Source organism: Halichoerus grypus, chromosome 6 (genome assembly GCF_964656455.1).
Source record: "Halichoerus grypus chromosome 6, mHalGry1.hap1.1, whole genome shotgun sequence".
Taxonomy (NCBI): domain Eukaryota; kingdom Metazoa; phylum Chordata; class Mammalia; order Carnivora; family Phocidae; genus Halichoerus; species Halichoerus grypus.
This window is the reverse complement of record NC_135717.1, coordinates 7,073,340-7,195,832: the sequence shown is the minus strand read 5'-3', so window position 1 is coordinate 7,195,832 and position 122,493 is coordinate 7,073,340. Positions and strand designations below refer to the sequence as shown.

The following is a 122,493-nucleotide window of genomic DNA, read 5'->3' as shown; positions in this document are numbered from 1 at the left end:
AGATTCTCTAGGCTCAGTCAAGTCCTCCAGCCTTCTCATCTTCCAGCTGAGGCCCCAAACACTGTGGAGCTGACACAAGCCAGTCGCCTCGTGTCCTGAATTTCTGACTCACGGACACTGTGAAATAATGTGATCATTGTTGTTTTAAGTCACTCTGTTTTGAGGTAATTTGGTATGCAGCAACAGCTAACTAGTATAATGGTGGCAGGTGAACACAGAGCACTAAGGGAACACAAAGAATGGATACTTAGCTCAATATGAGAGGTCTAGAAGGCTTTCTGGAGGAAAGGAAACTTGACCCGAGTCTTGAAGGGTACATAAGAATTGTCCAGAAACGGGGCGCCTGGGTGGCTCAGTCATAAAGATTTGCCTTCGGCTCAGGTCATGATCCCAGGGTCCTGGGATCAAGTTCCGCATTGGGCTCCCTGCTCAGCAGGAAGCCTGCTTCTCCCTCTCCCACTCCCCCTCCTTGTGTTCCTTCTCTCGCTGTGTCTCTCTCTGTCAAATAAATAAATAAAATCTTAAAAAAAAAAAAAAAAAAGCATTGTCCAGAAAGATTGGAAGGGTATTCCAAGCATAGGGAACAGGACAGGTTAAGGCAGGGAGGCTTAAAACAGCATGGAGTATGGGCATGAGCTACATATATAAGTTACCCCCTTTGAATAGGGGCCCAAATAAATGGGCTTGATACCCAGTTCTCTCTAGAGTAACTCTGTTTGCTACACGTTTCCTATTGGCAAATATACTTAGCATACGACAAGGTGTTTGAGCTTGTTCATGTGTTGACCTTTCACAAAGAGGATTGCAGAAGTTCAAGAGTCTCAGACCACACACAGTTTGACTTTTTTTTTTTTAACCATCAGAACACTTCATTTTCTGAAAAGAGATATCCAAACTTAGATGAGCATCAGAGGCACCTGGGAACTTTAAAAAACAACAACAGCAGATTTCTGGAGCCCAATGCAAAGCTACGAGATCTTACCTGGATAGGGCTCAGGATTTAATCCAACCTTCTCACTTTACAGATGAGAACAAGAGACACATGGGACAGAGTTGCGACTAGAACCCGAGCTTTTTTCATTTGTTTGTGTGGTCTTTCCTCCTTCTTCCTCTACTGCCTACCAGAGCACCTTCCTTTCTTAGCATCATGGCCAATCCCAGCCATGTGATGGTTAAATATTGTGTGAGCTACAGAGGTTTGGCCTATAATGTAGATCCCAATCTTTGCATTCCGCCTCTCCACAATCCATGACTAAAAGAGAATTTGATGTACTATTTGAAGTTTTATGTCCCTTACTTAAATTTTTTTGTCCTAGCTTTTAGTCCTATTCCTAACCACAAACATTAAAAAAAATTGAGATATAATTCACATATCATAAAATTCACCATCTTAAAGCATACAGTTCAGTGGTTTCTAGTATATTCACAGTGTTATGCAATCATCATCACCATCTAATTCCAGAACATTTTCACCACCAAAAAGAAATTCTGTACCCATTCACAGTCATTCCCCATTCCTCCCTCCTTCCTATCCCCTAGCAGCCACTAATCTACTTGTCTACATTCTGTCTGTATAGATTTGCAAATTCTGGACATTTTGGATAAATGGAATCATACAATATGTGATCTCTTGTGTCCAACTTCTTTCACATAGCATGATGTTTTCAAGATTCATCTATATTATATATATCAGTACTTCGTGCATTGTTGTGGCTGTATAATATTCCATTGTATGGATATACCACATTCTCTTTTTTCAGTCATCTGCCAAAGAACATTTGAATTGTTTCTACTTTTTGGATATTATGAATAATGCTGCTATGAACACTAACGTATACATTTTGTGTGGACATATGTTTATAATTCTTTTGCCCTGGGAGTGTAATCATTGGGTGATATGGTCACTCTATGTTCAACTTTTTGAGGAACTGCCAAACTGTTTTTCATAACCACATCTATATTTACACTAAGGAAATAGTATTTAAAAAATTGAAAGCCACTTACCTACCCACAAGGGAAAAAAAATCAGAAATCATATCACTCAGAAGTAACACAATTTACGGACTTTGAGTAAATATGGAGGTACACTCATGTTTACCTCTTCTCCCTCCTGAAACCCCACTAAAATGATAGTAAATGATTTTCTTTTAAGATGTAAACCTTCAGGGACAAAAAAGATAGAAAGGAGAAAATGGCAACAAAATGTCTTGAAGTTAAAAAACAAAAGGACAATGGTAACTGAATCACAGCTGACCAGAGAAAGCTCAGTCCTAATGAGCAGGGGGGAAGGCCAATAGAAAGCTGACAGGCATCACAGCACCCCAGAAAGCCTCCCTTGTTAGAGATACCAGATATCCCTGAAAGTGGGAGTGCAAATGGGGGTGAACAAAGAGATCAGATAAAAATTTATAAGAAACTTGCACACCTATGCTCATAGCAGCATTATTCAAAATAGCCAAAAATAGAAGCAACCCAAATATCCATCAACAGATCATGGATAAACAAAATGCAGTACATACATACAATGGAATATTATTCCACCTTAAAAAGGAAGGAAATCCTGACACCTGCTATGGCATGGATGAACCTTGAGGACATTATGCTAGTGAAATAAAGCAGTCCCAAAAGAACAAATACTACAGGATTCCATTTCTATGAGGTCCCTAGAGTAGTCAAATAGAGACAAAAAGTAAAATGGTGATTGCAGGGGCTGGGGGCAGGAGGATGGGCAGTTACTGTTTGTTGGGTACAGTTTTGGTTTTGCAAGCTGAAGAGTCCTGGAGATTGGTTGCAGAACAGTGTGAATATACTTGACACCGCTAAGCTACACCCTTACAGACACTTAACATGATAGATTTTATGTTAAGTACATTTGACCACAATGAAAACAAAGTTGATAAAGAAACAGGTTCTTGGCTCCCCTTCACCACCCTGAGCAAGATAACAGTTTCTCCTCAAATCCAAGCTGAAGATGTGATGTTGACTTTCTGGGGAAATTTAAACAAGAGGAACTCTGGGCCAGAGGATGTAACACAGCTGAGGGCAGGGGGCTTAACAGGGCAAGCAAGCTCTCCAGCCAGCCCCTCTCTCTTTGATCTCTTCCCCCACTTCCATGGATGATTGGTGGAGTCCTCTCTGGAGTAACCGACTTGCTCAAGAAAAAGACCTTCAGATATTGATAAGTAAATAGAGAGCTAAAGGTCACACCAGCCTGTGACATGAAAGATAGAAACCAAAGCAACAAAGAAAAAAATGACCTTGGAAGAAGCAGGAGCAGAAAACCTTAAAGAAAAAATTAATATTGCTAGTTGTTGGAAAGATAAGATTAGATATTTCATCCTTGAAGCAAATACAAAAGGCCATTAAAAAAGGAACATTCAGAACCAAAAAAGGCTCTTAAAAATTTTAAATATGGTACTGAAAATGAAAAATTCAGTAGAAGGGTTTTAAAAAAAAGGTGAAAAAAATCCCCTGGATAGTAGAACAAATGACAAAGATACAAAAAATAAGAGAGAAAAAATTAAGAAAATTCAAGAATCCATTTAGGAGATTGATCCAACATCAAAAACATTAGTTTTAAAGGGAAAACTATATGGGAAGAAATTATCCAAAATAACAATAATAAGAAGAACAACAACAACTAGGAAAATTGCCAGAGTTGAGAAATTTAATTTCTAGGTTGAGAGACCCCATACCCCATATGTATTAAATATAATGGATTAAAAGAAATCTATATTAAGACAAAAAATCTTGAAATTTCAGAACATAGAAGCCAAACCAAAGATCCTGAAAGTTGATAGAGAGAAATAATAGGGAATCAGAATGACTTGAGACTTCTCAACAATATTATTGAAAAGTAGAACAATTTTTTTTTAAAGTAGAAGACCAATTTTTATTTTTATTTATTTATTTATTTTTAAAGATTTATTTATTTGACAGAGAGACACAGTGAGAGAGGGAACACAAGCAGGGGGAGTGGGAGAGGGAGAAGCAGGCTTCCTGCTGAGCAGGGAGCCTGATGCGGGACTTGATCCCATGACCTGAGCCAAAGGCAGATGCTTAACAACTGAGCCACCCAGGCACCCCAAGACCAATTTTTAAAAAGAAAGAAAAGTAGAAGACCATCAAGCAATGCCTGAGGAAATATAGATACATCAAATCATTATATTGTACACCTAAAACTCATACGATGGTTTATGTCAATTCTAGCTCAGTTCTTAAAAAGCAAACCTTCCATGGAGAAGCATAATATTAGTATTTTTTTGTTGTTTAAAGATTTTATTTATTTATTTGACAGAGACACAGCAAGAGAGGGAACACAAGCAGGGGGAGTGGGAGAGGAAGCAGGCTTCCGGCGGAGCAGAGAGCCCGAGGTGGGGCTCGATCTCAGGACCCGGGACCACGACCAGAGCGGAAGGCAGATGCTTAATGACTGAGCCACCCAGGCGCCCCCACAATATCAGTATTAATATATTTTTGTTGAAAACTATTGTTAAAAGAGACTGATTACTAAATAAAAAAAAAATTCTGAGGAAAGATGATTGCAAACCTAGAATTCTGTACCTACCCAAACTATCAATCCAGTTAGGGTAGGACATTTTCAGGTATGTGAAGTCTCAAAAAAAAAAAAAAAAAGAAAGATCTCCTGGCATGCTTTCCCAAGGGGGGAATAGGCTCCCATGAAACAAGGGACTAATCCAAGAAAGAGGAACCGTGGAACTCAGGAACAGGAGCAGGGAGAGAGGTGAGCTGTGTCCCAGGATGACAGCTGTGTTGCAGCCGACAGTGGGCATTCTAGAGTGTAAGGGAGATGAAGAGCTACAGGACAGAGGTCTCCAAGAAAAAGCTTCGGCTGACGGATCACCTGCTGTGGTTGAATTTGTGTTAGGCACCTGGAAATGAGACAAACAAAAACTTGAGACAATTAACTCCAGGGAAAGAAAACTCCAAGAAAGAAAATACAACCATAGTCTATCACATGGCTGGGACTAATATGTATATAATAATAATATTATGAACACTGAATTCTGCTCTGACCAAAAACTAGGATATAACTTTTTTAAAAGAATTTTTATTTTGGGGGCACCTGGGTGGCTCAGTCAGTTGGGCGTCTGCCTTCGGCTCAGGTCATGATCTCAGGGTCCTGGAATCGAGCCCCACATCAGACTTCCTGCTCAGCAGGGAGTCAGCTTCTCCCTCTGCTTCTGCCCCTCACCCTGCTCATGCTCTCTCTCTCTCTCAAATAAATAAATAAAATCTTTAAAAAATATTTTAAGTACTCTCTATACCTAACGTGGGGCTTGAATTCACAGCCCTGACTGAGATCAAGAGTCACGTGCTCCACAGACTGAGCCAGCCTGCCCCAGGATATAACTTTTTTTAGGGATGATGGAAGAAGGGGAAGAGTTGTGTGTGGGGATGGAGGTGTAAGAGTTAAATTCTCATTTTCTGTTTTAAGAAATCATGTGGGAAACCAAAAAAAAAAAAAACGAAAAACAAAAAATTAAGAAATAGCTGTACAAGCATGTTCCTGAGAAATAGGGAGGTACCTACCTACCAGGAGAAATGGCTGAAAGACTTGAAAATGATTCAATCTGAGAATCACGTTGAGAGTGTAATGAGGTGGGGTTGCTTTTCTTCCGGATTTGTGTTTTAGTATTTGACTTTTAAAATCACGTACAGGTCTAACTTGATAAAAATAAAAACAAACTGATTCAATAAAAGCCAGGGGGAAGGAGCAATAAAATGGAAGAGATTTAAGTGGAAGGATGGAACATTCTGTCCCTTCGCATTTTAAGTTAGGGGCAGGGCACATCAAACTATTTTATATGTGCAATGAGTAATAAAAAAGTGCACTTAGGATTTATTTGGGACCAATTATAAAGGAAAGATGAGGAGAGACAGGTGATGAGAGAAAGTGTGTGAAAGAAAGAGGAAGAGAGGAAGGGCAGGGAGAGACAGAAAACAACACCAAGACACACAAAGAGGCGCCTGGGTGGCTCAGTCAGCTGGGCGTCTGACTTCAGCTCAGGTCATGATCTCAGGGACCTGGGATAGAGTCCCACATTGGGCCCCTTGCTCAGCAGGGAGTCTGATTCTCCCTCTGCCCCTCCCCTTGCCCATGCTCTCTCTCTCTCTCAAATAAATAAATAAAATCTTAAAAAAAAAAAAAGACACATAAAAACAGATGGAGATACGGAAAGACGTACCCAGACACACATACACAAAGTCAGAAACGTGGAGAGAGAAAACAGGAAGAGATCCACAGGTACACTATGGGAGTGTATACACCTGTGTGTGTACACACGATCATGTAATGACAGAGACCCGAATCTTCATAAATAACATCTCAAGCTTTTGTAAAATAGCACAGAATAAGCTTATAACCACCGACCATCACTCCCACCACCATCATGGGACTAAGCCTCCTCTGCTTTCAAGACTCAGCTGAAATCTGCCCTCTTCTCGGGAGCCTTCTAGGCCATACTATTCTTTTTTTTTTTTTTTAATTTTTTTATTGTTATGTTAATCCCCATACATTACATCATTAGTTTTAGATATAGTGTTCCATGATTCATTGTTTGTGCATAACACCCAGTGCTCCATGCAGAACGTGCCCTCCTCAATACCCATCACCAGGCTAACCCATCCTCCCAACCCCCTCCCCTCTAGAACCCTCAGTTTGTTTTTCAGAGTCCATCGTCTCTCATGGTTCTTCTCCCCCTCCAATTTCCCCCCCTTCATTCTTCCCCTCCTGCTACATTCTTCTTCTTCTTTTTTTCTTTCTTAACATATATTGCATTATTTGTTTCAGAGGTACAGATCTGAGATTCAACAGTCTTGCACAATTCACAGCGCTTACCAGAACACATACCCTCCCCAGTGTCCATCACCCAGTCACCCCATCCCTCCCACCCCACCCCCCACTCCAGCAACCCTCAGTTTGTTTCCTGAGATTAAGAATTCCTCATATCAGTGAGGTCATATGATACATGTCTTTCTCTGTTTGACTTATTTCGCTCAGCATAATACCCTCCAGTTCCATCCACGTCGTTGCAAATGGCAAGATCTTATTCCTTTTGATTAGGCCATACTATTCTTAAGCCATTGCTCTGTCTGCTCAACTTCTAGAAAGTTGCTCGGTATACAGAGCAACTAAATAGAAAGAGCCTGGCTTCGGATATCCTGGAGCCTCCAGATCTGCTATAGACTGATTATGTCTAGATGCTTTTTTTTTTTAAGATTTTATTTATTTATTTTACAGAGAGAGACACAGCAAGAGAGGGAACACAAGCAGGGAGAGTGGGAGAGGGAGAAGCAGACTTCCCGCAGAGCAGGGAGCCCGATGCGGGACTCGATCCCAGGACCCTGGGATCATGACCTGAGCTGAAGGCAGACGCTTAATGACTGAGCCACCCAGGCGCCCCTGTCTATAGATGCTTTTATAATCAAGAGATAACCTCCCACTTAGGTTTGGCCACTATTGCTGGGTCTGTTTGAAGCACTTCAACTGATAGTCTAATGAACGAGGGGGGTGTGTGAGGGAGAACGGAAGCAGGTATTTCTGCAAAGAGATTTCTGGATGTGATGGCATCGACCAAGATGGGCAGTCTAAGACATGATGGGTGGTTTGGGGGAAAGCTAATGAGTGCAGCTGTGGACATGTTGTCTTTGAGGTGGGCCTAGGGGGAAACTGCCCTGTTCTTCTGGAGCCCGGGAGAGAAGTTGGAAATATTAGTTTGGGAACTGCACATGTATCTATGATTATTTGTAACCTTGGGAAGAATGTGATCGTCCTGGGAAGACACGTACATACAGAAAAAAAGGACTCCCTATTAGCCAAATGTATCATGAAATGGGGTGAGAACATTAATAATCATGAATGTTATGACCACTGATGACACATTTCTCCATATGCCAGGCATGCTCTGAGCTAAATACTTCAAATGGGTCATTCTAATCCTCAGGATAACCCCTCTGGTGGATTTTATTAGTCCAATTTACTGATGAGAAAACCAAGGTTTAGAAGGCAGAGCTGGGATTTGAACCCACATCTGATCAACTTCAAAGTCCATGTTTCTAACCGTTAAGCCATAAACCTAAACATGGCTTTTTAAAACTTGTGTTTATAGGTATAGGGAGTTGTCAAAACTCCTTGTACTGTAGACTTCAGGTGGGTACATTTTATTGTATATAAATTATACCTCAATAGAGCTGATTTTTAAAAACAGAAATATGATTTTAAAGCTTACATTGTGCATGCAGCCAGAGGTCAATAGCCAATTGTTAACAAGAAATAATACAAACTTGGGGCGCCTGGGTGGCTCAGTCGTTAAGCGTCTGCCTTCGGCTTGGGTCATGATCCCAGGGTCCTGGGATCGAGCCCCTCATTGGGCTCCCTGCTCGGCGGGAAGCCTGCTTCTCCCTCTCCCACTCCCCCGCTTGTGTTCCTGCTCTCACTAACTCTCTCTCTTTGTCAAATAAATAAATAAAATCTTAAAAAAAAAAAAAAAGAAATAATACAAACTTAAAGTGCTAGCAAGTGATGAAGGTTGGAACTTAAAGGAAGGTTTTTTTTTTTTATGATTTTATTTATTTATTTGACAGAGAAAGACATAGTGAGAGAGGGAACACAAGCAGGGGGAGTGGGAGCAGGAGAAGCAGGCTTCCCGCAGAGCAGGGAGCTGGATGCGGGACTGGATACCAGGACCCTAGGATTATGACCTGAACCGAAGGCAGACGCTTAACGACTGAGCCACCCAGGCGCCCCTAAAGGAAAGTTTTGTGTATTTACCCACCCCCACCAGTCTGAATTAGAAGTAAGAAGTCTTACTGGCATACTCAAAAACAAAAACACACAGACTTGTGGACGGAGGAAAGCTGTTAGGTTTTCCAATAGGAATCTCAAGGTACCATGTTCAATTTTATATATTTTTTTAAGTAAGCTCTACGTTCAACGTGAGGCTTGAATCCAAGACCCTAAGATGAAGAGTCTCATGCTCTTCAGACTGAGCCAGCCAGGCTCCCCCTGTCAAAGTACCATGTTCTAAGTATTAAGATACTCTAACTCAAACTTTCTTGACCTCAACATTGAAGGTTTATCAACCTCAATGCTATTGACATTTCAGACCATATACTTCTTTATTGTGGGGGGGGAGGGGCTGTCCTGTGCATTGTGGGATGTTTAGCAGCCTCTCTGGCCTCTACCTGCTAGATACCAGGAGCAACCCCATCCTTAGTTGTGACAATGAATAATATTGCCAGAAGTTCCCTGGGGGGCAAAATCACCAGGTGGAAAACCATGCTCTAACTACTGATTAGCACATCACCTGAGTGGTAGAATTATCTCTTGGGCTGCAGTACCACCAGGGTCAGGGACTCATGTCTGTTGGGCCCACCCAGGGCACCAAGCATCCCTAGATCACTTTCTAGTCACCTAGGCTCATCCCACTCACCCTTCTGGGAAGGATCACCGCTTGCTTCCTTGGTGGGGCACCTCCATCACTGCACCCTGTTCATCCTCTCCCTGAGCCTGGTCGGTGGTTCTGTGCTGTGTCCTCATCTGCACCTCTGGGAGCAATGGCTGGCCTCCGGAGCTGCTGTCCTCTTGTACCCTCCCCAACCCCACACTGTAAATCCAGAGTGGTCTCTCCCTCCAAGGTATAAAGAGAGGTGGTCTGCTGGTGGACAGGGCAATGCCCCCTCCCTCTCCTTCAGAATGGCAAAGGAAGGGAAATCATCCACCCCAGAAAGTGTGGGCTGGGGACAGGTCTCTTTCAGAGCAATGATTGAGGGTGGCAAGGTTAGGTGGGAAGGAGGTAGATAACCCACACTCACACCCCAGGAGGGAATTCTAGAAGCTAACTGTCCCTCGCCAGGTCTGTTTTGTTGTCAGGGTCCCCTCCCACCGTAGGTGTGTGGGTTTGCCTCTGGGAAAAGTTCCTGTTAGGACCATCTTTATTCCCTTATTTTAGGACCTCCTAGGTGGGAAAGGTAGACCGAAACATGGAGAAGGAGGGGAAAACTTTTCCCCATAGACTTCCTCACTCAGCCCCAACCTCAAAATGGGGGGGAATGTTCTCTATTTTTAGATTTCCATATCTCTAAGTAGACCAACCATGACAGTTTTATGACCCATATACAAGGATACATTTTATGTTACTAAACGAACAAAATGCCTTCAGATCTGAATGGGCAGGGAAATAAATACTACATATAATTAAAAATTTCCGTCTAGTTTCTAATTTTCCAGAAGGTTTCCCCTCATTACTCTGAAATTTCTGGAATGTGTACATCTCGCTATCCCACCCATCCCTGGGCTTTAAGGCAGGAATGTCAAACACAATAAGCATAAGGTCACCACTTGGTCAGTGGAAATTTTTTTAGATGGTGGTGACACCATTTCTGGTGCTTCCAGCCTAGGGTTTCTGACTTGAAGCCATTTTTGGTGGCAAAAGATTGCCCTGGGGTGGTGGCAGAGGCCCGTGGATGGCCTGGATGAGTCCCCAGCCAACGTGCTCCTCACTCCATCCTAGGGGCAGTTTGGAGATGGCAGAGGTGCAATGGAACCTAGACCCTCAGAATGGTCTGCCACTCTGAGGGCACATGCATCAGGGGCACCTGGGTCTGAACAGCAAGTGACAAGAGGCTCCAGTTTCCCGGTACCTGTAAACTGTAGAGGTACCTTGAGGAAGCAACCAAGCATATGTGGGGAGTGTGACATTCTTTGAGACAAATGGCCCAGGCTATTCCACAAGTCAGAGTTATGGGAGCAAAAGAAGCAAAGATAATGTGCCAAATTAGAAGAGACAAGGAACATAACAACCAGATGCAATTCCTGGTTCCAGATAGAATCTTGGTCCATAAATCACATGTTGATGCCTTAACCTCCAAAGTGATAGTATTTGGAAGTAAGACTTGGAGAGGTGATTAGGTGTAGGTGAGGTCATGAGGGTGGGGCCCTAATGATGGGATTAGTGTTCTCCTAAGAAGAGAAAGACCAGACCATCCCCAGACATCCTTCTCTTTCACTCTTTCTTGCACTTTCTCGCTCTCTGCTATGTAAGGATACAGCAAGAAGGTACCTGTCTGCAAGCCAGGAAGAGGGCTTTAACCAGGAACCAAATTGGCCAACACGCTGTTTTGGATTTCCTGGCCTCCAGAGCTGTGAGAAATAAATGTCTGTTGTTTGAGCCACCTAGTCTATGGTATTTTGTTATGGCAGCTGAGCTAAGACTCCAGAACACTTTGGGACAGATTAGGGAAATGTACATATAGCCTGGATATTAGATAAGATGAAAATCTATTGATATGGGGAGGTGGAGACCATCAATGGAGAAAAGCAGCTTTCAAAACATCATGTGTAGGATGATCTTGTTTTGTTAAAAAACATATGCATAGAAAAAGTCCTGTGATGTTATACAGTAAGTTTTTAAATGGTAACCTCTAGGTGGTGGAAACGTGGTGTTTTATTTTTGCTTTTCAGTATTAGATAACTTTCTACAATTAATGTATATTGCTTCATAAAAATAAAAGGTTATTTTTAATTGGAGAGAGAGTATGTTCTGGGAGGGGTTTCCTAGAACATTTGCTCCCAACCCTCATTTTTTTCAAAGGAGGAAATTTTTTGATTCATCACATTGACTTAAAAAAAAAAACAAACACTTTTTATTGTGGAAAATTTCAAATAGACCCAAGTGCAGACAGAACATTCATCCAGCCTAACAATGATCAACACATAGCCATTCTTGTTTTGTCTTTTCTGGCATGTACTTTCTCTTTTTCTGTTTTATTTTAAAGCAAATACCAGACCTCAGATGATTTATCCCATTAATATTTCAGTATTATTTCTCTAAGGACTCTAAAAATATATAACCGCAATACACTATCACATCTAAAAAGTTAATAATAATTCCTTAATATCCTCAAATATCCAGTCAGTGGTCATATTCCCAATTGTCTCATAAATGCAAGAAGCAAAGGTTTTTTTAAAGTTTGTTTGAGGGGCACCTGGGTGGCTCAGTTGGTTAAGCATCTGCCTTCGGCTCAGGTCATGATCCCAGGGTCCTGGGATCAATCCCCACATTGGGCTCCCTGCTCACAGGGAGTCTGCTTCTCCCTCTCCTCCCTACTTGTGCTCCCTCTCTCTCTAAAATAAATAAATGAAATAAAAAATCTTAAAAAAAATAATCAAGATCCAAATACGGTCCATGGATTGCAATGAGCAATATGTCTTTTTTAGTTTCTTTTAATCAATAGGTTGCCTCTCCATCTCTTTATTTCCCCTAGCAATACATTTGTTGAAGAACCCAGGGAGTTTGCCCTGAGGTGTTTCCCACGGTCTTGATTTTGCTGTTCGTGTTCACTGGTGTTCAATGCATTCCTGTCTCCTCTGTATTTCCTGTAATTGGTGGCAGCATCTACAGGCTTGATGGTATCTCTAGGTTCAGTTTTGGGGGGGGCAAGAACACTTCATAGATGATGGTACATTCTTTCATCAGGAGGCACATAAGGTCTGGTTGTCTCTTACAATGTGATATGGGATGTTTGTCTTTGTTGGAACTCAATACCTGGACCCATTACTTCATGGTAATATTCTAATTCTAAAATTCTGTCATCATTTATTAGCCAGAATGTTTCTTTATAGAGAAGCTTTATAATTTAAAATAATGAATTTATTCTCTAGCATCCTCCAAAGGTGAGAACATTTTTTTGTCAGTATGAAGTAATGAATTTAAGCACATTTGCTTTTCAATCCATTGTAGTTTTTACCTTGATGCTCAAATTATCCTATCCTTTGGTTATTAGGAGCCTCTTTAAGTTTGCTCCCAAGACTTTTTGATATGACTCTAGTTAACTTTGATTGAAATCTCTCTTCAGAGCTGAAATATCTCAACAGGTGATATGGGCCATGAGAAATAAGGCAGAATATTATTTCTGAAGTATTTCTTTTCTCTCCCCTGTAGTTTGAATGTGTTACCTCCCCAATGGGGGTCTCTCCATGCAGCTCCTATCTCCCTCTTGACTTGAAGGCTTCCAGTCCCTCTCACCTCTAGCTGAACTGCCCTAGAGTCCTCTGCTGTGCTGGGGTCTAGAAAGGTAGAAAGTCAGTGTTGGAGATGCCTTTGTGACCCTAGGAGGGGACACAGGTGTAGTCCCAGGTGAGTCCAGGTGAGTTTTGCCAGGTGTCAGGCAGGGAGGGCTGCGTCTGGGCTGACTTCCCCAGGGGTGCTCATCCTTCCATCCTTCATGTGTAGTTTATAAATTTCCAGCACAGCTTAAGTTCTTGAAACTGCAAACTCTTCACAGGTCTCCAATCTTAGGTAGCCTGAGGGCTCACATCAACCTCAAGCACCTGCCTAACCTGAGCCCTTCCTACCCTAACTCTGTTCGTTCCTGACTCTCACTCCATCTCTGCAGAGGTTCTGGTGTCTGTCCCTACTCCTCAAAGGAGCCATTGCGCTATCTGAAAGCGAGAAACTTGGCTTTATGTGCCGATCTGGGATTTGAACCCTCACATGCCAGCTCCTTGGTGCTGACACTTCATGCCTGCCTTGCTTTTTGTCATGGAGCACAACCCCTGTCTTCATCCTTCCTGAACACAGAACTACTTATTTTTCTTTAAAAAATTTTTTTTCTGGGGTGCCTGGGTGGCTCAGTTGGTTAAGCATCTGACTTCGGCTCAGGTCATGATCTCAGGGTCCTGGGATCGAGCCCTGTGTGGGGCTCCCACTCAGTGGTGAGTCTGTTCGTCCCCTTCCCTCTGCCCCTCCCCCCACTCGTGCTTGCTTGCTTACGTGTGGTCTCTCTCAAATAGATAAAATCTTTAAAAAAATTTAAAAATATATTTTCTGATCTCAGAATAAAGATCTACACATAAAAATTCAAGCAATATACATTTTTAAAAAGAAAATTAAGCCCCCTCTCTTCTCAGACCTCAAATAATCACCATCAAATATTTGGTGTATTTTCTTTCAGACCTACATAAAAATTTATAAATAAATGATTTTTCTTTTTTTTTTAAGATTTTATTTATTTATTTGACAGAGAGAGACACAGCAAGAGAGGGAACACAAGCAGGGGGAGAGGGAGAAGCAGGCCTCCCGCAGAGCAGAGAGCCGGATTGGGGACTCGATCCCAGGACCCTGGGATCATGACCTGAGCCAAAGGCAGACGCTTAACGACTGAGCCACCTAGGCACCCCTATAAATAAATGATTTTTCTAAAAATGTGCTTTTTATGAATAATTTTTTCTAAAAATGTGCTTTTCCTCACATTGCTTTATTCACTTATTAATTTATTGTGAGCTTTTTTGTGTTTAGAACATCGATATCTTCTGTGTTCAATTTAACAGATTCAGTGTTCCATTGTTACTATAAATTAGTGCCATACTAATGAAATTGGGGTGGTTTCCAATTTTTCATCATTTCAAACAGCACTGCAATTAGCACATTTGTGCATCTAGCTTTGTATACTTGTGTAACCATTTCCGTAGGATAAGTTCCTGGAAATGGAATTTGAGTCAAAACTATGTACATTTAAATTTTTAACAGATACTATTAAACTGACCTCCAGAAAAGGTGTATTTAGTTTTTTTTACACAATGAGTGCCTGTTTTCCACACATACTTGCCAGATTGATGCTATGAATTTTTTTTCAATTTGTCAGACAGATAAAAAGAATTTATTATTACTTTATTTCACATCACTTGTGGTTATGGTTGAACACGTTTGTTGGTAATTTCTGTTTCTTTGGTGAATTATCTGCTCATGTCCTTCATTTGGGTTGTTTTTTCCTTTTCTTATCAACTCACGAATCTTTCTGGTATACCGTATCAATCTTTTTCATATGTTCGAAATCTTTTCCCATAGGGCGCCTAGATGGCTCAGTCCGTGGAGCGTGTGACTCTTGATCTCGGGGTCGTGAGTTCGAGCCCCACCTTGGGGTAGAGATGACTTAAAAAAAAATCTTAAAAAAAATATTTTCCTAGTTTAATGTTCATAGTTTGAGTTTGCCATATAGAAGTTTTAGTTGAGAACATGATCAAAAAGTGTTTCAGTCTGTTTCTGGTTTTCATGTCATTTTAGAAAGGCCTTCTCCATCCCAAGGTTAGAAGAATGTTCACCCATTTTTCGATTTTAATGTTTTGTTTCTACATTTAAATCTTTTGGCATAATGAATGAAATAGAAATCCAGCTTCCCACACTCTCCCTTGAGTAGCTAGTTGCTCAAGGAACAACCATTGAGTAGTATTTTTCCCCACCCTTAAAATACTACATTTATCATATACATGCCAAATTCCCATGTGCATTTGGATCTATTTCTGGACTCTATTCTGTTGGATGTGCCAGTCCTATGCCAATCCCAGTACACTGTGCTTTTGTTTCAACTTTTAATATTGGTAGGCCAGGTCCCCCCATTACTCATCTGTTTCAGAATGTTCTGGTTTTTCTCATTATCATTCTGGATGAACTTTTGCATTATTTTGTCAAGTTTCCCAACTCATCCCTTTGGAATTTAGAGACTGCATCAAATTTATGGATTCAGGGAAAACTGACATCTTTTATAGTATGGCCTTCTTATCTAAGAATAAGTTATTACTCTGCTTATGCAAATATTCCTGGTTTAAGTAACTCAAAGGACTTTAGTTTTATTGATTGATCGAATATAAGTCCTGCACGTTTCTTATTAAACTTACTCTGAGGGGCACCTGGGTGGCTCAGTCATTAAGCGTCTGCCTTCAGCTCAGATCATGATCCCAGGGTCCTGGGATCAAGCCCCGCATTGGGCTCCCTGCTCGGTGGGAAGCCTGCTTCTCCCTCTCCCACTCCCCCTGCTTGTGTTCCCTCTCTCGCTGTGTCTCTCTCTGTCAAATAAATAAATAAAATCTTAAAAAAAAAAAAGTTACTCAGATATTTTATGGTTCTTGTTGCTCTTATAAGTAGGATACTTACTTCCATTAATTTTCTAACTAATTATCAAAAAGGTATCAGAAATTGTGCTATTTGTGACAACATTGAGGCATTATGCTAAGTGAAATAAGTCAGACAGAAAGGCAAATACTCTATGATCTCACTTAGATGTGGAATCTAAAACAACAACAAAAAATTCACAGTCATAGAGAACAGATTGGTGGTTGTCAGAGACAATAAAATCTTCGGGGCGCCTGGGTGGCTCAGTCGTTGGGCGTCTGCCTTCGGTGGTTGTCAGAGACGGGGTTGGGGTGTGGGCAAAATTGGTGAAGGTGGATAAAAGGTACAAACTTCCAGTTATAAGATAAATAAGTCCTAGAGTAGTAATGTACACCATAGTGATTATAGTTATGAAAGTTGCTAAGAGGGTTGATCTTTAAAGTTCTCATCACAAGGAAAGAAATTGTAACTATGTGTGGGGATGGATGTTAACTACACTTATTGTGATGATCATTTCACAATATATACATACATCAAATCATTATATTGGACACCTGAAACTAATACAATGTTATATGTTGATATATCTCAATTTAAAAAATAAATAAAAATGTAGAAAGCTGGGGCGCCTGGGTGGCTCAGTCGTTAAGCGTCTGCCTTCGGCTCAGGTCATGATCCCAGGGTCCTGGGATCGAGCCCCACATTGGACTCCCTGCTCCGCGGGAAGCCTGCTTCTCCCTCTCCCACTCCCCCTGCATGTGTTCTCTCTCTCACTGTCTCTCTCTCTCTGTCAAATAAATAAATAAAATCTTTAAAAAAAATGTAGAAAGCTATTTCTTGTTCATATTTTGTTCTTAACTCATATCTTTATCCAATTCTCCCTTATACAACTCAGTCTAGGCCCTGAGTATTATTTCTATGTTGATGATTCCTAATGTTTACAGTCTTCTCATCTTTCCCAAACTCTCATTTCCTCTCCAACTTGGTGTTTCCTAAATTCCAAAAATTCTCCTATTGCTGTCATAATTTTCCATATTCTGTATATCACACCTGTACCATTATTTATTTAACATTTTTCTTTAAAACAACTCATTAAAAATAAATTTAGCTTTATCTTGTGCAATAATATCCATGAAATAACAAATACTTTGATGTGCTGGTTATAATTTCTCTAATAGGAATGAAAATAAATAGAAAACTACTAAAGTTTAAAAAAAAAAAACATTCTTCTTGGGGCACCTGGCTGGCTCAGTTGGTAGAGCGTGCGACTCTTGATCTCCGGGTTGTGAGTTTGAGCCCCATGTTGGGTGTAGAGATTATTTAAAAATAAAATCTTCGGGGCGCCTGGGTGGCTCAGTCGTTGGGCGTCTGCCTTCGGCTCAGGTCATGATCACAGGGTCCTGGGATCGAGCCCCGCATGGGGCTCTCTGCTCGGCGGGGAGCCTGCTTCTCCCTCTCTCACTCCCCCTGCTTGTGTTCCCTCTCCCACTGTGTCTCTCTCTGTCAAATAAATAAAATCTTTTAAAAAAAATAAATAAAAAATAAAAAAATAAAAATAAAATCTTCAAAAAAAAAAAAGGCAAAAAAATGTTCTTCAGATTGCTTAAAAACATCTCTTGTATCATCCACCACACTTTTTGAAAGTCTGTTCTAGCTGGTAACAAACCTTTCAACCTGGATATTAACCATTGCTTCCCATTCAAAGTTCTTCCCTCAAAATCCCTCTCACCCCCTTGCTTTGCTCTGTCAAAGTGATCATTTCCCCAATCACAGGTGTTCCAAAGTTGGGCTTCGAGGATGCCCCATTCGACTCCTTCATTCCCCACCTGAGGATGTTCTTTCGGCTGCATCTTGCAAACTGTCCCTTGCCCTCCATTCTCCCACTTTTTTTATCCTCCTCCCTGATTGCTTCCTAAGGATCAGAATCTTGCTTTGATGCCTATCTCTCTGAATCAGCTTCATCGTGGTTGACTCATTGCCCTTTGCGTTATTTAAACACATTTCCTGCCCCACTCCCATCTTCTGTTCTGCAGACAATCATACGGTGTGTGTGACCTTGGGACTTTCCCTCCTCCCCTTGCTCATCCAAACCTTACCTGTCCTTTTAGGCTCACTTTCTAGAAAGCCTTCTTAGATGATTCCGTACCCACCTGCACCCCCCTTACTGCTGTAGCAACATCTAGTGTTGTCCCAGGTGGCTCATCACCCTGAGTAGACTATACACTGCCTGAGGGCAGGGTTTAGTCTGAATGCTCCTTCTGCATGGGTGTATTGCCAAGCACACAGAGGCTGGCTCAGTAAATGCTTGCTGAGTCAGGGCATGGTGGCATTCCCAGACTTACCTCAAACTCCACCTCTCCCTGTTACTTGCCACAGCCACTCACCCCTCCCTGCACCACCTCCAACTCCCACCAACCACGGGCAAGAGGGAAAAGAAACAGGTGTAAGAAAAGCAGAGCACACTGAAATATAAGAAGCCAGTTCTAGGATCGTTAGTCTTTTAATATATTATTCTGAAAAGAAAGGAATTAAAAAAAAGTTCCTGACATCTCTTCTGATTTTTTTAAAATTTAAATAAATACCCCGCCCTCCCCCCACCCGCTAAAATTTCCTTCCTTCCCCATCATCCCGCCCATCCCTGGTGCTAGATCCTCACCCCAGAGCTAAATAAGATGCCTGTTTCACAGCAGGCCACACTCACTACCAAATTCTGGCCACTCGTAAATACTGTAAATGAGTCTGCGGCCCTCAGCTCACCGGAGTCCCTCCCTTCTCTTGCTTGGCTCCCCAGTCCAGACCAATCCCCAGCGTCAGGGTGGGCGTGGATGGTGGGGCCTTCAGGCGTTGGGGAGAGCACAAACTTGGCTCCCTTTAATTGCCCACCACTGCCTACTCCCTGCCCAGAAGTAGGTCAGAAGAGCCCAGAATTGCCCTCCCAACTAAAATAAATAACGAAATAAATACCCCCTCCCCACTCCCGGCTCTATTAAAGAGCCCCTCTACCCCACACTCTCTAGCCTCGTCCTTCACCTGACCCGCCCCCCGTCCTCCCTACCGTTCCCTCCTCCCCCATGCTGACCTCTGGCTCGGCCCTCTCAGGAGGAGGAGGAGTCTACCTCGCCCAGTAGGGAGAGCAGCGGAGGGCCTCACTCGGAACCTCAAACCCTCCTCCCCCAAATTTCAGGGGGTGCGGCTGGCGCCCCATGCCCGATGGGCCTGGCAGATTCCCCGTCTCCGGGGGTTAGGGTGGAAGGCAGGGGGTTCTCCCTGGCTTTCTCTCACCTGGTCCTTCAAGTGTCCCTCTTTCAAGGCAAGTCTCCCGGAGAGCCGGGCACCCCCGCCCCGCTCCCCAGTACGGTGCCCCGGTCTCCGGGCCTCCTCAGATGGCAGTGTCCCAGAGGACAGTGTGCTGCCGGCGGCAGGGCGGGGTGCCGGACTTGCGGGGCTCGGGCCCCCGCCGCCAGCTGGGGAGGATGGGCATGCTCTCCTGCTTGCAGAGGCCTCGGTCTGGGCGGTGGCGGGCCTTGATCTCCTTGCACACGCAGCGCTTGCGCTCTATCACCTCCAGCAGCTTGCCGTCGCGCTCCCGGGAGGGCTGAGGCGGTAGGGGCAGCGGCAGGGCGGGGTGGGTCTGTGCCCCTTCCTCCCGCCGCCGGCCCGCGACGAGGGGAGAAAGGAATAAGGGGGGCGGGTCAAGGACCTCAGAGTGACCAGGCCCTGTCCCCCACTGCAAAGACCAATGTCTTCCCCCAGAAACAAGTCCTCTCTTGCCCCCCAGGCCTCTGTCCTCTCCCCCTGGCTGGGGGTGTGTGTGTGGGTGGGTGGGACAGGAACAGAAACCCAGCTCTTGCACCCTCTTCCTGGCAGGGAGCCCTGGTGCCAGGCTGGGCCCATCTCACCCTGAGGAATGGGCACCTTTAAATCATTGTCTTCCCAGTAGAACGCACTTTTCAAATTGGTACCCCCCATTTTCTAAATGCACAAAGGCACACGGTAAGCTAGAGGTGGCACCGCCTGGCTGGCTGTCCCCACCAAATACAGCCCTTTCCCAGGATCAACGCCCCCCCCTCCACCCCCCCCCACCCCCCCACCCCCGCCACTGGGTCCCTATTCGACCGTGCCAGGCCCCAGCTTGACCTCCTACCTTTCTTTCCACACCCAGGCCTTCTTCCCCACCTGCTCCTTCACAAATAAAAGAACACCCAACTTCGACTTCCTCCTCACCTGGCTTGGGGCATCCCTAGGCTGGCTGCAGGGCCGGGGGGTATGGAGCGCGGCCTGCCGGACTCCAGAGGTGGAGGCCGAGCGCCCCAGGCGGTAGCCTCCCGTGAAGTCTGAGGTGGAGAAAAGGTAAGTGAGGAGGGTAGGGGCCTCCAGGTTCCCCTTCTGCAGTTCCCAGAGGGCAGCCCCTTCCAGGCTGCCCCTGACTCAGCAGGGGAGGCAAGGGGATGGCGATGTGGTGTTAAAAAGGAGAGCCCAGGACGTGGACCCTGAGAGATCTCCCCCCCTTCCGGCCCCATCTTTGTCCGGGCGCGGTCGGGATGTCACCTCCATTGCGGTGGCAGGCAGGAAACGTCTGGCAGGGTACGGGCAGCGCCGTGCGACTCCCTCCTCGGTCCCCTCCGTGGTGGATCCTGGCCAGCAGGCCCTCTGCCCCCTGACTCCTCACTGGGATCCCTGATGCCATAGGGCCCCTGTCCTCACGCTCCACCTTGCCTGGACCCTCAGCACTGCCATTCCAGGCCCGGGCACCATCCTCGACCTCTGCTGGGATGACAAGGAGAGCTTAGTGCTGTACATGGGAAGGGTCTCGCTGTTCCCCCCAGCTACACACACTGCGGCGTGCATGGACCAGAAGTGACTGCCCTTTTGCAAGTCACAGCAGAGAAGGGAGGGACCCTATTTCACAGTCCCCAAACACAAACACACAGGAGGGACCCCAATACTGCCACTTTCCTTTCCACCCATTGGTATCATCTCTGGCCTGAGACACAAATATTTGCTGCTGCCAAACCCTTTTCTGTGGTCATAGGGGTCTCCCCTACCCCAACTTTAGCTCCAGAACCCCTCTGGCCCGATAGGGCCACAATGACCACCCTCTGAAACATAGACCAGGAGCACTGTTCCCCCAGGAGGGGGAGATCCCAAATCCTGAGCCAGGAAGTGGAAAGGGGGGGTGTTGGGGGAAGGGCTGCAAGTGAACTAAGCTCAGCTCCGAGAGGAGGCCTGGCAGAGCATTGCGTTGCCAGGCAACGGTAGGGGCCTCCCTCTCCTCTCCCTCCTGTCTGGATGGGTTGCCATGGCAACAGCTGGGAGGCAGCTGTGTTTAGCTCCTAGTGTGCGCACACTCACAAACACACACCCCTGCAGCCTAGCAAAGGGAAAGGCAGGGAGTAGAGCAGGACAGGGCAGGAGGAGGCGACCCTTGGGGCCAGATTCTAGCCCCTCCCCATCGCAGATCTTCCTGCCCGTCCAGCACACACATGGGGACCCCAGCCCACCAGCCTGCTGCATGCCCTTATTCTCCAGTCTCCTTGAAAACTTCCCACTTCAGGACAATGGGCTGTGGCTTCCAAATAACCCCTCCAACACTTCCCCGAAATCATCCCAAGCATCCCCAGTCCCCCACCCCCAAATTCCCACCCCTCACTCACTGTCCAGCTCTTTTGCCTTCCTCCCTCCATACAGGACCTTCCTCTGCAGAGCCCAGCCTGCCCCAAATGTCGTGGCGCCCATCTCCTCTTCTTCCTCCTCCGGTGTCCCTGCACTGGCGATGACATGGGCGCAGGAGATGCTAGCAAAGGCACCCCCGTCGGTCCCCTGCTCCTGCAGCTGGATCTTGACCATGGGGGATGGGGCCCCCATTCCACAGCCCTTACTCAGCACCCCCCCGGCCTTGAGGCTCTCATAGGCAGGGGGTCTCTTGAGCCCAGCTGCTGCAGCTGGGTAGGTCCAGAGGGGAGTCAGGGGGCCTGCGGTTGGGTCCGGAAGGCTGTGTGGGGAGGCCAGGCAGCCACGATGGTGGAGGACCCCCGCTGCTGCGCCCATGGCCCCGCTGTGGGGGCTGGACTTCCCAGGCACTGGGGGCCTCGAGCTGGTGCACAGCATCCCATGGAGGACTGAGATCTCCTTCTCCGTCTTTGGCTCCCCAACACCTAGGGGCGGACCAGCTGGCAGGACGGAGTGCGTGGTCACCTTGACTGCCGAGTACACCATGGTGTAAGACACAGCCTTGTCCTTGGGGGGGCCAGGGAGCAAGGCGGCTGGGGCAGGAGGGGCTGCCGGCGCCCCTGCCACCTTGGGGCAGATCATGCTGTGGGAGTTGGGGAGCTCCCGCTCCCCCCGGGGCTGGCCAGAGCCCTGGGGTGGCAACGGTGTTGAGTGGCTCCGGGCCCGGCCCGAGGGTCCCAGCAGCAGCAGGTTGGCAGCAGGAGGCGGAGGCGGTGGGGGAGGCGTCTCCCGCTCCCGGGCAGGCACTTGGGGAGCTGGGGTGGAGCCCGCTGGCTCCTTCGAGTGGCAGAGGACCGGTAGCCTCGAGACCCCATCGCCAGGGGTTCGGGAAGCAGCCTTGGCTTGGGGGAAGGCCAGGAGCGGAGGACGGTGCTGGAGGAGGTTGGGGAAGGGCGGGGGGATTTCACAAGGAGTGGTCTTGGTAGGTGTCCCATCCCTCCGGCTTGGGAGGGCTGAAGCTGGCCGACGGTGGGTGTGGGGCTGCAGGGCAGGAGGCTGGTGTGGCGAGGAGCTTGCGGTCAATGGAGGGGCCCCGTTGGCCCGGCCTTCCCCTGCCTCCTCGGGCAGCGGGTACTTCATCTCCTCATATATAGCTTCGCTCTCCTCTGAGTCCGAGTCGGCGCCAGCTGGAGGGGTTGGGCCCCTACCCCCAAGAGGGGGCCCAGTCAGGCCCCCTCCACTTCGCCCTCCTCCCCTGAAGACATCCCCCACCATCTCAATGTACACGGGCTCCTCTTCCTGGGCACCCACCTCAGGGTCCCCAGCTACGCAGGACCCCCTACTGAGGCGCTGAAGGGGCAGATTCCCCCCTCGAGGAGAGGGGGCTGGGGGACAGGACTCATCGAAGGAGACAGAGAGCTGGGTGTTTGGGCTTCTCCTGGGCTTCTGTGGAGGAACCTTCCGGCTGGACTCTCGGCCCTCTGGGGTTGGCTTCTGTGAGCCTGGGCAGAATGGGAAGGAGAAACACAAACTGGGCTCTTAGTGCGGGAAGGAGATGGGCAGACCCCTTCTGATCTCTTAACCCATCTGCAAGGGCACATGTGCGTCTTTATTTTCCCCACATTCCCCAACTTAAAGCACAGTGGGTTCCTTTTCTACCAGCCTGCTCTCAGTCCTTCTGATGAACTCCCCAGAATCTGCAGCTCCCGCCGTAAATTCTGTCCCACCTCATGTCCCTTCAAGGCCACCCCTTTCCCAGGAATGGACTTTTCAGGGAGCTTCCCCTGCCCTTGAATGGTTCATCTCAGGCCCTTCCAAAAAGAACCCCCCCCCCCACCACCACTCCCACTGAGAATGGAAGCTTCCATTTCCTTGGTTCTTCCCTGAATGAACCCTCCCCTGCAGGCCTCTTCTTGGCCTGGAATGGATCCTCCCAGCTCCCGGGGACGGCTGGGGGTGTCTCACCTGCTTTCTTGCCGGGGGGCATCTCTGCCCCCGACCCTGCCATGCTGAGCTTGGTGCTGGGATGTCTCCGGGGCTTGGCAGGGGGTCTTCGGGCACTGCTGTCCTCTGTGAGACCCCCACCTCCCCCCCCAGGCCCACCCCCAACACTGTCCATGCTGCCCACTGAATGGCAGGAGAGTGAGCGTGGGGCCATGGCGCTGCGGCAGGGGTGGGGGGTGTGCTCCTGGGAGGCTGGCATTGTCATGAAGCCCATCCTGAGGGAGCGGCGCAGCGAGGCGATGTCCCGCACACGGACCCCAGGCCCCGGGCCAGCCCCGGGCCCTGCGGGGCCTGCAGGAGCCACCTCCTTACTGGAGCTGGGGAGAGAAGACCAAGACGGAGCAGAGGTTGGGCCTCAGGCCTGGGCCTCCCCATCCTCTACCCTCAGAGCGGGTGTGCAACCCTGTGGCCTCCCAGGAGGAGGAGGAAGGGGCCTGGGGTGGGAATGGGAGGCTGCCTGAAGGTCTAGGGCACCGAAGTAGAAACTTCAGGCAGAATCCCTAGGTTTTAAAACAGACAAGGAAATTGGGGAGGGACGGCGAGTAGGGATGAGCGAAGGGATGAGTACGTGTGCAGGGGAGCATCCCTGGAGCTGTCTGATCCCAGCCTGGGCATATCTGGCACGCGGCGCTTGTGTGGACGGCTTCATGCGCAGGTAGAGATGCAGACAGGTAGCACAGCCCCGCCTGGCACATACACCTGCCGCCACGGCTCTGCTCCTCGCGCGCGCGGGCCCACACCTGTCCTCTGGCCTCTGGCCTCCGGCCTCCCAGCGTGTCCGGCTCCTGCGGCCTCCGCTCCCAGATGAGGCCTGTGCAGCCGCATTGGCAGAACAGCCTCCTCCTGCTGATCCTTTTCCTCCCTTCCCCTCGCTCTCCCTCTCCCTCTCCCTCGGTGCTGTCCTTTCTCTGTCACCCTCCCAGGCTCACCCCCATTCCCTCTCACTGTCCCTGAGCTTCCGTGTGAGTGAAGGGAGGGGCGGCTGGTAGGGAAGAGGGGAGAGCCACTGTGGGGTGGGCTCTCATTAAGGCCCTGTCTACTAACCCTTCATTAGGGAGAGATCACTGCAGTCATAGCTCTGATTAATCTAATTAACAACAAGAATTAAACTCCACAGTTTCGAGGAGGGAGAAGGGAGCAGGGAGGTGGCTCTGACTCAGGCTCCAAGAGGCTGTGCTGTCAGTGGGGGTGAAGAGAGAGGGGAGAGGCCAGGGTCCAGGTCCCGGGGAGGGCAAGGAGACAGGGCAAGCAGGGGGAGGTCCCCAGTCCTGGCCCCTCTGCAGGGCCCAGCCTTCACCTCTCTCACCACACACACACACACACACACACACACACAACCCTGTCACTTGGCCACTGACCTCCCCCAGCAGCCGTGGTGGGGAGGGGTCCAAACGGATCTTTTCGGGTACCCCGCAAATGACCCCGTCCCTGGACCAGGAGGGCAGCAGGGCCTGCCCCTTCCAAGGTCAGGTGACAGGGAAGCCTGGAGCCAACCCCACATTGACAGAAAGAAGACTATAGGCCAGAGGTGAGTCAGGAAGGAGTGACTCGGGCCTCCAGGGGTGGGGAAGAGCCAACAGGGTGCTCCTGAGCTGGAAGCCCCCCCCAAGAGGCCAGGACAAGGGCTAGAGCCAGGAGCCAGGAGCAGGGTGGGGACAGGGTGTATGCAATCCCAGCAATTCTGTACTGAGCACAGACTCTAAGATCAGACTCATGACCAGGCTGTTGGACCCAGGAAGGGCAGAGGGATGTGGCCCCAGCCAGCGGGGAAGCAGACGTGGGACAGCCCGGAGGGCAATCTGGGACTGCAGCCTTACCTCCTCTTGGCCTCCTCCTCCTTGTGCTGCCTCCACTCCAGCTTGGTTTTTCGGTAGAGGAGGTTCATGTCGTGGGGCAGGAGGTGGGGGCTGGGGGGCCCTGCTCAGCGCCACCAGGCCCGGGGGGCGGCCCTCCCTGGGTCCCGGATCCACTTGGTGGGGGAGATGGGAAGGAAAAAAAGAAAGATGTGGGGTGGGTGGGGGCCAGGAATGAATGAGAGAGAGAGAAAGAGAGAGAGAAAGGAGCAGAGATGTGACTTGGGTCCTCAGAGAGTGGAAAACAGATGGAGGCAGAGAAAACCCAACACTACCTCTAGGACCCATAGACAGACAGACACGGAAGGCTATGTGTACACAGAGTCACACACCCGACAAAGGTGTTCAGAGCCACAGATACACATCCCAGAGAGATCAGCTTGACACAGATTCCCATCCTGTAAATACATCCTGATCTACCACACAGACCGGCCCCACAAATACACAGCAGCCTCACTGCCCCACAAACACACATTCAGACACACGAACCACCAGGCCACAGACCCATATCTACAAACAGAGGACCAGACACATAGATCAGCATGGGTAAACACAACCTAGGAACAGGCAGACACACACAGACATAAACACCCCCGACACACCCACAGCACACACAGACCTCCAGACACACACAACCGGCTGCAGGGAACTGGACATACCTACAGACAAGGAGTTCTGCTACGGCCTACTTGCGTACAGTGCACCCCACTGGGGAAGGGGGAGATGGTCAGAATCCCCACCCCCTCTTGGGCCCTGAGGCTGGGGGTGTCATGAGGGCAGGGTGGGGATGCTGGCGAAGGGGTGGAGGCACTCGGAGTTGGGCATCTACAATACGACCCATCCATCTATTTCCATTCCCTGCGGGCAGTTCCCCCTTCCAGTCCTTTGCCTGGGCCCCGGGCCTCTGTCCACCCCTATTCCTGTGCCCTGGCCCCTCAGTGACTGGCTCCACCTCCCTCGATGATGGCCCAGATCCCCTTCTTCCTCCTCCAGGATCTGAGAGGCTCCCGGCTGCCCTCTTCCAGTCCCTGCCCTCAATCCCACCCGGGGGTCTCCGGTCTGGCCCCATAGCTACCTTCCGAGCTTCGGCCTCCAGACCTGCTCTGGTTTCCCTCCCCCCGAACACACTCTCCTTTTCGCCGTCGGCCTCACCTCTCCTCCTAGGCGCCCCTCCTCCCTGCCGTCCTCTTCCTTCCCTGTTTGTTCCAAACCTGGCGGCTTCATTCCCCTCTCCATCCAAGGGCCCCAGGTTCCCGGGCACCCCTCCCCTTCCCCTTGTCCTGCTACCCTGGGTTTCTCCGTCTCTCTCGCCCCGCCAATCCTCACTACTCCCTGCGCCCCCCCCACCTCCCCGCACCAAGGCTCCCCAATTTCCACATCACCGTACCTGGCCTGCCGGGCGCCGGCCCCCCCATGCCGGGCTCCGCCCGGAGCAGGAGGAGGGAGGAGGAGAGACAGAGAGAGACCGGGGGGAGCCGAGCTGGGCCCTGCCGCAGAGACAGCCCCGCCTCCGGGTCCGCCCCCAGACCCGCCCCCGGCCCCAAACCCACCCTTCCACACCCTCCAAGGACGGAGTGGGAGCGGCCGGGCTGCGCTGCGCCGCCGGGCTCGGGTGGGAGGCGCGGGGGACGCAGAGCCCGCGGAGCTCGCGGGGGCACTCGGAGAAAGGCCGCGGGGTGCGGGGGACCTGCCGCCGGCCCGCCCCCGCTTTGAGGCGTCAGCTCCTCGTCGCCCCTCGGCCTCTGCCCGGCCGGGCGGTGTTCGGTTGGGTGTCCGAGGCCCCGGCGGAGCGAAGCGGGGCGTAGCGCGTAGCGGCGCCCCCCGGTGGCAGCCCGGGACCTGCACCCCCGCGCGTACCCCGCGCGCGCCCGGCGCTCCCTGGGTGCGCACCCCGCGTCCGGCCGGGGCGAGGCTGCGGCTGCGGGGCCGAGTGCAGTGAGGCGGCGAGGCCGGCAGGGGGTGCCGCTTTCCGGGCCGAGGGGCTCGGAGAGTCGTGAGCCCTACCGTCCGCGTCTCTGCCCAGCAGGGGGCGTATTCCCTTGGCTGCGCCCCATCTTCCTGCCGCCCCCTAGGTGCGGGGAGGGCACCCGGACCTCGTTTCACGGCCTGGGCTCAAAGGCTTCCGCCAGTCCGCCCCAGCGGCTCGAGTCATCCTCCCGGTAACCTCTGACTCCGCGGCGGCGCCCGCCAGGTCCTGGGTGCCCCGGGGGTCGGCCTCTGACTGGCACCACCGCGGCAACGGCCCCGGGTGCGGTCGATGCAGCCGCTCAGGGTCGCGACCTCGCGCCCCCCATCTCAATGCCCCATCACCTTTCTCTTCAGCTCCGAGAAATCCTCCCTCGGAAATCCCTGTGCCGAACATTAGCTGCAAGAAGATCTGGGTTCTACCCTTAAGTGGCTGAAAAACGGAACTCCAAAAGATATCCATCCCTAATCCCCGGAACCTGTGCACTTTACTTTATGAGGCAAATCTTTGCAGATGCGCTGTGTGGCTTTGGGCAAATCACACCACCTCTCTGAGAGATGCCTCATCTCATACCTACCTCCATAAAGTTGTTGGGGGCAGCAAAGGAATTAATACAAGGAGCTTCGTAAGCTGTAAAATACTTAAAGGGCTATTGTTGCCCCCAGGAGAGGGAACACATTAAAGTACAAAACAGTCCTTTCACATTTACACCTTAGTGTGAATGAATTTTTATTTATTCATTCAATAAACATTTCTGCAGAGACCAGCAATGTCCCAGGGCCTGCAGACACGGAGGAGTACCCAGCTGGTGCTGAGTGTCTGAGTTGGTGGGAAGGGAAGGGTCCAAAGATAAATTTTGAATAGTTTGTAGCGAGTCAGCGCTGAAGGAAGGAGGATCTGGGGGCGGAGCAGCGGGACAGTGTTCTGAATATTGCCAGAGGGGATTCAGTTGGGGGGGGGGAGGTTTGTGTGGGAGGCTGCTTCCTGGACCTCAGGACTTGTGAGGCCTTTAGGACCTGGCCCTGGTAGCCACTGTTACTATGAAGGGAGGAGTGCAGATGCATTTTAACAAAGAAATTCAGAATAAATACATAAACGTGGAGGCAGGAGGCATCATTTTGTTTTTCCCTAACCCTAAAGAGTGGTTAAAAATTTCCATGAGCTAAAGCTGAAGAAGGAGGGATGTGTCAGCCCAGTCCTAGTCTCAATGCCATCAAATACTAGCTCTGAGGCCTCGGGCAAATAACCGAATGCCTGTGAGCCTCTGTTTCCTCAGCAGGAACACTGGAGTTTAAAACCTACCCCACCCCTGCCCTGGACTGTTTTGAGAATCTGTGAGATAACTATACAAAGCAGACGAATATGAGGAATTTTCAATGTGCTCAAGAATAGTTCCATATGACCAAAATTAATTAGAATCCATTTCCTTCTGAAGCTAGGAGTGAGGGCAGATGTGGCCTTTAGACCCTGTTTTTGCTCAGATTGTCGGTTGAGGGTGCCAAAAAAGAGAAAATGGCCGTTGGAGGTTTATTTTTTCATGCCAAGCACACAGTAGGCCCTTCATGCGTGTGTGCAGATCCTCCAATAGCAAAGGAGGGATGGGTGGGAGAGGTGGGGTGCTTTGGGCCAGCTGGGTTTGTCTTTGGGTGCATCTGTGTGGGGGACTTGTGTGTACATGATGTATAAATGTGTATGTGACCAGGGTTGGAGAGAGAGCGCAAGTCAGCACATTTCTGAGCAGATCTCTTTGTTTCTCTATATGGGGGCCAGACAAGGGCGCACCTGAGTGTGTAGAATGTTCCAGCTGTACCACTGACAGCCTTTCTGAACCTTCCGGGTCTCGATATCCACGTCTAAGCAGGGGGATAATACGGTGCCTGGGATGTGGTTCAAATACTCCAGCAACAACACTACAAAAGGTACTGGGAGTCGAGATGAACCAAGGCTGGTTGTGAGTTGATCATTGTTGAAACTGCACGATGGGGACCTGGGAGTCCACCATATTCTCTCTCTACTTGGGGGCCTGTTTGCAAATTGTCACCATAATCCCCCTTTTAAAAAAAATAAGGACAGGCGAGACTAACAGCACCTTCCTCATAGAGTTACTGCGAAAACCAGGGAAGAGACGCCAATAACAGCGAAGCAGCACCCTTACGGGGACGCGCTGCTTACGGGGTGGCGGGCTCCCAGTACAGCCCCGGGTTGGTAAGTTGCTTCCCACTCTTCGCGGTCTCGGTAGGCCAATGGCAGCGAGCGCCTACAAGTAAGGGAATCCCGGGCCTCCCTGCAGACTCCTCCCCTTTCACTCCGCCCTCCACGGCCCCGCCCTCCGAGGAAGCGCGGGGCTGGGGCCCAGCAGGTGTGGGGTTAAGCCCGTGCGGGGGCCCCGGGGAGCCGCAGCAGCAGCGGCGGCGGCGGCGGCGGCGGCAGCGACTGCACCAACAGCGGTGGTGGCAGGTCTGGCCCCGGGCCAGCTGGCCGGGAGCCCCAGGAGGCAGAGAGGGCGGAGGAAGGGGAGGAAGAGGGGAAGGAGGAGGAGAGGAGCAGTCAGCAGGCCGGAGGAGGCAGGACTTCCTGGTGTGGGGGTTGTCAACAGCCCAGAAAGAGAAAGGCAGAGAGACCGAAGCGAGAGGAGCTGGGGAGCGGAGAGAGACGCAGCCCGGCCACGCGGAGGAGATCTGGGAGACCCACTCGCCCCCACCACCCAGGCGGCTCCACCTGGAGGCTCGGGGCGGGGGGCGCAGAGCCGCCTCTTCCCGCACCAGTCCGGAGACCCCTGGGGCTTTGAGAGGCCGCGCCTGGGCTCCACCAAGGAGGCGGGGGTTTCTTCTTTTCCGGAGAGCAAACTTTTTACTGAGATGCCTTGCGGGGCGAAGTGCGGCCCCCGAAGAGAACTGGACAGCCTCTGATCGCCGCCTGCGTCCCCGCCCCCCCCCCCAACGCTGCTGGGGCCAGGAGGCCCCAGAGGAAGGACAGCCCGACATCTTCGGCGGCCGGGACCCCCGGCCCCAGCTCGGTGGCCGAGGCCGAGAGGTAGGGCTCTGGGCCGGGCGGGGCGCCGGGGCAACGGGGCAGGGACTGCCCCAGGGATGGGGGAGCTGGGGTGCGAGGGGGGGCGCCTGGACACCCAGCAGAGGCCTCTCGGCGGCGGGGCCAGGCTGAGGAGCTGCTTACCCCTGCTCAACCAAGGCCCTGGAGCCCCCCTGCGGTCGGGCGACTGGGTCCTGTGAGTCTGAATCCCAGACAAGAAATGCCCAACTTTGGGTCTGGGCCGCCCCTTCCTACTCTGTGGGACCGCTGGGATCTCCGGGTCTCTGTCGTCTCTGCCTGTCTCTTTGTCTCTGGGTCTCTGGTGATTTCCCCTTCCTCCCCCATCCTGCTCCCCGGAGAGGAAGCCCCGGAGGTGGCCTGCCCACTGCTTTCTCACACACACACACACACACACACACACTCTCTCTCTCTCTTTTTCCAGTTTGCAAACTCAGCTCTGGAGTTGGGCAGCGCCCGCGGCAGGAAAAACCTGCCCCTGCCCCCATCTCCCGCCACCTCCCCTGCCCTGTGCCCCCTTCACCAGCCAGGCACCCCCAGTTCCCGCAAGGCCCTCCTGCCATGTCGGACCCAGATGTCCCCAGGGGCCCTGATGCCCCCGCCATGTGGCCCCCCTGTTCCAGGGGTGCCTGAGCCCTTTGGAGGAGCCCCAGCTGCACCCCCCGCCCACCTTGGCCGAGTCCTGAGCCCCAGGGACCATGAGTGGGGGCAAGAAGAAGAGTAGTTTCCAAATCACCAGCGTCACCACGGACTATGAGGGCCCAGGGAGCCCAGGGGCTTCCGAGCCCCCTGCCCTGCCAGCCCCCACTGGGCCCCCACCCCGTCTGCCTAACGGGGAGCCCAACCCCGAGCCAGGGGGCAAGAGCACCCCCCGGAACGGCTCCCCACCGCCTGGGGCCCCTGCCTCCCGTTTCCGGGTGGTAAAGCTGCCCCATGGCCTGGGAGAGCCTTATCGCCGAGGCCGTTGGACGTGTGTGGATGTTTACGAGAGAGACCTGGAGACCCCTGGCTTCAGCCGGCTCCTGGAGGGAATTCGAGGGGCCTCGGGAGGCGCCGGGGGCAGATCTTTGGATTCCAGGTTGGAGCTGGCCAGCCTGGGCCTTGGTGCCCCGACCCCGCAGCCAGGCCTGTCTCAGGGCCCCACCTCCTGGCTCCGTCCGCCCCCCACCTCCCCTGGACCTCAAGCCCGCTCCTTAACCGGGGGGCTGGGCCAGCTGGCGGTGCCTGGCAAGGCCAAGGTGGAGACACCCCCGCAGTCAGCCTCCCCACCCCAGCAGCGCCCCCCAGAGCCCAGGACTGGGGATAGCGCTGGCACGTCCCGGGCTGCCACGCCCCTGCCCTCCCTGAGGGTGGAAGTGGAGGCTGGGGGCTCAGCAGCGGGGACCCCTCCACTGTCCCGATCCAAGGATGGAGCCCTGCGGCTGAGAATGGAGTTGGCTGCTCCAGAGGAGATGGGGCAGGTAAGAGCTGGGTTCTGGGGTGGGGGAGACACCTGAGGGGTGGTGCTTGCTCATCTCAGCCTGGGCCTAACCTCCAGCCTGGGCCTTCCTGCCTCCACCTCCATACCGCCCTCTCCCCACTCCATCGACATCGGTGTCAGGTCAGGTAGCCCCTCTTTTCTCTTCCTGCCCTCTCCCTGGGAAGTCGATCCTACTCTTCACACAGCCTTGTTTTCTTTCTCAGGCTCCCCTTGCCCCTACATTCTGCACCTTCTTTCTTTCCCTTTGGCCTTCAGTTTGTTACCTTTGGCCCCCGTCTCCATTTCCATATAGCCCCGTGCTGTCCCCCCATCACAGAGATGTGCCTTCCTCACTTTGGCCCTCACCTTCTGTCTTGGTTTCACCTCTTCTGGCTTCGGGCATTGAGGGTGGAGGTCCCAGCTGGGGCTGGGTGCTTGGGTCTCTGGGAGAGGAGCTGCCAAGGTTGGCAGGGAGGGGTAAAAAGTAGGCTTTCCATTGTCAGTCTCCCTGGCAGCGCCATTCCAAAGGTGGGGGTCTGTCTTCTCATTAGCAGCCTATCCCAGCCCCATCTGCAGCTTTGTCCAAGTCAGATTTCTCCAAGGACCTGAAGGATTGGGTGGGATAGAGGGCTTGGTGGTTTGTCCTTTCCAGCCTCGGTGTCTGTCTCTGGTCCCTGCATCTGGGCCTCTCCACGATTGATAACTGGGGGTGGCCACCAGGGAGTGGGCGAGAGGCAGGAAGCAGTGAAGAAAGAGTTAAATCCTCTGCTCTTTCTGCTTCCTGTCTCCAAAAGAGGAACAAGTCTGGGCTGGGGGGCAGGATGCCTGGGTCCCTGGGGTGGGGGTGGGCAGCCAGGGATGTGGGGGATGGATGTGTCTGTCCTGAAGGAGAAAATAACACCTTGGACCTCAGGAGGAAAGGCAGGGAGTGTGAGGATGAGAACTTTTCCCCCTTCCTGGCCTTGGGCACAAACCACAGTATAAAAATAACCTGGGACTGGATGTCTGGGCCCTGTCAGGACCGGTCAGGACGGCTCCCCCCACCCCCTCCTGGCTTCAAGCTCACATCTCTCATGCTGCGCCCCCTACTTTTCTGGAGCTTTCATTCAGTTCCTACCCCAGGGGAAAAGATGCTCTTTTCTTTACTGGTCCCTGTCCCCATGCTCTTGCAAAGCAAGCCTCCTTTGCCCCAGTCTCTCTGTGTCCCTAAGCCCTGCCTGAGCTTCCCTTGGGCCTGCAGACCTCCCTCTCTGCCCAGTGCCCCCAGACCCTCTCCTGTGTGCACACCCCGATCCCTTCCTGTGAGCATGCATCTGTGCTGTCGTTTCCTGGCCCCCAAGTCTGGCTCCCTTCCACACCCCCCCCATGTCTCTTCTCTCTCAAGAGAGAGGCTGGGAGGAGGGCCGGGGGACACCACCTGGGCCCCCTTCCTCCGCTGTGTCCCTCTAACCACCCTGGACTCTCTGTTCTTGGCTTTTCCGAGAAGCAGGGGCCTCCTGGGGCCTCACAGAGGCGGCTTGTTCCTGTGGCCCCCGCCCTTTTGCAGCCACCCCCAGCGCCTGTTAGGCTGTGTGGGTCCATGCCCAGGCTCCGCCTCCCCCCCCCATCTCCACCACCCAACCGCTCTCCCCGCCCCAGGGCCCAGCACAGGAGCAGAACTTCACCTGAATCCGAGAAGTTTGAGAGAAGAGGCTAGAATGGATAGAGTGGGGTGGGGAGGGTGTTGGGGGGAGGACCAGTTTCTGAGGATTTATTCATTCTGCAAATAGCTATTGAACAAACTCTAAGCTCTGCCCTCTGGAGCTTACCTTCTAGCAGCAGGGAAGCAAAAATACTTTAATTTCAGATACTATTCAGTGCGCTAAAAAAAAAAAAAAAATAGAGCAGTTCAGTGGAATTCACTAGTTGAATGATGGGGAAATGCCTCTCTGAGGAAGTGACATTTGAATCGCTTTAATAAGTCAGGTGACAGAAGGCAGACACCCTCTGACTAGCCTCTGACTGGGGGTTCCTGGATTAGCTGGTGGAAGGGTGCTGGAGTGCAGACCAGAACCCCTCTCTGGTACTCTGATACCCCATGGGCCACTTTCTGGAAGCTGCTCACCCAGTCCTCAGGATGGGCACTGTTTTCCTTGCTTCCAATACCTGCCTAGTACCTCCACCAGACCTGGGGGAGAGAGGGCCTTTGGGGCAGGACTCCTGGGTCCTCAGAAGAGAGCAGAAGTACATGGGGAGAGCTGGGGAGGCAGACTACTAGGCAAGGTTGTAAGGTGGCTGGTTCCTCTCTTGCCCTTGATGTGATGGTTCCTACCTCTCTGCCTCCAGGTGCCCCCACTCGACTCTCGCCCCGACTCCCCAGCCCTCTACTTGTTCCCCGATGCCAGTCTGGTTCACAAGTCTCCAGACCCCTTTGGAGCAGCGGCAGCCCAGAGCCTCAGCCTGGCCCGCTCCATGCTGGCCATCAGTGGCCACCTGGACAGCGATGACGATAGGTAGGTGGGCTCTGGGTCCCCACCCAACACGTGGGATAGCTGCATGAAACTGCCTGGTAGGTGTCCTTCCCCCAAGTTAAGCTTGGAGAGGACCTCTTCAACAGAGAAACCTGGCCTGGGCACAACCACTGGGCAAAGTTGATTTGGGACCCACTCCCTCTCTGTGGAGAGAGCTGGGTGGGACTCCCTGGCTTAGGATTGTCAAATTGTAGACTTTTTTTAGAGTTTGAAGGGAGTCATTGTTGTCAAATTCCAGAGCTCTTGCAGATTTAGCGATCATTTGGCCAACCCTGAGAATTTACTGGCAAATGCGCTGGAGAGGAGAAAAGGGAGTGGGTCTCCTCCCGGGCTCGCACCTCCCTCTCCCTACTGAGGGGAATGGAGCTCCTGCCTTTGGAGTAACATCCTTAGGGACCATACGCACTACTTTAGGCTCCTAGGACCTCTAGTACCAAGAAAGCGCGTCCCTGGGGTTCTGTTCTCCGCGCCAAGCCAGAGCCGGGACAGGATGGCTGTGGGACGCAGGGGGGGCACGGGAGAGCAGGATCGGCTGGGGTTTGCCCTCCAGGGGAGAATGGCCGTTCAGTTCGGAGGCACGGTGGGCAGAACTTCCTGTTTCAAGGGCCAGGTTTCAACATAGGAATGTCAGCAAGCTGAAAAGGGAGGAACGAAATTGCGAGGGCGATAGGCAGGCTGCTCCCTTCTGGCGGCGGACTGATAGAAGGGCTGGGGAGTCATCATTTTATTTTGGAGGGAGGAGTGGGACTTCCTGTTTGAGGCTTGGGGGAGGGACTTCCTGTTTGGAAGGAAATAAGGGGTGGGGCTTAGCCCTGAGTTTTGTGGGTGATGGGGGGACCCGTTCCAGAAGGGAGTCTCTCCTTCCTGCCTGCCCCTCGCGTGGCACCGGCCCGCACACCCTCACCCCTCGGAGTGAGGGACTAAGTCTCACCATAGAAAAGGGCTTGTGGCCTTGTGGGGAGCCTGAGGCAGAGAGGAAAGAGAAGGGGTGGTGGGGCCAGTGGGATGGAGGGCGAGGGACCTGGTGGCAGCTGGTGGAGAATGAGGGACACAGTGGGGCAGGGCAGTGCGGCTTCTGGGCTCCCAGCTCTCAGGAATGTGTGAGGTGTGAGGTTGGCCAGGGCCGGGCGAGTCACCTGCCCCCGTTGCTATTCTCAGCGCTTGCCACCCGTACTCCCTCCCACTTGGGAGGTTCCCTGGCACAGGGCTCCCTATCCCTCCCCACCCCTGTTGATTTCAGAGCCCAGCCTCCTGCTTCTTAGAGGGCTCTGCCCTCCAGGAGCCTCCTCAGCTCTATTCTTTGGCTCGTGCCTTCCCTCTGTCCCACCCCTCCCCACACCCCAGTCTGACCGGTCAGGCACTCAGCCTCCACTTTATCCTGCTCCACTCCAAGCCTCGGGGGCTCTGCTCTAGCCCAGCGCCTCTCTTGCCCCACCCTGCTGGGCCAGTAGGTAGGATTGGGTTGGGCCACCCCCTTGGCCCCCTGGAATGAGGCATGTAGCCCCCATCTCATCTCTCTGGTATGCCCACAGCTGGCAGAAGAACAGGGTCTGAGTGGCATGGAATCTCCCTTTCAAGAGGGAAAGTGGGCTGGGAAGTTAAGTGCCTGGATCCCAGATGGGAAATTGGGGATGCCTGCCAATCTCAGAATCTGGGGATGGGAGAACAGAGGGTGCCTGGTGAATGGTGAATGCTCACGTGATCCTGGGTGGCAAGAACCTTTGTGTCCCCGACAGGACCTGGCAGTTGGAAGGTATTGAATAAGTGGATGGATGGACGAATGGATGGGTGGGTAGATGGCCAGCATGGGGGATCCAGGCATTACAGGGAATGAATCCCAGGGACTTGGGAAAGAAAAAGTACATTTATTTATCCACTGCCTCCTTTGGGTCAGGTGCTACCTTTTATCTCACTAAAGCAACCCCATGATCCCCACTTTCCAGATGAAGAAGCTGAAACTCAGAGGAGTTAGAAACTTGCCCAAGGTCACCGGGCTAGTAAGGCTAGTAAGTGCTAGGACTGCATGCAGAGCCTGGGTCTGACCCCAAAGCCACATTCTACATTTTCCTACTGGGATGCCTACGTCCCAAGAGGAGGAGGCAGTCATCTCTAGAATGCCTTTTCTTTCCAGGACAGGGGCAGGGACAGCTTTCCTAAGCCGGGCAAGGAGCCCCCCCCCCCAACTCTGGCCTGGCCCCACCCCAAAGGCACCACAGATCCGGGAGGGCGTAGTGCAGAGAAGACAGCCGGATGCCACTTTGTTGGCCTCAGGCCCATCCCCTGCGGGCTCCTCAGAGCATAGCTAGGGAGCGGGGCTGGCCCTTGTCCCCAGGATCAGAACCTTTCCACCTCTCCCAGGTGTCCTGCTTCTTCATCTGATCCTCATTTTGAGGCTGTTTCATTTGACCTTCAAAAAGGAAGCCCAGCCTCTAGGGCTGTCCTTGTCCCAGGCCCCAGAGTCCTCCTGCAGGGCTAGAGTCCTCAGCTGTGCATATCTTGCAGGCCCAACCCCAGGGGGCGCCACTCACATTTGAAGTCATTGTCGTGGACACTTAAAGTCATGACAGTTTTCCAGAAGATGGCAATAAGTGTCTTGAAGGAGGGGGCATTTTGTTCTAATGCACACAGTCACCTTTTGGGCTTGTGGTGGGGGCTGATCCCACACAGCCAGCTCCAAGTTTCGGGGTACTGACTGCCTGGGGAATTCCGGCACAGTGCCCTCTCTTTACTTACTGCGGGGCGGGGGAGGCTCTCAAAGGAGGGTTTGGTTGCCAGCCGGAGTCCTGGTCCCTTAAAGTGTTAACGTTAGAGTGTGACAGTGGGAAGTGCTGTCAGAAACTCTCCAGCACTAGACAAACAGGAGATAGTCATCTATCAGCCAACAAATGTTTATTGTTGTATTATTCCTTTATTTCTGGCAAGAACAAACAACTTACTTGGCATCTTTACCTGAGTGTCCGCCAAGCAAGGCCAGTGTTCCTATTCCTGTGAATCTTCCCCTCTTTGGTCTCTGTGTGTCTGTGTGTACTGGCGGAGGGGGGACGGGGTGTGTGCCCTGTGGTCGCCCAGACTCCACCCAGGTGTCTCAGATTGAAATAGCTTAAAAACTGCCCTGGCTCTCCAGCTGGCTGGCTCGCCCTCCACTCTTAAATTTGTCTTGTCTCCCCCCCCACCCCGCCCCAACCCCAGGAGTCCCAGTGTCCTTTCCTCACCCTACCCTGTCCCGCTCTCTCAGGTCTGGTCACCCCCTTGGTTACTCCACCTGTCAGTGCCTTCTGCACCCAGAGCTTGGACAGGAAATGGAAAATTCCCAGCTCCCTCGTGCTCCCTTCCTGGCTGCAGGGCCTCATCCAAGGGTCACCTTGAATTGAGTGCTCATTCCCCCCACAGGGAAGTAAGTTGGAGCCGACAATCAGGAGAAAGGGCTCAACAAGGGAGCACAAGAGTGCAGGATGCAGCATGTTGAGACCACCCACTCTGAGAGAGGCAAAGCGGGGGGCTGGAGGACAGGATCGATCCTGCAGCACAGGGAGGCCTGGGTGTAGAGCTGGCCTCAGGGCTGACGTGGCTGAGGGAGAAGCTGGACAGGGGTGGGTCGTGAGCCTTGGGATGAGGCAGGAGCCTGAGACCTGGGTGGTGACAAGAGGGAGACTGGGGGGAGGGGGGAGGGCAAGGCAGAAAGGCTTGTGCAGGCCCTTGGCCTCGGAGAGGCAAGACATGCTTGAGGGATCCGGAGGCTGACCCTGGGAACCGTTTCGCCGGGCCTGAGTCGACCTCTGCTGGCCATTTAACAAACTGCAGCCAGACCGGCTCTCCCTTGTCATTCGCTCCCAAGGATCTTCAAAGCCCCTGCTCCAATTCCCGGTGTCCCACCTCCAGCCTCACCTTCCCACCTCTCCTCAAGCCTCTGTTCCCTCTAAGACCCCAGACCCGAGACCCAGGGTCCAGATCCATAGGCTGTGCTTGCCTTTCAGGGCTGTTTTCGGTGCTTTGGTGACCTTTCCATTTCTCTTCTCCCTCACCATGGGCGGTGGGAGATCCTCTCTGGCCAGGCCCCAGGTGTCACCCATGATGTGGGCTTTGTGTCTGGGACGGCCGGGGCGGGGGGCGATGCTTACAGTCCAAGGAAGATGACAAGTTTATCAGAAACGCCCGCTATCCCAGCTGAGTGGAGCTGAGAGCTTGAGGGAGGCCAGTATTAGCCCAGAGGGGCGGACGGGGTGAGGTGGGGGTAGGTCTCCCTCACCCTTCGCAACCCCCCCTGACCCAGGCCTCTGGCCTCAGAGCCCCTCCCCTGACCCAGCCCACCAGCTGCCTTGCCTCAGCCTGCCCCCTTCCCTCTGCTCTGGGATTGGTGCCAGGGTGAGAAGGGGACACTGGCACTGACCGTGTCTGGGAATTCCCGCCCACCGTGGAGTCGGTGGGAGGGGGTCCCCGTGTCCCCGAGGAGCCAATAGCAGCCAGGCTTTGCCCTGGGGGGCGGCGTATATCTTGCAGACGAGCACCCCCTAGGCACTGTCTCCTCTCTGCCTGCCTGGCACCAGCCAGACCCCGCTGTGCCCCGGGGGGCTCTGAGCCCCCCAGGCAGTCCTTCTGATACAGCCCTCTCCCTTTGGAGGGGGCCTAAAGCCCTTTCCCTTGGGGATGGCCCAGCCGGGCACCTCTGTCAAGTCCCTGGTGTCATCTTATGAGACCCGAGTGGTGGGGATGGCGCCGGGGCCTCCCCGGAAAAGGGGCTGTGTCTCCTCTCCTTGCTCCCCTCGGGGAGCATCCCCCATCCGAGGGGCATCTGCACCCCCACCCCGCCGGGGCCTGGGGGTGCCTGGGCAACGGCCCCCACCCCGCCGGGGGACGGACAGAACTCTCCTCTCCCTGATTCTCTGTCACAGGTACAGGCAGGGGTGTGGGCGGGAGGCTGCAGTGAAGGGTTTGTGGGGGCGGCCAGAGCCTGCTCTGAGAAGCACCTGGAAGGCAGCCGGCTCGGGTGTCCAGACACCTGGCTTGGCACCTACTCCTCCTCACCTCTCAACTCCCTGTGTCTCTCCAGCGGCTCCGGAAGCCTGGTTGGCATTGACAACAAGATCGAACAAGCCATGGTAAGAGAAGCCATCGTGGTCCCGGGAGGTTCCGACTCATGTCCTGCTGTCCTCATCAGGGAATACCGACTCCTAGCTCCTCAACCCGCTCCCCAGCTGGGTTCCCTCCTGTCTCCACCTGAACTCCCGATCTCCCTTGGCCCCTGGCCTGGCCCCCATCTCTGTCCTCAAGCCCTGACCTTGTCTCTGTCCGGCATCCTTGCACACCGCAAGCCCCCCTCCCCTCCCCCTCCCCCTCCCCAGCCTCTTCCCTGCTTTGCTGCTTCTCCAGTGGTCCTTCCTCATTTGGGAGCAGGCAGGGGTCTCTCACACCCAGGCCCTCGAGGCCCTGGGCAGGGATGAGGTTGGGGTGGCCTGGGACCCCTGACTCTTTGTCTGTCCCTGGGCCCCCAGGACTTGGTGAAGTCCCACCTCATGTTTGCGGTCCGGGAGGAGGTAGAGGTGCTGAAGGAGCAGATCCGAGACCTGGCCGAGCGGAACGCCGCACTGGAGCAGGAGAACGGACTGCTGCGTGCCCTGGCCAGCCCCGAGCAGCTAGCCCAGCTGCCCTCCTCGGGAGTCCCGCGGCTTGGGCCCCCTGCGCCCAACGGGCCCTCCGTCTGAGCCTCCCTTCCCTCACAATGTGCCTTTGGGGGCTGCCACGGCTGCCTGCCCCCCTTCCTATGCAGCTTTAATGCCTCCTGATCCCTGGGGATGGGAGTTGAAGGCTCAGATGTGGCCTGTCCCCCCCATTCTTCCTCAGTCTCCCCCTAGTGCCCAGGGACTGGGCGAGGGCACCCCCAGGCCTTCAAGGAGGAGGGAGGGCTTCAGGATGGGGTGTTGGATGGAGCCCCCCTCCTGCCTCCCGAGGTGTCAGTGTTCTGGGACCCCTGGCAGTCGATGGCTGGGGGACTTGGAGTCTCTCTGGCAGACACCCCATCCCCACCTTGTTCCCTCAAAGTACCCCTTCTCCTCTGCCCAGGGGAGGGAGTGTGGACAGTCTGCAAGTTCTGGGATTCAGGTTGTTATTAAAATAATAATTATAATTAAAAAATCCGAAGAAACTTGAATCTGGAGGTTGGCATCTCGTTGCTTGTGTCCAGATGTGGCCTGCAGTGGTATTTCCACGTGTGGGGGAAAGACGGAGGTGTGGGCTCCCTTGGAGATCTTGTCCAGACTGGGGAGGTTGAATGTGGCTTAGACACAGTGGTCGAAAGAGTTGAGAGGGGGGTGCGCCAAGGGCCCAAAGGGGAGTCAGCGGCCTGGGTCCTGGGAAGGGGCAGGCAGGGCGGTGTGGGGGGGGGGGGGCGTCAGCCCACGTGCTGGGGGGGGCGCAGGGAAACAATGAGGCCTTTGGTGATTGTGCAGGATCCACCCCCAGCTTCCCAGTGTGTCCCCTCTGTGGGCTGGATCCCAGTGGCGGCGGCTTGGGGGGCGGGGCTGGGGGCCCTGAATGGGCCCCTTGTCTCAGCGCTGGGTGTGGGCCAGGTTCCCCGGGCACACAGTGCCCTCGCCAGGCCTGGCCGGCCTCCGTGGCTTCCACCCTCCGCTGGCTGAGGACCGGCCCTGTGGGTGAGCCGGGCCCCTCCCTGACAGCCTGGGCTGGGCTCCCGCCCCGGGCAGCAGAGGCAGGTAGGGAGAAGGACCCCATCTAGTGGGGAAGGGGGGAAAGCAGCAGCCTCCGCTCAGAGCACCCGGGGCCCCAGACTAAAGGGGCCCCGTGAAGAGTGGGATACTGGAGGCCGCCCCAGGTTGGACTTCCCCCCCTATAGCTCCCTAAATTTATGACAGGTTCTTTGTGTTGTCTGCACCTCAGCTTCCTCGTGGGTAAAATACCTACGGGAGGGCCGCTCCGCTGATTACGTGACATCATACGTGGGGAATGTCCAGGGAGGACCAGGAGCTCAGGAGCCCTCCCTCCTCCATCAAGGCCTGCTTAGTTTCCCTCCCCTGGACCTGGGGGAAGGAGGGCTGAGGGCACAGGGATTGGCTCCGCGGGTCCTGGAAGGGCCTCGGGGGTTGGGGTCAGGGCCAGGCAGGCTCTCACAATGGGCTAGAACTCTGCCTTCCTCTGAGTTCTCATCCACTTTGACTCCTCTCCCTGTCTCAGGGAGGGGAGGAAAGACTTAGGATGAGTCGTCGGTGAAGGCTTTCCCCCTGGATTCTCTCTTTCTTTCTTCTCGGCTGTGCCTGAAGCTCCCGAGAGACCCCTCAGGTGGTGGCCACTGGCCTGCAGCCTGTTCCCCTCCCCCCTTTGTACCAAATGCTTGTCCCGCCCCCTGCTTGGTGTTCGTGTATTGGGAGAAATGGCTGTGGTAATGCGGTTCTTCCGATGGATTTGGCAAAAGATTACTCGCTGGGTGAGTTTCAGAGAGTGCCCCTTCCTCATGACATGCTGGGGCGGGAGGTTCTGCTCAGTGACCTCTAGGTCACAGAAACCCATTTGCGGGGGGAGGCGGGGACACTCACGGCCCCTTCCCCTCTGTGATGGCCTTCTTGCCAACCATGTGCCGCTCTCTTGTCTCTCCTCTCCCTGTCTCGGTTCTCAGGTTTTCTTCTGGAAACACAAAGCTAAGTCAACCGTCTTGGAACACCATGACTCCCAGAAAAGTGTAGTGAAGGTGGAGAAGAGTCCCAAGGTGATTGAGACTTTGAAGTTGGTTGAGCCCTGCGAAGAGGCTAAGGTCTCCAAGACGGCGGAGACCCTCAAGGTGGCTGATCCCTTCACGTTGGTCAAATCAACAGATAAGGGTGAGGTGGAACAGAAACGTGGGGGCCGGTCCCTGCTGCAGCTGCCTCGGACAGCTATCAAGTCTGTCTCCACGCTCATGGTCTCGGCCCTGCACAGTGGCTGGCAGATGTGCGGCTGGAAGGTGAGCACCCTATTACCTGCTTCCCAGGGTCCTTCCACCCTCCCTGATCCCCCATGACTCCTCCCCCGCTCCAATCACTTGGCCGACATTTGTTTTGTGTGCCTCTCAGGCACTGAGACGGGCAACCGAGGCTACATGGTGAACGAGATTTACCCAGACTAAGGGAGCTACAGACAAGATCATAGGCATTGTTGGATCAGTGTCTTAGGGCTATGACAGGGGAGGTCAGGGGTCTGTGGGAGCCCAGAGGAGGAGCATCTCATGCAGACCTGGCAAGTCAAGGAAGGCCTTCCTAGCAGAAGAGACGGTGAAGCTGAGACCCGAAGGATTGGCCCTGCCTTGGGGTGGAGTGGGGTGCAAGGAAGTGAGGGGGGCATTCCATGAAGACAGAATAGCAAGGGGGCTGGGGTGGGGGGTTGCTGGCCCAACGTGATGGGTTTGGGCAGTCCTGGGGCCAAGGGTCCAGTTTGGGTTTGACCCTAAGAGCAATGGGAACCCTTGTAGACATTTGAGCAGAGGAGTGACACAATCAGATTTTAATTTAGAAAGCTCGCCTGCTGTCATAGGTTGTGGTGTAACCGCTCTGGAAACAGTTTGGTAGTGTCTTTCTTTCTTTTTTTTTTAAGATTTTAAAATTTTTATTTATTTCAGAGGGAGAGGGAGCAGACTCCCTGCTGAGCAGGGAACCCGATGCGGGGCTCGATCACAGGACCCCAACACCATGACCTGAGCTGAAGGCAGATGCTTAACCAATTGAGCCACCCAGGCGCCCCAGTTTGGTAGTTTCTTATAAAACTAAACTTGTAATCATCATATGCCAAGCAGTCATACTCTTGGCATTTATCCTAGATAAATGAAACTTTATGTTCACACAAAAATCTCCACGTGAATGTTCAGAGCAGCTTTATTTGTAATAGCCAAAACCAATCCAAATGTCCTTCAGTGGGTGAATGGTTAAACTGTGATGTCTCCATACCATGGAATACTTCTCAGCCTTAAAAAGAAACAAATTATTGATGCACCCAACAACTTAGATGAGTCTCCGGAATTATGCGGAGTGAAAACAACTAATCCCCAACCAATATAATATATATATATATATAATGATTCTATTTATATTGTATACCACTCTTGAAATAGCAAAATTATAGAACTGGAGACTTGATTAGTGCTTTAGTGATTGCCAGGGTCTAGGGGTTGGGGGTTAGCAGGTGGGTTGGTTATAAAAGGAATGAGGAATTCTTGTGATGATGGAAATGTTCTGTGTGTTGACTGTGGCAGTTGGCGACATGAACCTGCGTATGTGAGATAAAATTGGGTAGAATTTAATACACACACAACTGAGTGCAAGCAAAGGGGGACATGTGAATAAGATCAGTGAATTGTATTGGTGTCAGTATCCTGACCATGATTCCATATTATAGTTTCGCAAGATTTTACTATTGGGGGAAACTGGGTAAAGAGCATACGAGGACTCTAGTATTTCTCACAACTGCATCTGACTACAATTATCTCAAAGTCAGAAACATAATTTTAAAAAGGGAAGTGTCTAGATCACTACCAAACCAACTTATTTTGGCCTTGAATGAAGTATTACAGCACTAATAAAAAGTTCACTTGGCGCCCTGTGATGGGCGGGTCAGAAAAGGACAAGAGGAGAGGCAGGGTATTTAAGAGGTAGAATTGTTGTACCAGCTGGTTGATTGGATGACGGTGAAGGGGGAGAGAGACAGAAGTCAGAGCGGGCTGGAGCCATTCACTGGGGTGGAGAATGAAGGAACAAGAGCAGACTTAGGGGAGCGAGTGATGAGTCGAGGGCATTGGGACAAGATGAGTTGAGATGTTGGTGGAATATTTGCATGGAGGTGCCTAGGAGACAGATACACAGGCCTGGAGATGCGCAGGGAGCTCTGGACTGAAGATGGAGGTCAGGGGGCCATTCTGACCTTAATTTTTTTTTTTTTTTTTAAGATTTTATTTATTTGACAGAGACACAGTGAAGAGAGCGAACACAAGCAGGGGGAGTGGGAGAGGGAGAAGAGGCTTCCCGCTGAGCAGGGAGCCCGACGTGGGGCTCGATCCCAGGATCCCAGGATCATGACCTGAGCCGAAGGCAGACGCTTAACGACTGAACCACCAGGCGCCCCATTTTTTTTTTTAAGATTATTTATTTATTTGAGAGAGAGAGAGCGAGTGAGAGAGAGCACAGCTGGGGTGGGGGGCAGAGGGAGAGGGACAAGCAGACTCCCCGCTGAGCAGGGAGCCCCACACGGGGCTTGATCCCAGAACCCTGGGATCATGACCTGAGCTGAAGGCTTAACGGACCGAGCCACCCAGGCACCCCAACCCTGCCCTTCATTTTAACACAATCTCCAGGAAACCCTAGTGAGGACTCAAAGATGGGTGAGACATGGTGCCTGTCTTTCAGGAGCTCGACTTCTAGTGTTGAAAACAGGTCTGCAGAACAAAGAGCAGATGTCATGCCAAATGTTGAGGCAAACACAAGGGTAGAGACAAAGAACACCTAATGCAGCCTGGGAAGGCTTCCTGAAGGAGGCGGTGCCTGAGCTAGGCCTGACTGGAGGAGTTGGCTCTAGAAAAGCCTTTGCTGTTCATCTGGCAGTGGTTGTATCCCTGATTTCTCCCTAGATGAAGCTATTTACATGTGCACATCTTCTCTCTCTCTCTCTCTCTCTCTCTCTGTCTCTCGTAGTCCTCTGTGAGTTCTACCTCCATTTCCTCCCAGATGAGGCCTGGGTCCCCTCTGGAGACGCCGGAGGCTGAGATGCTGCGGGAGGTGTACCTGGTACTGTGGGCCATCCGGAAACAGCTACGGCAGCTTGCTCGCAGGCAGGAGAGGCGGAGGCGGCGCCACATCCGGGCCCACACTGGCCCCCAACCTGACGCAGTTCAGGGCCTGAAACAGGATGCCCGGAGTCCCCTCTAGGGGGGAGCCCCGCATCCTCCAAAAAGCCCCACCTCACTCTTAGGTAAGGTTGATAGGAGAGGTTAGGGCAGCAGGCCAGGAGTTGTGGGTGAGGAGAAGTTTTCATGCTGTCACCTCTCATCGGGAGCCCAAGTCCAGGCCTGGGGTCCCACTTATTCCCCTTCATTCCGTTTATTCAATTTGTAAAAAAAAAAAAAAAAAATTATCCAAATGTTGGGAAATAAATATCAGATATTTCGGAGTAAATATAGTCTGTTTGTGGATAGCCGGAGGCAATGAGGGGAACTCGGGTGGGGCAGGGCGGGGCACCTCGGGCTGGCCCAAACATGTGTGGGAGTAACTTGGGGGCTTGGGGGGGATCCCCATGTCCAGGGCCCCCTGGGCCCAAACCCACTTCCAGGGACTGATTGCCTTTGGCAACTCTGCCAGGCCAGCAACTCCGGGCATCCTGTCCGCAGCAGCACCCCTTTACTGAAGATACGTGGCGCCTCCCAGGTCCTGAGCCCATGCTCTCCCTGGCAATCCTACAAAGACGGGCGTTTTGCAGAGGTTGAGGGACTTGAACAAACGAGACCTGCTGGAAACTGCCCACTGCCCCGCCCCTCTGGCGCTCTGGGGCTCCCCCATAGCGAGGTCAGTGGGTCTGAAGACCGACGCGGCGGCGGCAGCCGGACCCGCATCCGTGGGTAAGGCTCGCAGGCCCTGCTGGCCGCGCCCCCGCCGAGAGCGGCCGAAAACTACAACTCCCAGGGTTCCGGGAGGCGCCGGGGGCGGGGCTGCGGCCGCGCGTCTGCGCCCGAGAGCCGAGCGTGCTGCTGCGGGTGAGGGTGTCGGCCTGGCTCCTGGGGAGTTGGGGCGGCGGGGGTGCGGTTAGGGGGAAGGCTCGGCGGGAGGCCGTGGCGTTTTGGAGGAGGTTGGGGGACGGGAGGCAACACGAGGGGAGACCCCTCTCGGACTTAGTCCGCCCTCTTGCCCGGCCACACGAAGGCGCAGCGGTGGCTCCCCAAGGAAAAGCAGGGATATTTCACAAAGACTGCAAAATTAGGGCATTTCAGTGTCCACAGGGCTTGGGGGTGCGGTGGGGAAGGAGGAAGGGATGCCAGCAGAGGCCCCGGGGAAGGGGGAGAGAAGGAGAGGGGGAGGAGGAGGAAGGGTGCGGCTGGTTGTGCTGCTGGGTCCGGCTCGGGGAGTTGGTGCGAATAGCAAGCAGGTGGTGGGCGTGAGCAAAGCTGGGGTAGTGAGCAAAGGGGACGGATTGTTGGAAGCACCCAATTCCCTAGAGAAGTCAGCAAACTACTCGCCTCCCCCCAGAACCCCCTCCCCACCCCTCACTGCTCTGGAAGAGTTTGGGCCCCCTTGCTGGGAATCCGGGTTGCCTTTCCCAAAAGTCGGGAACTGCACCAGGCTGCCCAGCCCTATAGCCCTGCTACCCTGAGCCTATTAGCTGTCCACTGCACCTCAACCTTGCCAGCCAACGGAATACCAGTCACCGCTCATTAAGCTCCTACTGTGACTACTTTTAGGTCTCCTTCTAAGTAATTCTCACAACAGCTTTGTGATGAAGTATTACTGCTTCCATTTCTTGGAGGAGAAAACCGGGGGACAGAAAGGTCATGTTTAATAAGATCATGTAGCTTTCATTGATCCAACTGATGAGTCTAGCTCACACTGGACATGTAACATACATGTTACTCACACACATACACGTTACACTGCAGGTGTTCAGTACATGAAATGGCTTCACTGGGAATGTGTCTTGAGTTTGGCATGAAGGCAAAGCCTGTGTTCGGGTGGGGAGTCAAAACAGGCGGATACACAGTGGCTCATTTCTGGGGCTTTCAATCACCAATTATTCCTCACCTCTCCCTGTGTGCCGGGAACCATTCTGGGGCCCAATGGCATTGGTGCAGGGTCTGTGTCCCCGGGTGCCCAGAGGCTGGAAGGTGCTTCACTGTGTGAGCAGCCCCTCCCAAGTCCTTAGAGACAGGCTCCTCTTCCGATTGGGGACCTTAAGGTTTTCAGTGGGAGGATGGTGGGATAGGGTGAAGGGTGGCCCGGAGGGTCACTGGTAAATAGCCTTGCAAGTAGCTACAGGCCCAGGAGCCAATCCAGGCTGGAGGCTGGAGGCTTATGGGAGGGAATACTGCCTTCATTTTTCTTTGGCTTCTTTAGCATCTTGGGAGTGGGAGGGGAGGAAAGGAAGAAGGTGAGTTCAGCCCGCAGCCAAGGGAGCTGTTGGCACCTCCCATCGCTCCCTCCCTCCCCAGACATGATGGAGTCCTGTCTGGGCTTGGCCAAGCAGGGGAATGGAGACTTGCAGGAGAGAGGGGGGTGGGATGGAAGAGAAGTCCACAGACCTTGCTTTTCCTAGAATGTCTCCGTGCACCCAGGTGGCCTACTTCCTCCCCATCCTAAGTAATCCAGCCCAGAGCCCTGGGCCAGTCTGTGGTGGGGCCTGGGGAGGAACTTTCCAACTGGGAGGGAAGTATAAGGAATCTTCTGGGGGTAGTGATTTACAGGGAAGGATGCTTACTCACCCCAGCCCTCTCCCGCTAGAAAGAAGTAGAGGACAGAGTGACCCCCGCAGAAATCTGCCTCCTGATGACAGTCTTGTGAAAAACTCCCACCTTGGACACCCTCCCCTCCCATCCCCATCAGACCTCAGGCACTTCTCCCCCAAAGCTGCTCGACTGAATGAGGCCAAAGTAGTAGGGCTATGGGTGGGCTGAGTTGGGACCAGAGTCCTCCTTTATTTTCAAAAGAGAGGGGCCCTAGGAATGTGGGGAGCAACATGAGAGTGCTGGTCCCAGATGCCCTCGCTCTCTGCCCCATCTCCCCTTCTCCTCCATCATCATCTGATTGCCTGAAAATGTCAAATCTTTTGTCCGGCTCCACCACACAGCAAAACATGTCATACCCCTGCTGAAACCTTCCAATAGTTTTCCATCCTTCTTGGAAAAAAATCCATACTGTTCCTTTTGTCTAAAACGCCCTTCTCTCAGATCTTGGCACCATGGGCTCCTTGCCAGTCTGGATTCTGTGCAAATGTCACCACGTGTCTTCCCGAACCCTTTCCCTGATGGCCTGACTTAGAGATCAAGAGAGACCCACTGTCCTGGCCATCCTCCGTCTCTCGCCATGCTTTGTCTTCGCATAGTACTTAACAGTATCTGAAATTGTATTTACTTATTGGCCAGTATACTTGAGAGCCAGTGCAGTGTAGTAGTGAAGAGCATGGGAAGCGATTTGAACTAACACTTTCTGGCTGTGTAACCTTGGGTAAATCGGCTAACCTCTCTGAGCCTTGGTTTCCTCATCTGTAAAGTGGGGAAAGTAGTAAGTAGTACCGGTATCACCGGGTTGTCATGAGAATGAAGGAAATGATGCTCAGCACAACACAAGGACTCCGTAAATGTTAGCTGCTAGGAGTGTGATGATGGTTACGATTTACGGTGTACGGTTTCTATCCCCATGGCCTAAAACAGTACTGAATAAAACAAAGTAAACATTCACCTAGTCTGTGGGAAGCACACTCCGACCAGCTGTGTCTTGGATGCCACGCCATTTTGGAAGTGACCAGAAATGCCATGTGCAGCGAGTAGCAGGAAGAGCACTTGACAGAGAGTCCAAAAGCCCTTGGTTCTGGACTCAATATTGCTGCTACTGGGCCTTGGGCTCTTCAAATAAAATAATGGGTTGAAGCAAATGGTTCTGCTCCCTGCCAGCTTCCGGGGGTTCTGGTTTGAGCCCTGGGCTCCCTTTATCCACCACATGGTCTTCAGGGTTGGGGACACATGGTGCCTTCAACTCCCCTCAACCCCACCACCTAACAGCCCAAAGCTGCCGTGAAGAGGGTCGACCCAGGGAAAACGTTCTTGGTTTAAGCCCTTGAACCCAGAAACAAAGTCTCAGCCCTGGACAGCGGGTCTTCTCTTGACCCACGTCACCCCCTCCCTTTTGGCCTCATCTGCTCTCCTATCTGACCGCTGGGTGGGGAGCCAGCCCTGACTGAGCCCCACCAGGGGCTGGACCCAGGCCTGAAGGCTGAAGGCTTCGGCCTGTTATTCTCGGGCGCGCAGACAGGGTGTGTGTGCAGAAGCACGCATCTGTGTGCACTTGCGGGTATCTGTGGCTAAATTTTGACCTGTTCCTGTCTTCCCCCTCAGGAGTGGCAAGACCGAGATTAACTAGAGGGCTGGTAATGCTGTCTGCCTCTTTGCTGGAGCCGCCTATCTGCTCCTTGGGTCATTCTGGGGGTACTGGGCAGCCAGCCTGTTAAGATCTCCAAGGGGGAAATGGACCAAGGGTAGGGATCTCCTCTTTCCTTCTCGGTCCTCTTTGTCTCAAAAGCTGAGCCCACCCGCCCCACATCTGTCTGCCCACCTCACCAGGGATGCTCGGGTCTGTGTCCCTGCCATAGCTGAGTCATGGACTTCTTCCTATTTCCCTTTCCCTCAGTGCCTCCCGGGGTGAGTGGCTGTAGAGGGGCAGGTTTTGCAAGACAGGCTTGGTGTTTTGTGTTGAAGGAGGAGTGCACAACTGAGGTGTGGCCGCGGCTGGCTCAAGCTGGGGCGGAGGAGGCCCTAAGAAGGCCGGTCCCCGGGATGCAGGGGGTCCGAAGCACCCTTCGCCGGCTTTCTCTCTCCCCTCCAAGTTTAAGAGCCAGCTGTTTTTCCTTTATTGTTTATATGCTCTGACACTTTTTCAACTGGGTTATGGGTCTTTTCTAGAGGCCCACGTAGTTCAATATAGAGTTTAAGAGCCTGCCCTCTGGAGCCAGACTACCAGGTTTTGCGTCCTGGCTCTACCACTTACTAACTATATGGCCTTGGGCAAGTTGCTTAACCCCTCTGTGCCTCAGTCACCTCGGCAGCAAAACGGAGGTAATGCAGGGATGTTGTGAGGATTGTATGAATTAAGGCACAGAAAAAAACTTAGAACGGTCCTTGCCACGTATTATGTGCTGTAGACATGCTTGTTTTTATTATTATTTCTTATTGATATTTAGAAGCTCTGGATATAGCAAGGGTGTTAACCCTTTCTGGGATGTGAGTTGCAGAGGTTTTAACACAGTCCTCTGTTTTTTCTTTTAACTTTTTATTTTGGAATAATGTGGATTAGAATGCAGTCATCAGAAATAATATCCAGTTTTCCCACGTAGAAGTGAAATCTTTACAAAAATTACTTGGCATATATACTTCATTTTTAAAAAATTATTCATTATCGAGGTGAGATCTTATGGTATTTGCCTTTCTCTGCCTGACTTATTTCACTTAGCAGGATGCCCTTAAGGTCCATCCATGTGGTCACAAACAGCAGGATTTCCTTTTTTTATGGATGAATAATATTCCATTATATATATATATATATATATATATATATATATATATATATATACAGTTTCTTTATTCATCCACCAATGAGCTTGTAAGTAACGCTATTATAAATAATGCCCCCTTTTCTCCACATCCTCACCAACACTTGTTATTTCTTGTCTGATGACAGACATTCTAACAGGTGTGAGGTTTTTTACCATACAGATAGAGTTTTGACTTTTTTTTTTTAAAGATTTTATTTATTCATTTATTTGAGAGAGTGAGAGAGAGAGAGAGCACATGAGAGGGGGGAAGGTCAGAGGGAGAAGCAGACTCCCTGCCGAGCAGGGAGCCCGATGCGGGACTCGATTCCGGGACTCCAGGATCATGACCTGAGCCGAAGGCGAGTTTTGACTTTTTTTTTAAGATTTTATTTATTTATTTGTCAGAGAGAGCACAAGCAGAGGGAGAAGCAGACTCCCCGCCGAGCAGGGAGCCTGATGTGGGGCTCAATCCCAGGACCCCGAGATCATGACCTGAGCCGAAGGCAGACGCTTCACTGACTGATCCACCCAGGTGTCCCGAGTTTTGGAATTTTTATGGGGTCAGAGAGATCTTTGTGGTGTAACTCGGAGCGCGGCATGTCTCCATGTAAGACCTTTCCAGGGTGTCTTGTAGCAGTTAGGATGAAATCCAATCTCCTTACCTCAGTTCCTGGCTGGGGTCCCTGCCCACCTGCCTGACCTCATCTCTCCAGGTTTGCCTGTGCTGTCACTTCCACGGCGCTTGGCTGGTTTCCATTTATTTCCTCCAACCCCCCTGGGCCTTTGCAAATGCTGATTCTTCAGTTTTGGAAGTAGTTCCCCCACATTCTTCGCCTGGCTTGCTCTCGATCCTCCTTCAGAGCTGCTGCTTCTCCAGCTACCTCAGAGACGCCTTCCCGGAGTCCCTGCCCACCCTGTCCCCTGGGCCGTGTCCCAGGGCTTACCTCAGCACAGAGCCTGGCATGCAGAGGTGCTCAGTGGATGTTTGGGGTAGGGAATGCACTGCTTGGTCCTGGCCTGTCCACTCGATGAGTTCAGCATGGGCTTCAGGGTTCAGGCTTCAGGGTTCAGACTCACTCCCTTTGGGGTCCTGCCTTTGGCTCCCTGACTGGGCTCCCCTTCCCAAGAAGATCTTTAAGACCCACAGGCAAGCAGGGCGAAGCACAAAGCTGGGGGCTGCAAGGGAGAGGCAGGGGAGAATAAGGACTGTCCAGAAGGACTCGGTGTGAAATAGACACGAGTGGGAAGTCACGGGGGAGAACCCTCCTCATCCCTAAAAGCCCATCCAGACTCGTTCCTTCCCCCGCCACACACACTGTCCTCTACCTGCTCGCCTCTCCAGCCCATCCACAGCCCCTGAGGACAGGGTGCTACTCAGGCCCTGTTGGGGCAACAGCTCCAGGCAGCATTGACAGGTTCCCCAGGCACCTGTGCGACACTGTCCCCTCCTTTCTCCTCTCAGGACCCAGCAGCCCTGCCTCCATCCTCCTCTGGTGTCCTTCCCTTCTCCTGTTCCCTGGTGAATGTTCTGGAAACTCTGGAGCCAACCAGGGAGAAGCCAGAGGATCGTCCACTCCCAGTATGAATGCGAGCAAAGGAAGGAGGGGTCAGCACACACCACAGGTTGGCTTCCCTGTCCCCTCTCCGTGAGCTCTCTGCGCAGAGAACCTGGCACCCAGCAGAGTCAGTCCCCTGAACCCAGGGCAGTGTGGGAGGGGGACTTCAAAGCCCTATCGAGTACTTTCTCCGGCTTCAAGGGGTGCCAGCTTGACTTCTAGAGCCAGACCAAGCCCCTGGGAGCAGGTAATTAGCAGTTCACAGGAGGCGGGGCCAGCTCAGAAACACCTGGGTTCAAATCCTGTCCTTCCTGGCTGTGTGACCTTGGGCAAGTGAGTGAACCTGTCTGAACCTTACTTTCCTTATCCAGAAAATACGGTAGCTGTTTATTTCACGTGGCTGTAGGAATGTGAAGTGTCTTGCTCAGGGCTTGGTACCTAGCGAATTGGCAACAGGTGAATAGCTCTTCTAACTATATTGGAGAAGTGGTTCTCAGGGTGTGGTCCCAGACCAGCAGCGCCCCGGAAGCTGGCAGAAATGCAGACTCTCAGACCCTACCCCAGACCCACTGAATCAGAAACTCCCAGGGCAGGGCCCAGCAATCTGTTTTAAGGAGACAGATGAAGTTTGAGAATCGCTGCCACTTTGGGAATGCAGACCGTCAGGTTCTGAAGTCTAGGACACATCAAAGTCACCTGGGGGCTTGTTAAAAATACAGATTCCTGGCCTCAAAGCCAGGGATTGAGGTGAGGCCTGGGAACTATATTTTAACCTGAGATGAGTTTGGGGTTGGGGGGAGGTCCGAGCACCAGAGGCTGCCCTGGGGGAAGGTCATGGAAGGCACTTCGGGTAGTCGAAGGCTCCAGCCCTGGGGGGCTGAGGACTCCCATCGGGTGGCAGAGGGGATATAAAGCTGGAAACTGAAGGAATTTGCACTTTACCCTGAAGTCGCTGAGTAAGAGGGAGGACGGGTACACAATGAGGGCAGTGCGTGCCAGACCTGGCCACCCGCCCAACCCCGTGACGTCACCCCACAAGCCCGGGGACCCTGGCCGTCCGGGGGTCTCCCCGGCCTCCTCCCTCGGTCCGGCGGCTGCAGGCGGGGAGAGGCCCGGCCCGAAGGCACCACGCTCGGGGTGGGACGACAGCAGGACGGCCGCCGAGCCGGGAGACCTGCGCGGCCCGTCACCTCGCGCTCCTGGGCTCCAGGTGGCGCTGCGGTGCGCGGACGCGGGTTCCGCCCGGGCCTCGCCGCCGCCCTCTCGCCGCGCCTCCCCCGGGGCCCCGGGACGCGAACAGGGAGGGGACCCTGTGTGAGCCCCCCGACGGCGTTAGCCCGCGGAGGGGCCGCCCGCCGTGGCGACGTGGGCCGTGGCACCCTGGATCCACGGGACAGGGTATTTCTAGTTAAAACGACTACTCCGCAAGCTAGTGAAACCCGTCCCCTGTCCGGGAACAGCCGAGCCCTCTTTTCCTCCCGTGTGTCGGCGGCTCCTGTTCTTGTTGCCATGTCCACCATCACGGGGCCGCTTACTTCAGGCCTAGCAGAGCTTTGCATCCATAATCTCATTTCGTCCGGAAGGCAGACCATCCCTTAGGCCCGAAAGCCATCACCGCCGTTTTCCGAATCAAAAAATTACGCTTTAGAGGGGTTCAGTAACTCCTCTAAGAGCTCACAGTGATATTGGACGGGACACAGGTCTGCCAGGCTGGAGCCTTCTCCATCCTTCAGGGCCACCTGTTACTGTTGTGTAGGTTGTGCACTGCACAACTCTATAATCAACAAAGATGTATGGAACCATTAAGGCAATTTTCCATCACATGGCAGTGAAGGGCTTTGCGGAAGGGGCACATTTTTCTAAGTTGCCCAGAATTGCTTTCGGGGCTGCCCCAGTGTCCCTGCAGCCTTCTCTCCAAGTTTGCTCCTCCTCTTCCCAGCAGGTGCATCTGGCATCCAGATTCCACGGCCGCACTTGGCTTTCTGCAGGAGCCTGGCCCAAGGTATCTAATCTCAGGTGACATGGCATGACACTACTCCTCAGTGGGATCTGTACCTATTAACAAATCCATGCTTGTGTGTGTGTGTGGGGGGGGGGTGTTGGGGGTCACCGCATCTGCCAGGCCATAACTATGCCTCACAGGTGAGAGTGTCTCGTGAGCAAGATGGGATTTTCCTGGCAGGATTCCTTGGGGGGCACAGGCCAGGTGGATGAGCCCTATGAACCAGGCATGTTGATCCTCCAAGCTGATACTATAAGGGCTAAGAGGAGGAATCCTCCCCTTCCCAGGGCCACACTGGGCACCCTGCAGTTTTGAGGGTGGACAGAGGGGATCTGGAGAGGATAGACATGGTCTCAGGAGCACTGAGCTCATTGCATGGATGGTTCCAGCACCAAGTGGGGCAGAGATGATGCTGGGAGTGGAGTGACAGAAGCTGGCCTGGGGTCTGGAGAAGAGGAGGAGAAGGATATGGAGGACCAGTCTCCTGGAAGTGGAGGAGGGGAGGGATACCTAGGCTGCACTGGGTGAGGGGGAACACCCTGGGCTGGGACCCCTGGCCTGAGGGTGGAGAAGGAAGAGGAGAGTTTGATCGGATTGGGGGACCCTGGTCTGGGTGCCCAATGTCCCAGAGTAGCTTCAGGCGGTGGTGGGGCTCTCTCGGAATAGTGGCTTCCCATTCCAGGGCTTCCTCTGTTCCTCCCTTTGAGCCTGCACCCTTACACCTCAGTTCCTTGCTTAATGGATGACTCCCACAGCACAGAACCTGCTCCTCCCCTCCAGCTATCACTGCACCCACTTTATGTTTCTAGGGTTTTCTCTATTGCTAAGGAGCAGCCATGACCTCAGGCCTGACTCTTTTAAGTTGCATCAGGATACCTGCTGCTTCCTGCCGTGCCTCGTGGGCCTGGCTGTTGTGGGCACATCCATACAGTCATCTTGAGCTGCTGCTTCCGGCTGGGAGTGAAGCTTGGGGGGCTGGATGGGGAGGCTGCCTTGGCCAGTGGGGTGGGGGGAATGCTGGAGTCCTGAGGAGAAGTGAGGATCCTGGGCAGGAGAGAGGAAGAGGTTGGTTGCAGGGGATGCCAAGGGGAGGGGACCAGCTCTTGGGTGGTGGCAAAAGATTGAACTCAGTGTGTGTGTGTGTGTGTGTGTGGTGTTTTGGGGGAGGGGTTGTTCTGTCTGGAACACAAGCTGCTCAGAGATCAACTAATATAGCCCCGCCATTAAAAATGAGAAGACTGAGGCTCAAAGAGGAGAGAGATGGTGTTGTTGGAGGGGGTTGGGGGGTGGGAGGGCGGTCCTTTGACTTCTGGCCCCAGGCCCATCCTCTGAGGGATGAGTCCCTCCTACTCCTCTCTCTGTCCCCAAGAACAGACTTTGGACCGGGGACTGCAAATGTGGTATCTATGTGCACATGCGCACTTCTTCGGTGGCCCCACACTGGTGTGGAAGGCCTCTTTCTCTGCCACGTTCGCTTCTTGCTGGGCTACCCCGTTCCCGCTGGCAGCCCCCTCCATCCCCCCAGCCCAGCACCAATCGACTCCAGCTCTCTGCTCATCCCATTGGTGCCAGAGCAACAAGCCTTCCCTCAGCCTAGGATGTAGATAGGAAATGCACTGGGCCTCTGGGGGTTTTCTTAGGTCGAAGGACTGACACTGTGCATGGCAGAGACGAACTTGTGAGGAGGGGGCCCGGTGCTGATTCCTAGGGCTCTGCTTGCAGCCCAGGTTTCGCTCTCCTAAAACTCAGTGCCTAAGGCCTCAGTTCCTTGAGCAGGCTTCCTGGTCACCTGATACTTTGGACATGATCAGAGACCAGTTGTGTGGCCCCCCAACCCCGGGCCTTAAGATGTTGGAGGCCACTGGATGGGCATGGCTGGACACAGGCCCTCCCCATTAACTTCTTCACATGGAGCTGACGTGGCTCCCACACAGAGGGACTCCCAGTCAGTCATTCCTCTACAACGTCAACACCAGGCTCCCCTCCCCAGTGCCTCCAACACTCCGCCCGTCTCCTACCTCCCACTCTTCCTCCTCTTGCCTTCACCTGTTTCCTTTGGCAACTCTCTGGAGCCTGGGGAAGCCCTCTCAGGACAAGATGGTCCTTCAAGACTAAATCCTTCCCACTATGGGGCCTCCAATCTCAGCTCTCCAGGGATGGGGATGCTGCTGAGGTGAGTGTGTGGGTGGGATCCTGGGGAACACGATGGCCAGGGCCCGAGGTGCAGCCCAGACCTGTCCCCCCAGCTGTATTAGTTTTCTGGGGCTGCTGGAACAAGTTGCCACAAACCCAGTGGCGTCAAACACGAGAAATTCATTCTCCCCCAGTTCTGGCGGCCAGAAGTCTGAAATCCGTTTCCCTGAGCCGAAATCAAGGTGTGAGGAGAGTTGTGCTCCCTCCCGAGGTTCTGGAGGAGAATCTTTTTTTTTTTGCTTCGTCCCGCCTCTGGGGCCACATCACTTGGATCTCTGTCACATTGTCTCCTTCTCTTCTGTGTCACGTCTCCTGCTGCCTCCCTCTTTTAAGGACACTTGGGATGGGACCTCATATCTCTGGGAGGTCATTATTCAGCAGCATCCTACACCAGCAAAGCCTGGAGGGGACGACCACATTTCTCCCCAAGTTGTGCATCCCAAATAGTATTTGCCCAAAGGCCTCTTTCATGTCCCCTGCCCCACCTGCTGGTTGGGAAGCACTAGGGTTTGTGGGTAAAAACCTGGGTATTCAGACAGACCCCAGCTGTGGTTCTCAAAGTGTGGGCCACGCCAGCAGGATGAGCATCACCTAGGAGTTTATTAGAAATGCAATTTCTAGGGGCGCCTGGGTGGCGCAGTCGACTCTTGGTTTTGGCTCAGGTCATGATCTCAGGGTCCTGAGATCCAGCCCTGCATTGGGCTATGTGCTCAGTGCAGAGTCTGCTTAAGATTCTCTCCCTCTCCCTGTGCCCCTCCCCTGCTCACACGTGCACTCTCTCTAAAATAAATAACTAAATCTTAAAAAAAAAAAAATGCAGTTTCTTGGGCCGTACTACATACAGACCTACTGGATCAGAAACTTCATGGTGGAGCCCAGCATTCTGTGTTTTAACACGCCCTCCAGGAGATTCTAATGCAGCTGGAGTTGGGAGAAACCACTACTTTCAACTCCTCATTTAGAAAAAAGTGAATAAAGGAGCGCCTGGGTAGCTCAGTTGGTTAAGCCTCCGACTCGATTTCGGCTCAGGTCATGATCTCAGGGTTGTGAGATCGAGCCCTGCATCAGGCTCCGTGCTCAGAGCAGAATCTGCTTGTCCCTCCCCCTCTTGCTCTTGTGCACGGGCTCTCTCTCTCTCTCTCTCTCAAATAAGTAAAATCATTAAAAAAATGTGAATAAGACTTACAGCAAACACACAGTGATTGGTAGGATTAAAAGAAGTTATGTGCACGGAGGACTTACTGCGTGCCTGGATCTTCAGAGTAGCTGCTCAATAGATATTTGTAGCATAAATGAAGGAGCTATGCAGTGAGTAATAATGGAATATGAATGGTGTTTTCCACTTACTCGACAAACATTTACTCAGTCAGTTTGGTCCTGCCTGGTATGAAAGGTAATTCCCCCCGACCTTGCCAGGTCACAGTGGAGAGGGGGTAAACTGATGTTCGCAGTGCAGGGTGAGAAGGGCCCCAGCTAAGGGGTGTTTGGATGGGCTGTACGAGCCCACAGATGGAAGGAAGGAGACCATGTTGCTTTTCGTGCTTTCACACATGCATTATTTTTTCCATCTCTGAAAAGAGCACTAGGGTATGGTCTATTTCCTATGCTGACTTGCCGTGTGCCCATGAGTGAAATGCTTGGCCTCTGTGCACGCGGATGCATTTCCTCATCTGCAAAATGGGAATCAGCACACCCCATGGGGTTTTGTTTTAAGTAGCACGCACAACACCTGGCTTAGAGGAGGTTCTGAAAGATGTTCAATCTCTTCTTGTAATTTCCCCCAGCGATCCTGTGATGTAGGTGTTAACATTCATTTTAAGTCCAGAAGGGAGAGAAACATGTTAGAGACCTAGGCCAAGGTTAGTTATTGCAATGGGGGGTGGGGTGGGGCCCAAACTGAGGCATTGAGCTCCCTGGCAGCAGGGGGGCAGAGGATGAAAGGGATGGTTACTATCTTGAGAGCTCCTTAATTTACATAACAAAAGGAGGCAACCGAGTTCCTAGGAGGAACCCTTAGGGCAGCTACCCCCAGGCTGGCCCTCTCCTGCTTCAGCTCCCAGCTAGAGGCTTGTGGGAAGCACAGTTTCTTCAGCGAAGCTGCAACCGAGTCACAAGCCTGCTTTGATTCAAGGGGAGGGACACAGACCTCGCCTCTCAAGGAAAGGAGTGTCAAAGAAATTTTGGCCATTTAAAAAAAAAAAAATCATCACATCGCACAAATCCCAAGTTGTCAGAATCAGGGATAGTGTTTACAACGTGCAAAGAGTAATTTTCTCTTAATTATGCTTTTTTTAAAGATTTTATTTATTTATTTGACAGAGAGAGACACAGCGAGAGAGGGAACACAAGCAGGGGGAGCGGGAGAGGGAGAAGCAGGCTTCCCGTGGAGCAGGGAGCCCGATGCGGGGCTCAATCCCAGGACCCCGGGATCATGACCTGAGCCGAAGGCAGACGCTCAATGACTGAGCCACCCAGACACCCCAAGAGCACTTTTCTCTTATTTGACATTTATTTTCTCTCTCTGTGGCAGGCCAGGGGGCTTGGAGTCAGTGGGCTGGCCTGCAGCCTGACCTGGGCTCTCCTCTCTGGATCAGGAGAAAGGAGTGGTGGGCTCAGGCCACAATACCTCAGACTTGACCTTCTGCTGTGGGGAGGGGGTCTATCCTGCCAGCCCTGGGGATCAGGCAGAATGGGAAAGGGGGCTGGGAGCATGGGTGTATGTGTGTGGCTGAGGGTGGGTCACAGCTGATGGAAGTGCAAGGTCAGCGACCCATCCTCCGTCACTCCCCATGTGACAGGGACACAATGTGGAAATGTCTCTGGGCTGGCCCTCACCTGTAGGCAGCAGCCAGTTGGGGAATGGGAGTTGGGAAGTGAGAGTCCCTGCAGGTAGGGTTTGCAGAGGGTCTTGGGCGAGGGCTGTTGCCTCATTTCTTTGACTTGGCTTGGCGTACTGGAAGGTAGCTTCCTGTGGAGCCTTTGCCCTTCCCCTGCCCTCTCCTCCCTGGCAGGACTCCTCAGCTGCCCTCTGCAATGGTCCCAGCCACTCCGTGGGTCACTGCATTGGAGATCTCCCACTGCCACTCACCAGCATGGTCCCTTGAAGGACCTCTGACCCTATCCTGTCTCCAGTCCCATCTAACCCACCCATAGCATCTGGCCCAGCAGAAGCTCAGGATGACCTTGAATGACCCCTTCCAGCACTCAGACTCACCTTCCCCAAACGAGGATCCAGGTCTGGAATCACCCCTCCCAGATGACTAAAGGGAACATCAATACCTGGTGGGGTCTAACCCATCAAGACAGAACCTAAGGGCCTCAAGTGTGACCTCTTCCTGGGGGCCTTCTCTGTGTCTCTTTCCCTCTTCCTTCAGCCTTCCCTCTTCCCTCCTCTCCCCACCCTTCCCTGGATGGGAGATGATGCAGAGGTGGGAGCTGCCCAGCCTGTGGGGGGCGGGGAGGGAGGTGTTAGTTGATGAGAGCTTGGGCAGGGCCCCCTCACTTGGCAATCTCAAGTAGTGCGGTCAGGGAAGCTTCTCTGCTTCTCCCCTCTTCTGCTTAGAGTAGAGGGGTGGGGGCAGTTACTGGACAATATTTTAAATTTCTCTCCTAACTCCTTCCTCCAGGGTTCCCCCTTCTCACCTTCTGCTGTCCCCAGACAGGGCTTGGTTTGGTGTGGCATGTAATTGAAATCCCTCTTTGCAGAAGAGGGTCCAGCTCTAGAACATGCCACCATGAGGAGACTCTGAAGTTAAGGATAGAGGAGGAGTCACTTGTCAGCATCTTCTTAAAGGGGAGTTTTGTTGTTTATTTTTTTAAAAGGAAAAGCAATTCTAAGCCTCTCCGCTGGTCCAACCAAAAAATGTCTTAGGAAGAGTGGGGGCAGGACTGAGACCCCCTCCTTCCCTCACCTCCACCCACCCATCCTCACATGAGTGTTGTTTCTGTAATGTCATTTGGTGGTGAACTTTCCACTTCCTGGAGACCACCCATAAGCTGGCAAATAGAATGGCTTGTTCTTATCTCTGTCTGCACCTAGGAGGAGGTAGTGGCTAAATTTTAAGGCTGAAATTGAGCAACTGAACTTACTGAATTCATGGCTAGTGTTCCTGTAGGGCCTTTATATCCCTTAGCAGCCAAGGCCTGCGGGCTAGTTTTCAGTTTCACCTCTAACTGCCAAAGCTATCTCAGCCTCCTTTAAACAAACAAACACAACTTTTTTTAAAAAAAGATTTTATTTATTTATTTGACAGAGAGAGACACAGCAAGAGAGGGAACGCAAGCAGGGGGAGTGGGAGAGGGAGAAGCAGGCTTCCCACGGAGCAGGGAGCCCGATGCGGGGCTCGATCCCAGGACCCTGGGATCATGACCTGAGCCGAAGGCAGATGCTTAACGACTGAGCCACCCAGGCGCCCCCAGACACAACTTTTTATCATAGAAACGCTCATATACAGAAGTAAAGGAAATATTATAATAACCCCCCACGTACCCATCATCTGTCTTCAACAATCACCCACATTTGGCCAGTCCTGTTTCCTCTTCACAACCACCCTCACACACTGCTCCTCTTCCCCAAACCAACATTACTTTTAATTAACATTTTTATTAAGATCCTTGTAGATTCACACGCAGTTTTAAGAAATAACACAGAAAGATCGCTTGTACGCTTACCCCAGTTTCCCCCCATGGTAACTGCTGGAGACTGAATATTTGCGTTCCCCCTTAAATCCATATGTTGAAACCTAATCCCCAGTGTGTTGGTCTTTGGAGGTGGGGTTTTTGGGAGGTGATCAGGCAATTAGTACTCTTATAAAAGAGACCCCAGGGAACTCCCTTGCCCTTCCAACAAGTGAGAAGACAACCATCCACAAACCAGGAAACCATTCCTTCCTAGACATTGAATCTGCCAGCACCTTGATCTTGGACCTCCCAGCCTCTAGGACTATGAAAAATAAATTTCTGTTGTTTATAGCCACCCAGTCTATAGTATTCTGTTACAGCAGCCTGAGCCGACGAAGAGAGCAACATTTTGCAAAACTATACTATCTCAAGGATACTGACATTCGTATAATCCACCAACCTTATTTGGATTTCCTAGTTTTGTACTCATTTGTGTGCGTATATTAATTCTATACAATTTTGTCACCCGTGTAGGTTCCTGAAGCTACCACCACAGTAAAGGAAACGAACAGTTCCAACACCAAAGGATCTCTGGTATTGCCCTTTTATGACCATGCCCACCTCCCTCCCTCCATTTCATCCCTAGCACTTGGCAATCACTAAATCTGTCTTCCGTTTCTAAACTCCTGTCATTTCTGAAATGTTAGATAAATGGAACCATGTGGCATGTGGTATTTTGGGATTGGCCTTTTATTATTATTATTATTGCCCAGCATAACCTAGCCAATTCATCCAAGTTGTCATATATCAATAGTTTGTTCATTTTGATTGCTGAGTACTATTCTATGGAATGGATAGACCATAGTTTAACTCTTTACCTGGCGAAGGACATTTCGGTTGTTTCCAGTTCTTGGCTATTACGAATAAAGCTGCTATAAACATGTGTAGAGGGTTTGAAGTGCTCAGGGAAATGGAACTAGCTACCACATTCTGGGGACTACAGGTGCTTACTGGGTCCATCATTGTTTCTAAGGGCTTTTCAGTGGACAGAATTAGAATATACTTTTCGGGGCACTTGGTGGCTCAGTCAGGTAAGTGTTTGCCTTCGGGTCATGATCACAGGGTCCTGGGATTGAGTCCTGCATGGGGCTCCCTGCTCAGCGGGGAGCCTGCTTCTCCCTCTCCCTCTGCCTGCCACTCCCCCTGCTTGTGCTCTCTCTGTCAAATAAATAAATCTTAAAAAAAAAAAAGAATTAGGATATACTTTTCAATTTAAACTAAAATACACCAAGAGTTCGTAAGCTACTTCCTAAATTCAAGACAACAGGGAATTTGCATAACACCATTGATTTTGTATATGTATCTCTTTTCAGCTATGCCAAAATTCCAGTTCTGATAATATCAACATAATTATGTTTTATCCTACACATTTTCACAGGTTCCTAACATGACTACTGAATACAATTTAAAATTTTAAGGCAGGCTTTTTTTTTTTTTTAAGGTTTTATTTATTTATTTGTCAGAGAGAGAGCACAAGCAGGGAGAGTGGCAGGCAGAGGGAGAAGCAGACTCCGCGTTGAGCAGTGACCCAGATGCCGGACTCTATCCCAGGACTCTGGGATCATGACCTGAGCTGAAGGCAGACGCCCAACCGTCTGAGCCATCCAGGTGTCCCATTTTTATTTATTTTTTTATGGGAGTTAATTTTGTTCTTAGGGTAGATCTTCGGGATGTATAGTTAAATTACTGTGTTTTCAAATCATTCAGAAGAGTTCCCTTCTGTGTAGCTACCCCAGCTACTAGATACACATTTAGGTTCATCTGTTTCATTTTACTTTCAACTTAGGGACTGATTTTTTTTAATTAAAGATTTTATTTATTTACTTAACAGAGAGAAAGAGAGAGAGGGGGGAGAGATGCAGGCAGAAGGAGAGGGAGAAGCAGGCTCCCCGCTAAGCAGGGAGCCCAATGTGGGGCCTGAACCCAGAACCCTGAAATCATGACCTGAGCCGAAGGCAGACACTTAACCGACTGAGCCACCCAGGCGCCTAGGGACTGATTTTTTTATTTTTAAGATTTTATTTATTTATTTATTTGACAGAAAGAGACACAGCGAGAGAGGGAACATAAGCAGAGGGAGTGGGAGAGGGAGAAACAGGCTTCCCGCGGAGCAGGGAGCCTGATGCGGGGCTTGATCCCAGGACCCTGGGATCATGACCTGAGCCGAAGGCAGACGCTTAACGACTGAGCCACCCAGGCGCCCCCGGGACTGATTTTTAAAAATTAATTTTTGTCATATAATAATGGAAAACATAGGTTTCCAAAGTCAAATGCACAAAACAAACTATATTCAAAGTCTAGCCTGTGTTCCTTTTATTCTGTTCTCTCCTCAATGTCAGTAACCATGAAAAGTTTTTGAATTATACTTCCACGAAAAAAAAAACAAACCCAAGTATTTACATTTGTATCTCTCTACTCTCACAAATGAATAAGTAGAGGGAATTTTCATACTTTCTTTTTCTTCTCTTCAGCAGGAAAACCTGCAGAGTGTTTCACCCCAGAGATCCTCGGGAACATTTTCTGTGTGTTAAATGCGGGCAGCTATGCATTCCACCTGATCTTCCACAGCAGTTTCTGGTAAAATAAAGCACGAGGGCGCCTGGGTGGCTCAGTTGGTTAAGCGACTGCCTTCGGCTCAGGTCATGATCCTGGAGTCCCGGGATCGAGTCCCGTATCAGGCTCCCTGCTCGGCAGGGAGTCTGCTTCTCCCTCTGACCTTCCCCCCTCTCGTGTGCTCTCTCTCTCTCTCACTCTCTCAAATAAATGAATAAAATCTTTAAAAAAAAAAAAAAAAGATAAAGCACGAGAAAACTATCAAACTGCAAAGTGGTACCCAAACGTGCCTGTTGACTGAATATTAACCCCTTTTGGGGAGAGCCTCAAGAGTCATGCGCCCGACTTAGCACATTTTGCACAAGAAGAAACAGAGGCTCACAGAACTGAGAGGACCTGCCCCGAGGAACACAGGGAACGGACAAGCGATCCGGTCTCCTGCCCCGTAGTCTAGAAGTCCAGGATAAATCCACCGAGACTTTCTTTTTGAAAACTGTATTCAACATACAGATACGTATTTTTATAGAGACGAATACTGTAGGGAGCCCTCGAAGGGGGAAAAGTCACAAGAGGCCATAAGGCGGAACGAGGCAGTTAGCGCCCGGGCCACCACGAACGCCCAGAGTCCCGGGAAGGAGCCCGGAGCTGGGCTCGGCGAGCCCCGCCCTCACTCATACTGGGAAGCTCCGGTCCCAGTTCCGAGGATCGCCGGGAGATGCTGCGGAGGCGCTGACGAGGGAGGGCCAATGCGGGGCACCCCGACAGAAGGGACTGACAGACACACTCTGGACTCGAGCAGAAGTCAGGTAAAGACTCTGCAGGACAGAGACGCCACATCCAGGTTTCCGAAGGAAAAATGGTCCTCGTGAGGACCCGTAGGGCTTCCGCGGGCGGCGGTTCCGAAACTCCGGCTTAGGGGCGGGGCCGCGGTTTTGCGGGCGGAAGCCCGCGGGAGACAGGGAGCCGAGCAACGGAAATGACGCTTAGTAGCGCCAATGGGATGGAGCGGGGGCTGGTCTTCCCGCCCCATTGGGTAGGGGCAAGCGGTTTCCGGTAGCGGCATCCGGGAGGGGCGGCGGAGGGGGTGGGGTGGCGATTTCGTGTCCCGTGACCCCTGGCCTCCGGAGACCTTGCACCCCCGCAGCCACACCAAGATGATGGGCTGTGGGGAGGCCGAGCTGGAGTCGGTCGGAGGGGAGGCATTGGCGGCCCCCGGGCCACCCCCAGAACCCCGCGCCCCGGAGCCCAGAGCTCCAGTGCCCGAGCCTGGCCTGGACCTGAGCTTGAGCTCGCGGTCCGAGACTCCCGAGCGGCCGACCAGCTGCCCCGGCCGGCGGAAGGGGCGGGCGGAGCGGCGGGGCGGGGCCCGCAAGGGGCGGCAGGTGAGCTGGGGGAAGGCCTGGCCGCCAGGCCGCACACAAGCCCGCGCCACCTATTCACGGTCCCGCTCTCTGCTCCCAGGTCCGCTTTCGCTTGGCGCCGCTCTCCCCCGTGCGGTCCGAACCGCCGCCGGCCGCCGCAGCACCTAGCGAGAAGCCCGCGGCACCGCAGGACCTGGGGGCGCCCGCGCAGCAGAGCAGCCTGGCTTTGAGCCTCGAGTTGCAGGCCGCGCGGGCTGCAGCCGGCAGCCAGTTCGATGCCGCGAAGGCCGTGGAGGAACAGCTGAGAAAGTCGTTCCAGACCCGCTGCGGCCTGGAGGAGAGCGTGGCCGAGGGTGAGAGAGAGACGGCCGGCGGGGCGCGGGAGTGGGGATGAGAGGCGCCGCTCACCCCCACTCCCCACTGCGGTCTCAGGGCTGAACGTGCCGCGCTCCAGGCGGCTCTTCCGAGACCTGGTGAGCCTGCAGGTGCCGGAGGAACAGGTTCTGAGCGCTGCGCTGAGGGAGAAACTGGCGCTCCTGCCACCGCAGGCCCGAGCCCCGCCCCCAAAGGTGAGGGACCTGGGCTTGTTTCTGTGTCGCGCCCCCTTCCCCTTCCCGAGGGTAACCTTGGCTTTGGGCTCCAATTCCCCACAGGAGCCACCTGGGTCAGGGCCAGACATGACCATCCTTTGTGACCCAGACACATTATTTTATGAGTCTCCACACCTGACCCTGGACGGTCTGCCCCCTCTCCGTCTTCAACTCCGGCCCCGCCCTTCAGAGGATACCTTCCTCATGCACCGGACACTGAGGCGATGGGAAGTGTAGACGTGGAGGCTCCCTGGATTGCTAATTAATATTTTTGTGTTAAAACTATTTTTCAGAATAAAGTGGTTTTTGCTAACAAATGGGACTCTTCTTGGGAGACTTAAAATGGGGTCAAGCCTCAGGATGAAAGCTGTCTGGAAGTCAAGTTTTTGGCCTTTTTGGAATTTGGTAGTGATGGCAAGTTGAGAACACTGTCCCACCTCTTCCCCTTACTTCGGTCATAGGACCACGTCCTTACTTTGCATTTTTTTTTTTAAATAGTGAAAGCATGTGTGAGGGGGTAGGGGGAGATGGGAGGGAGCAGGAGAGCGTCCCAAACAGGTTCCACGCTCAGCGCGGAGCCGGAAGCAGGACTTCCAGGAGTCTGATGTTCAACCCACTGAGCCACTCAGGTGCCCCTGCACTGCTTATTTCTGATCACTTTAACATGTGGGTGGGTCTCAGTCTGTTAAACTTCAGGGAGTCCTTCCCTAATTACCTGGCTCAAGGACCCTGCAAGACAGCGGGCTATTTGCACCCAGTTATTGAAATTACTTCCTTGCTTTTACCTCTAGGGGCCTTGCCCATCTTGTTTACACCAGATCCAAGAGTGCTCAATATTTGTTGAATGAATATTCAAAGTTCCAGGAACACTTGAGGAGCTGCTGAAGAGTTTCACGTTAATTGCCTATTCATCCAGTTGCACATCACAAAAAAGGTGGGTGGGTGGTCTGATCAGTAGTGCCTTTTCCTAGCTCCACTTCAGCTCCACTGTTAATTCTTCCAAAGTTAGCCTTCTGTCCAAAGCTCCCACAAAAAAATTCTTGTCAGTGGGTTTTTTGGGGAGGGGAGATGGACTCTTTGCTTCAAGTTTCACATAAAAATTCACATTATATCCCTCCTTCCTGATTAGAGTTGTTTAGTTGTGTGTAGATTTGACTAGCATTCAACTCAGTCCTCCCAACCACTGAAAAATCTGTCCTCTTCTTGAGACTCGTTTGGGCAGAGGAAGCGCAGGTTCTAATGGGAGGCACCATCCCTTCCCCATTAGCTAGAAAGTGCCAGACACAAGTGTGGGGGCCACTGCCCTAAACATCAAATTTATTGTGCTGTTCTTACATTCCAAACCCAACCCCCTCTCCCAGTGGGGGTCAGCAGAGGGAAGGATTTTCACAGTACCTGCATGCCTCCCTGCCAGACTTCCCCCTCTTAACCCTCAGTCCATTTATCTGTGGTCGCTGAAACGCAGCTAGGGACAACGGCTGAGGAGAAATGGAAATCTCCTTTGGAGAACAGGAGGAAGAGGCCAGAGAACTTGCTACCTGCCCCCCCACACCCGAGAACAGTCCACGCCATCCAGCCCAGTGAGCTGGGGGGAGAGGACGACGTCGGCACCCCCAGCACAGCTGGGCTTGCTGCTCGGGGGGCCAGAGGTGTAGGGAGGGGGCTGGGGCGGCAACAGAGGAAAAGTGTTCTTTGCAGATCCATGAAAGGAAACTATTTTTTGGAGCCAAAAAGGAAAGACCTCGGGATACTTTCCTTTCCCCCCAGGTCCTTAAGAGCAGTGGGCAGCTTCTTCACACTTTCTGTTCAGGGGGCCACTTAGTGGCTGGGGGAACGGGCCTTGTGGAACAGGTACACAGAACGCTGGAAGCCTGGGGAGAGAGTGTGCGATCAGTAGGGCTGGCGGGACTTCAAGACTCCACGGGATCTGCATCCTCTCTGCCAAGACCCCCCTCACCATCCGCGGCCCCCCATCCTCTCCCGTCAGCCAGCCTTACCTCTGGAGGTGTTGTGGGGTGTAGCCACGAGCTCATAGCTGGAGAAGCCCACCTCTGGGGATGTCAGGTAGGAACTGAACTGCTCTGGCCTCAGCTGGATTCGATAGTAGTTCTTATAGATTGTTTCCTAGGGAGAAGGGCAGGGGACCACTTCAGCTTGCTGGCTTCTGCCCTGGTGAATGATGCCCACCCTGGGGAACTATTCACCTTGTTCAGAAAGTACTTCTCTTTCTGTTTCCTTGAGGCCTTTCTTGCCCCAACTAAAGGAAGGATATCGCAATATCCACCCGAATCCCAACTCACCGTGAGAGTCTTTCTCTTGCCATAGGATGACCAAGGTTGGGGCTCTAGGACCAGGATGCCCCCAGGATGCAGATGCCGATAGATCCGGCGAAACATGCGCTTTAGCCCCTCATCTCCCCAGTTCAGATGCACCCACTTGGTGAGGCTGAGGCAGAGCACCACATCATACTCAGGTGTTTGGGCCTCCACCAGCTCATCTCGATCCAGCACATAGTTACCCTGAAGCAAGAATTGGGGGCAAGGTCAACAGAGGCAATAAAAAGAACCACTGCCCCCCCCCAACCTGCTCTGCAGCCTCTATTTTTTTTTTTTTTTAATTTTATTTATTTATTTGACAGAGAGAGACACAGCGAAAGGGGAACACAAGCAGGGGAAGTGGGAGAGGGAGAAGCAGGCTCCCCAAGGAGCAGGGAGTCCGATGCAGGGCTCGATCCCAGGACCCTGGGATCATGACCTGAGCCGAAGGCAGATGCTTAACGACTGAGCCACCCAGGCGCCCCGCTCTGCAGCCTCTAAGACAGAAAGTCCTATAGCCTTACCTTAGCCCTTGGCCACAACCTTCTCTGACACTTGTCAGACTAACTCCCAAATGGTGCCCTCTTGAGTCTCATTTTCTTGCTTTACACCCTCCTGCCCCTGCTTTCTGTTGGTAGTAAGCCAAACATAAAAAGGGAGCATGGATAATTTTAAATTGAGCAAATTACCCAAGAGGTCTCCAAAACTGGGGTGAAATTTCAAAGAACAAGGGTTCTCCCGAGACTCCATCCAGTACTTAATCCCACCCCACAAACATTAAGCTGAGTGACTCAATGTTATGCAGAGGGACTTAACCCAAGTTTGAAAGGGAACCAACCTGTGGTTCCTTCCCTGGAGTTGGGGCTGGCAAAGTTCCAGGCCTATTTCCTTTCTCGGGGAGAAGTAAAGAGCCCCAGCCCTTAGGAAACCTTTTCTAGATGATAAGCTCATCAACACCTTCTGCAAAGTCCATTCTTGCAGGCTTAACCCAACCCGCCACCACCAACTGTTCCTGCAGATGGCCGAACCGGAGTGTTCTATGGAGAGCTATGTGCAGTCAGGGGACAGACACTCTGAAGACAAAATACCCTCCCCTCTTGCAGAGGACTCTGACTCTTACCTATCCCACTATCTAGGGTCAACATGAGGTTGACCAAGCCACTTGGGGTTCTGACCACCAACATTCTTCAACCAACTCTGGATCAAAGTCCCTATCAAAATATTAGGCACTACCCTAAATCCTGCTCCCACCCCAAGGCATTCCGTGTCTGACACCTATCCCTTCGTGCACCACCATTCAGTGCGCTGGAGGACAACTTTCCATCTGGATCAAGTCTCCGAGTGAGCAGCAGCAGCAAGCAAGGGAAGGCGGACTAGTCTGGATTACAGTCCAGGCCGGAAGCAGGGCAAAAGGAGTCCAACCCCATCTTGGGGCCAGTAGTCATGACAAAGGAGCCCAGGTTAGAGCCCCTACCTTTCCAGGTTATAGAAAGGGAGACATTCAGCAGTCATTCACAGATTCAGACCCTTGAGGATCTGGTTCTAGCAAAGAGTACATGCAGAAATCTCTCTGTGTCTTAACTCCCCTGGGTCTTGTTCCCATTTAATCTCATCTTCACACCTGGCCCCTATCCCAAGAGCCTTCGGACCCTCTTACCGTGACGAAGACAACATTGTTGGGGAAGACTGATGTGTCCGCTCCATCCAAGGGCACTTGGGGTGCAGCAATGGGACCCCGGCTGGCTGTCAGTGAGGCTGGGAAGCAGCTTCTCTTTCGGACGGTTACAGTCCCTTCCTCACTCTCTGCCCCTGGGTCCCCCTCAGAAGTCTGGGATGGCAGACGCAGCTCCTCAGACAGGTAGTGTCGAATATTTTGGCGGGCCGAGTGGATGAGCCGGGAATCGATATCCAGGCCCACCATGCGGGATGGACCCCACTTACAGGCAATGCTCAGGGTCAGATGGCCCACATTGCAGCCCAGATCTAGGACGTCCCGACCCCGAAACCACTCAGGCTTCAACACTCGAAGGCGCCCATCCTCACAGGAAGGATTGCGGTAACCATAGTACTTGCAATAATTCCCATACTGGAACTTGAGCTGTTGCTTTTTGAAGCCTGCTGCAGGTAATGGGTGGAGGTGGTGGTGGTGGTGGTGGTGGTGATGGTGGTGGTGGCGGCCTCCCCCACTCCCTCGGCCCTTTTCCTTGGGACCCTGGCCTCCACCCCTAGCCCCTGCCTCTGACTTGCTGGAAGTCCTGCGACGTTTGCGATGTCGTGAGGAGGAAGACGGGGGTGCAGAGGTAACTGAGGCAGCTGGAGGGGCTGAAAGGGAGCCTGAGGGACCCTGTAGGGCAGACGGAAGGGGAGACACGACCTCATCCCTGCAGTTGATGGCTGTGTTGAGTTCATAGGGCTGGGGGGCATCCCGGTTCTGGCCCCTATGCCGCTGCTGCTGTGTGGTGCCCTCCCCATGGAGTGAGGGAGTGAGGGGGGCTGTGGGGAGCACAGAGTGGCTATCATTCCCTCCAGTTGCCTGCTGCTGCTGCTGGTGGTGCTGTCCCCGGTGTCTATGCCGCTTCCGAGCAGTCTTGAGTGGCGATGCAAGAACTACCTGGGCCTCATCAGTGCAAGTATTGAGACTGAGCGGGTCAGTAATATCTTTGGGGATGAGGATTTCCACTGGATCTCGCCCCTTGGCCGGAAGTGGAGATGACTTAGGGGTCTCTGCATTGAGTGCGCGGCTCACTTCCTCATCCAGGAGACTATTCAGGTTCAGTGGATCAAAGATATTGCCCCCCAGGAGAAAATTGGAGGGTAACACAGAATCACAGTCCGAATTAACCCGCCTGCGCCTCTTGAAGGCCGGATGTTTGAAGCCTCCACCACCTCCCCCTACGTTACAACTATTTCTCCTCTTGCCCCCGCCTCCCCCAGGGGGCCGGTGGGGCTGATAGCCATTTCGGGGTCGAGGAGGGGCAGGGGGGCCCAGTTCTGTTCCGCCCCCTCCCCGTCGCTCCTCCCCCACGTCAGGGGGAGCGGCTCGCCCGTGGGGATCCGACAAGCGGGCCTCCCCATGCGACTGCGCCTGGGGGCCGCCCCCTCGTTGCTGCTGCGACTGGCCTCCCCGAGTGGATGTAGCCCCAGGGTTCTCCTTGCCAGCCCCAGAAGCCGGGGCCCCCGCCGACTGTGCGCGCGGGCCCAGCCCACGCTGCGTCCCGCCGCAGAGCTCCCCGGAGGCGGCCTCTCGGTGCGGTTGCACCGTGGGGCCGCCCCCTCCGCCCGACTCATCTTTGAGCGGCGGCGGCGGGGCCGGCACCAGAAACGGCTCCTTCTCCGCCGCCATCTCGATCATTTCCTCCCCTTATTCCGTCCCAGTCGAGGGCAACGAGGGGGGGGACTGGGGGCTTAACCCCCCTCCCTAGAGCCCGCTCCCTTCCCCCCTTCCCCGAGTGCGCGCGCAGCTCTGCTCTTCTCGCCTAGTCTCGCACCCAAGCGCCTCCCCCGAAGCGCGCCCCACTCGCCCGCGAGACCAAAACAAGATGCCCGCGAGAACCGAACTCGAGGAATCAACCGCGCGTGCGCCAACCCCTTTCTCCTCCACCACTACCGCTTCGTCGCGAGCGCGCACTGCTAAAGCGCGTTCCTCTCGCCCCTGAATCACGCATGCGCACTCCGCCACCACCCTGGTTGCGCGCGCATGAGTACGAACCAACTTAACGGCTCCGGGAGTTTAAATATAGCCCACCTCAGCCCCCCCCAAAAAGCCCACCACCCCAAACTGACACCCTACTTCCCTTCGCAGCTATGTCCGTCCCTACTGATATCCTTTGTCTCTGCCGCGCGATCCCACCCACCGTAGGCGGGGGACGGGGAGCTGGTGTGAAAAGGTCTCCTTGACACCCGACCCTTGTTCCTGAGGAATGAGTCTCAGCGGTCTCCGCCCGGCTCTAAACCCAGCAACCTCCCTACCCCGCCTCCTTCCTCCCCCTAGCGGGCAGCGCCTGCGCACACCCTTTTGGGCTTGCGCGGGTAGATACAGCACGTGCTGGAGCTAACGCCCCGCCCTGCACCCTAGGGGCGGGGACTGTTACGTCGCTTCCTCAGATTTGGTACACGCAACGTGCGTCAGCACGACTTGGAGGGGGCGTGTCCAAAGAATGGGGCGGACCTCATGAATTATTCATAATTTGGTCGCCTTCCTCCCCATTACCCCCTACTTAGAAAGGCTTCCGAGGGAACGGAGGGTGAGCCTAAAAGTAGAGGAAGGGAAGGAGAGGAGCGTACAGACAGTTTTCCTACGAACTGTTCTCAGTAAAATACAATAAGTCATTGTAACTCACCCCCCTGGGAAATATTCTCTGCTGAACTGAAAAAAAAAAAAAAAGGCACTAAAGCAGCCGATCTTGTCCAACTTCCTCTTCCCCCGAAATGGCCGAGTCGTTCTCTCGCTCCTCCGCCTTACCCCAATCGCGATCACCTGGGGACACCACGCCCTCCTCTCCGCCTCCACACCCACAACCCTGGCACCAACACCTCCTCCCACCACCCGACGCCTGCGCGCGAGCCCCCAGCCCGCGGACTGCGACCCGACGCCCACCACAGCCACCAATAGCAGTACATTCACTACCACCACCGCCACCTCGCACGCAGGCCTTCCCAAACACACGCTGTCTTCACGCAGCCTTATATAAAAACGAGTGTGGGCGGGGAAGAGGGTTCGGCCTGCTTTGGGCCCCCTGCCTCGGCCAATGGGGAAGAAGCTATTCGGCGCCCTTTCCACAGGGTGCTAAAGTGGCGCGTTCTCCCTGCCAACAGAGGTTGGGGAGTGGGTCCTGTGGCAGAGAAGAAGGCGGGAGAGGCGAGAGTCGGGTTGCGGATAGTCTCAACTAAAATATCAAGATAGGGCGTGAAGGAAACTAAAAGGAAGAATAGGAATCAGGAAACGAAAAGGAGAAGGAAAAGGCAGTCTGGGGTAGAGAGAAAAGTTAGTAAAAGAAAGATGTGCCTCATGAACGATCAGGCGCTGCTCCTGCCGCCTAAAAAAGTGAGGCCACTAAGGATTATGGGATTTGTAGTTTTACGGGGCATTCGGTTGGAATATGGCGGAAGTAACAGCTGCGCAAACGCAGAAGCACCTTCAACTGGGCATGCGTCTCAGTCCTGGAAGCACGCCGCTGGGGTGGCAGCGAAGCTAGTGCGTGTCCTCACGCCTCTTCTTGGTGGCGGGAAAGCTGGGTCGCGGTTGGAGGGGTTTGCAGAATTGCTGCAGTGGCTCATTTTGCTCCTTGCCTTTAGGTTCTCCTTGTTCCAGAAGGTAGCTGGCTCTTCTCTGGTTGCAGATGAAAGTGCTAGGCGCTGCCAATCCTCACACCCGTCGCCTGAGGAGTTTTCTCTTCAGGACGACAACCAACTCTCATCCCTCCTCAGAATCTCTACCGCAAACCTACCCGCAACAAACAGACAAACAAAAGTCACCCAATATTCTGGCGGGCAACGACGGGCTGAGCGGGAATGAGGATGCTGGTGCCTCCACTGGGGGTGGGGATGCGGGCAGGCAGCTGAGGGGAGATTATCTCATGGCGGGGGTTCCTGAGGTGGAAGAGAGGCTAGCAAGCCATTGTTCTATCCACTGAGGGGAGTCAAGGACTTTTGGTTCTGGTACCTTCGATCTTAATTGCCGTCCTTAAAAGCAAATTGGTGAGAGAAGAGAGCGGGAAAATGCGGAATCCCAGAAATTCTTCCCTCTGGTTAGAAAGGTGGAATTCGGACTTTTACTGTTCCAGACCTTGGCACCTTGTGAGGGGAAATGGTGCAGGGATCTGGGGGTTCATAGGAATGTGCTCCTTTAAGTGAAAACACCACACAAAGTCGAGTTAGAGGTCGGTAACGGGCACCTGTGGAAGTGTTGCAGCTGGCAGATAGCAAGAGTTAGAATGAAATCAGCGCTCACGAAAGAAAACCCGTATTTTGGTGCTGAGTGGCCATATCTTTGTGCTCCCTGGCTCTCTGAACGAATAAGCTTCGTTCATTTATTGATAAGATTCTGGACAAGGTTTAGTTCAGGCAGTTACCACAGTAAATGTCTTGGTAGGTGTGGGCAGTAAAGGTAGCTGGAATCTTGTTTTTACCTTCTTTCTTGTGAAATTATGCTCGCTGAGGGGAAAAAAAAAAAAAAGAAAAAACCCACTATGGTTATTAATGGGGGCATGAAAATAAGCAGGAGTCCACATGCCATTAGACATTGATGCCAAAAGGAAATCAGGCTCGAGCTTAAAGGAGATTTTAACCATCTGAGCCACCCAGGTGCCCTTAAAGGAGATTTTAAATAAAGTTTTCCAGGCTCATGGAGCCTGTGCAGACTGTGTGTCTGAGGACAATTCTAAAGGGTTTACTTGTATTCTCTTAGACCGAGGATTCCAGGAACAATATAAAGAGGGAATAATTGGATAGTTAGGAGAGAGAAATTTGTGAACACATTCTAAATGGGGGGAGGAAGGTTAACGGTTTTTGAAAAATATTGACATAACTGAATTGTTATTTAGCTAGATCAGTTCTCAAGCTTATTGGCCTCAGAACCCTCCTATACTCTTAAAAGTTATGAAGGATTCCAAAGATTGGTTTATAGCTATGTATCTTTTATATCTATTGGTATTAACATATTAGAACTTGAAATGAGAACACTTAAATTATTTAATGTTAAAATAATATAATTAATAATTATGTTGATATAAATAATATTTTTATGAAAAACATTTTCCTAAATGAAAGAAATTTAGTGTGAAGAATGGTGGTGTTTTACATTTTTGCAAGTCTCTTTCATATCTGGCTTAATAGAAGACAGCTAGATTTTTATCTGTTTCTGAATTCAATCTGTTATGATAGCTTGTGTTGGTTGAAGTATATGAGAAAATCCAGCCTAACATGGATAAGTAGTCAGAAAAGGTAGGGGACCCCCAGGGGTCTTTGGATCACACTTTGAGAACTGCTGAAGGAGATGATTTCATCTTAAAATCACTGTGATGACCTTTAGTGTTCTAAGTGAAAGAAAACTTACTCTTTTTTGGAACACCTCATTCACCTTCCCTTAGTTCCCTTCATTCGTTATTTCCAAGTTCTTTTTCCCCTTTTCACCTTTCTTACTTAAGTTGAGTGGGTAGGATCTGATAGTGCAATTTTCCTTTACTTTCATACTTAAAGCTTTATTGGATTCCCCCCCCCCCCCATCTGAGGTAAAAACAGAAACAAAACAAAAAATCCTTCAAATGTTATTCCTGGCTCCAGAGCCCTTGGTTATTTAGTAGCTGGTCAGATGAAAGTTGGTGGTATTTTGTGTATTTATTAACTGTCTGGTTTTAAAAAAATTTCTCTCTCTCTGCACTACATTTTAATATTTCTTATTGTGGAAGAAGAAAATTCGTCTGAAACAGAGGAGCAGAGACTTGAGTTGTCAGAAAGTGACTTCTTGGCTTTCCCTTCTCTATTGATCAGGTTAGATATTTTCTTTAAAAGTAATGTTCTTCATCAAACACATTCTAGATTAAGGGGAATTATTATATAATGCTGCTTATAAATTTACTATATCTTATTATAGTGATCCACAATTTTATCCCGTTTGTTGGGGCGCCAGTAACATACTTTGGCCTAGAGAGGTCAGTATAGGTTTAGGTAATGATTTGAACCTAAATGCTGGAAAATTTTCCATTTTTAGGTGGATCAAAACACTCTATTTTATTTAAAGAATTTGGAGTAAAAAAATCACTTTTGATGTGGTAACATCAGCATGTTATAAAATGCTAGAGATATGCAAGGGGGCACAGTAAAAAGCTCTCTTCCACCCCCAGCCACCCAGTTCTATTTCCTAGAGACTCACTTTTGTCAGTTTATTGTGTATTCTTCCAGAGATAGTTTATGGATAAACAACCATATTATGTAGATGCACATTTTAAAAAATCAAATATTGTCATCTCAAATACACTAATTTTTATTTTGCTTTCCCCATTTAGTATAGCTCACCTTATAATTTATATTATCTTTATAGGGACTTCTCATGATCTTTTTTGGAATTCTGGAATCTGAGAGAAGTGTTTGTCATTTGTGGTCAAATTAATATTCATTTTGCAGCCTAATTTTATTCAGTTTCTAGCTTCTATTTAGAATTATCATAAAGAAGACCAATTTGCTGCAGTGTTTCTCCCCCAGTTACCCACTTGCCTTTTTTCCTAGAGTCAGTCAACTTAGGGGTTGGTGGTGATGAGTTAAGATGGAAATAGTGAGGAAATGTGCTCCTTAATACAGAGGAAAAGTAGTTGCTGCAGAACTGCACACCTGAATTATTCACATTTATAGAAGTAATACAAGGAACAGAAAAATACCAAAAGATAATTTGAAAATACACTTAGCCATGTTGTACACACACTAAGTCAAGCCCCCAATACCTTTTGAATTCATCTTGGGATCTAGAGGGAGGAACTCTATACCCTGAGCAACTGAATGTTCACTATAGTTTGGTCATTTGAGGGTCTAAAATTTTCATATCCTTTAAAGGCATGTGTATATATCTTATATATAAGATCCATTTTATGCTGCTTTTGGGTCTCTTTATAGTGGGAGATGACATAGTTGGAAGATTGAGTTTCAGTTCCAGGGCCTTCAGATTACTCAAAACCAACAGCCAGAAATAAGATCATTGAGCAGAATAGATGTGTTATTAGTAGAATTTAGAGGCAAAAGGCCTGGGTTCGTCTTGGCTCTACCATGTATTAACACTGAGGCTTTGGGCAAATCACTTAATTGCGTTTTGTATTTTTTTTTTCATCTGTAAAAAGGGGAGCTGGCACTTTATGACCTCTGTAGACCCTCCCAGAGCTACAATGCTTGTTATAAAAATAAGAATGGCTTACATGTGTTAAGCCTAAAGAAAACTGGGTAGAAGGGTTATAAGAAGTTTAAGCTGATAAAACCAGGGCATTTTTCTTCTAATTGCTGAGTAGAAATAGTATCGATAGTGGAAAGCAAATTGGAAAAAAATATACAAATTATTGCAACGTCACAAGATGAGTCTTGGCACTCTGCTAGGCGGCAAATGGCTTATAGCTGTGTGCAGATACTGATCTCTTCAGCCTTTGATGTGGCTGGAGGTCCCCCTACTCCCACCCCTCAGTTGTCTATGGCTGTGAAAAGCCTGATCCTTTTACTGCAGAATACCTGGAAATATAATTTTCTGTGTATTTCAGCGTGTCTTTTTAATATATGCTTTCTATGTGTGCTGTGATATTAAAATGGGTTTGAAGCACTGAATTAGACTATTGGGATATACCATGCCACAGTTAATTAGCACAGACTTTCAAAACCTGAATTATAATCTATCAATTACCTATTATGTTTAAATCCCTCTAAACCTCAATTTCTCCAAGTGTAAAAAAGTACCGATCTGAAAGATTTACTGTGAGAATTAAATGAGATGACATATGTAAAGGGGAAAGAATATAGCTGGTGCTCAATAAGTGTCATCTATTATTATTAGTCACAATTTTGGTAATGATGATGAAGCACACTGAAGTGGTATAGAACATCTGCGAGTAGATGGCTATAGGATATAGAGTGAAGGTATTAGATTCCTATTACTAGCTTTCCTGGGGACCTCTGCCGGTTACCAAATATTTTTGAGCCTCAAATAGAGACTGCTAGAATCCAGCACATTGGAAAATTTATTGGACTAGAAGATCTAAGTAAAGGGTAGATAAAGATTATGGTGATGTTAAAAAGGGGGGGTTCTCTATGCATAGGGACCTCTGAATTAGGTCAGAGAATTGCCAGATTATTTGTGTCTTAAGTGTTTAGGAGAACCTTGTGAGATGAGTTTATCCTTCTGAAGAAAACTCTTACTTTTTTTTTTTTTTAAGATTTTATTTATTTATTTCACAGAGAGAGACAGCGAGAGAGGGAACACAAGCAGGGGGAGTGTGAGAGGGAGAAGCAGGCTTCCTGCTGAGCAGGGAGCCTGATGAGGGGCTCGATCCCAGGACCCTGGGATCATGACCTGAGCCAAAGGCAGACGCTTAACGACTGAGCCACCCAGGCGCCCTGAAAACTCTTACTTTTTAACTCCCAGGACTGTTCCTATTACTACTATTGATGCTTCCATCTGTTAACAACAAGACAACAGGCCCAAAATGCAGTTGCTTCTGTTAAGCCCCATGTCACCAAAACAAGACTTAAAGTTTTGGCTCTCCCAGAAATAGAATCTTAGTTTACAGCCCATCAGGAATCACTTGATCAGCACTAGTTAGGTAATGTGCCTAACAGACCCCTACCATCTCCTACAGGAAAGTAAACTTGCCATAGCTAATGCCCTTTTTTGCCTAGTGTACCTTCCTTGTTCCTGCTCCTCCTTCCAGTACAAGGCTTTCATTTCGTACAGCTCTTCTGAGTTTCTTTGTACCCGCTAGATCAGATGCTGCCCAATTCATGAATCATTGAATAAAGCCAATAATATCTTCAAAATTTACTCAGTGAATTTTTTTTTTTTTAACTCATCGCTACCACTACCACTTCCACTATTGACTAGTGCCTGCCTTATGTAGGACAGGACTCTAGGCACTTAAAACACTGAGGATTGTTGCTTATCTTTAAAACAGTAACTCTCATTATCCCCTGGCATGTGATTGACGCTGCTGAGGAGGTAGAAGTGTAGTCCAGAGGGCCGAAAATGTAGTTCAGGAGTCCCAGGCAAAAGATCCTGAGCCCAAGAAGACAGAGAAGAAAGTTTAAAATCATGTTCAATCAGAGTTCTAGCAGTTACTTTCTTTTTTCTAACAGAGGCACAAAGAAAGTGTAGCTTCTGAGCTGAATGATGACAACATTGCAGAGTAAAGAAGGTGAGTCAAGAGTGAAGGAGGTTCACATTTTATACGTTTCTCTCAGTTTTCCCTTCTTTCTCAGTCCTTGGTCATTTCGATGCCCTTCCCACCAAAGGGAAGCTCAGTCCATATATATTTTGCTTGCACTTTGTTAAAGTTACTACTTTTCTAGAAACTTTGAGTGAAATGTGTATGACTTAGAAGCAGCCCAGCTCAAGAAATGTACGAGCTCATATGGAGACAAAAGATATTTTAATATCTATAACACAAGTTTGAATGTGGTAAATGCCACCAGAGATGCATGAAGTGTTGTGGAAGCTGAGAAGAAAAAGATACTACTTATACCTGGGAGGATCAGTGTAATTTTCGTTGTACTAGTTTGTTTTCTTTCCCCTCCAATTTTTCTAATTTCCCATAAAATTTTGTTTAAAGTTAAAATGAGCAAATTTTAAAAATTTCCATTTGAAATACTCATCTTCCTGCATGTTCATATTTGTCACCTTTGAACTACTCAGTAGTTCCTAAACTCGGCATCAGAATAATCTAGATGGCCTTGTAAAATGACAGATTCCTAGGCCTCACTCCCAACTATTTCATCTGAATCTCAGGGGGTGGGGTGGGGTGGGAGAGGAGAGGCCTAGTAATCAGATTTTGTTAAAAAGCTCTCTCCAGGTAATTCTGATATCCCCAGTCGATGGGCAGTGCAAACGCTTTCTGTGTTTCATAATTCCATTTGATAATCAAATTTCTTTCAGAATGTGGGAAGGGGCCAAAGAAAACCTTTGCCCCACCTGCACAAAAATTGCATAGCTTGATGTGCTATAGCCCTAACCCACCCAAGGAGGAGACCCTGGGGATCAGTTCCCCAAAGGCCAGGTCAGAGAAGAAGGAAGAGAAAGCAACCACAGAAAATGGTCCAAGCGGTGGCCAGGAGAATAAAGGAAAGCCTCAAGACAAGCAAGCAGTGAAGAAAGAAAAGGTATCAGTCTCATTGACAGGTTCTAGTGGGACAGTTTCTCCTAGATATCCAGTCTAAATGGTCTTTTATGTAGAGGAGCTTTCAGTTTTTATTCCTTTCTTGGGGCTTCTATTTTCTTCTCAAAGAGATAAAATAAAAAATCTTGGTGAAAGCCTTTAGCTGGAAATAATGGCTGGGTAGGGGTTGAGGTGGGATGGAGGTGAGAGTAGATGTGGTCGGAGACTTTAAAAACTTTTCCTTTTCTTTTACTCCTTTATTCCCAGGAAATCTGGGATAGAGTGTATAGAATCCTTAGGGACACTGACTTCATGCTTGCAGCCTTGCGAACTTACTGCCTCGTGTAAAAGAGTCTTCCATGACTGGTCAGAGAGGAGACCCGGGGATAGACGAGTGGTTTTCCTCTTCTGCCCTTGTCTCTGTAGGAAAGAGCAAGTCTCACCAATGCAGAATTTGAGGAGATTGTCCAGATTGTGCTACGGAAGTCCCTCCAGGAGTGCTTGGGTATGGCTTATAGTGAGAGAAGAAGATTTCAGTTAGACAAACTGTTATCTGAGGGGTAGAGTAAGTTGACATCTGTTCTCCTTCCTTCTAGTTTTCTAAGTAAGGAAATACTAGATGGACTTTGAAATATTTTTAAATAGTTCATCTTCTATCAACAGGACTATAAACCACCTTAGACAGGGGGTACAGGCTTTTAGAAAAGTGAGTTACATTGACTTCAGAATAAAAATATAGTCTCAGATTGTTTTTTAAAATGTAACTTAAATTCATTTTTACATGTTTACAATCTACTTAGAAACGATAAATTGTATTTCTCGGATTCAAAGAATGTAGTTTCCATCTACCCTTGTATATTTCTGATTCCAATACTGTTTAAACATTATGCTCAGGGATTTGACTTTTGGAATGAAGAACTCTATAGTGTAGGCCCTGAGGACTTCACCGTATGTCCTGAGGAGAAGGGGAATAGTTTGATGTTTTCAGCTATTCGTAGGTGTACTTCTATTCTTAGAGAAAGTTTCAGGAACAAATGATATAAAACACAGTGGTGTAAAATTTCTGGTATGTACACAAAATAAAATTGACATTACCTGGCTATCCTGGAATAAGGCAGATCAATCTGGAAAGGCTTGCCGAAAGATACAGATTTGTAGTTTTTTTCTGAGAATTTAAAGACTTAAAGTTCTGTGATATGACAAAACTCCAAAGGTGGGCTCTTCCAGACAACAGGTGGAAGACATTTTAATGGAAGGCTGCCATTTGGAAATAATCGAATCAGTATTTTCTTAATTGCTTCTCTGCATATAGTATTTTGTTTTGGGAGAGATGGGATCTAGCCTTGATTTTGCAGAGACTTCCCGTGCCCAGCCCGTAAGATGCACCCAATTAAACAAGGAACCAGGAATTGCTTCTTCTACTGATAATGACAATGCTGATGGGTAAGTTTATCCCAGTGAGGCGAGTTGACCACAGGGTGGACTTAGCATTGGTAAATGGTTATCTGTCTATCTAGTCGTTCTCATATCTCTATGAATTTCTCTCAGCTCAGGAAAGATACCTGTTTGAATTGGGAAAAATAGGCAAGTAGATGGATAAAATGGCCTCAGGAAGCCTTAGAGAGCCTAGGATTCTTCTATCTTCCTGACTTTTACCCTTGGGTTTTTTTTTCAAAAGGAGGGTATGACATATTCCTCCTTCTTGCCTTTTCATTAAAGAAAAAAATATTATTTTCAGAGAGAGGGTAATGGCACCACATATTCTAGAGATTTCAGCCACTGAGGAAGCTGGAGTAACCTCTGTGATAAAGACATCCAAGCCAGGCCAGCCAGATCCTGCACCCTCTGAGAAGAAATTCAACAGCCCTTCCCTAAGCAAAGGAAAGAAGGGAGCTCGTAAGTACAGTCAGATATACTTTGACATCTGGCTCAAGTACCTATGGCACAGAATTAGGGAATGGGACAGTGGGCAGGCAGAGAATCTTCAGCCCAAGGCTTGAAACTCTTAGGCTATGATTCTTCTTCCTTCTTTCACTGGCCTTACTATCTACATTCTCTTCATCTCCCTACCCTACAATGTTTTGTTTTGTCTTCCCAGAAGATGAGAAAATGGAAAAGGCCCAAAGTGGACATGAGCAGAGACAGAAAGACCAACTGAAAAAACCAGTTCAAGATGATTCTCAGACCAGAAACCAACAAAAAGGAGAAGGCGGTGGTTTTGGTGAGTTCAGCATGATTTGGAAAACTTTACCTGGGCTTGAAAATTGAAGATAGAGACGGAGAGAGGCAAGGGTTAGGTTGCTGGAGGAAATTCTGCAAAGACTGTAATTTATCTCTCATAGCTACTTGTCAGGGATATGCCGTGGAAGAGAAAGAATTCATTAATTCATTTATTCAGTCATATAATCCATAGTTGTTGGGTGCTTACTATATACCAGCAATTTTAGGAGGTGCTGAATAAATTCAGAAGAAATTAATATATGCCTGTTGGAAGGGAAGCGGGCTTGTGAGGAAGGCAAACAAGAAAGCTGCAAGTCGGGAGTAGATCTGGAAAAGTTTCCAAGAAAAGATACGTTTTGAGCCATATGTCAGAAGTATAATTTAGTCAGGTGAACCGAGGGGGGGATGGGGGTCAGAGTAAATGGTTATCTGATATTTATTGGCAAAGTTATGGAGGAGAGCTAATGGTTGTAGCTTTTGGGTGTATGGGGGTGGGTAGGCGGTTGTAGGGGGAGATAAGGCTAGAAGCATGCAAGGGCCTTACATGTCAGGCTAAGGAATTTTAATTTAATTTAATTTAATTTTTTTTTTGAATTTTATTTTAAAAGTAAAGAGGAGGGGTGCCTGGGTGCCTCAGTCGTTGGGCGTCTGCCTTCGGCTCAGGTCATGATCCCGGGGTCCTGGGATTGAGCCCTGCATCGGGCACCCTGCTCTGTGGGAAGCCTGCTTCTCCCTCTCCCACTCCCCCTGCTTGTGTTCCCTCTCTCGCTGTGTCTCTCTCTGTCAAATAAATAAATAAAATCTTAAAAAAAAAAAAAAAAAGGTAAAGAGGAACCACTGGCATTAAGTAGGGAAAACTTGGTAAGATTTGTGTTTTAGAAAGCTCACCCTGCCACTGGCATGGAAAATGAATTGGTGGGAGCACAACTAGACCCACAGAAATAGTGATCCAAGTGAGGAAGACAGTAGCAGTGAAGAAGAAGAGACAACGTTGAGATTTTTAGGAGGAAAGACCAGTATGGTATGGTTGCCAGTTAGATCTGAGAGGTGAAGGAGAGTGAGGCCTTCAGGATGATCCTGTTTTCTGACCTGAGTGGCTGAAAGAACCATCATTTGAAATGGAGAATATAGAAGAAAGAGCACATTTCAGATGGTGAATTCAGCTTTGAACAAGTTAGGGGATCTGTGATGAGCTTTAGCATCCAAGAAAGAGCTTTAGTATCCAAGAAAGAGATCCGGGAATACGGATTTGGGAATCTGGATGAAATTTTCCAAGAGGAAGACATGGAGAAGAGCAGTGAATAGAAAACCCATTATGTTTAGGGGGAACATAATGTTTAGGGTTGAGCACAGGAAGAACTGCACGGGGAGAAAACTAAGAACTAAGAGAAAACTTATGGACGTGGAAGGAGATCTAGGAGAGTATGACATCACAGATGTCAGGGTAGGAGAAAATTTCAAGAAAGAGGAAGCGTTTAGCCTTGTCCACTGCTGCTACAGAGACATCAAAGAGGATAAAGATTTGAAAATGCTCAATGATGTTACAGTTAGGAAGTTACTAAGGTCTTGATTAGAGCACTCATATGGGTTGGTAAGGGTGAATGGCCAGTTTAGCTGGTTGAAGAATAAGTACTTTTTCAATTAGTTTAGATGTGAAAACCAGGATGAAGAAAATGGTAAATAGAGGGGAGTGGGTGTAGAGTTGAGGGGCGGCTTTTCTTTTTTTAACTTTCTTTTAAAAGAAAGAGATTTGACCTGTGTGTTGTTAGCATATGTATATGCTGAGGGAAAATTGTTTATAAAGAAGGAGAGATTGGGGTGACTGGGTGGCTCAGTCGGTTAAACGTCCGACTCTTGATTTTAGCTCAGGTCTTGATCTCAGGGTTGTGAGTTCAGCACCCGTGTTGGGCTCCACTCTGGGCACGGAGCCTACTTAAAAAAGAAGAACAAAAGAGGAGAGATTGAAGGGAATGAGAAGAGAGCCACAGGGCTTATTCTTAGAAAGGACACTTTAGCCTTTGAGATTAGATGGAAGGAAGATAAACATGGATATAGATTTATTTATTCTTTTAACAGTAGTTATTAATGCCTTATGTTCTATTCCAGGCAGTGTGCTAGGTATTGGAAATACAGTGGTGAACAAAATAGATAATCCTTTCTTTCATAGAACTCATGGTTTTAGTGTATTGGGTAATAAACAAATATAGGTTATAACCATGATAATTTTGGGAAATTTTAGAATGAGAAATAAAAGAGATCAGATGATATGTTAGTATGTTTAAAATTTTGAAAATAAATACACTTAACAATCTGGGGGGAAAACAGGCTTGCACCAAAAACAGGCTTGTAGGTACTTGAAAGAAAACTCTAAAAAAAAAAAAGAAGAAAGAAAAGAAAACTCTAGGCAGGGGCACCTGCGTGGCCCAGTCGTTAAGCGTCTGCCTTTGGCTCAGGTCATGAGCCCGGGGTCCTGGGATCGAGCCCCGCATCGGGTTCCCTGCTCAGCCGGAAGCCTGCTTCTCCCTCTCTCACTCCCCCTGCTTGTGTTCCTGCTCTTGTTATCTCTGTCAAATAAATAAATAAAAATCTTAAAAAAAAAAGAAAAAGAAAAAGAAAACTCTAGGTATCACACAGGATAGTCCAAGGCAATAAACTGCTTCTTGTGTTATGATGACATGGTAACATAAGGAGCTGGAGGTGTAAGTCTCATTTGGGCAATTGGGTGGTCTGGGTGGCGGTGTTCCATCTCCTGCACCTCTCAGTATTAAGGCAAGGATTGGATTTTCACTGGGAAATGGAAAGTCCACTCCTTAGGCAGTGCTCATTGAGTCAAATTGTGATTGTCGTGAATATGTAAGCCTCTGGCTGTAAATGGACTGCTCTTCCTGTTTCTTCCAGTTGCCAGGGACAGGTGAGTCCTCCTGGAGTAGGAAGGAGGAAGGGCAGTATCTGATAAATACAATCCATTTGTATGAAGTGAGGGAAAAGAATGGAGTGTCATCACAGGAAATAAGGGAGACCTAATCAAGATTGGGCCAGTCAGGGAATGCAGCTGTAAGGAGATGGCTGTTAAGCTGAAATCCGAAGGAGGAGCAGGAGTAGGAGAAAGAGTTTAGGGAGAGTGCAGTTTGGCATATTCTGGGTATTAAAAGGAAGTCAGTGTGATTGGAGTTTGGAGAGCAAGGAGAAGCAAGGCAGGAAAGTGGCTCTGGATGAATGTACAAAGTGAGGATTTTATCCTCAGTGCAGTGGGAAACCACTGATGAGTCTTCACCAGGGGAGTGATGTCATCAAATTAGTATTTTAAAAGACTCCCTTTGGTGATTAATTGGCGAATGAAGTATGTAGGGACAAGAGTAGACAAGTGAGTCCTAGGATTAGATACTTTGGTGGCTTGGAGGAGGATGATGAAAGTGGAAACAGAAGTGGATGGTTTTAAGATATGTTTTAGAGGTAAACTTGTCAAAACTTGGTAGTGAATTGGATATTGTGTGAGAGAGAGACGAGAATATGTTAAAGATGATTGGTTTCTGGCTTGAGCAAGTTACATGAGAGAAGGTGGGGAAAAGTGGAGGAAGAACACATTGTGGGATAAGATCAAGCATTTGGGTTTGGGCCTGTTAGGTTTGAGATCTTTGTGAGACATCCAAATGGTGATGTCAAAGAGCGAGGTGCCTGTAGGGATCTGGAGCTCAGAACAAAAGCTAGAAGTATTATTCATCTGTCTGTGGTCAGGTGTGGAGATGGGTCTCAAACCTGTAGGAACGGGCGAGCTCGCCTCAGGAGAAAGTGTAGCATGGGAGCAAAGGCCCGTGACTGGGCTTTGGGATCCCAACATTTGGAGACTGAGTGGAGAAGGAGGAGGAAAATGCCAGAAAGAGTGGAGGGTGGGGAGAGGGCGAAACGGAAGGAGGAAGGATCACAGAACCCAAGGAAACAGGTGTCCACTGAAATGTTCTTTGTGTGTCTGTGACATCAGTCTTCATTATCATAGAGCTGTGTCGTGAGCCTCAAACAGTTTTCTGGAGCACATCATCCTCTCTTCTAAGTTGTTTGAAAGGAAACTTTAAAGAACCGTGTGTTGCTGTCATTAGAAATTTTATCCCAAGCCACACAAATACCTAGTTCTACATCATTAGGATGACTTTTCTCCATTCATTTGCTCATGAATATTCATTATTTTCACAACCAACCATTTATTTTATTAATCTGTGTTTACTTTTATGGTCCCTGGCCCCTTCTCCCACTCTTTTTTCTAGTCTTGGTAGGTCTCCTCTATAAACATCAAAAACTATCATTGGCAGCTCTTTTTGTTTTGTTTTGTTCTGGTTTGGCTTTTTTGGATGATATTGTTTTTATGTATACAAAGTTTCCAGATTTTATATTATCATATCAAAGACACAAGATGCCAGCACATAGTGATCAGAAGAAAACCCAGGTAGGAAGCCAACACAGAAGGTTCCAGTGGACCTGGGCTAGCCGGGCCAGTGCAGAGTCCTGATACAACCGTCCATTGGCCCAGAGGCAGGGCTGGCTTGTTGGGCACCCTCACAGGAGGCCTGTGCCTGAGCCAGGTCCACAGGGGCTCTCTGTGGATTGCCCAGCGGCATCCGCCTCTAACTCCGAATTATAGTCCTTCTGTCTTGGTCCTTGCTCAGCTTTCTCTGGTTGCTGAGGCAGAAGGTAAAGATCTGTTTGGGCTAGACATTCTCATCGTCGTGGGACGGGGGTGGTAGCAGCGATGGAGGGGCTGCCCAGGAGCGCAGCGTGGAAGAAGGCAGGCCCCAAGTGGCATGGCTGCCTGTCACTGCAAGCCTTGCCTACCAGCATTACTGGAGGTGTGGATCTCACTGACCCACGGCGGTTGCTGTGGTGCCGCACACACGTGTGTGTTCCAGGCTCTGCTGCTGTCTTTTCAGACTAACGTATCGTTCCTGATCAGTGCTTTTTTCTTCAAATTAAATTAATCAGAATGTGATGCATAATATGAACTACCTTGAAAGGACCCAAATATAAGTCAACTGCTTCTCTGAGGGCCGATTTCAGGGGGATGGAGGGCATCCCTTATGTTCAGGCATGGAAGGTAAAACTTGACAGTGGGCAAATGAACTCATTGGAGAAACATATTGGTTGATATTGTTAATTGTGATGGTATGGTGTAGACCCATGTGCCTGGTTATGTGATATTTCTCTAGCAATGCTCAGTTGAATGAATGTAGGCACAGAAAAGGTAGAATGTGTTTATTCAAGGTTGTGTTGGGCCAGCTAGGTGGGAAGAAGGACAGAGGGCAAGGGAGTTGAAGATGTCTGCAAGAGAATCTAAGGAGTCAAACCTGAGTAAGTATAGTGAAGAAAGGAGATCGCTACTAGATTGGGAAGAAGTTAGGGGCCAGTGGATTGGTGATCTAGATAAAGTGAAAGTTCCTTAGAGGTCTTTGGGCAAGTGAGGTGGAAGGATGGGGCATTTTTTTATCAGAGAGGGATGTTTGGATAAGTGGGTTCAAGGGTGTGTGAGGTCCCTACGGATGACTGAGTGGGGCATGCAGGAGGGGAGTGCATCACGAAAGTGAAGTGCATTACTGAGGTAGCATGGAGGAAAAGACCAAGGAACTCAGAGAATGGGGTGCTTCCTTGAGTTACCTCTTGAGAACAGCAGTCATCTGGAATGAGGGCAGGAGATGGATAGGAGGAGGAGAAGGCTGAACCAGATGCCAGCATCTTTTCAAGGGAGACGAGAGGGTGGTGTAGTCCCATGGCATGGATCTCAAGGAAGGAAGGGTTTTTGTTTTTTTTGTTTTTTTGTTTTTAAGATTTATTTATTTGAGAGAGAGAGAGAGCACACGAGCAGGGAGAGGGGCAGAGGGAGAAGCAGACTCCTGTCCGAGCGGGGAGCCCGATGCGGGACTTGATCCCAAGACCCCAAGATCATGACCCAAGCTGAAGGCAGATGCTTAACCAACTGAGCCACCCAGGTGCCCCAGGAAGGGTTTTTATAGGAAGGAGGATAGTAATGGTCTGGAAGTGGTGATGAGTAAGGATGATGCTGACCCCACTTTCTGGCCTGGGGTGTGAGAGAGGGAACAGACTCCACTTAGAGGGCTGTGGGTGGGGTGGGGTCGGGTAGGGGCATTGTCATTAGTGCATCACCAGGTTTCGAAAAGGAGATGGATGTTCAGAGAAGTTGAAGATATGTGGATTTTTTGTTGCTCTTGTCTAGAATTCTAAAGAACATAGTGGAAGGATTTGGGACAGAGAGAGGAGAGCCTGTGAGGGGCATTGGGTCAACTTAGCAGGTGTTGGGATAAAGAAAGGTGGGGATAAGGGTTTGGAAGGTAATGGATAAAAGGAATGCTTGGCCTTTGAGCAAGGCCTGAAGTAAATAGTTGGTTGAATTGGTAGGCTTATCTCTGTCTTTTGGAAGGGGTTAAACTCAGGGCTGTTGGTCCCAAAGACTGCAACTTGGTGATTTGGTGACAGGTAAATCAGCTGGGACTCAGGAACTCTGGATGTTGTACACAAAAGAGATGCTGGTTAGCTCTTCAAAAGAACTTTCCAGTAGTGACAGGCCAGCAGAGAACGAGGCACTAGCTGGAAAGATGCTGGCCAAACTTTTCAAGAACTGTCAATACAGGAAACACTCCTTTTCTCCTTGGGGGAAGGAGAGATTAATAGTATGGCATAGGAGAAAGATTTATATGTGAGACCTGGGGCCCGAGTTTAGCTCTGCCACCAATTTAGACTGATCTTCAGCAAGTCAATTATCTTCTCTGAGCTTAGTTTTCCCATTTATAAATCTAGGATTAGACTAGTTGATCCCTAAGGCTGTGTGATTTTGAAGGGAGTACATTGATTTTAGTTGGACTGAAGAAGGAAGGGCATATTTTTGTTTCATTTCAGTTTTTTTTTTCTTCTTGCAGGTCAATGCCTCGTCTGGGTCCAGTGTTCCTCCCCAAACTGTGAGAAGTGGAGGCGGCTTTGTGGGAACATTGACCCCTCAGTGCTTCCTGATAATTGGTCCTGTGATCAGAATACAGGTAGATAGGACTGGAGATGGTTGGGTTTCTTTTTTGTTTTTTAGTTTTTAATGGTTCTTCCCTTTCTTTCTCTGTATGTATCCCTTAGATTAAATATGTCGTAGATGTAGTTATAATTCCAGGGGTCCTTGTAGTGTTTGGGAGAGAGGAAGGGATCATCCTGTCATATCAAGATGAATCTGGCATAATGGGCTAGAAGAAGACACCCTGAAGAGTTATGTTGTGGGAAGGGCCTGAGATCTAAATGTAGATTCTGAGTGAATTCCCCCTTCTTCAGCATTAGTCTGACCCGGTTGGTCCTGGCTAGATTGTTGGTATTGGGTTGGTGGATAAGAAGGGATATGGGATATATGGGGGGAAAGTAGGTGAGAGAGAGCCAGTGGCTTAGAATTCTAGAATGTTTGAAACCACTTGAAAGAGATTATGATGATCTAAGCCCAGCCCAATTATTTTCACAGATGAGATAACAGAGTCTCAGAAAAATGACTGTCATGATGTTATATAGATGGAAGCAGTGTCAGATAATGTGGGATATAGGCCGCAGTTTGGAATCTCTGTAAAGTACAAGGAGGCAGCACTCCTCCTCTATGTGTAGCTGCATATCCTCCACGGGTCTTTGTTCTTCCTCCATGCCTATCTCCCAGGTGCCCTTTTGGTCCCACCTGCTGCGTATTCTTGTCCTTTCTCCTGCCCTCATCCAGATTTTTCTCTGATGGGGTTCTTTCCTTCCCTTCATTCCTTCTCTCTTTTGCCAGACTTGAGGTATAATCGCTGTGACATCCCTGAGGAGTCCTGGACAGGGCGTGAGAGTGATGTGGCCTATGCCTCCTACATCCCAGGATCCATCATCTGGGCCAAGCAATACGGTTACCCCTGGTAGGGCACCATGGCATAGTCAGAGCATCCTTCATGAACTTGGAGGTGGTAGATTCAAGCAGAGAGGGAAGGAAATGGAGAGTATTTATAATGGAAATGGTACCTGCCTTAGAAAGAACATGGGATGAGGGAAAAGATAAAGTCCCAAGCCTGGAGGCTTTGAAAGAATGCATTTTCTAGAGGTTTCACAGGGAGGTATCTCCCTGGAAGAAAAGGTCTACCAATTCTACCCTGAGTGGATAGAAAAAGGAAGGTGGCTTTAAGGCATTTTTTAAACATTGAGTTATGACGTATATATAAAGTAGAGAGAATGAAGATGGGTAGGATGGTTTCTTCTCTGGAGATGTCCCTAATCAGAAGATTTTTTTCTCAGGGTTGATGGAAGGCCTAGAAGGGTAAGATACTCTTACTAGGAAGATTTTGAGTTTCTTTGTACACTGATAGAAGTCTCTTTAGTCATTTGTTAGACTACTGAGGGAGATCCACAAGGAGGGGTCTGTCTTTGAGATCCTTTTTTTTTTTTGCAAAACCTATTTCCCCTTTCTGTACATGTGTATTGATGAGTTTGTGTTGTGTTCATCTAAACCCTTCCTCTTCTATCCCCTAAACCTGTTTGTTTTCTCCAGGTGGCCAGGCATGGTAGAATCTGATCCTGACCTGGGGGAATATTTTCTTTTTGCTTCTCATCTTGATTCCCTGCCGGTGAGTTTTCCTGGCTCAGGCCAAAGTAGTGAGCAAATCTATCCTAACAGGTGTACAGAATTAGAAACAGACATAGCCAGCAGACATCAGCAGAAACAGACACTTAACTAGAGTGACAAAGACAGAAATAACTACCCACATATAAACTTGTATCTAATTAAATATTTAATCATTACTAGGACATTTATGGTTCTGATAAATGTGCGTTGGTTAGGATTCCTGAGGTCAGGACGGAAGAACAGACTGAGGTAGGGTAGGTGGGTCAGGTTTATGGCATCAGATGAGGCCCAGCACCTCCTTCCTTTTATGAATCCTCAGTTCTTCCCCCACCTTTTCTGGCTAGAGGGCCAAAGCAAAGAGAAGGACAAGAGGCCGTAAGAAAACCATTTTTTATTTCAGTCTAAATACCATGTGACATTTTTTGGAGAAACAGTCTCTCGTGCTTGGATCCCAGTCAACATGCTAAAGAACTTCCAGGAGCTGTCCCTGGAGCTAGCTGGAGTGGTAAGCAACCCCTGGGGGTCAGTTGTGATACAGGGAACCTGAAAACTAAATCTGCCTTTTATTTAACCTGATTTTCTCCCAGGGGAAGCTGTGTTGGGAGGAAGTCCCATGTCTGACCAAGTGTGCAAAGGTGAGGTTATTCATGAGGGACTCTTCTTTCTACCCAGGATTGCAGCGGGATAATGATTTTTCTTAGTCTCCTTCCTTGCCTGCAGGTAGGGGGTCTTCCTGAAGACTGCAGTTTTCTACAGTTTAGCCAAGGCAGGTGTGGCAGAAATGAGGGCACATATCAACTCAGGGTTTCTCAGTCAGGTACCATTTGGGGCCTGATAATTCTTTGTTGTGGAGGGCAGTCCTATGTATTTTAGCATGTTTAACAGCATCCCTGGCCTCTACTGACATCTAGCCAGGGGATGCTACTGCCTCTGGCCTCAGTTGTGACAACCAAAAAAATTGTCTCTAGACATTGCCAGATATCTTCTGGGAGGCAAAACCTTCCTTGGTTGAGAACCACTGAATGAACTAAATAATATTTCCTGCCTATAATCACTTTGGGTTCAGCCAGCCTTAGAAATAAGCAGAGGCCCAGCAGCTCTGGGGCCTTCAAAAATTAAGCAGTATTAAATCAAGTCGCTGGATCTGAAGAAATTTGTGAGAAGCTTAAAAGTGGAATCACCTGAGCTCCTTTAATCTTGCCTCTCCAAATTTTCATGGGATTTACTGTGGAGAGGACACCAAAATGTTGGTTGACTGTATTGCTAGCAACTGGTAACAGGTTTGTTATGGGGGGATAAAGGGAGATTGTGTCTCTAAGCTCAAAAGATTAAGAATAGGAGTATCAGATCAATATCAGGAACTGGAAATAAACGTAGTTAAAGATCATGTCTGGTGAGTAGCAGTATGTTGGAGTCACTTCTTTAATATTGATCATTGACTTTAATCTTCCTCTATTTCAGAAAAAGTGCAGGAACAAGGACTGCAACCAGAAGCTGGGAGCAGCCCTGATGATGGCTCAAGAGGCAGAACAGATCAGTATACAGGTGAGTGTTCAGACCACACACCTGCTCCTCTTTGGGACTTGGGACACAAAGCAAACCATATACTCTCTACTACAGAAAAGTGGCTTGTCCTTCCCCATCATCCTGTCTTAGTCTTAGAATTAGTCTTTTCTTCCCAGGCCAGATTCCCTTGACTTCTTAAATCATTTATTCTTGGGGCGCCTGGGTGGCTTAGTTGGTTGAGCGACTGCCTTTGGCTCAGGTCATGATCCTGGAGTCCCAGGATCAAGTCCCGCGTCGGGCTCCCTGCTCGGCGGGGAGTCTGCTTCTCCCTCTGACCCTCCCCCCCCCATGCTCGCTCGCTCTCATTCTCTCTCTCTCAAATGGATAAATAAAATCTTTTAAAAAAATCATTTATTCTTTCCCCTACCCTTGGACAAATGGGATCTTCTCTCATCCCACAGAGAGACAGTTTGTAGTAGGGGGCATCCTACCTCCCTATTTTTTTTTTTTTTAAAGATTTTATTTATTTATTTGAGAGAGAGAGAATGAGAGACAGAGAGCATGAGAGGGAGGAGAGTCAGAGGGAGAAGCAGACTCCCTGCTGAGCAAGGAGCCCGATGCGGAACTCGATCCCGGGACTCCAGGATCATGACCTGAGCCGAAGGCAGTTGCTTAACCAACTGAGCCACCCAGGCGCCCCTCCTACCTCCCTATTTAACTTTAGATCTCAGATGTATGTGTCTTAACCTCTCTCTTATGCAGGGTCAGTGTTTACCCTCAAATTCTGCCTTTGGGGGTGCAGTGGAGAATGACAAACTGAATTATAAATAAACTGGAAAAAAGAGATTATAGTAATATAGCATATAATTATATAACATAATATAAATATTATAAAGATAATATAATAGTTAATCTTCACAGAAATTGAGATAAACAGAACATGAAATTTCAAGTAAAAATGGTATAGAATATGAATATAAAGTCCATAACTAAAGTCTTAAAGACAGAGAGCAAAAATCATCCCTGGGAGATAGTGGATGATGCTTTTTTTCTTGGTTTCCTCAGGAACGGGTTAACTTGTTTGGTTTCCGGAGCCGATACAATGGATCTGACAGTAGTGGGGAAGGAAAAGGTAGGATCAATAGGAGGATGAGGACTAGAGAAGGAGGTGAGGAGAGGACATAGAGAGGGAGGTCCTTCATGAGGGCAGCAACTGAACCTTTATTTTATATCCAGTGTCATCCACCTAGTTCTGGATTCTCTAACAGGAGGCTCTGCATGAATGCCATTGACCAAGTGTCCAGGGTGGATGGATGGATAGATGGATGGGTGAAGAGAGGAATGGAGAAAAAAAGAGGGTAGGAAGGGAGGGTGCGTGTTGAAGAGTGGTGGGACTTTGGAAAAGGTGGTGCTGTGATAATCTAGGGCCATGTTTTATGGAGAAAATGCCACTGGGACATGAAAGGCAGAGTTAGAAGACTGCTTCTCTGGGATCAGCGCCATTAACTCATCATCTAATTTATTGGATAAATTCTTTAGCCTTTCCTTCCTATTCCTGTTCTAGACTTAAGTCTTTCTGGGGCTAACAGCCCAGATTCCCGCATGGAGAAAGAAGAGGAAGAGTCAGAGTTGGAGGCAGAGGAGTTGGAAGAGGAGGAAGAAAAAAAAGTAAGATTGATCTTGGGGATTGCTTTTAGGAGATTCCTGTAGGACGTCTGGTTGGCATGGATTTATACTTACTAGGGGACCATCCTGTGCCTGGCTTAGGGTGGCCCTGACTAGCTGGTCTTATCTCTTAGGGGTCTTCAGGGAAGGGGACTCTCCTCTTTCCTCAGTTATTCTCTCTAATATATCACATTTCTAGGAACTTATTTCTTGGTTATCATCTCAGTTCTTAATGTAGTGCTTTGGTTCTTACTAGAACAATTTCAGTGAATAGCAGGTTGCCTCTCTTCACTCTCGGTCCTCCCTTGTGTGGACCCTTAATCTTAAGTGTCTTAATAGTCATTCACTTGCCTCCTTAGGCTCTTTTCAAGCATATGAAATATAGATTTTAAAAAAAATTTTAAAGGGGCGCCTGGGTGGCTCCGTCATTGAGCGTCTGCCTTCGGCTTAGGTCATGATCCTGGGGTCCTGGGATTGGGCCCTGCGTCAGGCTCCCTGCTCAGCGGGAGGCTTGCTTCTCCCTCTCCCACTCCCCTGGCTTATGTTCCCTCTCTCCCTGTGTCTCTCTCTGTCAAATAAATAAATAATTTTTTAAAAAGATTTATTTATTTATTTGAGAGAAAGAGAGAGTATGTGTGTGGGATGAAGAGGAGAACACAGGGGACGCAGAAGGAGAGGGAGAGAGAATCCCAAGCAGACTCTGTGCTGAGTGGGAGCCCAATGCAGAGCTTGATCGTATGACTCTGAGATCATGACCTGAGCCGAAACCAAGGTTGGATGCTTTAACTGAGTCACCCCACTCTGGTGGGGGTGTTGATAATGGGAAAGGCTATGCACGTGTGGAGACAGGAGGGATATGGGAACTCTCTGTACTTTTCTCTCAATTTTGCTGTGAACCTAAAACCACTCTTTAAAAAAGTCTAAAGTATTTTTTTTAAATCTGTATTTCAGGCTGGGGCACCTGGGTGAATATTTTCACAGCCCTGAAAATCCTGTGTGCTCTACCTATTCACCCCCTCCCCGCAACTCCTGACAACCCCTAATCTTTTTATTGTCTCAATAGTTTTGCCCTCTCGAGAACATCATATAGTTGGAATCAGACTGGCTTCTGAGAAATATACATTTAAGTTTCCTTCATGTCTTTTCATGGTTTGATAGCTTGTATCTTTTTTTTTTTATCTGAATTTTTCCATTTTCTGGATGTACCATATTTATTTATTCCTTCACTTACTGAAAGATATCTTGGTTGCTTCCAAATTTGGACAATTATGAATAAAGCTGCTATGAACGGCTGCATACAGGCTTTTGTGAGAACATAAGTTTTCAACTCCTTTGGGTAAATACCAAGGAGCTTGATTGCTGGATTGTATGGTAAGAGCATGTTTAGTTTTGTAAGAGAACAAACTGTCTTCCAAAGTGGCTATACCATTTTGCATTCCCATCAGCCTTGAGTGAGATTTTCTGTTGTTCCACATCCCTGCTAGTATTTGGTGTTGTCAGTGTTCCAGATTTTAGCCATTCTAATGGGTGTGCAGTGGTATTTCATTGTTGTTTTAATTTGCATTTCCCTGATGACATATGATCTGGAGCATCTTTTCATATTCCTATTGGCCATCTGTACATCTTCTTTGGTGACGTGCCCATTAAAATGTTTGGTCCATTTATTTAATTGTATTATTTATTTTTTTTATTGTTGAGTTTTATGAGTTGTTTAGATAACAGTCCTCAATCAGATGTGTCTTTTACCAATATTTTCTCCCAGTCTGTGGCTGGTTTTCTCATTCTCTTGACGTTGTCTTTTGCGGAGTGGATGTTTTTAATTTTAATGAAGTCTATTAATTGTTTCTTTCATGGATCGTGCCTTTGGTGTTGTATATAAAAAGTCACTGCCATACCCAAGGTTATCTATATTTTCTCCTGTGTTATCTTCTAGGAGTTTTACAGTTTTACATTTTTACATTAGATCTATAATACATTTTGAGTAAATTTTTGTGAGGGGTGTAAGGCTGTGTCTAGGTTCATTTTTTTTGCATGTGGATGTGCAGTTGTTCCAGCATATTGTTGAAAAGACTGTCATTGCCTTTGCTCTTTTGTCAAAGATCAGCTGACTATTTTTATGTGGGTCTATTTTGGGGCTCTCTGTTCTGTCCCATTGACCCATTTGTTCTTTTGCCAATTCTACACTGTCTTGATTACTGTAGCTTTATAATAAGTATTAAAGTTGGCTAGGGTCAGTCCTCCAGCTTTGTCCTTCTTCAGTATTGTGTTGGCTATTTTGGGTCTTTTGCCGTTCCATATAACTGTAGAATCCGTTTATTGATACCTACAAAATAACTTGCTTGGGTTTTGTTTGGAATTACGTTGACTCTATATATCAAACTGGGAAAAACTGTTGAAATATTAAGTCTTCCTGTCCACAAACATGGAATATCTATTTATTTAATTCTTTGGTTTTATTCATCAGAGTTTTGTAATTTTACTCATATAGATCTTCTACATATTTTGTTAGAATTATACCTAAGTATTTAAATTTTTTGGTGCTACTATAAAGGGTTTTATGTTTTTAATACCAAATTCCATTGTTCATTGATGGTATATAAGAAAGTGATTGACTTTTACATATGAACCTGTATCCTGCAACCTTGCTATAAATGTTTATTAGTTCTGGAGTTTTTGTTGATCCTCTTGGATTTTTCTATGTAGGCGATTATGTTATCTGCAAACAGAGATAGTTTTCCGGTTGATCCTTGAACAGGTTTGAATTATGCGGGTCCACTTATATGTGGATTTTTATCCCCACAAATATAGTGCAGTACTGTAAATATATTTTCTCTTCCTTATGATTTTAATATCTTGTTTTCTCTACCTTTATTGTAAGAATACAGTATATAATACATATAATGTACAAAATACATGTGAATCATCTGTGTTATTGGTAAGGCTTCCAGTCAACAGTAGGTTATTAGTAGTTAAGTTTTGGGGGAGTAAAAAATTATACACAGATTTTCCACTGTGTGAGGGGTCAGCTCCCCTAACCCCTGCACTGTTTAAGGGTCAACTGTATTTATTTCTTCCTAATATCTCTATCTTTTATTTCTTTTTGTCTTACTGCATTAGCTAGAACTTCCAATATGATGTTGAAAAGGAGTGATGAGAGGAGACATCCTTGCTTTGTTCCTGATCTTAGGGGGAAGGCTTCTAGTTTCTCAGCATTAAGTATGATATTAGTTATAGGTTTTTTTGTAGATGTTCTTTGTCAAGTTGAGGAAGTTACCCTCTCTTCCTAGTTTACTGAGAGTTTTGACCATGAATGGTGTTGGATTTTGTCAAATGTTTTTTCTGTATCTATTGATAGGATCATGTGATTTTTTTTTTTTTTGCCCCTTGATGTGATGGATTACATTAATTGATTTTCAAATGTCAAACCAGTCTTGCATGCCTTGAATAAATCCCATTTGTTCATGGTGTATAATTCTGTTTATACATTGTTGGATTTAATTTACTAATATTTTGTTGAGGATTTTTGTATCTCTTTTCATAAGAGATATTGGTCTGTAGTTTTTTTGTAGTGTCTTTGACTGATTTTGGTATTCAGGTAATGGTGGCCTCATAGAATGAGTTAAGAAGTATTCTCTGCTTCTTTTCTCTGAAAGAGATTATAGAGAATAGGCATAATTTCTTCCCTAGTTTGATGGAATTCACCAGTGAACCCATAGGTCTGGTGCTTTCTGTCTTGGAAGGTTGGCTACAGGTTACTGATTCAATTTTGTTAATAGATATAGACCTATTTAGATTGTCTGTTTCTTCTTGTGTGAATTTAGACGGATTATATCTTTTAAGGAATCGGTCCATTTCCTCTTGGTTATCAAATTTGTTTGCATAGAATTATTCATAGTATTCCTTTATTATCCTTTTAATGTTCATGGACTCTGTAGTATATTGTCTGATATTAGTAATTTGTTCCCTCTCTCTCTTTTTCTTGGTTAGCTTGGCTAGAGGCTTATCAATTTTATTGATCTTTTCAAAGAACCAGCTTTTTTGTTTCATTGGTTTTCTCTACTAATTTCCTGTTCTCATAATCCCATCAATTTCTACTCTAATTTTTATTATTTCTTTTCTTCAGCTCACCTTTTTAAAATTTTAACTGTTAATTTATTTGATTTTTGAAGGTGAAAAACTATTTGAGGAATCAAGTCAAACACTAATTGGGAATTGTGGTGGGGAAACACAAGGCTCACTTTGCTAACAAGCAGTATTTGCTGGAAGAATTTCAGAAAACAGTGCCAAGAGGCCAGCCTAGCTGTGTGGCCCTAAAGGAAGTCACAATATCTGAAACCCCAGATCTGCTTATTTGTAAAATGAAGAGATTAGGCCAGGTGACCTCATGACCTCTAAATGTCCTTCCAGAACTTAATTTCATCCTGCTAGGCTCAACAATTAAGGGCAAAGGACCATAGGGAAAGTGCTGTCCACTCAGGAGCCACACAGAGAAATTAAGAATTTTTAGAAAAAGCTTCAGGGATCTCTGTCATCACTTCATTCAATCTTCAGCTCACTTTGGATTTAACTTGCTCTTCTTTTTCTAGTTTCCCAAGGCTGAAACTTCGACTACTAATTTTAGATCTCTCTTCTTTTCTAATATATGTGTTCAATGCTAAATTTCCCTCTAAGTACTGCTTTTGCTGTATCCCACAAATTTTGATAAATTGTGTTTTCTTTTTCATTTAGTTCATATTTTAAATTTCATTTAGTTCCATATTTTAAAATTTCTCTTGAGATTTCTTCTTTGACCCATGTGTTATTTAGAAGTATGTCATTTAATCTTTATGTATTTAGGGACTTTTTAGTTATCTTTCTGTTACTGATTTCTAGTTTAACCGTGTTGTGGTCTGGGAGCAGACACTGTATGATTTCTATTATTTTAAATATGTTAAGTTTTGTTTTATGGCTCAGAATGCAATAAATTTTGGTGAATGCTCCATGTGAGCTTGAGAAGAATATGTATTCTGCTATTGAATACAATGAAGTAACTTGTAGATGTCACTTATATCCAGTTGATTGATGGTGTTGTTGAGTTCAGCTACGTCCTTCCAGATATTCTGGTGTCCATGGATCTATCCATTTTTGATAGAGTGGTGTTGAAGTCTCCAGCTATGATAGTGGATTCAACTATTTCTTTTTGCAGTTCTGTCAGTTTTTGCCTTATGTAGTTTGGTGCTCTGTTGTTAGGCTCACTTTAAGGATTGTTGTATGCTCTTGGAGAATTGACCCCTTTATCATTATGTAATGCCATTCTTTATCCCTGATAACTTTCCTTGCCTTGAAATCTGCTTTGTCTGAAATGAAATAGCTACTCCTGCTTTCTTTTGATTAGCGTTAGCATGGTGTATTTTTCTATTTACTTTTATAGTGTGTATATATATATATCTTTATGTTTAAAGTAGACTTCTTGTAGACAACATATAGTTTGGTCTGTTTTTTAACCTACTCTGACAATCTGTGTCTTTTAATTGGTGTATTTAGACCATTAACATTCAAATTAATTATTAATATAGTTAGATTCATATCTACAATATTTGTTACTATTTTCTATTTGTTGCCCTTGTTCTTTCTTCTTATTTTTGTTTTCCACTCTTTTTCTGCCCTAAGTCTGTGTGTGTGTGTGTGTTTTTAAGATTTATTTTATTTTATTTTATAAAGATTTTATTTATTTATTTGACAGAGAGATACACAGCGAGAGAGGGAACACAAGCAGGGGGAGTGGAAGAGGGAGAAGCAGGCTTCCTGCTGAGCAGGGAGCCCGATGTGGGGCTCGATCCCAGGACCCTGGGATCATGACCTGAGCCGAAGGCAGACGCTTAACGACTGAGCCACCCAGGCGCCCTTAAGATTTTATTTTTTAAGTAATCTCTACACCCAGCGTGGGGCTTGAGCTTACAACCCCTGAGATCAAGAGTCTCATGTTCTACCAACTGAGCCAGGCAGGCACCCTCCAAGTGGTTTTTTGTTTTGTTTTGTTTTTGGAGAGAGGAAAAGTGTGTGTGCAAGTGGTGGGGAGGGGCAGAGTAAGAGGGAGAGAGAGAATCTTAAGCAGGCTGCATGCTCAGGGTGGAGCCCCTCTCAGGGCTTGATCTTATGACCTTGAGATCGTGACCTGAGCCAAAACCAAGAGTTGGGTGCTTAACTGACTGAGCCACCCAGGTGCCCCTCCCCACCCTGCAAGTGTTTTTAACTGAGCATTTTATGTGATTCTGTTTTCTCCCCTTCCTTAGCATATCAGGTTAAGATGTTCTTTTCCTTTGGCTTTTTCCGGGCTTTTTCTTTTTTTAAAGTTATTAAATTCCAGGCAGTTAACATACAGTGTAATATTAGTTTCACGTGTACACTCTAGTGACTCAGCACTTCCATACATCACCTGGTGCTCATCACAATAAGTGTACTCCTTAATCCTCAGGGCTTTTTCTTTATCTTTGATTTTTTATAGTTTGTAGATAACATGCCTACATGTGGTTCTTTGGCATTTATCCTTCTTGGTGTTCTCTGAGCTTCCTGAATCTGTGGTTTGGTGTCTGAGAAACTTCTCAGTCATTATTGTTTTTAATATTTCTTGGGTTTCTTTCTTTTTTTCTTCTCCTTCTGGTATTCCCATTGTGCATATGTTACACATTTTACAGTTATCCCACAATTCTTGGATATGTTAGTTTTTTGGGTTTTTTTTTTCTGTCTTTGTTCCCTTTGCTTTTCAGCTTTGAAGTTTTCTCTTGAGATAACCTCAAGCTCAGGGATTCCTCCTCGTCCATGCTCAGTCTACTAATAAGCCCATCAAAGACATTTTCTGCATTTCTATTACAATGTTTTTGATCTCTAGCACTCCCTTTTGATTCTTTCTTAGGATTTTCATCCTTTTGCTTATATTGCCCATCTGTTCTTGCATGCTATTTTATCCATTAGAGCCTTTTGCATATTAATCATATTTGATTTCAGTTTCCAGTCTGATAATTCCATGCCATGTCTGGTTTTGGTATTTGTTCTGTCTTTTCAAATTGTGTTTTTTGCCTTTTGATATGCCTTGTAGTTTTTTCTTGATTGCCAGACACAATGTGCCAGGTAAAAGAAACAGTTGTAAATATGCCTTTTTTTTTTTTTTTTAAGATTTATTTATTTATTTTAGGTGGGGAGAGGGAGGGAGAGTGTGAGTGGGGATAGGGGCAGGGGGAGAGAGAATCTTAAGCAGACTCCCCGCTGAATGTGAAGCCTGATTCGGGCTTGATCCCACAACCCTGAGATTACGACCCAAGCCAAAAATCAAGAGTCAGACGCCCAACCAACTGAGCTACCCAGGCACCCCTAAATATGCCTTTAGTAATGTGGTGGTAAGGGTCAGGGGAGGGGATGTGTTCTATAGTCCTACTATTAGGTCTCATGTCTTTTTTCTTTTTTAAAAAATTTAACTTATTTAAGTAATCTCTGTACTCAATGTGGGGCTCGAACTCACAACCCTGAGATCAAGAGTTGTACCCTCTTCTGACTGAACCAGCCAGGCAACCCTAGATCTCATGTCTTTAATGAACCTGTGCTCTGGACTATGAACTTCAAAGTGTTTCTTAGTGTTTCCCCCCCGTACACACACACCCCCGATTAGGTGGGACAGGATGGTTAGAGTGGGCTGGGGTTAAATATTTCTCTTCCCCCTGGACAGTCAGGCTCTGATAATATCCCAGTAGATTAGGCTGTGGTTAACTAGTTTCTCCTGAGAGCAGGCCTTTGTCAGAAGGATAGAGTGCTCTGGTGTATTTCAAAATGGTTCCTTTTGCGCTCCTCCTGCTGGAAGCATGAAGGGATTTTTCTCTGATGTTTTATGTGAGAACCTGGTCAGATTCCTGGAGGTCAAACTCACAAAAGTCTGGGAGCACCTATAAGACTGGGCACCACTGGAGTTTTTAACTCCCAGACTTGTCTGCATTGAACAATTTATTTAGTACTGTTGAGGTTTTCTTGCCCTGGAACTGGTTCTTGTGAGAAGTACTGGTTCTTCTGCTTCTGAGTCTGTGCTCTGGTAAGTTATGTCTTCCTGCATTTGCCTCTCTGTCTCTTCAGGGTTGGTGGCCCTGTGTCCTTCCCTCTTTGATCAAAACAAAAAGAGTTGTTGATTTTTCAGTCTGTTCAGCTTTTTTACTTGTTGTTAGAACAGAGTGATGACTTCCAAACCTCTTACATGTATAACTGGAAACTGGAAGTCCTGAAATACAGATTTTTTACTTTCTCTTTTAATCATTTTCTTATTGAGGAAAAATTGGCCTGTAACATTATATAGGTTTCAGGGGTACAACATTGTAATTCAATATCTACATGCACTATGAAGTGATCAACACTAAGAGTCTAGTTATTGGTTTAACTTTTAATTTAACAGTTTTTTTTAAATCATGTTCATGGCCTAACTTTATTTCTTTCTCTTGTGCATAAAGCCTTGTACTGACTAATACCAAATAGAATGGAAAGGAGAACAGTTTTATCTTTGTTGTCATTGATTTAAACAGTATCAGGCTACAGAACCCAATGTGACTCCCCTAACCACCCATCATTTCTGTAGCATCCCACTCTATTAAAAACACAATTATATGACTTCATTTGTATTTTCTTATTTTTCTCTCTCATTCTCAGGACCCGACTTTGCCCAGTCCCAAGCCAGCCAAAATTCAGACCAAAAAACCCAAGGCAAGAGGTAAGCAAGCCAGCTGGGAACAGGTATATGCAGCCATTAAGGCAGAGCAGAAGCAGACAGTGGGAGGGGTCTGCAGGTCACCGGATCTTACTGGCTGTCTCAGCTCTAAACTCTGCAAAAATGGTCAAGATTCCTACTAGTGTCACCAGGGAAGCTGTAACCTCCTCGCTTCTCTGTTCTGATTATAAAATCTTAAGTTAAAGGTGGAATGAATGTCTTAAATTCTTAGCCAAGAAGGATGACTTCCTGGAGGAGGCAGGCTATGAGGAAAAACATAATAAGAAGAAGGTCCAAAAAAAAAAAAAAAAAAAAAAGAAGAAGGTCCAGAACGAAAAAAGGCGGGGGGGGGGGGGGGCGGGGGGTAGAGAGAGAGAGGGAGGAAGAGAGAAACAAAGAGAAATATTTGGGAAAAAGGAGGGAACTGAGAGAACTCACTACATTGAGAATGAGCAGAGGATGCAGGGCAGAGACTAACTGTGGGGAGTCCATGGACCCTTGCCAAACTGTCATTTAGAGAGAAATAAACAAATGTCCTTCATGGTTGGGGGGTGGGGGTGATGCGGGCCTAACAGATGGACAAGATGTGACCCTGCAAAAGAAGACAATGAAGAGAGCTCTGGGAAATGAATCTGCAGCCCCTCCTGTACCCATAATAGGAAGGAAAGAAGGGCATGGGAAATCGGAACCTGACCAGCCAGGTAAGGCTCAGGGCCTGGGCAAAACTATGGGAAATGAGGTTCAAGTCTGTGTCTCCCCTCCCTGGATCATTTCTTAACTTTATAGCTTCTCATTACTTTTAAAAAGAATAAAAATTAGGGGCATCTAGGTGGCTCAGAGGTTAAGCGTCTGCCTTCGGCTCAGGTCATGATCTCCAGGTCCTGGGATTGAGCCCCACGTTGGGTTGCCAGCTCAGTGCGGAGTCTGCTTCTCCCTCACCCTCTGCCTCTCCCCCTGCTTGTGCTCTCTCTGTCAGTCTCTCTCTCTCTCGAATGAATGAATGAATAAATAAAATCTTTAAAAAAAGGGGCGCCTGGGTGGCTCAGTCGTTAAGCGTCTGCCTTCGGCTCAGGTCATGATCCCAGGGTCCTGGGATCGAGCCCCGCATCGGGCTCCCTGCTCCGCGGGAAGCCTGCTTCTCCCTCTCCCACTCCCCCTGCTTGTGTTCCCTCTCTCGCTGTGTCTCTCTCTGTCAAATAAATAAATATTAAAAAAAAAAAATCTTAAAAAAAAAAAAGAACAAAAATTAGGTATTTCAGATTGCAGAGTGTAGCACAAAATGGTTATTGATGTCATTTGATCCAAGGACAGGAGAATGGTGAGGAGTGGGGGAAACTGATGTTTATCGAGTATTGCTGTGAGCTGGCTAGATAGATACTCCTTGCTGGTTCCCTTTAATTCTTTCAATATCTCTATGACTAGACAGTTGCCATTTTAGAGATAAGGGGATTAAAGCCCAAAGGGTTTAAAATTTGCTCAAGACCCAGGACTAGCATATGGCTAGATCCGTGGCTTAAATCCAGGTCTTTCTAACTCCAAAGCCCATTTTCTTTCTATTGAGAAAAGTCATCTTTCCCAGAGATTTTTTTGGAAATAGGAATTTAAGAGTTTGACTTGTAAAAGGGAAGGCCAAATGGCCTAATAGGACTCTCAGTTTCATCACTTTTTCATCCAGGCCCTAAGAAAAAATTTAAAGCTCCTCAAAGCAAAGCCTCAGGAACCAGCTTGTCTGAGGACAAAGAAGCTAGTATGGTGCCCAAGGGCCTGACCCCACCAGCTCATCGCGGGGTCTGTCCCGTGGGAGGGAAAGAAGGCTGGAAGTGTCCTCCAGAGGCTGGAAGTGTCCCCCCTGACGATGACGCCTCCAGTGACCTGGACCTGGAGCAACTTCTGGAAGATGTTGGAAGAGAGCCGGAGCAGCTGGAGGGGCCGCGGTGTGGAGATGACCCTGGGGAGTTCACCTTGGCGTTCTTCGAGGAATAGCTGTGTGCACCTGCCTCCCTGCTGCTCTCTCACCCCCTTCCCTGCCAGCAGCAGGAGAGCCCCTCAGAGGGTCCCTGAGAGGCTGCTAAGGGGGGGGCTTGTTCATCGGCTACAGGTCACCTGGCTGAAGTCCCAGCTGTGCAGTTTCTGTGTTAATAAAACAGGTTATGGCTTTCCGCAGTTGGTCTCTAACCACATGCTTCCCTTCGGCTTCCCTCCCTCCCCTCCGCTCCGCTCCCTGTGGCACGTCCCTGTTTCCATGGGAGGCCGGCACAGTATAGAGATCTGGGAAGGCGGGGACACCCGAGTCCTGGGAGAAGGCTGTCAAGGAGGGCAGGTCTGGGTTCAGACCCCGGCTCAGCCACTTACTAGGTGCGTGGCCTGGAGAAAAGCGCTAACCATTGTGGTCTCTTCACGCCTCAGGTGAGTGCGTCCAGTCCCGGCTCAGCTTGTTGGAGATGCTTAATGTGGTGGTGCACTTGACACATGCTCGTTCTGATCAGAGGGGAAGGAGAATGGGTAGAGGAGGGGCAGACCCTGGGTTCTGGGCTGGCTACCAGCGTTCCGGGTTTACTGTTCCCCGCCCTAAGGCAGTCACCGAACTCCAGGACTGGGGGAGGGATCTCGGGTGTGAGCTCTTTATTATAGTTCATTTTTGGCGAGAAGGAAAAGACAGAAGTGGAAGGTGCCATCAGTTTTCTCCTTAGATGCCTTGGGGCAAATTCTAGGTACTTTTATTCTTGTGGGCAAGGGCTGGGAAGGCGGAGAGGGAGTTGGAGCAGATGGCTCTGTTTTTCTGCGGTCCTTGGTGGACTTCCACACCTGCTGACTTCTGAGTCTTCTGTGTCTGGCCGGGGTTATTATCAGAAGCTGTGACCCGCTGGGCAGCTTAGTCTGAGGAGGTCGTCCTTCAGTCCCACTCATCAGGCCTTTATGAGAGAATATAGGGTCTCCTCCTGGGGGCTCTCCTTGGGAGGGATGCAGGGAGATGCTGATGGTGATGAGGAGCTGGAGAGAGTGAGGGAGGCGTAGAGGATGCCGCTGTTGTCCTGGGCTTCATTCTGGCGAGAAGGAAGGAGAAGGGGGTGAGACAGTGGAAGGGGAGCTGTCCCCACCTGAGAGCAGTAATCCGGCACCTGAGGGCTCCACCAATGCTGCGAGCAGTCCCTCTACTCCCTCCACCCCCCCTTCTCCAAACTTCTCTTTAATTCCTTCAGGCCCTACTCCGAGGTACTCACCTTGGGCTCCAGCTTGGGCTCCAGCTGGGGCTCTGTTTGTTGTCCTAGAAAAAAATCAAGGTGTGCTGGGGTCAGGTGGCATGCCGGCCAGGGTAGAGAAATGGGCAGGGGCCTCCAGCAGTGAGGTCATCTGCTGCATCAGGACCAGGGTCAGGCAGGAGGGATGGGTGGGGCATGTGTGTGAGCAGGGAGTGTGTGGGGAAGGATAGGCCAAGGTGGAGAGTGGGGGAGTGATGGCCATAAGAACTTACTTTTAATCCCAATGTTCTCATATTTCTCCTCTGTGTTTTGGAAGGATCCCCTGTATAGGAAGGAGAGGGCGGAAAGTGGGTTAGAGGCTGAGCAGAAGAGAGTTCAAACCTGTGTGGGGCTGGTTCTCTGTGTGGGGGCTCTGCGACCCCCTGACACTCTGAAGTGAGCTCTCATTTGAGGCTCTCTGGAGGCCTCCTGGAAGATCGAGAGGCAGTGTGCAGTGTAGCCAGTAGAGGTCCCAAGGGCCCATTGAAGGCGGATTGTCCTGGAGAAGCAGCTTTGTTGGAAGAGCCTTGGGAAGGGTGAAGTCTTGTCTGCCCTGCGCTGTTGGTACAAACTGGAGAATGAACACCAGCTCCACCCATCTCAGGTCTTCTGGAGGGTGCCCAGGCTGGAAGGGAGAGAGGGGAGGGAAGGGGCTGGAGAGAAGGAAAGAAGTTGGAAAGATGGGCTGGAGGGAAGGAGAGGTGGGAGAGTGGAGAGGAAGAGGGCTCCAGCGGGAGGGAGGGAGGCGAGGCTAGGAGCTGAGGAGGGAAGTGGCTCTGACAAAAGAGACACCCACTGGGAAAGGACCAGGAGAGCGGAGTGATAGGTGCCCTGTGCTCTTCCCATAAGGAACTTCCTGTTTCCCAAGCAGGACGAGCACTCACCTGGCTACAGTTCTGGCTTTAGTCTGCAGGCCTGTAGGGGAACAGCATATGTCAGGGTGCCATCCATAGAGGGCGCCTCTCCTCCCTGCCTTCCTGCTCTGTGTGCTCTGGGACCAGCCCCCAGAGAGACCAGGGCAGTGGAGCAGCTCTGCTGAACATACCTGGGACTCCTGAGGCTGCCCAACCCTGTCCTGTGGTTGTCCTCAACACCAAATCAGGAGAGCTGCTCTTACCTGCACCTTCTCTCTCCCTCCCTCCCTTCCTCCCTCCCACTTTCTCTCAACTTTTCCCTTTGTTTCCTTCCCCCTTCCTTGAATTCCCTAAGCATCCCTCAACCTTGCTCCTTCTACTGCTGAGGCCCTGCCACCCATTCCTCTCCTTCCACCCTTGTCTCAGACTCATTGCTTCCTCCTGCCCTGAAACACTGGCTTTTTGTGCTTTCCTAAGTGGTGGTTGTCTCTCTCCTGCCTTGTGAACCTCATGGCGGTGACCTGGGTCTGAACTGCAGCCTGTTCCCCTCCACCCTCTGCCACTGAAACCCACCAGTCCGCCCACCACCCTCTTCCCTCCTTGTCCTCCTGAGTTTCTCTGCGGCATCTCCCAAGGATTGGCCCGTGCTTCACAGACATCCCCTCCATCACCCAACACCCCATCCTAGGAGGTCCCGTCATCCACGGAGACAACCCTCTGAACACACGGGACTCCTATGTACCCCAGACTCCAGGGCCTTCTACTTCACCATACCCTGGACTTTTTTTTTTTTAAATCTCTGGGACTGAGAACTCTGAAATATTAAATGCCAGCATCATTTTTATGCTACAACTTTCTTTCCTTCCAGCTTTCTCTTACCATCATCCTGCTTGCTATACCTGTGTGTTAACCCCATGAACTCTCGTGCCTTAATAATCCACTTTTTTTTTTTTTTTTTTAAAGATTTTATTTATTTATTTGAGAGAGAGAGAATGAGAGACAGAGAGCATGAGAGGGAGGAGGGTCAGAGGGAGAAGCAGACTCCCTGCCGAGCAGGGAGCCCGATGCGGGACTCGATCCCGGGACTCCAGGATCATGACCTGAGCCGAAGGCAGTTGCTTAACCAACTGAGCCACCCAGGCGCCCCAATAATCCACTTTCTTTCGGGCTGTCCAAGCTCCCCGCTGATCCTCTACTCTCCACTCCCCTCTCACGAGCTCCTTGAACTCTCCTGTTCCCCTGTCCTTATGCCACACTTAGCTGACACATCTTTAATTCTGGCTGTGGCCTATGGTGGGGGTGCTATTTGCTTACCCAATATCCATTCATTTCTTCTTACTCAGTTACAGAACCTTGATTTTATTTGGGGCGGCAGTGTCCTCCCCTCCTGATAGATGTGGGACATATGACTACATCCTCACCAATACGATTCAAGGGGAAGTTGTGGTCTTTTTGTCCTTTCTTCCTTCCTCCTGTTTCCTGCCTGGATTCAGAAATAATGGCTGGAGTCTGAGCAGCCATCTTGGATCATGAGGCAACCTTCAGGGTAGAAGCCAGTAGCCAGGACAGTGAGCAGGAAGATGGAAGCCTGAGTGCCTGAGGACAGTGGCCTCTGCCATCCGCCTCCTCATCCTTTTATACGAGGGGAAACAAGAAACTCTTATGTAAACCCTGTTACTTTTGGTCTCTGGTGCCAGCAGAGGAACATAACTTCTAACCAACAAGTTCTAGAAGTTTCTAAACCTACATGGTTGAATACTGCGAGGGGAAACATGATCATGGGCAGCGAAGCTGTTACAGAGCTCTGGCTTCTCATCTGGGTGGAATCCTGAAATACCATCTTCCATTCCCTCAGTGACTATCACAGCTCTTCATCTCTGACCCTCATCCTCACTCTAGAGACAACCGCTGTGATTTTTCCTCTGCAGAATTAAAAACAATTTGTATATCGTTGAGTTTATCAATATTTTTATTCATGGCTTTAGGTTTTATGTCATACTAGGGAGGCCATCTCCACTCCATGGATATAAGATGGTCTCACAAGCTTTCCTCTAGTACTAGGGTTATTTTCCCTCTCATTTAACTCTTTGATTGATCTCTGTGGAATTTATTTTGGTGCAAATTATAGATCACATTATTTTCTCAGATGGCTGCTCAATTGTTCCAGCACCATGTGTTGAATGACTCCTCTTTCCCCATTGATTAGAAATGCTACTTATTAACCTACTAAATTCCTGAATGTATTTTGATCTGTTTCATCCTGCCTATATTTGGGCTTTTCTCTTTTCATATACTGGTTCATCTGTGTTTCAGTATGACAGCATGGAATCATTTTAATTATTACAACTTAATACTTGCAGGTGCTAATGCTCATGTGGTCCTTATTCCGTGCCAGGATCTATTCTCAATGCGTTACATTTAATTGTCATGACAACCCCCAGGGTAAGTATTATTACTCTTCTCATTTTACTGATGAGTGAGTTGAGGCACAGAGGAATAGTATCATTGCACCAGAGTTTACTCAGCCAGGATTTGACTGCAGGCAGTCCAGACTCTGTGCTCTTCATCTCTGTGCTTTAATGTCTGATGGGGCTAATCTCCTCTCACTGAAAATTTTCTTCAGAGGAATTTCAAATCAATATTGGAGCGTGTTGGGGTGTAAATAATGAATGCCTCTAGCCCTGTCCTCTTGAGCTATAAGTGCATACATCCACATTTCTGATGAACATCTCTACTCAGATGCCACACAGGCATCTCTAACATATCCCAAACTAGAGAACCATCGTTCTCCCCCAAACATGGTCTTTGACCTTCTGTGTTCTCTAATTTACTTGGTGGTTCACCATGGATTCATTCACCCAAGTTCTTCCACTCCCTCGCCTCTACACCAGTCCAATCACCAAGTCATACTGTTTTTCCCTCTTAAACTGTTCCAGGATCAGGCTCTCTCCCTCCATCCACCACCAGCACATTAGATTGGCCCCTCATAGCCCACTTCTGGCCCTTCCCACAGACTGATGTATCTGTAATGCAGAGCTGAGGTTGCCTCTGGGATCAGAAGCTCTTGGGTGTCATTTACAAGCTTCTCTTCTCCCACCTCCAGCCTCCCCAACAGCACTGAGCTACTTAGAGTTCCTGCACTGATTTCCTGCACCTGCATGGACAGTGACCTCCTCACCACCCTCACCATTTGCCTGGCTAATTCTCTTATATTCTTTGAAAATTTTTGCAGGGTAACTTCCTATGGGAAGTCCTCCCTGATTCCCCTCCTTTCTTCCAACCTACCACAGCTCTTTCAAATGAGGCAGTCACTCCGTCTCCCCTCCCTCCACCACTGAGTTCCTTGAAAGCAGGACCTATGCTTTATTTACATTTGCAATCTCCAATTACAAGCCAGACCCTGGAAAATAGGCCCTCAACCAAAGCTTGCTGAGCTGAGCCAACTTCCTGTCCCTTCTGTTCTTGCCTTACTCTTCCCAGGGCTGACCCTCCAGTCCCCATGAACTAAAAGGTGAGGATTGATGAGAAATGATTAAGTCAAAAGACAAAAACTAGAAAATGATCAAATTTGTGGAGAGGGATTGGTCTGGAGCAGTGGTTCTCAAACTTGATCACACACAGACGCCACTTGATGAGACCTTTAAAAATGCAGATTCCCAAGCCCAGACTTCAAGCCCAGCAGGGATCTGCATTTTTTAACCAGTACCTGGGGTCATTCTGATGCTGGTGGTTCTGAGAAACACAGTTGGGAAGCTTGGTGGGGGGCGTGGCCCAGAACCACTTACCTTTTCTTTTCTTCCACCTGAGGTAGAGTATCAGTCCCAAAATTGCAATTATGAGCACAGCACCAGCCAGTGCCACCCCAACTGCAGCTCCCCCACTCAGGGGTGAAGACGCTGAGCTCCCAGGGCCTTCCAAGACACTGAGGCCAGTGGTGGTGGGGGCAGTGGTGGTGGGGCCCTCGGTGGTCCTCTTGGCAGCTGAGAAGACATGAGAATTTAGCAGATTCTCCCCTGGAGGACTGGAGGTTTCTGGATGAAACTTGTCACCTTGTTCCCTAGTTTGGGGAATATTGGGGGTGGGGAGCAACTCTCTGAAGCTCTCAAACAGGGAGGGGGTAATGAATCCACATCACCCAGCTTAAATGCTGACTCTACCTCCCATCAGTGGTGTGACCTCAGAACCTCATTTCATGGCCGACAAATAGGGATCACTAAATCACAGGAAGAAAAAACATTTTTTCATTGTGGTAAAATATAGGTAACATAAAATTTACTGTTTTAACCATATTTAAGTATATAATTCAGTGGCATTAAGTACATTCACAGTGTTGTGCAACCATCACCACTATCCTTCTCCAGAACTTTTTCATTTTCTCAAACCGAAACTCTGTCCCCATTAAACACTCACTACACACCCCCTTCCCCAGCCCCAGACACCCACTGTTCTGTTCTCTGTCTATGAATTTGACTGCTCTAGGGACTTCTGGTAAGTGGAACCAAACAGTATTTGTCCATTCTGGATTGTTTTAATAAGTGACAAAACATCTGTAAAGCACCTAGTATATATTAGAAATATGTTTTTAAGATTAAATTAATATATATTGAACTTTACTTCCTACAAAAAGATTGTACCTTTGTAGATGTTTAATGCACTGTTTAAAAACTGACAGAATGCTAAGCCACAGGAAAAAATTCAACTCCAATAAAATCTTCAGGTTAGTGTGGACGAAATTTTCTGTCAACCCTCATAAGAAAGGAATAATAAAACCATCTTTTAATTGAGATAAAAATTTTAAAGTCTTAAACAAATGTATATAACATGCTATTTAGAAAAATAAAAACCAGAGGAATACATATTAAAAAAAAAAACCTCCTAGAATGTGACTAAAGCCACACTCTAAGCCAAATTCATAGTATTAAGTGCTTTTATTATTTAAAACAAGAAGAAATTTGAAAAATGAACAGAATAGTCGATTCCTTAGAAAAAGTATCAAAACCTGAAAGAAGGCAGCCCTATGAAAACCTAGAGGAAAAAAGTAATGAAACCTATGTAGGAATAAATTTATTATGAATCAGGACAACAGAAATAAATGCAGGAAGTGGTTATTTAGGGGAAAACCAAACAAAAAAACAAGAAACAAACAAGAAAATAGACAAGACTCTTGCAAACCTAACAAGAGTCTGCTGAAATCATTTGTGAGTATATGCTCAATTATAGGTTGATAAATTTTAAAAACTGAATTAGATGATTTTCTGAAATAAAAATTTTTGAAAATAGAGTTAAGTAGTACACTTTCAGTGATAGGTAAACAAAGAAGTAAGAACTTTAGGGATGCCTGACTGGCTCAATCAAAAGACATGAGACTCTGGGTTTGGGGGTCATGAGTTTGAGCCCCACATCCGGGGTAGATTTTACTAAAAAAAAATAAACTTGAAAAAAAATAGTGAGAACTCTATTAAAGAACTACCTATCATAATTAGGATTCCAAGCTCAGGAGGTTTTATGGGTAAATTCTTATGAAAATTTAAGGAACAAATAATTCCCAAATAGATTCTAGAACACAGAGAGAGATGGAAAACAATGCAATTCTAATTCATTTCATAAAATTAATGTAACCCTGACGCTACTTTCCATTCATAATTTTTTTTTTTTAAGTGCAGGTTAAAATGATAAAGGCCTGTGTTTCTTATAGATCTGAGTGGAGGAAAATACCCAGGACTGGCACATTGGGAGCGTAGGTTGACACAACCTTTGGGAATGCATTTGCAAAATGTAACATACCCAGGCATGCCCTTTGACCCAATGATTTCAGTGCTAGAAATTTATCCTGTGGAAATGCTGAACAAGTGTTCAAAGGCCTGTGTTTAGGGGTGTTCTTTGCAGCTTTGTTTGTGATGTGGTAGCAGCTTAGAAGACTGAGGGGCACCTGGGTGGCTCAGATGGTTAAGCATCTGTCTTCGGCTCAGGTCATGATCCCAGGGTCCTGGGATCGAGCCCCACATCGGGCTCTGTGCTCAGCAGGGAGCCTGCTTCTCCCTCTCCCTCTGCCTGCCTGTCTGCCTACTTGTGATCTCTCTCTCTCTCTGTCAAATAAATAAATAAAATCTTTAAAAAAAAAAAAACCAAAAACCCAGAAGACTGAGTAAGTAGATGGTGATACATTGCTGCGGCGGGACACCCTGCAGCCTTTTTTTAAAAAAGGCAGAGCTGTATATGTACTGAAATGGAAAGATACTTTGTGGTCGGGGGAAATGTAAACAAGTTGTAGAGCAGAATAGTACATGGTTTGATTCTATTTGTGTTATGTATCTGTATCTATTATCTGTAAGAGAGAACATTTTGCAGAAAGGAGTAGTGGCTGGGGAGATAAAGTGCAGAGAAAAAAAAAATAGTCTTCATTTGACTCCCTTATGTATTGTTTGACCTTTTTTTTTTTTAATGATGTGCAAGTATTACCAGTACCTTTATTATTTTCAAAATTTAACATTTATCAAACTTGTGTAGGCACATAATTTATTTTTAAAAAAAGATTTATTTATTTATTTGAGAGAGAGAGTACGGGGTGGGGGGGCAGAGGAAGAGGGAGAAAGAGAATCCCAAGCTGACTCCCCGCTGAGTGTGGAGCAGGACATGGGCTCAATCTCAGGATCCTGAGATCAGGGCCTGAGCCAAAACCAAGAGTCAGTTGCTTAACCAACTGTACCACCCAGGCGCCCCAACAGGCACATAATTTAAAGAGTCCACAAATTCCATACAGTTTATAAAAACCGTAGCCCCTGCATAAGCCCACCTTTAGCTATTTCTTCTGACATTAACCTTGTATTTCTAAATCACATCAATATATAGCTATTGCTTGACTTGTCTCACGTCGTGTTTAATTACTTCCTACCATTGAAATCGAGGATTTAGATCTCTCACACCCCCATTTTCTCCATTTTACTCGACAGTCCAGCATTTGATGTTCTTTTCACGACATGGGTTCTTCACTTGGCTTCTGGAACACCATTCTCTTTGTTCTTTTCCTGCGTCCCTAGCAGCTCCTTCTATCTTCTTGTTGATTCCTCCTTTTCCTAACCTGTAACAGTCATGGGACCTCCTTAGTTCAGTCTAGGACCCCCTCTCTATCTACACTCACTTCCCAGATAATTTATCTGGGATAATTTATTAATCCCATGGCATTAATTATCAGCAACATGCCAATCCTGCCCAAATTTACATATCCAGCTACCTCTCTCCCCACTCTTCCAAGTCCTGTATCTCACTGCCTACTCACACCTCCATTTGTTTGTCTTATAATGTCTCAAATTTCAGATGTCAAGAACAGAACTCTTGATTTCCTCCCAAGCCTGTTCCTCCCCCATGTCCCCCTCTCTGTAAATAGCAACACCATCCTTCAAGATGCTCAGGCCAAAAGCCTTAGAGTCACCCTTGCTTCTTCTCTTTCTTATCCCCACATCCCATCATCTGCAAATCCTGTCTGCTTAGTCTTCAAAATATAAGCAGCATCTCCCCTGCCCTTGTTGTCATCCTATTCAACACATATCACCTCTCACTGGTATCCCTGCTGGTGACCTTGCTCATCTTTACAGTCTGATTCTCCATACAACATCTGGAGGGACGCTTGTACAATGCACATCAGAGCACAGCAGGAAACCCTCACTAGACTCATTGTGCTGAGTGAAAGTTCTTTCCCTGGCTTTCAGAGCCACACAGGACCTGCCCCCACTGCCTGTTCTGATCTCACCTCCTGCCACCATCAGCTTCTTCATCTGCTTCAGCTGTACTTGTCCCACCTCATGGCCTCTGCCCTTGCTGATCCCTCTTGACTGGAACATTCTTCTCCAGACCTCTCCCTCACTTCCTACAGATCTGTGCCTAGGCTGGTTTTCTCTGATGGCTTCTCTTAGATCCACTCCCCAACTCTTCTCCACCTGCTTTGTGCCTTTCGAGGCTGGTTTTAGTGGACTCCATCCATGGGCTCTCTCACACACTGGTTCCTATTCAGTGGCCAGTAGGAGTCACCATCAGGAGATAGAGGGAGAGGGGCGCCTGGGTGGCTCAGTCGGTTAAACGTCTGCCTTTGGCTCAGGTCATGACCCTGGGGCCCTGAGATCGAGCCTCACATCGGGCTCCCTGCTCAGTGGGCAGTCTGTTTCTCCCTCTCCCTCTGCCCCTCCCCGTGCCACCCCCCAGCCCCCACTCGTGCTCTCAATCTCACTCTCTCAAATAAATAAATAAAATCTTAAAAAAAAGAGAGAGAGAGGGAGAGAGGAGGGTAGGTCATGGCATAGCCCTTGGCCCCTCTCCACCGGGTCTTGTATTAATCTGGTTCTCAGAGACATAGAACCAATGGGGTATAGAAAGAGATGTAGAGTTTTGAGGAATTGGTTCATGTGACTATGATAGCTGAGAAGCCGTAGTTTGCTGTCTGCAAACAGGAGGCCCAGAAAAGCTGGGGTTTTAGTTCCAGGTCAGACCTATAGGTCTGAGAACCAAGGGGACCATTTATGTAAGTCCCAGTGTGATCCTAAAGTCCCAAGAACCAGAAGCTCCAAAGTCTGAGGGCAGGAGAAGCAGAGGTCCCTGCCCATCCTCTATTTTTTTGTTCTTTTCAGGCCCTCAAGGATTTGCATGATGCCCACCCACTGCTAAACTCTTCTGGAAATAGCGTCACAGACATATCCAGAAAGAATGTCTTACCATCTGTGGGCATCCCTTAGCCCATTCAAGTTGACACGTAAAACTAACCATCCCAGACATGTTGACTCTATCTCCCCAGAGGCTACAGCTCCTCTCTGGTCCCAGTACCTTCTCTCTACCCTGCTCCTCAGTCATGGGGATGGTTGCAGGTATCTCCCATCCCTGACTGGTTTCCCTATCCTGCGCTCTACTCAAAACTCTCCTCAGTCCCCCTGTTGCAGTGGCTGCTTCCTCCTGGCTCTGACTAATATCTCTGGGGCCTTTCTGTTCCAGCTGAATAGAGTAGCACCCCTAGCAACCTTTATCCCCCAGATCCTGCTCCATTTCCCTCCTTTTCTCTTTTCACCACCATTCAACACACAGAATTAATTTGTTGGCTTTCTCTCCCGTCTTCTTTCCACATTTATGTGCAAGTGGCATTGTTGCGAGCATGTTTTGCTTTTTTCTTTCTTTCCTGCTGTTTCCCCAGTGTCCGTATTAGCACCTGACACATAGTAGGTATTCAATCAATATTTGTTGAATGAATGAATGAATGAATGAATGAATGAATGAATTTTCTCTTAGAATTTCAAGGCATTCAACCATTGTCTTCCAGCTTCCTCTGTTACTATGGAGACCGCCAAAGCCATTGTGATTCCCGTTTCCTGTGGCCTGTTTTTTCCCCCTTGGAAATTTTTTGGATCATGTTTTTGTCCCTGACGTTTTGAAATTTCATGTTGCTGTTTCCCAAGGTAGGTCTTTTTATTTTTACCCGTTTCTCTGGGCTTCTTTGTTCTGGAAAATTTCTGGAGTTATTTGGTCAGTGTTTTCTTCCCATGGCCTTCTCTCTTCTCTGTTTCTGGAACTCCCATTATTCAGAGGCTGGAGCTCTTGGACCAATCCTCATTTTTTTTCTATATTACTTTCCTATGGCTGCTGTAAGAAATGACCACAAACTGGGTGACTTTAAACAACAGAAGTTTAGTCTCTCACAGTCCTAGAGGCCAGAGGTCGGAGAGCAAGGTGTTACTAGGGCCTCGCACCCTTGGGAGGCTCTGGGCGAGACTCTGTACCATGCTTCCTCCAGCTTCTAGAGGCTGCACCACTGAGTCTCTGCTCTGTGGCCACACTGCCGTCTCTTCCGTGACAAGTCTCCCTCTGCCTTCCTCTTAGAAGGAGGCTTGTGTTTGCATTTAGGGCCCTCCCAGAGAATCTCAGATAACCTCCTCACCTCAGAAGTCCTAACTGACTCACATCTGTTACCATGTACGGTAACAGTCCCAGGTTCTGGGGGCTGGGATGTGGACACGTCTTTGTGGGGGCTGCTATCCAACCCGCTACAGTTTCCAGATCCGTGACTCTTTGTCGGCTTTCTGAGACATTTCCGTCAAGTTGATCTCTCAATCCTTTTACCAGGTTTTCCATTTTTGCCATTATAGCTTAAATTCCCAAAAGCTCCTTGTTTGTTTGGAAAGCTCCTTCTGTTGCTCCATGCTTGCGGTCTTAACTTTCTGAAGATGGTAGTTATCTGAATTTTATTCTCCTTCCATTGTTTTGGTGTCTTCCAGGTACTTCCCTTCGCTCCCCATCTCCCCATTTGTTTTGCTGTGTGTTTCATGGGGGAAGGATTCCTTAAGTATTCAATGTAATCATAGTTTTAAAATGGCGTGTCTAGCCTCAGGCATCCCAGGCACAGCAGAAGTGAGGGGTCAATCATCAGGGCTGGAGGATTCCGTGTGAGGCCGAGACCCCATGTCCTTGGCCCCTTGGCGGCCAGTGTGCAGAAAGCCATGCTGATTGGAAGCTATGTGTGTGGTCTGGGAGAAAGTGCTTGTCAGCTAGTGGGCTGTAGGATCTATTAGGATTTCTAGATCCTTTTGGGCCCATCAGAGAGATTTTCCAGAGAAGAATCTCCTGATTTCTTGCCCTTGGTGGGGTGGAGGATTACCAGCTGGGTTACTGGAGTCCTGAGAGGCATCTAAGGGGGGAGGGGGGCGCAAGACATTTAGGGTCTCATCAGTTCACCAAATCTCCAGTTTTAAGGACTGAACCCTTGCCCCCAGTATGCCTGGGGTACTGTCCCGAGGGTCCCTCTGGTCCATCCTTTCTGGAAAGCAAATCTCCAGTCTCTGCTGGGTGGGGAGGGGGCAAAGAGGTTTCCCTCCTTCTTAAATAGATTCTCACCTAGTCCTCCAGCTTTCTGACCCCCTTTCACTCCCACTGTCGGGGGGTCTGCGGTCGCCCTTTTGCAGTTTAAAAATCGCCTTTCTTCTGGGTCTCCCCACTGCCAGTTTAGGGCTAAGCTCCCCTGGTCTCCTAGGCCAGGTACATTAGTCTATGTTAATTTCCAGCTTCCCAAATATTGTTTCTGACCACAGGACTCACATCTTTTTGTCCGTGTAGATTTTGTCTTAAAAATTCCCTTTCCTGGGGGCGCCTGGGTGGCTCAGTCGTTAAGCGTCTGCCTTCGGCTCAGGTCATGATCCCGGGGTCCTGGGATCGAGCCCCACATCGGGCTCCCTGCTCCGCGGGAGGCCTGCCTCTCTCCCTCTCCCACTCACCCTGCTTGTGTTCCCTCTCTCACTGTGTCTCTCTCTGTCAAATAAATAAATAAAATCTTAAAAAAAAAAAAAAAAATTCCCTTTCCTGTCATTTTAGTAGGATTTGGTAGAGAAAGGAGGTAAACGTGCATATAACCCACCATTTGGCCAGTATTTATGCAATATTTTCTAGAGAAAATAGAAAACGGACATTCAAAAAATAATGTTGCATATTAGTATAAAAATAAAAGATTTAGAGGAAAGCATCTCATGAGATACTTACATGGTCTTTAGAAGAACACTCCCCCAAGGTTACTGAGGTATATATAAAATAGGGGCCATTCCTGGGTGGGAAGATTGGATTTACACTGATTTCTGTTTCTGTCAATTGCCTTATAGGATTAGTGCAATTCTGATTTTAAAAATACCTGTTGGTGTTTTCTTCAGAACTTGGCAAACTTATTCTAACATTTATGTGAAATAATATGCCAAAAGAATAATAAGGTTTTTGAGGAAATAACGTGGTTCTGATGGACATAGTCTTATCAGCCACTGAAACATGACAAGTTACAAACCCTAGAATAGTGTGGTAGCGACAAGATAAAAGACAGAACAAGGAAATGGAGTTGACAGACCAGAAATGGGTGCTATCCTACAAAAAGGCCAGGCCTATGAGTCAATGAAGAAGAGAAAAAAAGATTCCATAAATGCAGTTGGGACGATTGATTTGTTTCTTGGTGTAAAGATCAAATTAGTTCTTTACCTCAAACCATATACCAAAAGAAGTCCTCACTACATTAATGAGTTTTACTGTTAAAAGAAAGCAGACAAAAATCAGGAGAAATTAAAATATTTTCAGCTCCTAGTGCAATACAGGATTTTGGGCTAAGAAATAAAAGAGGAATTTACAAAGGAGAATATAGTGAGGAAACATCTGTATGTAAAAAACATTATTAAGCCAACCACAAACTTAGTTCTATTAGCAGCAAACATTCCTTTAGGGTGATGTTTTTGCATGGTGGTACTTATCTTGGGTAAAAACATTTCTTTTTATTACTTTCCTGTATTTTAAAAAAATATATGAGCATGAATATCCAATTAATTGCATTAATTGAAAAAATTAACTTATTGATGAAACTCATAGCAAATGTGACTGAAACTGAGAAATGAGAAAAGTCAGGAGGATTAAGGAAGGAGGAAGAGGGGTCTGAGGAGAGCCAAAATCTCCCCAAAAAGGCCATTTAAGGGAAGATGGAAGAGGTGCCCGAAATATAAATCCAAGGCTGTCTTGCCTAATTCAGGTTGTGAGCCACTGTCTATTTGCTCTAAAACCAGCACGGTGGTCCTACGGGGCAGTGGTTACCAAGGGTGGGGACACAGAGAGTGTGCTTCCCACCAGGAACAGTGATGCATTGCTCAGAATTGGCAGCGCAAGTGATTGTAAAAAGGAAACCTACGATTTTTAGTTTTTAAGGAATTGTCTACAGACAATACACCCTCCAGTCCCTGCTCCTCAGAGAGACGCTCTCCCCACACTGCTCTGGGGACAAACCTAGGGTCAAGTTCCCACGGCCTGCTGAGTAACATGGGAAGATCTATTAATGCAACACATCCCATTATTGGGTGAACAATAGGTCAAGACAACGATATGATCAGGTCAGCTGGTGAGGCTGAGCAACTACTGGTTAAGAGTGGAGGCTCTGGGCTTAAACTGAGTTCAAGTCCTGCCTGCACCAGACTGTGGCTTTGGGCAGGTCAGTGTTTAGGATCTTGGAGCCTCAGGGTCCCGATATATCTCTAACAGGAAGACGACAGCAGTACTTACTGTTACTGTGGGGTCGTGGGGAAGGTTAACTAGGGCGATGCATACCAAGTTGTTCAACCCTACGCAGTGCACAGTAAGCGGGAGCTGCCATATTTCTGCTGCAGACGTGCCTCTCAAGGGCCAGCATGGAGCAGTGAGATCGGAGTGGACAGTGGGGACAGTACAGGCAGACGTGGGGACTAGGGATGGGGGGGCAAGGAGGGTAAAGAGGACAGAGGCGGGGAAGAGGGAGATGGGAAAGGAGAGGAGGGCTGGGGCTGGGGCTGGGGCGGGGAGCATTGTGGGCCGGGTTCCGAGGAGCAGAGCAGGAGAGGAAGTGGGGGTTTTGGGAAAACAGGTAATGGGGTGTTGCCAGGGGACCGGGGCTCTCGGTCATCATTGGGTACCTGCTGTGTGTGCTGGGCTGAGCCCATGGCTGTGGGGAGACGCAAGACTCGGGGCTGGCTGGGGCTGCACACATAGACACATGACAAAGGGAAGGCAGCCCACATCCTGAAGAAGTCAAATCCACCTGGACAGCATGGGGGGAGGGCAGGGAGGCAGGGCTGGAGCCCCAGCTTGGGGCAAGAAGGGAGGATAACTGGGAAGCCCAGGAGGTGCTGAGGCCGGGGCCTGGGGGGGCCTGGATCCGGAGGGGGCAGTGAGGGGGATGGTCAAGGAGGGCAACCCAGGCCTGGGGAGATGGAGGAGAAAGAGTAAAGTTGGCAGAGGCCTAGGGAGGGGGTGAGTATGGGGAGAGGAGTCTGAGAGAAGGGGCGAGCAGGAAGATTGGGGCCTGGGCCAGGCCTGGGGGACAAGGGCACCGTGGTCTTTAAGAGCCTCAGCAGGGTGGGCGTGGTGGCTGCCGGGGCAGCTGGACTCACCGTGGGTGACGGTGAGTATGGTCCCCTGGAGGGACTGCCACACCTTTGTGCCGTCTCTTAGTGTTTCCACTTGGACCCGGCAAAAGTATATATGCTCATCCTCCTTCCGCAGGTTCGATATCTGCAGGGAGCCAAACTTCTGACCCTTTGGCAAGTTCAGGCAGATGCGGTTCTTGTACTCCTCATGGATGAAAGGCCCAGTACTGTTGTAGATGACCTCCCCATGGAAGTGTTTCCGTCTCAAGGCTACACTCACTCTGGGATCGTTGGCTAACTGCCAGCAGTAATAGAAGGAGAAATTGATATGGACGGAGCCACCCATGGGGGCTGAGAGGTTATTTGGTTGCTCGATCCCATAGTCAGGATATAAATCACATTCGTCTGAGCTACCTGCAGGACGGGGGAGAGGAGAGACTTTGAAGCCACGGGGAGAGATGAAGAAGATAACCCCAGACCTTCTGACACCCTCACCACGGGCAGTAGTGTGACAGATGGTAGGACCGGCTCTCTGGCCTGGGTGTGCCCCTCGCCAGACTTGGGGTAGGGAGGAGGGTGAAGGGTTGGGGCTGACTAGCACTATGGGACCAGCCCGTCGCTTGCTAGGGCTGGGAGGCCTGGCCAGCTACCCCGGCAGACCCCTTCTCCAGCTGCCCAGCCTCAGCCCTTCCTGGGGACTCGTTGGGCCTCGGGGCAGAGCCAGGGTGTCCCGGACACTCACCAGCCTGCAGACATGTCGGCAACAGCAGCAGAGACAGCAGCAGGGACAGACCCATTGCCTCACTCTCTTCCCAGGGGAGGAGAAGACAAGCAGCTCTGTCAAGGCCAGGGGAGGCCCTAGGGGGTGCCTCCTTGGGGAGTCAAGAGGCACCTGGAGAGCGTGGATCAGGCCCCTTCAGAGGAGCAAGGGAGGGTGAGAGCCTTCCCCAAACTCACCAGCACCCAGAGTAACCAGCACTTCCTTTATCAATCTGGTTTCTTCTTTTCCTATATTGCAAAAGTGCTTCCTTGTGGTCAGAGCTCAGAGAGCCACGACAGAGGCCCCCAGCCTCTATCTTCATGCTGAGGGCCATGGTTCTGACCTTGGCCATGTGTGGCCTCTCCTTTCTGCCTGGACTCCTGACCACTGCCAGCACCTCTACCTCCTTAGGAGTCAGTGTTTGTCTCTCTAGCTCTCCTTTTCATTGGCTCTCTGAGTGTCTCCTGGCCTCTGTCTGTCCTTCCAGGTGAAGGGGTGGCAGCAGGACCAGCTCCAGCTCTTGCAGCAAGAAGGCAGGCAGCCATGAGTCTCTGCCCAGCTACAGCCCCCTAGAGAGGAGGAGGAGGGATCCACTGGTGGTCAGATGCCCTCGACCTCCAGCCCCAGCACCAGGGACTCCTAGCTTGCTCTTGGTCCTTCTCCCTCCTGGCAGGAGCTCCCCTTCAGCAGCCCCCAGCAGTCCTGTGCAGGACCCAGGCCTTCCAGGCCCCTTCCCCGCCCTGATCAGCTCCTTTTGTGGGGTCTCACACCCTCCCTGGGGTTAAGAGGTGAGGGTGGGCCTTCTGAAGGCCACGCCTTGACCCCCAAGATGCAAGACTGGATCTGCAGGTCCTTCTGTCCCCCACTCTAGATGAGGAGACCAAGGCTCAGAGAAGCCCTACCCCAGGTCGAATGACTCTCAAGTGATAGGTCTAAGACTCAAACTCCAGCCTTACTGAGTCCACAGAGCATTCTGTTCCTTCTGGATGCTTCCGCCTGGTTGCACCACACAACCTCAGGGCCTCAGCTCCCAAGAGCAGAGTTCTGGGGGGTGACTCCCAGGAGGCTCTATTTTTATAATGCTCCTTAGATGATTCCCTCCCCAGCTGTGAGAGCCTTGGCTAATCCAGACCTTCCTTGACCAGGGGGGATATAAGGCCCGGAGCAGTAGTGTCACCCTGGTGACAGTCCCTGGACCATCTCCAATGGAGGGCACTGCCAGCCTGTGACTGGTAGTGGGTGGGGGTGAGAGAGTGGGGCTGGGACTTTTGGTG

General features: G+C 49.2%; 7 protein-coding genes and 1 long non-coding RNA gene across 21 annotated transcripts in view; 5 read left to right on the top strand and 3 right to left on the bottom strand.

Moving 5' to 3' along the window:
• The window catches only part of LOC144382216 (uncharacterized), a 58,042-nt gene extending 37,871 nt beyond the window's left edge, over positions 1-20,171 (top strand). Inside the window, exon 3 of the long non-coding RNA XR_013448701.1 lies at positions 20,074-20,171. This is a non-coding gene — a long non-coding RNA (uncharacterized LOC144382216). The remainder of the gene's footprint in view (positions 1-20,073) is intronic.
• NYAP1 (neuronal tyrosine phosphorylated phosphoinositide-3-kinase adaptor 1) lies at positions 18,510-26,971 on the bottom strand. 4 transcript variants are annotated; one of them, XM_036073329.2, is made up of 7 exons: positions 26,826-26,971; positions 25,403-25,554; positions 23,547-23,902; positions 21,566-23,083; positions 20,460-20,678; positions 20,136-20,245; positions 18,510-19,542 (listed from the first exon to the last, which is right to left on the bottom strand). In XM_036073329.2, exons 2-7 carry the CDS (start codon positions 25,468-25,470, stop codon positions 19,291-19,293), a joined length of 2,523 nt encoding a protein of 840 aa, XP_035929222.1. In that variant the 5' UTR covers positions 25,471-25,554; positions 26,826-26,971; the 3' UTR covers positions 18,510-19,290. The 4 variants fall into 4 exon arrangements, with proteins under 4 accessions (XP_035929222.1, XP_035929224.1, XP_035929223.1 ...); XM_036073331.2 differs by having other exon boundaries at positions 18,510-19,506; XM_036073330.2 differs by having other exon boundaries at positions 20,460-20,675.
• Positions 26,972-30,300: 3,329 nt separating this feature from the next.
• Positions 30,301-40,566, top strand: TSC22D4 (TSC22 domain family member 4). Its single transcript, XM_036073316.2, has 5 exons — positions 30,301-30,437; positions 30,877-31,912; positions 34,237-34,403; positions 39,469-39,517; positions 39,911-40,566. Exons 2-5 carry the CDS (start codon positions 31,151-31,153, stop codon positions 40,118-40,120), a joined length of 1,188 nt encoding a protein of 395 aa, XP_035929209.1. The 5' UTR covers positions 30,301-30,437; positions 30,877-31,150; the 3' UTR covers positions 40,121-40,566.
• Positions 40,567-40,826: 260 nt separating this feature from the next.
• Positions 40,827-45,562, top strand: SPACDR (sperm acrosome developmental regulator). 3 transcript variants are annotated; one of them, XM_036073326.2, is made up of 4 exons: positions 40,827-41,128; positions 41,693-41,856; positions 42,046-42,369; positions 45,083-45,562. In XM_036073326.2, the coding sequence occupies exons 2-4, from the start codon at positions 41,803-41,805 to the stop codon at positions 45,314-45,316; spliced, it is 612 nt and encodes a 203-aa protein (XP_035929219.1). In that variant the 5' UTR covers positions 40,827-41,128; positions 41,693-41,802; the 3' UTR covers positions 45,317-45,562. The 3 variants fall into 3 exon arrangements, with proteins under 3 accessions (XP_035929219.1, XP_077930525.1, XP_035929218.1); XM_078074399.1 differs by having other exon boundaries at positions 40,827-41,247; XM_036073325.2 differs by having other exon boundaries at positions 40,827-41,856.
• Positions 45,563-46,077: 515 nt separating this feature from the next.
• PPP1R35 (protein phosphatase 1 regulatory subunit 35) lies at positions 46,078-65,927 on the top strand. Of its 5 annotated transcripts, XM_036073321.2 has the most exons (6): positions 46,078-46,137; positions 52,138-52,298; positions 54,171-54,233; positions 63,578-63,683; positions 65,121-65,373; positions 65,453-65,927. In XM_036073321.2, exons 2-6 carry the CDS (start codon positions 52,261-52,263, stop codon positions 65,845-65,847), a joined length of 855 nt encoding a protein of 284 aa, XP_035929214.1. In that variant the 5' UTR covers positions 46,078-46,137; positions 52,138-52,260; the 3' UTR covers positions 65,848-65,927. The 5 variants fall into 5 exon arrangements, with proteins under 5 accessions (XP_035929214.1, XP_035929217.1, XP_077930523.1 ...); XM_078074397.1 differs by lacking the exons at positions 46,078-46,137; positions 52,138-52,298; positions 54,171-54,233; positions 63,578-63,683 and adding an exon at positions 64,719-65,041 and having other exon boundaries at positions 65,453-65,589; positions 65,737-65,927; XM_036073323.2 differs by lacking the exons at positions 46,078-46,137; positions 52,138-52,298; positions 54,171-54,233; positions 63,578-63,683 and adding an exon at positions 64,719-65,041 and having other exon boundaries at positions 65,453-65,589; positions 65,674-65,927.
• A 971-nt stretch (positions 65,928-66,898) lies between these two features.
• MEPCE (methylphosphate capping enzyme) lies at positions 66,899-72,559 on the bottom strand. Of its 2 annotated transcripts, XM_078074396.1 has the most exons (5): positions 72,266-72,559; positions 69,583-70,687; positions 67,911-68,129; positions 67,608-67,734; positions 66,899-67,481 (listed from the first exon to the last, which is right to left on the bottom strand). In XM_078074396.1, the coding sequence occupies exons 2-5, from the start codon at positions 69,844-69,846 to the stop codon at positions 67,429-67,431; spliced, it is 663 nt and encodes a 220-aa protein (XP_077930522.1). In that variant the 5' UTR covers positions 69,847-70,687; positions 72,266-72,559; the 3' UTR covers positions 66,899-67,428. The 2 variants fall into 2 exon arrangements, with proteins under 2 accessions (XP_077930522.1, XP_035929194.2); XM_036073301.2 differs by having other exon boundaries at positions 69,583-72,403.
• Positions 72,560-72,849: 290 nt separating this feature from the next.
• Positions 72,850-104,643, top strand: ZCWPW1 (zinc finger CW-type and PWWP domain containing 1). Of its 3 annotated transcripts, XM_078074390.1 has the most exons (19): positions 72,850-72,969; positions 73,221-73,239; positions 75,335-75,413; positions 78,744-78,802; positions 79,540-79,763; positions 80,186-80,264; positions 81,115-81,202; positions 81,498-81,655; positions 81,858-81,980; positions 88,897-89,013; positions 89,769-89,889; positions 90,516-90,591; positions 90,991-91,095; positions 92,052-92,135; positions 93,162-93,228; positions 93,661-93,764; positions 102,423-102,483; positions 103,056-103,181; positions 104,156-104,643. In XM_078074390.1, the coding sequence occupies exons 4-19, from the start codon at positions 78,775-78,777 to the stop codon at positions 104,461-104,463; spliced, it is 1,869 nt and encodes a 622-aa protein (XP_077930516.1). In that variant the 5' UTR covers positions 72,850-72,969; positions 73,221-73,239; positions 75,335-75,413; positions 78,744-78,774; the 3' UTR covers positions 104,464-104,643. The 3 variants fall into 3 exon arrangements, with proteins under 3 accessions (XP_077930516.1, XP_077930517.1, XP_077930518.1); XM_078074391.1 differs by lacking the exons at positions 72,850-72,969; positions 73,221-73,239 and having other exon boundaries at positions 74,679-75,413; positions 81,861-81,980; XM_078074392.1 differs by lacking the exons at positions 72,850-72,969; positions 73,221-73,239; positions 75,335-75,413; positions 78,744-78,802; positions 80,186-80,264 and having other exon boundaries at positions 79,746-79,763.
• A 511-nt stretch (positions 104,644-105,154) lies between these two features.
• PILRA (paired immunoglobin like type 2 receptor alpha) lies at positions 105,155-121,661 on the bottom strand. Of its 2 annotated transcripts, XM_036073318.2 has the most exons (7): positions 121,202-121,660; positions 120,484-120,873; positions 110,359-110,553; positions 106,604-106,634; positions 105,953-106,002; positions 105,702-105,745; positions 105,155-105,524 (listed from the first exon to the last, which is right to left on the bottom strand). In XM_036073318.2, exons 1-7 carry the CDS (start codon positions 121,254-121,256, stop codon positions 105,387-105,389), a joined length of 903 nt encoding a protein of 300 aa, XP_035929211.1. In that variant the 5' UTR covers positions 121,257-121,660; the 3' UTR covers positions 105,155-105,386. The 2 variants fall into 2 exon arrangements, with proteins under 2 accessions (XP_035929211.1, XP_077930521.1); XM_078074395.1 differs by lacking the exon at positions 106,604-106,634 and having other exon boundaries at positions 121,202-121,661.
• Between the last annotated feature and the right edge of the window lie 832 nt (positions 121,662-122,493).

Coding starts and splice junctions, on each gene's coding strand:
- TSC22D4 (XM_036073316.2), top strand. CDS start 31,151: ATGAGTGGGGGCAAGAAGAAGAGTAGTTTCCAAATCACCAGCGTCACC. Junction 34,404..39,468: donor CTGGACAGCGATGACGATAG/GTAGGTGGGCTC, acceptor GTGTCTCTCCAG/CGGCTCCGGAAGCCTGGTTG. Junction 39,518..39,910: donor ACAAGATCGAACAAGCCATG/GTAAGAGAAGCC, acceptor CTGGGCCCCCAG/GACTTGGTGAAGTCCCACCT.
- ZCWPW1 (XM_078074390.1), top strand. CDS start 78,775: ATGATGACAACATTGCAGAGTAAAGAAG. Junction 81,203..81,497: donor GATAATGACAATGCTGATGG/GTAAGTTTATCC, acceptor TATTATTTTCAG/AGAGAGGGTAATGGCACCAC. Junction 90,592..90,990: donor CTCATCTTGATTCCCTGCCG/GTGAGTTTTCCT, acceptor TTTTTATTTCAG/TCTAAATACCATGTGACATT.
- SPACDR (XM_036073326.2), top strand. CDS start 41,803: ATGGCTGTGGTAATGCGGTTCTTCCGATGGATTTGGCAAAAGATTACT. Junction 41,857..42,045: donor GGCAAAAGATTACTCGCTGG/GTGAGTTTCAGA, acceptor CTCGGTTCTCAG/GTTTTCTTCTGGAAACACAA. Junction 42,370..45,082: donor GGCAGATGTGCGGCTGGAAG/GTGAGCACCCTA, acceptor TGTCTCTCGTAG/TCCTCTGTGAGTTCTACCTC.
- PILRA (XM_036073318.2), bottom strand. CDS start 121,256: ATGGGTCTGTCCCTGCTGCTGTCTCTGCTGCTGTTGCCGACATGTCTG. Junction 105,746..105,952: donor TGAGAACATTGGGATTAAAA/GTAAGTTCTTAT, acceptor ATTTTTTTCTAG/GACAACAAACAGAGCCCCAG. Junction 105,525..105,701: donor AGCCCAAGCTGGAGCCCAAG/GTGAGTACCTCG, acceptor CCTTCTCGCCAG/AATGAAGCCCAGGACAACAG.
- NYAP1 (XM_036073329.2), bottom strand. CDS start 25,470: ATGAACCTCCTCTACCGAAAAACCAAGCTGGAGTGGAGGCAGCACAAG. Junction 23,903..25,402: donor GAGGAGGAGGCCAAGAGGAG/GTAAGGCTGCAG, acceptor TTCTCTCCCCAG/CTCCAGTAAGGAGGTGGCTC. Junction 19,543..20,135: donor CTAGGGATGCCCCAAGCCAG/GTGAGGAGGAAG, acceptor GAAGGGGCACAG/ACCCACCCCGCCCTGCCGCT.
- PPP1R35 (XM_036073320.2), top strand. CDS start 64,814: ATGATGGGCTGTGGGGAGGCCGAGCTGGAGTCGGTCGGAGGGGAGGCA. Junction 65,042..65,120: donor GGGCCCGCAAGGGGCGGCAG/GTGAGCTGGGGG, acceptor CTCTGCTCCCAG/GTCCGCTTTCGCTTGGCGCC. Junction 65,374..65,452: donor GGAGGAGAGCGTGGCCGAGG/GTGAGAGAGAGA, acceptor CTGCGGTCTCAG/GGCTGAACGTGCCGCGCTCC.
- MEPCE (XM_036073301.2), bottom strand. CDS start 71,277: ATGATCGAGATGGCGGCGGAGAAGGAGCCGTTTCTGGTGCCGGCCCCG. Junction 68,130..69,582: donor ACAATGTTGTCTTCGTCACG/GTAAGAGGGTCC, acceptor TTCTTGCTTCAG/GGTAACTATGTGCTGGATCG. Junction 67,482..67,607: donor ACCCCACAACACCTCCAGAG/GTAAGGCTGGCT, acceptor CTCTCTCCCCAG/GCTTCCAGCGTTCTGTGTAC.